Raw genomic sequence first — 117,500 nt, 5'->3', positions numbered from 1 at the left:
CTGTCTGTACAATGGCTCACTAACTAGTTGTGTCTATCCATGGTCTTGTCCTGTCTATACAATGACTCACTAACTAGTTGTGTCTATCCATGGTCTTGTCCTGTCTATACAATGACTCACTAACTAGTTGTGTCTATCCCTGATCTTGTCCTGTTTGAACCAAAACTCACTAACTAGTTGCATCTATCCCTGATCTTGCCCTGTCTGTACAATGGCTCATCAAGACCAAAGTTTGATTTAACACTGTCCAACATTGTTTTCAGCCCTACTCTTGTTCTGTATGTCCAATGAAGGCATGACAAGACAGATATACAAGTATATTGACCAACATCAATTAAACGTGTTGTCTGGAGTCATGCTCTGATCAAGCCGAAGCTCTACTGTTGGTCTGACAGGAAGCAAACTAGTCCTGCTCCTGTCCTGTGTCTGCCGGCTCATTCAGACCAAGTCATAAGTATTACTATCCAACATTAAATAAGCTGTATTTATTCTTGGTCTTGTCCTATATGTTCAACAACTCTCACAAACCAAGTTATAAAAATAACTGACTTTCTTGTCCCATATGTCTGAGGTCTCGCCAAACCCGATGACAGTCTTTCTTGTCCCACATGTCTAAGGGTTTGCCAAGTCCAATGAGTCTTTCTTGTCCTATGTCTAAGGGCTCGCCAAGGCTGATGACAGTCTTTCTTGTCTTATATCTGTAATGGCCCACTGAGTCTGATGAGTCTTTCTTGTCCTATATATCTAAGGGCTTGCCAAATCAGATGACAGTCTGGTCTGGTCCTATATGTCTACAAGCTTGGCAAGTATGTCATGTATGTCTAAGGGCTCGCTAAGTCCGATAACTGTATTTCTTGTCCTATGTATAAAGGCTTGCCAAGTCCAACGACCACCGTTCTTGTCCTAGATGTCTAAGGGCTCGCCAAGTCTGATGACTCGCTCTCTCATCGTGGGATCCTGCTGCCAGTTGACCCCACTCCCGAGAATGACACCCTTCAGAACCTGTCGCTGAATGACTATCTTGTCCACGAGCTTCTGCAGATGAGTCTTCATGCTGGAAACACACAAATGTAAAAACTGAGTTCTTTTAAATCCAATGACTTAGTTTCAGAGGTTCGTACCTTTTCTTTATTTGCATAAAATGCTTTTTAAACTACAGTGAAAGCCATCAAAATCCAACTCTCAGTAAACTGAAATTCCATCAAAACCGAATGTCAATCACGATCCCTTTTTAAATATTAGTACAGAACAGAATCTCTGTAAACTGAATAATCACTAAAACTGTTTTACATGGTCTAATGGGTGATCAGTTCAGAGGGGTTCACAGTGCTACCAACACCATGGTGACTAGAAACACACTGAGATTGTCTAAGTTGATAAACAGATCAAAACACTAAAGGAATGTGTAATCTAATGGAAAAAGCTATAGAAGCCGAAAATAATTAGCTGAATATAATTTATGTTGCCTTAAAACAAGAGTCAGGGTCACTGACCATTTATTTGTTGTATTTTAATTTACTGCAAAGACAGCAGATGATAGCTGTCCTATTATTGGTTCACCCAATGGAGATGACTGTGCATGTCAGATTAAAAAGAAAAAAAAAAGTAGGGGAAAAAAAGGGTAAAGGGTAAAGTTTAAAGTTTTGTTTTTGTTTAACGACACCACTAGAGCACATTGATTCATTTGGTAATTTGACATATAGTCTTAAGATAGGAAACCTGCAAGGGATCTTTTATATGCACCATCCCACAGACAGGATTGCACATACCACGGCCTTCGATATACCAGTTGTGGTGCACTGGCTGGAATGAGAAATAGCCCAATGGTCCCACTGAGGGGGATCGATCCCAAACCAACCGCTAATCAAGCAAGTGCTTTACCACTGGGCTACGTCCCGCCCTAAAAAGGTCAAATGCAGGTCACTGATTTGATGATCACTGCTCGATGAAAGAAGAATTTAGCTAGTGTAATATCCATGTTAGGGCTAGCTCGGTCACTTGCAAAATTTGTCAATTGCGAATTAAAAAACTGGCAAATTTTATTTTAATTTAGCAAAATAATTTTATGAAATTATTGATATTCTGTCAGAAAATAACTGGGTTTCTGCAGTTTTTGAAGTTTTGATAGATAATTTGGCGAAATTTTCTGCGGACCCAGAGTTAGCCCTGCATGCACTACAGTAAACAAGAGTTTCTGAAGAACAAACTGATGTACAAGAAACATGAAGCAGTAGCAAGCTACCAGTAGATAAAGAGTTACAATAAATATTCATAAAAGAATATTCATATTTACAAAATAAACATAACTGCAACATTTGACTCTTTTTTTCACTTGCAGTCGGGCATGGCAATGATAGTTCATTACTAGCCCAACATAGAATAGCACTAGCCATGGGAAAGGGGCTACCATAATCTAAAAGCTCTAGACCAAAGTTAAAACTTACTTTTGTCCCTTCTCATTCTTACTGAATGACTTGGCTTGCTCCTGCAGTGATGAATGCCTCTCTTTGATTATGGCCATCAGCTTCCGATTGTTAACTTTCAGTTCTACAAAAACCAGGAACAAAACTGAAGATACTGTGAAGAAGTTAAACCTGCCCAACCAGCCACCTATTTTAAGCAGCCACATCAATATTACAGTTAATCTTTCTTAGTATCCAAAATAAGTTAAAAACTGATTGTTAAAGGGTAGTCGTTCACAACCATGAATCATAGCAAACGAAGTTATTTCACCAATGTTATTATTAATGGTTATACTCACCCGATATAATTTGAATACCAAGGCTATAGCAGCCTTTTAACATTGAATCTGATATCTTACTAAATTGGCAAGTTTTTTTCTTAAATACAGTGAAACCCCTCTAAACCAGACACCCACAGGATCAAGTAAACATTCCAGTTTTAAAGGGACTGCCACAAGTTTGCAGCCATTGTAAGATGTTTCCAACTAGTAGAAGAAGTTTGTTTTGTTTAACGACACCACGAGAGGGCATTGATTTATTAATAATCGGCTGTTGGATGTCAAACATATGGTCATTTTCACACAGTCACAGAGAGCAAACCTGCTACATTTTTTCATTAGTAGCAAGGGATCTTTTATGTGGACCATCCCACAGACAAGATAGCACATACCATGGCCTTTGATATACCAATCGTGGTGCACTGGCTGGAATCAATCCCAGACCAACTGCGCATCAAGCAAGTGCTTTACCACTGGGCTACGTCCTGCCCTCAACTAGTAATGTTTTTGACGACTACTATTACATATTACATCCATTTTCTTGTTTAGAATACTTGTGTCCTATAAATCCAGTATATTTGTTGCCATATGTTAATGTTTGTAGCAATCCAACGTGTTTGTGGCCTTGTGTTAATGTCTGTTGCAGTCCAATGTGTTTGCGGCCTTGTGTTAATGTTTGTAGCAGTCCAATGTGTTTGCGGCCTTGTGTTAATGTCTGTTGCAGTCCAATGTGTTTGCGGCCTTGTGTTAATGTCTGTTGCAGTCCAATGTGTTTGTGGCCTTGTGTTAATGTCTGTAGCAGTCTCTTTTCATTTGACTTTATAATATATCTTTTTTTTTTTCATATGTACAAACTTACTGGACGGTAAAATCCAGTTTGGGTTACTACTATGGGACGACAACAAACATGTTGTTTATACAGATAGTGATATTGTCTCTTTAAGATGAAAATTTAGTCATTCAAATGGCTCCGTATAGCGTAAACAAGCTGCAATGGCAGGACACTCAGAACAGTCCCATTAGAGATGCCTGGTATAGAGAGGTTTTCAGAACAGTCCCTTTAAGAGATGCCTGGTATAGAGAGGTTCTCAGAAGTCCCTTTAAGAGATGCCTGGTGTGGCAGATGATGTTTTAATATTGTGTAAATATGTAATTTGTTATTTTAATATTTCGCAGGTATTTGTCAGATATTGTTGTCTGCCAAATAGTATTTATTCTATTAGTTTTCTCAGTCAAGTACCCTTTATCTGATTGGCTAATAGCACTGCATGCTTTTCACGTGCACACACTACATGAACAGCAGACATGTTTGACGGGTTTTGACAGGCGACAGATCAGAATACATCATAGGTACAAATTAATTTCTTTCTTTTAGTTAAACATTATTAATAATATATATAAATATATTGCTCACATACTAGCGAATTAATGCAGATAAATGATTACATTGTTTTGATAATAATATAACTAATTGTGCAAGTTCTAGGAGTTCTACGACTAAGTATACCAAACTACTAAATGTTTTAAATGATTTCTAAAAAGGAATCATATAAATATATTATATCAATAACACTTAATTCTTCAGCGTAAAGATATGTTTGTATTTTAAACATCAACTTATTTTAATATTTCCACTATCATAATTGTACGAAGATATGCGTGTATGATTTATGAGTGTATGCTGTGCCAATGTTTTATTTTGTTGCAGGTTCGTAAGCATCTGTAGTTTATGATGCTTAATAGTTTATAATTTATTCCCCAGGTTTTCACACACTGTCTTGTTGACCACCGGCATTGTTTACGCTCGTGTACCACATACAGGGTATGACATAGTTAGTTAGTAATCAAGCAGTTATTTCAATTAATTATTAATCTTAAACCTCATTATAACATAATAGTAATATTTAATATAGTAAAGTATTTTTTTATTCTGACAACATTCCACAGTAATTTATTTTAAGTCAATTAGGTTAATGTATCAACTAAATCTCAACCATTTGTTATTCTTGTAATTACCTCCCCTTGGAATTAATTATCCCGATATCTATCATATACATGTAGGTGTGGACCAAAAGGTTATTCAGGTTTAGTTTAATCAAACAGATTGTTTGATTAGGAAGATATTATATTTTAGTAGATGTTACTTATAGCCGTGACATTAATGGGATACGAATTGAAATGTTAATATATATTTTCTTAATATTGATGACATGTGATGGACATATTTTTATGATGTTGTGATTGACATGTATGATCGAACTATTTTTATGACGATGATTTTTATGACACATACATGTAATTATTTATAATGAACGCCTGTTATATATTGTATATTTTATTCTTGCAGGGCGTTGTTTGCAATGTCATAATGAACTGTTTATGAAGTAAATCATTTCCAAACGTCGTGACGTGTTGTTTTCGTCCTTTGAACCCTGAGAGAGGTTCTCAGAACAGTCCCTTTAAGAGATGCCTGGTATAGAGGTTCTCGTCGGTACTCATATTTAAACAGGGATCATGAAAAATGTCTGAGTTTTCAAAGAATTCACGTTTAGAGGCAATAAAAAGAAAAATCATATTACACACTTACCAAAATTAGCTTTTTTAATATTAGCTAACGAGTCTTTCAACTCCTGCACAACCTGAAAATTAAAAAGATGCGACAATTTTATATTTTTAACACATCTTATTTTTGCTTTGTATGTGGATATACTTCACGACACATCCTGCTCATAACCAAATTAGCCAACTGGTAGGAAGGAAATGTTTTATTTTATGATGCACTCAACACATTTTATTGACAGTTATATAGTGTCGGACATATGGTTAAGGACCTCACAGATATTAAGAGAGGAAACCTGCTGTCACCACTTCATGGGCTACTCTTTTCGATTAGTAGCAAGAGATCTTTTATATGCACCATCCCACAGACAGGATAATACACACCACAGCCTTTCTTACACCAGTTGTGGAGCACTGGATGGAACGAGTTAGCCAACTGCTCATTTTCATACAACATTTAGTCTTTAGCTAATAAAATGTTCTTTAAATTAGCCACTTTTGAATAATTTTCAAGGAAATACTCTATATATCTGAAAATCAGCTAAACCAAAACATTTTCTAATGTTAGCTCTATAATTACCAACAAAATTCAAAACTTTGTCAGCCATAAAGAAAAGCCAACATTACACAATTTATCTTTACGTTTTTTGAAAAAATCATGTTGTGCAAATATGTCTTATAATTATTGACAGAGATAATTTATTTACTGAATGGAAGTCGCTAAAAATCATGTAATGGAGAGATTCTTTTAAGTTTTCTGAGTTTTGTTTTTGTAACAATACAAGTACCTCGCTTTTCTTAACGGTTTGAGACACAAGATCTCGTTGTTTGATCAGAAGTTCCTCCAAAACTCTGGGGAAACAAAAAGGAGAAGATAATTAAACAAAATAAAATAGTACTATCTGTACTACACTTTTAATAGTTATTAGTATTTGGAAAAGTCATGTACAGAAAGATAAGTCTGAAACATGTAAAACAAAAATCTCTTATCACACTTACAAACAAGCATTCTGAGAGTACTCCTAAAGCAATACATGTTTAAGGACACCACTAGAGGAAATTAATTGATTAATCATCAGCTATTGGAGGTCAAACATTTGGTAATTATGACATACTGTCTTAGAGAGGAAACCCGCTATATTTTCCCATCAGTAGCAAGGGATCTTTTTTTATGCACCATCCCACAGACAAGATAGAACATACCAGGCCTTCGATATACGAGTGCACTGGCTAGAACGAGAAATAGCCCAATGGGCCCACTGACAAAGATGGATCCAAAACAGACACCACATAAGGCGAGTGCTTTATTCCTGGGCTAAGTCCCAACCCAAACTCCATGGAAATTGTACATCAGTTTTCTGCTGTTATTGCTATCATGTGTAAGGTTGTCATAAAACACACAATGACCCCAACCCTTGTATACAGTTTTAATTTTTCTTTATTGCCTACAATAATACATCCAGTTACACAAAATCAATTAAATGTATTATTTTTACTTCTCATATCCAAATGTGACTGGTGCATTTTCAAAGGGGATTAAGTATATATATATATACACACGATTCCAATGGAGTTAAGTATATATACGATTCCAATGGAGTTAAGTATATATACGATTCTCCAAGTGTGGAAACCTACTCTTTCTTCACTGGGTCTGTCTGATAGACCGGTTCTTCACCACTATCAGGGGAACTTGTTAAAATCTGGTTTAAAGTCTGGCCAAGCTGTAATCTGCAATACACATTAACAAAATATACAAGATAACACAAGAACACGAATTCTGTGATGTCCAGTTTAGAGTATATTCAAGCTGTAATCTGCAATACACATTAACAAAATATACAAGATAACACAAGAACACGAATTCTGTGATGTCCAGTTTAGAGTATATTCAAGCTGTAATCTGCAATACACATTAACAAAATATACAAGATAACACAAGAACACGAATTCTGTGATGTCCAGTTTAGAGTATATCCTACCTGTACCACGCAATACACATTAACAAAATATACAAGATAACACAAGAACACGAATTCTGTGATGTCCAGTTTAGAGTATATTCAAGCTGTAATCTGCAATACACATGAACAAAATATACAAGATAACATACTACGAACTGTAAAATCTGATTTTAAGTCTGCCCATGCTGTAATTTGCAATATTTATAAAACTGTCAAAATATAGTTAAACGTTAAACTCTGTCACCAAGTTCCACTAAAATTTAAAAGATAAAATATAATTCACGGTTGATGATGTCAAAGTAAGTTGATTGGAAAATTATTTGTAAAAGTTAAATAGATAATCTCACATTTAATTTTTCAATAACAAAATTGTGTTAATACTTAAATAGTCAGCAACAGATTTGTATCTAAAATTCCATAGAAACCAAAGCATACATACTGATGATAAATACAACAAACCAATGTGTTTTTATAGTCAATGTCTTAATGAAGTTTTATAATCCAAGGCATACATTATTGTAATGTTCTGGCTCAAGAAACTCATTTAAAAAATGATAGTGGTGGCTTTTATTCACTGAGAACATAGACTTGTCGTCTGCTTGGCCATGTCGTAACCCTTGGATACCTTCTAGGTATTGTTATATTAACACTTCTGGTAACAGTAACTAAACGATAATAGTTTCTATATCACTATTGGCATTAATGCTATATACATTACAATTATGATGATAAATACAACAAACCAGTGTTTTTACAGTCAATGTCTTAATGATGTTTTAGAATCCAAGGCATGCATAATGACGATAAATACAACAAACCAAAGTGTTTTATAGTCAGTGTCTTAATGTTTTAGAATCTGAGGCATACATTGTGACAAATACAGGGCTCAAACTTAAGAATTTGTCATTCACGGAAATTTAACAACAAATTTCCATGGGTGAAACAGCCTACAGACAGCGATTTTGAGGCTATCTTTGGAGAATTTGTAAACTTTTACAGCAAATAAATATAATAGAAAGGTTATTTTGCTATATGTAGACATATTTCAAATGTACAAATGTTAAATACTGGCAAATAATGTACACCAGGTGTATACAGTTTTTCATCGTTGAGGAGCTTTACCGACGACATAAAAGTACTATGATCCTGCCGACCTTCAGTCATTTAGATCTCAACTGCTGCCAGTGCCGTTAAGTTCAAGCCCTGCAAATACTATAAACCATTTTTTACCTTTTTATCGTCAGATCTCTTAATGATGCTCTGGAAGCTTCTGTCACCAAATCATTCTGTAGTACTGACAGGCTGAAAACGTACAAACAGAAATCAACAGATAATTTATTTAAATGAATATCATTATTATGACAGAATTTGTCCTGTCAATGTTTAAAAATTTTATAAAAAATTCACAAAATATACCTTTATCCAAAATGAAGTTATATTTATTACATTTTCATCTTCTTTTCTAAAGTTAAAAGTTTTAACAAAAAAATTACGAACACTTTTTAAGTATATATTAAACACAAATCCAAACACTTCCAGGCCATCCTACAACTCAATGTCTTTTCTAACCCTGATCTCACAAGAACTTTTCTGTAGGATGGGTACACTGTTATTTGCTAAAGGCAAACCAGACTACTGACTATGAGTATAAGAAGTAATAATGTGAATTACAGGACTCGAAACAGCAGTCGGTGAAAGTGAAAAGCAGTCCATTTTTTAGACCAAGCACGCGAAATAAAAATTCACCTGCTAAATTCATTTTTAAAAATCTGGTCTAGACTTTAACGTAATGCTATTTGAATGGCATTGCCATGACGTTAAAGTCTGGACTTTATTAAAGTCTAGACTTTAAGTTTTATAAGGACGGGCCCAGATGTATGTACGATCATCTCATCCAGGGATAGCTCTGCCATTCGCCAATTGAAAATTTTAGGAACAATTGGCAAATTTTACTTTGATTTGGCAAAAATATTTCATGTAATAATTGGTATTTTCTTGAAAAATAAGTGGATTTTGCATATTTAAAGATAATATGGCGAATTGCTTTGTTCATCAAGAGCTAGCCCTGTCACCCTGTACATGTATTTAGCCGATGCTGAGCTTATGATTATGTTATATTCTAAGTTTACACTCTAAAATACATCTCAGGTCATATTTCTTTCACACATCATCTACAACGCTCCACTCACCCCATGCTGTCAATTTCTGACAGGTCATATATTTTCTTAGCAGGCCATATTTTTGGGGGCCTGCCATTTAAAAACAACAGGCGGCCATATTTTGGGGGGCCTGCCATTTAAAAACAACAGAAGGCCATATTTTGGGGGGCCTGCCATTTAAAAACAACAGAAGGCCATATTTTGGGGGGCCTGCCATTTAAAAATAACAGGCCATATTTTGGGGGGGGGGGGGGGGGGGGGCTGCCATTTAATAATAACAGAAGGCCATATTTTGGAGGGCCTGCCATTTGCCATTTAAAAATAACAGAAGGCCATATTTTGGGGGACCTGCCATTTAATAATAACAGAAGGCCATATTTTGGGGGACCTGCCATTTAATAATAACAGAAGGCCATATTTTGGGGGGCCTGCCATTTAATAATAACAGAAGGCCATATTTTGGGGGGCCTGCCATTTAAAAATAACAGAAGGCCATATTTTGGGGGACCTGCCATTTAAAAACAACAGAAGGCCATATTTTTTTTGGGGGGCTGCCATTTAATAATAACAGAAGGCCATAGTTTGGGGGACTTGCCATTTAAAAACAACAGAAGGCCATATTTTGGGGGGCCTGCCATTTAATAATAACAGAAGGCCATATTTTGGGGGACCTGCCATTTAAAAATAACAGAAGGCCATATTATTTTGGGGGGGGGGGGGGGGGCTGCCATTTAAAAATAACAGAAGGCCATATTTTGGGGGGTCTGCCATTTAATAATAACAGAAGGCCATATTTTGCTTCCTATTTCGAGCCTAGTATTACGTGCACTAACATCTGAACTTAAATAAAGCTCCATCACGAGATAATGCATATATAGATCTGAAAGCGTTTTGCATACCTGTGTACAGGTGTTAAACTTACTTTTCTTGGAGTTTCTCCAAGTCATCAGTCTCTTCAGAATCTATTTCCGCTTCAAAATTCAAAAACAAAATACAGTCAGATGTACATTGTAAATATACACATATAACATTGCTAGTAGATTAGTACTTGAGTTAGAATCAAAGCAGCTTTTTCCATTTTAAAATTAAGTACAATCTGAGTGTCCAGTCATCAATTAAGAAAAGAAGGAATGTTTTATTTAATGACACACTCAAGACACTACGATTAAATATGGACACGGACCCCACACATCAGAGTTTGAGAGCTAACCCACTGATGCCATGCAATGTCTACTCTTTCCGATTAGCAGCAAAGGATCTTTTATATGTAGCATCCCACAGACAGGCTAGTACCTACCACAGCCTTCTTTGTTATGGAGCAACAGCCCAATGGACCCACAGACAGAAAGTGCTTTACAATTGGGCTTTAATCAGAGGGTACAAAATACTGCACCTCTACTTTGGTGCCAATCCTTCAATTGCAAGAAAAGAATTTTACATGTATTAGTATAACTGTTTTGAAACAAATGACATTAAATCTAGGAATTTATATGCAGGTTGTAAAGCAATATCGTGCTTAGGAATGAGATTCCTCGTGGATTAGTTTAACCAGTGTAATTTTCTCCTCCTCCAACATGTTACGGCCATTGAGATTTTCCACTTTTTTTTAGTTTTTCAAAAACATCAAACAGTAGGTAAAGTGTCCAGAGTGATACATGGGATGCGGAACAGTCTGGGGAGCATGCCCCTGAACCTCCCCGTGCAACAGGTTTGTGCCCACCAATTTCCACTCCGAGGCCATTGCACCGACAATAGGATCCTCATATCACTTTCAAATACACTCTGCAAGCCAGGAATTTATTCATGATTTTTTGCCCGGGTCCCATGTCCGATAAGTTTGGAGAAACAATAGTACTAGTAAATCATACTTGGCATATTTTTTTCAGGCCACTAAATGATATACACTAATGTTAAATTAATTTATGACAAAGGAGATAATTAAATATATATATATTTGGCATTTTTAGTATAATAAACAGAACCATGTACATAAACCATCCTTTTATTTTTCATTACAAACTATCAATAAGAGTAGGAGTTATTTCCCTTGCTGTTATACCTGCCACTATCTGACTGTTGTAGTCGTAGAGCTGTCTGTCCAACCACGAATGGACTTTGAGAAGATCGGTCACCGTGACAACTGAAGGCACATCAGAAGAGGCATCTGAAATGTTCTCATCTACCTCAGCATGTTCAGAGAGGTGAGAGTTTAGATTGTTGGATTCAGATGGCTGGATCGTTGACATGCTGACTCAACCAGCTAAATACATATGTATATGTATATTTGTGGGTATGAAAATGATCATAGAATCTGTTTAATCTAAAAACAAAAATTGTTCATTAAAATTAAAGGAAAAATAAAGTCATATTTATATATATAACAGCTAAACAAGACAAGTAAAATATAGGTACATATATAGAAATAATTTAGGAAAGGAATGTCCAACAACTACTGATGTTGCAGTGATTGTGATAATAAGTTTGTTTTGTTTAACGACACCACTAGAGAACATTGATTTACTAACCATGTCAAACATTTGGTAATTTTGAGTCTTAGAAAAAAACCCTGCTACATTTTCCATTAATAGCAAAGGATCTTTTATATGCACCATCCCATAGACAGGATAGTACATACCATGGCCTTTGATATACCAGTCGAGGTGCACTGGCTGGAACGACAAATAGCCCAGTGGGCCACTGACAGGGCTACCTCCCACTCTGTCCAATGATTGATTTTATTGAAATTTATCAGCTGGGCTATACTGATGTGATGATCCATTACAAAAAAAAAAAAAAAAAAAATATTGTGATAAATGTTAACTGTTTAGAGTTTTAATGATCAATGCATTTAAATATGTTGGCTTATGTAAGCTCTTATTCAAGTGTATATTTTGTACAAAAAGAAAATAGACAATGAATAGGTATTACATGTAAAAAAAAATTAAATTGTAGGCCTACCCTGGTTTTCCCCAGTAGGCTAAACAACACAACAGTGACATAGGCCTATATTCAAACTTTAAAGTAAATTTAACCAAAAAAAAAAAAAAATCTTATTCAAATTTGTTTTCACTTGATTGTCTCAATGGTGTCGGATTTATAGTTTCTGAAAAATGGAGCAAAACATGATTTTTAACCTTAAGCTAAACGCACACAATTCATCAGTCCATGTAGCCCGAGTACTCTGACTGTAAGAGAGCTAGACTGACATTTGGACATAAATATGCTCTCATTACTGTAGTGAGAGCGTATTTATGTCCAAATGTCCGTCTAGCTTTCTTAGTCAGAAAGAAAGAAATGTTTTATTTAACGACGCACTCAACACATTTTATTTACGGTTATATGGCGTCAGACATATGGTTAAGGACCACACAGATTTTGAGAGGAAACCCGCTGTCGCCACTACATGGGCTACTCTTCTGATTAGCAGCAAGGGATCTTTTATTTGCGCTTCCCACAGGAAGGATAGCACAAACCATGGCCTTTGTTGAACCAGTTATGGATCACTGGTTGGTGCAAGTGGTTTACACCTACCCACTGAGCCTTGCGGAGCACTCACTCAGGGTTTGGAATCGGTATCTGGATTAAAAATCCCATGCCTCGACTGGGATCCAAACCCAGTACCTACCAGCCTGTAGACCGATGGCCTACCACGACGCCACCGAGGCCGGTCTCTTACAGTCAGAGTACTCGGGCTACAGTCCATGTTTTAATAATTTCGCTAGTCCGAGATGTTTCCCCTCAAACTTTAAAATATTATATATATGTATATCCAACTATATAACTGATCGTCGTAACATTAATTGTTATTTTTATGGCTAACTAAACGTTGTATTTTAATTCTAAAAATCCAATGTAAATACCCAAATAAAAGTTTTAAAATTATAAACCTTCAGTCATCCAACAGTTCAGCATTAGTTGTTCCCGCTTTACAAAAATATTGGACGAGTCCATTTTTGTAAAAGCAAACTGGTATTCCTTCTCTATTACTGTTTTATATTCAGACATTAATATCGACATAATTACATTTTATTAGTGATACAGCTTATATGTTTTCAACAGATTTGTCTCATACCGTAACTTTTATGTATTTTTATTACTGATGATGAATTTAAATAAAGACTCTTGATTTTATTCAAAACCCATACAACCATTACATAGATTATTCCATTTGTATTTCCGCTTCCGTGTATGGCGGGTATTTTAAAAAGTGTTTTTGCATGTTGAAATTATACATTGACAGATGTATAATTAAACTTATTAACTTTTGCTGTTCATCTTGCCCTTATTTAATGAAATGCCCTATTTACGACATAAAGGCAGTACAAGAAGCACGTTAAAGATAGAAGTTGATTAAAAACTGATCTAACCCGAACCGAAAACGTCAAACGGAACTGATGCTAAAAGTAAAACCGGACGCCCACTTTTTATTGAATTACAGATCAAAACCATCTAGACTGCGACAGATCCTTATGCAGTTGTTATAGTTGTTTTACGTCGTTTTCTTCCTCTTCTTATTACTGAATTACTGTTATCAATATTTAAAAAAATATATATTAATGTTGGTAGGCCTATATATTTATTACTGTTTAATAAAGATATATTTTGGCAATAGGCTGAGTACAGCTGGGATCAGCCTAAAATGGCACCACTACCAAAACGGAACCAATTTGGCTATAATGGCACCTCAATGTTTTGGCGAAAACGGAACCTTTTTTTTCCCCTCCTACAAATATGTTTTGTAAATAATTTCAGTTTTGTTTAACAATACAAGAAAAAGTGTTTTGGAAATAACAAAATAATACAAAAACACATTGACATAAGAGTAGTATATAAAGAGTATCTTGCATCCGGTATGTTAAGAACATCATATCCATCTGTCCGTGAATATATTTTAATTATATTAAATTTTATTTCTGAAATAATTATTCTTTATATACTTGTAGAATGTCGAGAACGTCATATCCATCTGTCCTAAGAGTCCGGACCCGCAGTTACGGAAGAAAGATTCTTACGCCGACGGCTAACAGACTGGGTGAGATACAAGAAGACTCGACATCGAATATCAGCCTCAATGTGGACACGTCTGTGTGCTCGACACCAGTACAGAGGGGACTGCTGCGACTACGGGAGAAGCTGGAAGATCAGTATTCCCAGGTGGAGGTGGAAGACAACACAAGTCCCACACTCGCCACGCTCAGAATGACACCAGGTAATCACAAACAAAAGGAAAGGAATGTTAAACAACAGCAACATTTAAAACAGATTTCAGCTAAATTTAGAGACCAGCATTTATTTCAACTCTTGGTGTAGAGAGTGAGTGCTAACAACATATTTGCTCATAGATAGGACAGCTTATACCATGGCCTTAAATGCCATGCAGTCCTTGGTTTTTGAAAATTATAGGCGAGTGGAAAAGCGCACTCCTTAATATGCTAAGGCGAGTGAAAAATCACTCTCTAAAATAAATAAAATAGGCAGTGTAGCTCCGATTGGATTTTGACTGGTACGTCTACAAAATTGTTCATTAAACTAGTATTTCCCGATTTGTTCAACAAAGAGAAATACCCGTTTAACAACTGCATGGAAGCCACTGCCATGTTTTAATTTTTATTGTTTTAATAAAAGGACCTTCCTATCAGCTAAATGAGCTATGAAAACTGTTGATTTTTGTAAATAGTGGAAATAAATATACCAATCTATTTTATGTGCGCTATTTTTTGAGTGTAACGTGCACTGTTTTTCACACTCGTCAGATTGAAATTACATTCGCTGTACGAGCGTGATCGCACCCGCGCACCTTAAAAAGCAAGGTCTGGCCATGCTAAGAATAACATTAACTTTTGCTTGAATCAAAGTTTATACCTTAGCTATATGCATATAAAAAATTACAACTGAATATTTCCATTTACTAGTAGAAAAATAACTATTTTAGGGTAGAATCTTGAGTGTCACACACATTAGCCAGTGACGTCACTGTTTTATGCACATACATTCAACACACTAAGTTTACCCAGAATTCTTTGTGGTCAGCTGACAAAAAGAAGCCATGATGGTGGTTATGCTATATTTAGCCACAAATTATTCTGAAAACCCCACTTGTCCAGTGCAAGACTTTTAAAAATTATTATTTGGAGTTAATTATGGAAAGATTACCGGGTATGTGTGGGATTGATAATTTGTAATTATTTTTTACTAATAAATGTGAAAATAACCAAATATTGTAGTTTCAACTTTGACATATAGGCCCGTAGCAGGGGGATGGCCAGGGGGGTCCGGGCCCCCCCCAATAATTTTGGCTTTTTTTTGTTTTTTTGATAACCTTTACATCTCGACTGAATGTAAAAGTTGTAGAAAGACTAACGGACCGAGATTAACGGCGAGAGTTACAGTAATGGGCGAATAACCTTTGAATCATGCCCCCGGACCCCCCAAATACCTCGTGCCTTTGACGCTCGTTCAATTGGCCCTCCCCCCCCAGTAATGTCCATGATGCGAAGGGCCTGACATAGCACCTTTAATATAAACTATGTTATTTGATCAACAGGTCGTAAACTGAAAGACAAGCAGCAGATCCTAATTGACAAGCACAGCCGTCTGAAGCGGAACTTGAACAACCTGAATGTGGGCGGCGGTGTGTCACTCTGGCCCGCCATGGATAGGATGAGAATCAATCGAAGGGAGATAATTCAGCTGGCGTTATCTGCAGCAGCCCTGTTTATTGGGGTCGTTGTTTTGTTCTTCAAGATGCATGGTATTAGAACACATTCTCTTTCTTAATCAATCAAATGAGAGACCTTATCCAGGGTACCACCTAGCATCTGGAAAATGGGAGTCACCATGACCCAGATGGTTTTATTTTGGTAGTCATGCATTGAAAAATGGGAGTCATCTATGATATATTTCTTAAATCACACAATTAACTGAATAACTGTTTTGTTTATATTACATACGTATATTATATCCACTATTCTATCTGTATAATGCATACATACATACATACATACATACATACATACATACATACATACATACATACATACATACATACATACATACATACATACATACATACATATATATATATATATATATATATATCACCATTGTTTTTCTTCTTATACCCTAAATAATTTAGTGGGGTTTTTTTGTTTTTGTTTTGTTCAACCTTTTAGTCAACCAATGCTGCATGCTAATCTGCTTTGTAACATAGCTTCTTCTGTGCAGTAACAGTGGCATAGGAAGGTGCCAAAAAGTGCACAAGTGAATAATTATGACTAACTCCTATTACAAGATATGCTCAACCATCTACATGTATTAAAAGCAATAAAGAACAATAATCAAAACAAAACAAAAAACTAAATATTTAGACTGAACTAGAAACTCGCGGCTGGTTAACTATTACTGATATCTGTAAACAGACTGCGCATTCGACATTGTCGTGATGATCTAAATTTAGACAAAGTGACTGGCACACAACATCAGCCACACTGTTTGTACACTTATGTTACTTTAAATGTATTGATACGGTTAGGAATTAGGTTTTTAGGCTTTTAAAAAAATATATTTAATGTCAAAGTGATTGACAGTGAAAACCCCCCCCAACTCAAAACCAAAACTATACATATAGAGCGAACTGAAAACTCAAGGCCATTGGTGTTAATTTTTTATTTAATGAAGCACTCAACACATTATATTTACGGTTATATGGCATCAGACATGTGGTTCAGGACCACGGGACAATATTTCGAAATCTGAGTGAAGCGGAAGTCGGTTCATGTGGTTTTTACCTAGGTAACCAATTGTTCGGTTACGTGAATTATATTTGCATAACCCGTGGGTTACCTGATTGGTTACCTCAAAATTACGTTGAAATTATATTTTAAATACCTGTACATAATTTTTAGCTGAAACATGAAGTTAAAACAAATACAAAAGAAAACATTTTACAAACAAAAATGTCTTTAATGCTTGCTAAAGTTAACAATATTATAAAAGAACTGAATATCAGCCCCAGTACTGAAACAAAATACAGGGGCGTAGCCAGAAATTTTCTTAGCATTACACACGCCAAAGGCATGCCCGAGCGGGGATATTCGAGGGCCTCCCCCTGTGAAAAGTTTGAAACTCAGGACGCCTGTAGATGCAATCTGAGCCTTTTCGGAGGCATTTGGGGGTTTTTTTAAATATTTTTTTCGAGTAAATTTTAAGAGTATATTTTATAGAACAATTACAGACAGCCTCGACCTATTCCCGGATTTTGTTTTTGAATTACGCACATGCATACTGTGCGTAATGCCTTTGAAATATATACATAATCATTTGGAGGGATTCCTTTTTGCGTTTTGCGGTGGCTATGCTACTTTCACTTTATCGATGGTATTTCTATACTACAGTGACTTTCCAAATGTTTTTTTTTTTAAAGCTCATTATTTGATGTTAGTATTTTTCAATTTTTGTGACACTTTTGGATTCCTGTTTACATTAAAACTGTTTTTAACATATGTAAAATTATAGGCAATCAAATATTATGTCTACATATATTCCTTTAGAGATAAAATAGCAGCAGATAATTTAGCCGTCCCCAGCGGTCTGAGCACATTTCTTTAAAACTTTTGGCTCGACTCTATACTGAACATTTATTTTAGACTGGTTGTAAATTACAACTGTTGAAATATAACGTTCGGTACTGATTTGCTGCACATCAAGTATCTAAAATTCAGCCTAAAACATTTGTCGAAATACTAGTAGTATGTCTGCGTGAATAAACGTCCTGTAATCGTGAAGTTTGCAAGTTTTAATCTGAACGTAAATTTAATTTTGCATAACCGACACGCGAACAGAACGGCGGTTCACATGAAATATTGTGCCCTTGGACCACCCAGATATTGAGAAAGGAAACCCGCTGCCGCTACTTCATGGGCTACTCTTTTTCGATTAGCAGCAAGGGTTCATTTATATGCACCATCCCACAGACAGGGTAGTACATACCACAGCCTTTGATATACCAGTCGTGGTGCACTGGCTGGAACGAGAAATAGCCCAATGGGCTCACCGATGGGAATCGATCCCAGACCGACCGCACATCAAGCGAGCGCTTTACCACTGGGCTACATCCCGCCCCCATGTAGAATAATGTCTAGCATCTCTTTGCATGCAAGTTCAGCAGTTGTGGGGCACTGGTTGGGATGGTTAAAAAACAAACAATCAGTCCACTACAGAGGATCGATCCTAAAGTCCCATCACACCTCAGATGAGCACTATACCACCAAACTACATTTAAACTTTAGAGATATCTAATTTTTCCAGGTTCTACTCTGACATCGCTTTGCCAGTTCACACATCGCCTGACAACATTCTGGACACAGAATCCTGTTCACATATCGGGAAGTTACGAGATGTTCACAAAGTCCTTACTGACCTGGCACTCATCCTACAGAACTTTACTGGTGAGAGGAAACACTCCTAGCTATATAACCAGGGTTTAATTTGTCACTTGCCACATCATCATATTTAAGTTAAAATTATATATATTTCATTATAAAGTACTAGGTCTCAACATCGGCTTACTGCTGCTGCATTGCGGCTTGGTTTCTTTTGGTTTGTAATAAATAAAATACTATACTAGCTTACATTTCATGCCATTTTTATGAAGTTTGTGAACAGTGTTGGTATCCGACTTGCTTTTGCTGGTCAGATACCAAAAGTGTTCAGTCATTTCATAAAAATCATAAATAGTACGACAAGCAAGCTTGTTTAGTATTCTATATGTCAGAACAGTCATGGTTTAGAAATGTGGCAAGATGTTGTTAAACAAACATTTCTTTTCTTTGGATTTCTATTCTAGGGCCCTGTAACACAAAGCACTCGTAACACTTATGTCAGACGTACGTCACACATTATGCATGGTGTACAAATGTACGTCTGATGTAAGTGTTACGAGTGCTTTATGTTACCTGGCCCAGGACACTGTATTTTAGATTTTTTTGTTGAAATACAAACCAATAAATTTCTTATTTCTTGTTTTAAAATACATCTTTCCTTGTGAGTTATTTTTGTAATTTTTTCTACAGTCTGAAATCCACCATACGTTTGACGTGACTCGCTCCTCTCGTCTCTACCATTCCTTCCTCATATGTTACCTCACTGGTCTGAGTGTCCTCGTCTACTTCCTGGCAGACAACATATTCTCCAAGAGCAGGCTATCTCCTCATAGGATCAAGGCATGGTACGCAGGCTTTGTTTTTTCTTAAAAGCTTTTTTCTGTAAACAGAGACTATGACGTTGAGTTTATGTTCAAGACCAAAACATGGTATACAGGCTGTGATTTTACTTGTTTAGGGGTCAGAGTTTAATTTGTTTAATTGTAGAGTTTCCTTCAGTTTAATAACAAAAATTAGAGTATAAAGTCAAAGTTGAGAGGCACAAGGGCAAACCTTTCCTTCAAAATAGGGGTACGAAGGCAACTTACTTGCTATCAAATTTGTTTAGATAAAAATTATTTCATCCTATGGGAAGGTATGTCACAATGACAAACCAGCATCTTTCTTGCTGTCAACAATGTCTGATTTTTGGGACACAGTGGCAAATAAGGAGAGCAGCCATGGCACTTGACATCAGTGGTGTGGTAAAATTCTAAACATGTTATTTCTGTCACACTGAGGGTTTGTCCAGTATCCAAGGCCTTGTATGCAGGCTTTAATATCTATTCACTTTACTTTAATATCCTGTAAATAGAAAATATCCCATTGAGTTTGTGTTCAGGATCAATATTTGGTGTAAAAGCTTTAATATTTACTTACTTTATAATTAACAGTTGGCTGCCAGTTTGTATGTCAGGATCAATGTGTGGTAAACAGGCTGTTAGATTTACTCACTTTATTGTTAACAGTTTTCCAGTGGATTTTTCTAATATGAGAAAAGGAAAAACGTCAAGCACTGCTGTCACATAGGCTGCTCCTCTTACTCAGGGGTAATCTAAACAATAAGTCATATAAGTAAAGTTTGATTTCGGTGATCTCTAAACAGCTCTAATATAAAAAATATCCATTGGCAGTGATAGTAATATCTGCCATCCATAATTGATTGTTAATAAAAATCACGAGTCATGCCATCGTCTTGAACTACCAGAGTAATCAGGTTCATCGTCGTTTACAAGACATTTTCGAAGTACTTGTACCCTGCAAATCCTAGGTACCATCCCTTCCTATAAGTGGAACCAGCTCTACCGATTCCCTCCATCCCTTTCCTGAATTCTGGAGAGACCACTTCTTACTGTCTAAAACCAGGTTGCACTTTTGATATGCTTCACTGGGTTTGATCCTACAACTGATAGCACCCCAGGACAGTGTTCCGTGACAGCTGTTTCCTTCTCATATTTTAGTTTTTGACTTTTTACAGTTTTATTCTTGGACTTGGTTATATTAGAAATTTTAATTCAGTCAGTAGAACACTCACCTGAGGTGCTTGCATCGTAGGATCGAACCACGTTAGTGGACCCATTCTCTAATTGTTGTTTTTTTGCCCGTCTTAACCAGTTCACTGCGACTAGTATATCAAAGGCTGTGGTATGTGCTGTCCTGTCTGTGGACAAGTGCATATACTAGTGGAGACTACGAATTAAAAATGACCAAATGTTTGACATTCAATAGCTGATGATTAATAAATCAGTGTGCTCAAAACAAAACAAAACAAACTTTGTATTGTTTCAGGGTGTGTTTGTTAACAGTGATTGGGACGTGGACTCTTCTGATGACCTACTTCCTGGTTCTAGCTCACAGACTGGAGTACGCCGTAGAAGACAATGTCCATCACCTGTTTGAAATACTGGTGGGTTCGCTTTCACTGCAAAATTTCCTGTTAGAAGCAAATTTGTTTTATATATCAGATTTCATATTAACTGAGACCATTCTGACATGAATATTTTAATTCAACTTTTATAGATTGCAAAAGGTAACTAAAAAATAAAATTTGTTAGTCTGATTTATGGTCACTTAATAAAAGTCAAATTAAAGCTTGTTAAATTAAAGTTTTATAACATGTCACTCAATTTAAAATTATCAGATTGTGAGGCTGGTAGGTACTGGGTTCGTATCCCACCTGAGCCAAAGGGGGATTTTTCATGCCAGTACCGGCTCCAACCTAGAGTGCATGCACCGCTAGGCTCAATGGGTAGGTGTAAGGCCATATACACTGAGTTTCACCCACATCATGGGTGCGATTATGGGTGTGTCTCCCGAGTGTATGACCCAACATGGGGAATGATTACCCGGCATGCACTGCAGGTTCCATGTACCCTGGGCTCGGGTGGATACCGAGATAGCTCAACTGACAGCAAGTGTAGAGCACGGCCCTGTCAAGTAGTCTCATACCAAAGTGGTCTCGGACTATAACCTCCATCAGTTTGACATGATAATCTTAATCTATATTTATTATATTTATCAACAGGCCGATCTAGTGGGCTCGGACTATAACCTCCATCAGTTCGACATGATTCTCAAGTACTGGCGGATTCGCTGTCTGCCCCCGACCACAAGTGGAATCTTGACCATCCTAGGACTCCTGCCAGTGAGGAGTGTCACGTACTACTTACAGTACTACAGTCTTCCTGTGATTACCATCCTCATCACGCCCATTTTCAAACTCGTGTCTGCTCTCTATCAGGTGTATGGGATACCATCAGTTTGATGGCAAGGACAAGTTTTGTTTTTTATTTTCCATGGCAGTTTCTGTGATTTAAAAAACCCAAAACGTTTGAGTATACGTGAAGTTAATTTCCAGAATGCAGTACATCCATTAGTGATGTTCCATTAATCGGTTATAATCGAAAATAGATCGGTTTGACTCTACCGGTTTGATCATTGATTATAATAATCCATTATTGATGGTGTGAGAAATTAATTTGTTATTTAAAGGTAAAATTGGCCATTTGTAAGGTGCACATGACAACAGCTGCATGGTCGTTAAAATTCAAATCCTCCTTATGTTTGTATAATTCTAACCGATTATGTAATCAAAAGTTGATTGGTTGGTGTCAACTGATTATAATCAATGATCGATTTTAAAGTTCCAACCGATTCCAATTGTTAATATCCATTTGCGTTCTTATGAGAAAATCATAATCTTTCTGCAACTTAACATGGTGTATATTGGACAAAGAACAGTTTTAAGATCCTGGCTAGGGATTTTTGAAGCTATCTTAGTGCTAAGTGAAAGTAAGGTTCCCAAATGCATTTGCACACCTTTGATGTGAAGGACTGTTAAGTGCACTGTAGAAAATATTATTTTCACTGTAGTGACATCATTTATTAAAATGATGTGATATTTCAGTTACACAGTTAACACCAATTGTTCAGTGATCTTCTGGTATGGTGTGGGGTTTGTTTTATTGGGGTTTTTTTATATTTCGAGAAATTAAGGTAAAATAACGAAAGTTATATAATAAATGGGCCAACGGATAATATATAAAATGTTTTCTATATACAATGTACATTCCTATATGTATTTATGTAATACTATGTATTTATCTGTCTGTCTCTCTGTGTCTCTCTGTCTCTGTCTGTCTGTCTGTCTGTCTCTCCCCCTCCCTCCCTCCCTCCCTCCCTCCCTCTCTCTCTCTCTCTCTCTCTCCCTCCCTCTCCCTCCCTCCCTCCCTCCCTCTCTCCCCTCTCCTCTCTCTCTCTCTCTCTCTCTCTCTCTCTCTCTCTCTCTCTCTCTCTCTCTCTCTCTCTCTCTCTCTCTCTCTCTCTCAATCTCTCTCTGTATGTATGTATAGATATATAGATAGAGGTTAGTATCATATATTAGGAATAAAAATTGTATTATGCGAGCATAATACAGTGAAACCTCTTAAAACCGAACCCTCTGTAAACCGGAATTCCCCAAAAACTGGCCATTTTTCATGGTCCTTTTTAAAAAATCTGTACAGAACTTAACCTCTCTGAACCAGATACCTCTTAAAACTGGACATTTTACTTCGTCCCAATGGTGTCCGGTTTAGAGGAGTTTCACTGTATATTATTTTTATTCCTAATATATGATATTGTCGATACTGAAATCGCTTTATTATATAATCTCAAGCTTAATACAGTATGCTTTTGTAAACTGTACACGCAACTTTAATTCCAGTCCGCCATTACTAGATGTTCAAATGACATAAGAATATGTGGCACGGTGTCTTTTTGAATGGAAATGATGTTAAACTCGAATGCCGTCATTTTGGATATCCTTACATCAAAATAAACTAGTGCATAACGTTTTTTTGTTTTCTGAACGCTGGACAGCTTTCAGTGTAAAATAGCTATTGAAATGTTTTTATTTCATGACTGTGAATGCATACGTCAATTATGGAGTGTCACCCTAATATGTTTGCTTAAATGTCAATAAACCTAGTGCCATGACCTCGATTAATTTACATCTAATTTGCTAAGTTATCAAATTCTTAAAGTATGCGATCTGAAAAATATCGCTCACATTGATTGAACTGAAAATATATATTATATGATATTATATGATATATATCTGAAGAGTTTCATCGCAAAACGCGATAAACGCCATATTAAAAATCATTGTGCGAACACCACTCAGACACTGTTCACACATAGACAAACGCAAGTTCAAATTCAGTTTTCAGCAAAACGCGATACAATTGTCTGAGGATATATCGCAGATTGCAGAGAAACTGTGTTTATGGTGGTTTGGAATAAAACGTTTTTAAGGGTTGGGTGTGTATAGTGGTGTTTATCACGTTTTATATCATTTTCTGGATACGCATAAGATTTTGCGTGTTTTGTAATGCATTTTTTTTTTAATATATATATATATATATAAAATAATTGACATGTGAATCATGTACAATATATTGTAAGGTGATGTATCAGGGCACCCTAACCCTCACAATGTTCATTGGTCTGGAAACAAAACGGTCGGTCTGGGATCGATCCTCGTTTTTGGGCCCATAGGGCTATTTCTCGTTCCAGCCATTGCCCCATGACTGATATATCAAAGGTTGTGGTATGTGCTATACTGTCTGTGGGATGGTGCATATAAAAGATCCCTTGCTACTAATGGAAAAATATAGTGGGTTTCCTTTCTAAAACTATACGTAAAAATTACCAAATGTTTGACATCCAATAGCCGATGATTAATAAATCAATTTGGTGTGTTTTGTTTGTTTGTTTATGATTTATATTAAATGTTACATGTGACGAAGCAAGTGTAAACTATTGTTATGTTTTTATGTCACAGAGTAGTAATTGCTCATATACATGTACACTCAACAACATTAATTAAAGAAAGACGCACAACGCACTCAACACATTTTATTTACGGATATATAGCGTCAGACATATGGTTAAGGACCACAAAGATTTTGAGAGGAAACCCGCTGTCGCCACTATATGGGCTACTCTTTCCGATTAGCAGCAAGGGATCTTTTATTTGCGCTTCCCACAGGCAGGATAGCACAAACCATGGCCTTTGTTGAACCAGTTATGGATCACTGGTCGGTGCAAGTGGTTTACACCTACCCATTGAGTCTTGAGTCGGTATCTGGATTAAAAATCCCATGCCTCGACTGGGATCCGAACCCAGTACCTACCAGCCTGTAGACCGATGGCCTAACCACGACGCCACCGAGGACAGTCCAACATTAATTAAGGCCCAGTTTACCTTGGGTAATGCTTTGCTTGTGTCATGTTATTTCAGCAAGTTTTCATCACAGATGACTGGTAAACATTGTTTCAGTAAAATCTGACTCATGATGCACGCAAAAAATCGGTGGGTTTTAAAGTTTGTTTTCTTTAACAACACCACTAGAGCACATTGATTAATTAATTAATTAATTACGACTAAGTCATCAGAGGAAGCCCGCTATATTTTCTCATTAATTAGCAGCTACAGATCTTTTATATGCACTTTCCCACAGACAGGAAAGCACATACCCTGACCTTTGATGAGGTGCGGTACACTGGTTGGAGCACTGCTTGGAACGAGAAACAAATCCAATCAGTTGATCCACCGACTGATCTAAATCCTGCCTCCGGTGGGTTTTACTGCATTCGTGAAAACTACGGAAATATGCATTCCACTACAATTTGGGGTGGGATGTAGCCCAGTGGTAAAGCGTTCGCTTGGTGCACGGTCGGTCTAGGATCGATCACCGTCGGTGGATCCATTGGGCTATTTCTCGTTCCAGCCAGTGCTCCACAACTGGTGTAACAAAGGCCGTGGTATGTACTATCCTGTCTGTGGGATGGTGCATATAAAAGATCCCTTGCTGCTAATTGAAAAGAGTGGCCCATGGGGTGGCGACAGCGGGTTTCCTCTCTCAATATCTGTGTGTTACTTAACCATATGCCTGATGCCATATAACCGTAAATAAAATGTGTTGAGTGCGTTGTTAAATAAAACATTTTCTTCCTTCCACTAGGATTCATTACTCGTTGGTTCATAACAATACTTGTCATTTTGTTCTCTCTAAATTGGTCTTTAAGTCATTAAGTTTAAAAACATGCCTTATGGTTTGATGCGAACAATTGCTCCAGCTCGCGCAAAACTATTGGGTGAAAAACTGCTCGCCTCGTCACACACCGATATTGTTAATATATTTACTTGATATTACTGTGAATTGTTATACTGAGAGGCATTGTTCTCCTACATAATTTCACGAGAGAAGTTTATTGCTCACAATAAATTTTCAAACAGTAAACACTGCAACACATTACAACGGAAAAAGTCTATATTTCCGTTTTACCATATTTTAAGAAAAATTCTGAGTATAGAAAATTGTTCAAGTGTGAAGTGAGATATTGTTCACATCTGTGTTCATGTTTGTGTAGCATTTTTTAATTTACGTGTGATATCCTGTGTAAATATTGTAATTAAATATACTAGATCAGTATGTAGTGATATTTCTGTGATTGATTATAAATGAACTGAAGTGTTTAGTGGGAAATATTGTGTCACCAGTTTCAGTGGCACCATGGTTAAGGCATCAGACGTAAGGCTGATAGGTACTGGGTTCACAGCCCGGTGCCGGCTCCCACACAGAGTGAGTTTTAACGATTCAGTGGGTAGGTGTAAGATCACTACACCTTCCTCTCTCTCACTAACCACTAACATCTAATCCACTGTCCTGGCCAGACAGCCCAGATAGCTGAGGTGTGTGCCCAAGACAGCATGCTTGAACCTGAATTGGATATAAGCACGGAAATAAGTTGAAACAAATGAACCACAGTGTCTTTGTATATATATTTCATTTATATATGGTGACAAGAATGTAAATATTTCAATATGTAGTGAAATGATATTTCTGTGATTGATTATAATTGACAGTTGCCAAGTTGTAGGTGGGACATTTTGCACCATGGTATCTTATATATTATATTTTATTTATATGACGTGACATGAATGTAAATATTATATTTCAATATGTAATGAAATGATATTTTTGTTATTGATTATAATTGACAATTGCTAAGTGTTACGTGGGGCATTTTGCACCATGGTGTCTTTGTATTATATATTTTATTTACATGACGTGACATGAATGTTAATATTATATTTCAGTATGTAGTGAAATGATATTTTTGTGATTGATTATAACCGACAGTTGCTTAGTGGTAGGTGTCTTTATATATTCTGTAAATTAAGTATGTTTTGCAAACAACAAAGTATTGTGAAAACTGCCGGTAAATAATGATTGCAATACTTAATTCACACAATAACACAGTGACTAATTCTATAGATGAAACAAAGGATTGAGCATCCTGGAGAGTGGCAATTCTCCAATAAACGAAACTGAAAGGATTAGTCGTATTAGTGGCAATTCTCCAATAGACGAAACTGAAAGGATTAGAGTCGTATTAGTGGCAATTCTCCAATAGACGAAACTGAAAGGATTAGAGTCGTATGAGTGGCAATTCTTCTATTGACTAAACAAAGGAATAGCATCCTATAGAGTGACATTTCTATAGACTAAACAGAAGGAAATAGCATTCTATAGAATGACAATCTGTAGACTAAACAGAAAGGAATAGCGTCCTATAGAGTAGCAATTCTAGACACTAAACAGAAATAGTGTTCTATAGAATGGCAATCTATAGACTAAACAAAAAGGAATATCGTCCTATAGAGTGGGAATTCTATAGACTAAACAGAAGGAAATAGCAGTCTATAGAATGGCAGTCTATGGACTAAACAAAGGAATAGCGTCCTATAGAGTGGCAATTCTATAGACTAAACAGAAAAACAGCGTTCTATAGAATGGCAATGTATAGGTTAAACAGAAAGGAACAGCATTCTATAGTGTGGCAGTTCTATATATAAAGCAGAAAAGATTGTCGTCCAGGAGAGTGGCAGTTTTGTAGACTAAACCGAAAGGATGAGTGGCAATTGTCCTAGTCTTATAGACTAAAACAGAAATAGAGAATGAAAATTCTATGGATAAAACAGAAAATGTTGGCGTCCTGGAGAGTGGCAATTCTCCTATAGACGAAACAGAAAGGATTAGAGTCGTACAGGGTGGCAGTAAATGATTAGCCTCCTGGAATGGCAGTCCTCCTAAACACAAAAACAAAGGAAGTAACGCCCGACAGTGGTCAGTGGAAGCAAACTGTCATGACCTTGTCTAAACATCCTTTGGACTTTGCCTTGTGCAGATATGCGACCTTGAAGATGATAATGGTTTAGTTAGGATTAGCTGATCTTTTGCTGATCCATCTTCACATGTTATTTTTAAGTATGACATCCACCTAAAATACATGGCATGTTATTATCGACGCATGCATACCCGGGTGACCCTTTAACCCATGTGACCGTTTAAGTATCTGCGTCTGAGACGCCCTACTCTGAAATGAACTTACCATTACCCTCCTGAGTTGAACTGTCTAATTAGCGATATTTTATTATTACCATGTCTGCCAAGTAACAAGTCTCAATCGTTTGTCGTTATGACCGTCTTAATAAGATGAATGTAGCAATGGAGATACTTAATCATAATTAACATTATGTATACGTGACTGCATAGAGCGCGGTGTGGGATATAGTTCCGCGTGTAAAAGATAAGATAAGTTTGTTTTCTTTAACGACACCACTAGAACACATTGATTTATTAATCATCGGCTATTGTTATGTCAAATATATGGCCATTTTGACACAGTCATAGGGAGGAGACCCGCTTCATTTTTCCATTAGTAGCAAGAGATCTTTTATATGCACCATCCCACAGACAGGATAGCACATACCACGGCTTTTGGTATACCAGTCGTGGTGCACTGGCTGGAATGAGAAATAGCCCAATGGGCCCACTGACGGAGACCGATCCTAGACCGACCGCGCATCAGGCGTGCACTTTACCATTGGGCTACGTCCCGCCCCAGTCGGTAAAGTGTCCCGACTGAAATACTTTGGTTGCAGGATCGAACCTTCTCGGTGAACCGTTTCTCTGACTGTTTTTCCCCGTCCCAACCAGTGCCCCATGAGTAGTATATCAAAGGCCGTGACATGTGCTGTCCTGTTTGTGGGAAAGTGCATATAAACGATCCCTTTCTGCTTTCATCAAAAAAACTTTTGAGAGTTATTTCCGAGATTGTCAGAATGATCAAATATTTACTTGACATCCAATAGCCGATGATTAATAAATCAATGTATTCTAGTGGCGTCGTTAAAGAAACCTATAAACTGTGTACATAGTGCAGACTGTCAGAATGATCAAATATTTACTTGACATCCAGTAGCCGATGATTAATAAATCAATGCACTTTAATGCTGAGAATAGATGTTAATGAGTTTGTCAACATTGACAACGAAACAGAGACATTTGCTAATATCAGCGACGAGCAGATTCTTGAAAGTGTTAAACAGATTCACGACGAAACGACTGATGACCAGGAAGAAGAGTCCGACGCTGAACCGGAGCCCATATATGTCATATTCTTGACATTCAGCAATTTAAAATTAAGTTTGGTAGTAAACCCAAGGCACCCTCACTATACCGCCAACTCGATATAACGCCAAAATTATTTTGGAACATTGGTTGGCGTTAAATCGAGGTTATACTGTATATTAAAATTATTACATTTTATGGAAAGAAAGGAAAAAACATTTCTAGACTAAATATCACATCTATACATAGTTCTGTGCACCCTCCCTCCCTCTGTTTATCACACTGGGTCCGCCCCTATGGTATCATTCCTGTCGGCCCCTAAATGCACCCAGAAATACCTGACAAAACATGCTACGTACATGTACAGTGAAACCTCTAAACCGGACACCCACTAACCAAGTAAAATGTCCGGTTAAAAGAGGTATTCTGTTTAGAGAGGTTAATTTCTGTACTGATTTTAAAAAACGGACCATGAAAAATGTCCGGTTATGGGGGGGGGGAGGGGGGGGGGGGGAAGTCCGGTTTTGAGAGGTGTCACTGTACCAGCTGCTCGTTCCACGCCCGAACGTGATCACGTTAATGGAGTTCAGTGCATTGCATGAACAAGCTAATTTTCCACGTAAATAACAGCTGGAGGAGTTACTGTGACAATTATCACACACCTGACTTCCAGCGTGTTGCACCAGCTTCACATAGTCGTGTAAACTACTTATTGCATCAGTTGGTTGTCCTTTGCTTTGAGTAGTGCTTTTAAAATAAATGTTTATTGTGTAGAAGTTATTAAAAGTAACTTCTCTCTCTCTCTCTCTCTCTCTCTCTCTCTCTCTCTCTCTCTCTCTCTCTCTCTCTCTCTCTCTCTCTCTCTCTCTCTCTCTCAATTGTATCAAAAGGAAATCTCCCTCTCTTACTTGTATCAAAAGGAAACTGTGTGTGTGTGTGTCTGTCTGTCTGTCTGTCTCTCACTCCATAACCAAAATATGAAATAATAATATCAAAAAGAAACCTGAATGCATTTATCAATACATGTATAATGATTTTGTGTTTGTTTTTAATATAGTTTTTATTTTTTCCTTTTGAAAATGTTTTACACGTAAGTACTTAGTAGATTAAGGTGCTGTCCGTTTTAATTGCTACAAACTGAAGGTAGTCTTTCAGACGCCATTTTTGGTGTTATTACCTACAGCTAGACAATCTCCGGTACGAAACCTAAGAGAAAAACAAAATGATTTCGCGACACTAGCGTGTGTTGGATGGCAGGTGTCTTGTGAAGCAGCTGGTAAAGCAATTTCCTTTACGTCTCATGTCGTTGTGGAAAATGTAAAAATTGGCACTGAACAACGGGTTTGATTTAAGGGGGGGGGGGGGGGGGGGGGGGGGGGGTGTAACCAAATAAAAGTCAAGTTGTGAGGTATCTAGAAATGAAATTGTATGGTCTATTATAAATGTTAAACAAAATTTATATGTTTTGTTTAACGACATCACTAGAGCACATTGTTTTATTAATAAACGGCTATTGGATGTCAAACATTTAGTAATTCAGACATATGGTCTTAGAGGAAACCTAATATTTTTTTTATTAATAGCAAGATATCATATATATATATATATTGTCAATGGGATCCTATAATACCCGTAACTGAATAAAACACGATTATCCAAATATCTCTCCTAACTGTATATCTATTAGATCTCTCTGTATCAGGCAGTTATACCCGAGTGGCTCGGCTCTAGGTATATCAGAGATAAGATCTTATATAAAGTATATATAATATAGCACGTTAGTTCACTAGAAAACACAACAAAACACAATACACTTTGGAATCTGTATTAACCTTAAGCTGACAAATATATTTGCCGCAGGTAATTAATTAACAACAACAATAATAATAACAACCCAGAACTAATCACTTAATTAGTTAATCACTAGGTGTCTAGTTTACACAATATTCTAATCACTTCACCGTGATACAACACACACACGTGTGATAATTGAGAAACGCTGCCAGGGGAACTTCATTAATAAAGGAATTACAACTCTATTCCTAACTGGTTAATTTTTAATTAACCCTTAACTACTCATTCAGTAACCTTGTAATACAGAATTAATACTGGTACCTATCACAATAAAGACAATAACCTACAGTTTACCTAGGTCCTCTAGGATGACTGGCTAAGCTTTAATAATTTTAGACAGTGAAGCCTACAGTTTACTTCGTCAGATTACCGGAAACACCGTCTAAATAATATTGGTATAATACAGTATTAAAATATTTAAAGTCGCATCAATCACATCAAGGTTATACAACAGAGCAGAAATAAAATATTTACCAGTCCGGACGGACAATGCTCCCCCTGGAAGCCTTCCTATGTTTCTCCCCGATAACTCTAAATCCTAGCTATTTATTACAAAACCCGATTATCGCCTGGGGGCACAACGCGGCACCTCACGTATCATGAGATATCGCCACAACTCCCAGAGACGTATTTTTCTCTTAGAAGACCAGACTGGTCGTCGCCTAGTTCGTTGGCAATACCCCGATCGTACCGAACTCGCGGAGGTATTACGTAACTACTGGCCACATGGCCTCCGCACCTGTTCTGGGTGTGTATTGCGAACAGCTCGACCACCGTCGCGCGGAGGTATTACGTAACAAAGTGCCCACCTAGTCTAAGTGTATATTGTGACTGCACACGGCCCTCTAAAACAATATCGCCACAGGCGAAAAGAAATTAAGAGCATGTTCCGTCACATATATATATACTGAACAAAAAAAGATACTTCCGATTTGTACATATAGTATTTGTTGTGTTAAAGAATTCATTGTGTAATGAAATTATATAGGTAGTATTAGCCTTGAGCTGTATTATCAGGATTCATGAATTTTATCGATTATTTTTGCACTGTTAATCGTCGACAACGTGAAATTCAATTTGCACATGCATGCATGGTTCGACATGTCCCGTGTAGTATTCGGTCAATTTGTTTTACTTGTCTTACTGACATTGTTGTCAAGTGAACGAAAACGCTTCAAAATTAAAAAAAAAAAAAACGTTTTTTACATTGTAGCATTTTTAGTATGCCAAGAATACCCAATAATTTACGCGAACGGGCGATTGCCATGCTTGATGCTGGCATGTCGACAGAAGACGTTGCAAGGCATGTTGGGAGTTCTAGTCGAGCGATACGAAATCTTCGCGTAAGATTTCGAACGACAGGAAGCACCAACGACTTGCCACCTCGTGGACGTCCGCGTGTTACAACACGTGGTCAAGACCACTATATCATGAACACGCATTTGCGCAATCGATTCCAAACTGCCACTGCTACTGCTGCTAACACACCTGGGCTTCACAATAACCGAATCAGTGGGCAAACTGTTCGTAATCGTCTGCGGGAGAACGGTTTACATGCATGACGTCTTTACGTCCTTAACGTCCTTAACGCAACGTAATCGTCTAAATCGTCTTAATTGGGCACGTATACACACTCGTTGGATACGGCGACGCTGGAATACCGTTCTTTTTCGGATGAATCCCAATTTTCTTTACAACGTGGTGATGGCAGGGTGCGCGTCTACCGTTGGAGAAATGAACGCTATGCTGACTGTTGTGTTCTTGAACGAGATCGTTTCGGGGGTGGGGGTTCTGTCATGGTCTGGGCAGCCATTGTTCATAGTTATCGTTCACCACTAGTCGTCATTGATGGCAATTTAAATGCTCAACATTACCGCGATGACATTCTCGCTCATCATGTCATTCCTCTGTTCCATAACAACGCCAACATCTCGATTTTTCAGCATGATAATGCCACCTCTCATACAGCTAGAGACACTGTAAATTTTCTTAGGACAAATAACATTGATTTCATTGATGACTGGCCCACTAAAAGTCCTGATCTCAACCTCATCGAGCATGCCTGGGATAGTCTGGACAGACGATTGAGGCGTCGACCCAACCCACCCGCTAACGTCAACGAACTTCGTCAAGCGCTCATTCAGGAATGGAACAATATTCCACAGGCAGAAATCAACACTTTAGTCAATTCTATGCGCCTGCGATGCACTGCAGTGGTCAATTCAAGAGGTGGTCATACCAGTTATTAAGTGGGTGTTTTTATTTTTAACCCCTACCACACATGGTCAAAATTTCTCCCAGTTTCTGTTAACCTATGGCCATGATTTTTGCACCAAACGATGCATCATGGAACACTCTTTAAACGCATATATAAAAATTATTCCCCCGGTTTGTTTTCATCAAGTTATGTCCAAGCAAAATTAGCGGAAGTTTCTTATTTTGTTCAGTATATATATATATATATATATATATCATGGGCGGATCCAGGAAATATTTTTAGGGGGGGACCTAAAAAGAAGAGCACATTGACTCGTCAAAAGGGCACCTTACTACAAGTTTTGATATTTACAATTAATATGAATTCCTACAGTTCTACGTCATAATATACTAGCAATAATGAAGTAAATTGGCGTCACTCGCGTTAGAACCTCAATGGGGCCCCATTGAGACTCAATAACACAGACACATATCTGCAAGCTTGCGCATGTACACGAAAATCTTGATTTCATTTATCTGCAATATAATTATTGTTTACTTAAAAAAAAATAATTCTACAAACAAAAAGGGCACTTGGACATTTTGAGGGCACTTGAAAATTTATTTGGGGGACGCCCATGTATATCTATATATATATATATATATATATATATATATATATATATATATATATATATATATATATATATATATATATATATATATATATATATATATTTATTACCCATATGGGCTCAAATATACGGGGTAATATTTTTTCGATCTCTGCACAGTGTGCAGATTGCTTCTGCAGCCACTGATTGGCTGGCTTAAAAATCACGACGTTTGGTTGGTTGCTTGCCATGGCCGGAACTTCACTTTCATTCATATAATGTTTCCATTCATGAGTCAGATTGCACATACGTTATACGATCTACAATGATTTACAAAAACAAATGGACTCATTTGTTTCGTAAACATGAAATGGTATATTTTCATAAGCAGCGGCTTTAGTAATATATAAAAATAATTATTTTCAAATGCGAATACGGTTGTATTATTTTGTACTGTAAGCATTTGGCTGTGAAAGGAACGCCGTTATGATATGACGTCACTTACATTACGTAATGTAATGCGCGTAAGATTATATGACGTAATGGCTGATGGATTTGTTGTAGACTGCAGAGGAATTTTTACATTAAAAATCAGTTAAAATTGACAATGGGTAATAAAGAGAATAACCAACTCGCTACGAGGAGTTACAAATTATCTGTCCCGAGTGAATGAATGTTGTAAAACCCTCGCCAAAGGCTCGGGTTTACAACATTCATTCACTCGGGACAGATAATTCGTAACTCCTCGTAGCTCGTTAGTTATTCTCTAAATATCCCGCAATCACTGTATTGTCAAGATATGATGACTAGATAAATCTCTATATTTTTACTGACCAAAAATATAGGTCACGTCATATAAGCCCGACTCGACTCGAGTATTTCAGACTAGATATAACAACAACAACAATTCTTCAGACGGAGAAACAAAATTTGTATTATATTTGTAGGAATAAAGTATATTATAAAAATAAATAGTTAAAGTACTTGGGAATAATTCAATTAAATTACTGCCCCACTGATAGCTGGAACAAGAATTTACATTTAGAAATACAACCGTCATTAAATGTTAATACATGGTTAAGAATTTCAATGTCACCATTATTGTATGACATAATAAATATAAATTGTAAATTGCTATTTAGAGTAGAGAAGTCGGAAAAGGAGTTTAACTTTTCAAATAGTTGTTGCCATTCAACATAATAAATAGGACAGTTTAAATTAAAATGTTTTTCATCTTCCACAGATTGAGAGTTACAAAAAAAACCCAAGTCCTCTGTTCAGTTACTGTTTTAGGTTTACAGAATCTTCCAAGATTCTCATTTTAGTAAATTGTGAGCGTTGTTTGAATGTAAACTAGTATTTTGCTGCAAGGGGTAAGCATGTAAGTGGGTGCTGGCCAAGTTCACCGCGTATAGGATCATGGGCGCTTCTTTTGTTAACACCAAGTAGGTATTTATAGAATTTTATTTGAACACTTTCGAATGGAGTATTGTCACATATATTTTTTAAACCCCAATCGTCTACTCCTTTGAGATAATAAGGGCTCCAAACCTCACAGCAATACATTAAAATGGGACAAATTAAGCACTGAAATAACTTTAAGGCTGTTTCTAACATCAATTTGTTTGAGTTTTAAGATGGCTTTGGTAGCCTGATCACAAAGTCTGTCACGTGGGCTCTTAAAATTAAAAATAGACTTGAGTGTCAATAAGATTGAACAATGTTAATAGTAATTGTATCGAATGTAAAACGAAATCTCTTTATGAGCTTGCCACCTATGTTGAATACAATAATCTTTGTTTTTGACAGGTTGACGGTAAGCTGCCATCTTTCACAATAGGTACTAAGACAGTCGAGAGAATGAATGAATGAATGAATGAATGTTTAACGACACCCCAGCACGACAAATACATCGGCTATTGGGTGTCAAACTATGGTAAATGCAAAACATTAAACAGTCGAAAAAGTTTTGTAATCCAAACTGAGATTTTGACAATAAAACAAGATCATCAGCAAACATGAGACTGCTTAATTGCGTATCATATAAAGACACCGGGTCACAGTTTTGTGTAAAAATATCCGGTAGATCATGAACATACAGGCTGAATAGTAGTGGACTCGATACACAACCTTGTTTAACTCCTACGTTAGATTGGAAACTGTTGCTGTGATAATTACTAAATTTAATAGAGTACTGGATATCAGAATACAAACATATTAAAGTACTTAAAAAAAACCTACCACCTATGTCTGCAAGTAAAAGTTTGTACATCAACGCGTCCCTTGAAACAGAATCAAATGCAGCTTTAAAGTCAACAAAGCAACAGAATAAATATTTCTTTGGTCCTTTAGTATATTTTTCAACCAAGGCCTTTAATGCATATATGTGATCAGCTGTAGCACTTTGTTTTTTTAAACCAATTTGAGAAGTTGGAATTAGATTGCGCGACTCTGCAAAATCACGTAGCTTATTATGCAAGATACTGCAAAACAGCTTACAAAGATTGCTTCCTACAGCGATAGCTTTGTAATTACCTGGGTTATATTTATCTCCTTTTTTATGAAGGGGTGTTAAGAAGTTACATGTCCATGAAATTGGGAAAATGCCGTTCACCAAAATTAGGTTGAAGATCTTACACAGCACATGAACCATTTGTGATTGACCAGTTCTTAGCTTCTTTTTTTTGTATTTTAAGTTTGAAATAGCCTTTACAATTTCCTGTATAGATATAGACTTATTTAATTCATTAAATATTTTATCCTTATTTGAATTGACGTATTCGTCCATATGTGAAGAAAGGTCACTGTCGAGAGTTGGTTTCTTCTTCATAAGTTGAGTAAAATTAGTAACCCATTCATCGATAGGAATTGGATTTAAATTAGTGCTGGTTTTCGAATCTTTCAGCTTACTGAATAATTTCCAGAAATAATGGGGGTTATGTCGTTTAAAGTTTCAAGTTGATTTAGTATACCTTGTCGATATAAATTCTTCTTTTTATTTAGCAATATTTTATATTTAGAGCGAGTGGTTTTGAATTCATGTAATAACTGAGAAGAGAATGGATCTCTATGCAATTTGGAGCATAATAATTTCAAACTCTTAAGGATTGCACAATCTGAATCCTACCAATGTTTTGATTTTCTGCTTGGTTTGTTTGAGCTCTCTTTGAAATTATTCCTACGTTTTAAGCCAGCAATATTAGTGGCGTTTACACACACACACACACACACACACACACACACATGTATATCAGTCGGAGAGTCTACAGCAGAACCAACAGACTGAGTATTAGTATAATTTTAGGTAAGTTATCTATTTGGGATCATACGGAGGGTTTTTGTAAGGCAGATGTAAAACGGTTTTCATCACCAGCTGACCACATAAATGCAGGAATGAATGTTGTTGGTCTATCATATTCCATTTGTTTATATATTGCATGATAGAATGCAATGAATTGAATCAATATTTGGCTGAGATACATAAAATTATTTGATCATTCTTAAGAGATGTTCTGATGCTAGCATGTAATCGATTGTACTGGGATTCCCAGTATAACTATAACAAGTGCATTAACCCACTACCATTAATTATACGAAGCCCAGCAGACCTGCAAACCTGAATACGGTTTTTGCCATGAATGTCCACTAACGCCGGATCGAGATTATTTCTGACCATGGGTGAGCTGGATGGATACATAAAGTCAGTCATTAGATCGGGGACACCCGGATACGGATAGAGGTCTGGCTCCTGATTAGTTCGCGCATTAAAATCACCACAAATTAAGCAATTACCTAACAATGAATATTTTGCAACATCATTTTCAAGGTGTTCAAAAATGTCTTCATTTACAGAAGAGTATGTAGAATAGGCTGGGCTTGCATAAACAACTGCGATGTAAATATCTTGTTCCAAGTTTAAAAATATTTTACATAATTTTACCCAAGTGATTTCGCTACTTGTTAAAGGCATTTGCTTAACACCATCTCGTATACCCGACCTAACCTAAACTACCATGCCTCCAAAGTTACGAGATGCATTAATAGATGTTGGTGTAATATTAGGTGGGAACATATAATAACTTGGAAGAGATAAAGAATCACTTTTACTACAATGAGTTTCTGCAAAACAGATATCAGATTTTAAAAAGTGTTGACTGTAATTCTGTATCATTTAGTTTGCAAATCCGCTGGCCACCAATTAATTTAAAAGCACCATCTATATTCCAGAACAAAATGGATACGTTGCTGAGATATCGAGTCATAGCGCTAGAGTCAATGAATTAACAAAATAACACATTGGAAACATATAATCAACACATTAATAAGTTCTAATACAGTATGTTAGAAAATACATAAAGAGTTATGTATAATCACTAAGTATAGTCATCAGCTGCATGTAATAAATTGCTGATTCATATTTGAAATGACATTGCTTTTAATTCAGTGTCGGTGCGATTTCCGTCTGTCAATGTTATTGAATAAAGTTTCAAGGCTATGAATGAAGCTGCTAATGCTGGCTGAAACATTTGCTTTCTGGTGACGTTTAGAATGATCACGGCTTGACCATGTTTGATGATTCCGTTGTGAATGGCTGTTAGATGAATTGCTTCTTTCCTGATTTGAGAATTGGTTCTTGGGCCTGTCGTAATTAGCGTATGCAGGAAGCCCAAGCAGTGGATTTAGAGTGTTTTTATAATTTTTGACGAGACACAGAAGACCAGTGTGATCCAAGTGAACACCATCATCTTTAAACATTTTTTGAATGTGACAGAATGTAGCTAGCGTCTTACAAAGAATGATTTCATATATCTTGTATGACGTCGTACGGCAAAAGCCTTGCTAGGTTGACGATACTCGATTTGCGTACACAAAAATGGAATAACGAATAATTTACCGACTATTCCTGTAGGATTGCAGGATAAAATAAATAACTGGTTACTGTCATAAGATATCGGCTTTATCCTGCGAAGGTTAGAATGGCGAATGCAGCGAGGCTCATTTTACCTATTTTATTATACAGTTGTGAGATATGGGGTTTTGAAAATTGTTCTGTTATCGAAAGTGTACATACTAGGTTCCTAAGAAGTATTCTTGGCGTAAAATATAGTACCCCTTTGTATGTGATACATAGTGAGCTTGGAAGATTCCCACTTATTATATGTGTGGAAGCTAAAATGATTAGTTATTGGTGTAATATGATATATAGTAATACTGTAGATAATCTCTTAGAATATATAAGGCATTACTTTCAGATTATGCTAATGGAACCTATACATATAAATGGCTTAAAGTTACTGCAAATATTTTTAATAAAACTGGATTTAGTTTTGTATGGTTATCCCAAAATTGTGTTAACTACAGTAATTTGAGTAACGTTATTTTAGAGATATGGTTTTATGTTTGTTTATTCATCTAGTTTCCAAAAGTTAATAATAAAACTTTTTATTACATACCTATTCGATCTTACTTTACGCGGTCTCGTGGTATATATTCTTGCACAAAATAAACTCGTGCAATAAATAGGAAGCGAAAACAACCAATGTGAAGTTCTGTATATATATATTTTAATTGTTTTATCTTGAATTTGTAATTTGAAAAGTGAGGATTTCTGTAGAATGACCCACGTGGCAATTACCCGTCCCAGCCCTTTAAACTGGATTTAAACAGATAGTATACTGCATTTCAAAGCAAAAAAAGAAAAAAAAGAAAGAAGTTTGTTTTATTTAACGACATCGCTAAAGCACATTGATGTATTTGTCATCGGATATTTGGATGTCAAACATTTGATAATTCTTAGTGAAGAACCCCGCTACATTTTCCCCATTAATACCAAGGAGTCTTTTTATATGCACCACCCCATATACAAGATAGCATATACCACGGCCTTTGATATACCAGTTGTAGTGCACTGGCTAGAACGAGACATAGCACAATGGGCCCACCGACGAGGATCGATCCCAGATTGACCGCACATAAGACGGGCGCTTTACCACTGAGCTACATCCCGCCCCTCATTCCAAAGCAAAGCTAGAAACTCGCTGTGTGGTCAAAATATGAATACTGTTATTTCTCAGGTTGGCAGATCAGAGGAGTTTTCATTATCACAGCATAACTTAGAACTTAGCACCTCCAAGAACCAATATCTATTTCCTATACATCTCAACTACCCATTACACAATGGCTTAAAATAACTTCTAAAGAGTCGACCGGCCTCGGTGGCGTCGTGGTTAGGCCATCGGTCTACAGGCTGGTAGGTACTGGGTTCGGATCCCAGTCGAGGCATGGGATTTTTTAATCCAGATACCGACTCCAAATCCTAAGTGAGTGCAAGGCTCAGTGGGTAGGTGTAAACCACTTGCACCGACCAGTGATCCATAACTGGTTCAACAAAGGCCATGGTTTGTGCTATCCTGCCTGTGGGAAAGCGCAAATAAAAGATCCCTTACTGCCTGTCGTAAAAAAAGTAGCCTATGTGGCGACAGCGGGTTTCTTCTAAAAAAACAGTGTCAGAATGACCATATGTTTGACGTCCAATAGCCGATGATAAGATAAAAAAAAATCAATGTGCTCTAGTGGCGTCGTTAAATGAAAGAAACTTTACTTCTAAAGAGTCGATGGAGTATTATAATAATAACCAAATGATGAAATAACTGCAAGTAATGCTAGGATCAGACTGTCAACTGTCACGACGAAGTTGGCCAACTCGACGGTTGGGTTGTAACTTCCCCAACTCCCGACTTAAGACGGGTGCGTTCAGATTAACAACTTATGGGTTATACGACAAGAATCGAGAACCTTTGTAAGAGCGCCCCGACTAGTAACCGGACAGTAGTAGCGTGACAGCAGAAAGTTGGCAGTTGGTAGTCTGACCCTAGCATTTGATACGAAATATCCGTAGGTTAAGGTGTGCTGAGGTGTCAGCAAACATTCTATGCTTTACTGGAGGTTTCTCTGGTAAATCCAGTTTTCATTATCATCCTCATCCACATCTTCTCCATTACCTCCTCTTGTTGTTGTTCTTATTGTGAAAGAGTAGCCCATTGCGTGGCTGCAGCGGGTTTCCGTTCTTATTATGTATGTGGTTCTTAACCATATATCCGGCGCCATATAACCATAATCAAAATGTGTTGAGTGTACATAAATAACACATTCCATCCTTCCTTTTTGTGTTTGTGTGTTACGTTGATTGTTTTTGTTTGTTTCGTTGTTGTTTTTGTTCTCATTAAAAAAAATCTAACAAGCATGAACACAAATATTTTGACGCCTGTCTCCCATGTGTTCATTACTAAAACAACTCTTTAAAAAGTACAAGTCAGTGTTTTGCGTAGACGTCTGCTAAGAAAAGAGCGAGAAAAGGGGCGCTAATTAACTTTAACAACCTGCTAAGCTCTATGTGCCTGGCATCACGCACACGAGGTTGCAGACCATTTGCGATGTTGCTCGAAATAACCAACCATTGATTATTTATTTTTTGTTTCTATCATGAACCGCTCTCCTTACAAGGCAGTATTGATTGGCTGGATTCCATGGCAACGAGCTACGTCAGATATCCATTACTGATCAGCGAACATCAACAGTTACAGAATTATTCAAATAGAAGACCACATACGTACGCATACACACACATAATCGCTTTCACCAGCTGTTAACGTTTGTAACTTAAATCGCTGCTTACTTGATCTGCCAAAGAGAAGAGATTTCAAACCATTTCCGAAGACAGTCGTACAAGGTTAGTAATTTTCTTTTACAGACGTGCGTGTTTCTAATATTTACTGTATATGGTTATCTATGGTGCTGATAGGGTAAAGCGAACGTGACTCTTGACACTTTGGGTATTTTAGATTATATCCGTTTATTATCTTTGCTGCATTAAACGATTACTTTATACAATTGCTGGTATTCCTCAAATTTTATTTTGTCTATTTTGTTTTAAATAAGTATTTATTAGCCGAAATATGGTGCAAAATGTGATAATTTCAAAATTCGATCGTGACTCGGACACTTTCACTTTTAAGTCTTAGCTAAGCGGACAGTACAGTCTGTGGACGAACATACCCCATTTCACGTATCTTATTTACCTTTTAGAGTAATTCCTCCTATCCACCCCCTCACCCCACCCCCACCCCCACCCCAAAAAACCCACCAAACAACGAAAATCAAAACAAAAGAACACAAAAAACACACTAAAAAAAACCCCTAAAAATAACAACAAAAAACAAAACAACTCACAGAAACAACTCACAACAAAAACAAACCCACATTATTAATCAAATTTGGATTCATTTAACATGTAGTACACGTATACTAAAAAGCAGGCTATCTAAATAAATAAATATTGTTATCAATTGCATAATGGTTGTAGACTAGTCTTCATTTCACTGCCTTGGTGGTGTTTGTAAGAAATTTACTTGATATTGACAGAAAGAAGTGTTTTATTTAACGACGCACTCAACACATTTTATTTACGGTTATATGGCGTCAGACATATGGTTAAGAACCACACAGATTTTGAGAGGAAACCCGCTGTCGCCACTACATGGGCTACTCTTCCGATTGGCAGCAAGGGATCTTTTATTTGCGCTTCCCACAGGCAGGATAGCACAAACCATGGCCTTTGTTGAACCAGTTATGGATCACTGGTCGGTGCAAGTGGTTTACACCTACCCATTGAGGCTTGCGAAGCACTCACTCAGGGTTTGGAGTCGGTATCTGGATTAAAAATCCCATGCCTCGACTGGGATCCGAACCCAGTACCTACCAGCCTGTAGACCGATGGCCTGCCACGACGCCACCGAGGCCGGTGATATTGACAGAGACAGACAAACAGACAGACAAAAAATATTTACGTCTCACCTTGTGTACAGATTAAAAAAAACCTCCAAGAATCCAACAACAACGACAACAACAACAACAACAACGACAACAACAACAACGACGACAACAATAATACTAATATAATACAGCAATAAAAGTACACACGCCACTACTATGGAGTTGTGAGAGAATTTAAAACTACGAAAAGACTCAGAAATATTAAAAATAGAAAACACAATATTGAGTCTGACATTGATATTATAATAAAAAAATACATTTAGAACAGGTACTGTCTGACTTGAAATAAATTAAGTCTTTAAGTTTTAAACAAAATTAAAGGAAGTATTTAGGTACACATCTTTAAAAATGAATAACATGTTTATCATAAACATTATTTAGTGTTGTTACATATGTTTCGTGATGGATTTCAGGACGCTGAACTTATTTTGTATTTCCGGATTATCACTGGAAAAAGAGAAAACGTTTTTTTAAAAATCTTTTGTCGAACATTCAGAACTCCAGTCGTGCTTGCTTTCTTCTACTGGTAAATGAAATAACTACAATCGCTTATCGTTGGAACGAACGACAAATCGCAGACGTTCTATAGCTAATCTTTTTAATGTATTATTTAATCCGAGTTTTAGTGTAAAACTCCTGAAATACAGGTTCAAAGTTATCCAAGTCACGATGGTGTCCTAGCCGCTGTCATATTTCAAAATTGATAGTCTGAATACACGTGCTTGACTAAATCTGATAGCATTCTAGAATGTCAGAACTACAATACGTTTCAAATTTGATATTATGAATCCACCTTCATAACTAAGCTCATATTCTATATTATCTGTCAGAACTGCAATACATTTCAAATTGATGTTATGAATACACATTATTGACTAAATCTTCTAACATTCTAGAATGTCAGAACTACAATATGTTTAAAATTTGATATTCTCAATACACATTCTTGACTATAACATTTTAGACTATCTGCCAGAACTACAATGTATTTAAAATTTGATATTCTCAATACACGTTCTTGACTATAACATTTTAGACTATCTGCCAGAACTACAATGTATTTAAAATTTGATATTCTGAATACACGTTCTTGACTAAATCTGAATTCACGTTCTCGACTAAATTTGATAACATTCTGCACTGTTAGAACTATAATATGTCTCAAATTTGATATTCTGAAGACACCTTCTTGAGACTAAATCTCATAACATTCTATACTCTCTGCCAGAATTGTAATATGTTACAAATTTGATATTCTGAAGTCACGTTCTTGACTAAATCTTTTAACATTATAGACCGTTTTCACTACAATATGTTTCAAATTTGATATTCTGAAGTCACGTTCTTGACTAAATCTTGTAAAATTATAGACTTTTGGAACTACAATATGTTTTAAATTTGATATTCTGAAGTCACGTTCTTGACTAAATCTCTTAACATTATAGACTGTTGGAAGTACAATATGTTTCAAATTTGGTATTCTGAAATCACGTTTTTGACTAAATCTCGTAACATTATAGACTTTTGGAACTACAATATGTTTCAAATTTGATATTCTGAAGTCACGTTCTTGAATAAATCTCTTAACATTCTGGACCGTTGAAACTACAATATGTTTAAAATTTGATATTCTGAAGTCACGTTCTTAACTAAATCTCTTAATATTATGGACTTTTGATCTACAATATGTTTCAAATTTGATATTCTGAAGTCACTTTCTTAACTAAATCTCTTAACATTCAAGAAATAAATTATAATATTAAGCTAAAATAAGTTAAAAAGTTACTTGAGCAATGGTCAAAACGTTCTTAATCAACAGTAGGGAAAATTGCTGTAATTAAAAGTCTGGCTTTATCAAAATTTGTTTATCTTTTTACCTCACTTCCAAACCCAACAGATGCTTTCTTCAAAAACTAAGAAACATATTTCTTTCAGTTTATATGGAATAAAAAGCCTGATAACATAACTAGAAAAAAAACATTAATTAGGGATTATCAAAATGGTGGTTTGAGAGCAGTAGATGGTAAACTAGTTTGCAACTCACAAAAAATATCGTGGATGAAAAATGTATTTAAACCAAGACATTCCTTGTTTATTGAGTAATTGCTTACAGTCTAAAGCTTCGTTAGTATTTACTTTTGGGTCAGCTTACAGCAAAACAAAATCACTGACATGCACAAATCCTTTTTGGAAAAATGTGCTAAATATATGGTCAAATCTTTTAGAAAAATGTGAAGCTAGAATTGACAAAATAAAAGTACTTAACCTACCAATTTGGTACAACTCATATATTAAAATCAATAAGAATCATGTTTATTATAAGACATGGACAAATAAAGGAATCATGTTCTTAAAAGATCTTTTTAATAATACCAATTGGCTTACTTATGATGAATTCTGTATGAAATATGACTTTAAACCACCATTTACAGCTTATACTGGGCTGATTTTAGAAATGAACAAATATTATAAATTGAATGTGCATACAGAATTAGTAACATTACAAATACCGATAATACATAATAGCCTTAGAAGAACTTCTTAAAACAAATGCTTGTAAAAAGTTTTACAATGATTGTGTAGACGAATATACATCTAAGCTTAAAATAAACGCGCAAGTAAAATGGCATCATATTTATGGAATGGAGTTCTGTGACAAATGGAGGAAAAATTTATATCTTCTTCATTTCAAGCTAACTACGGACACAGGGCTTCGTTACTTTCGGTACAGGATTTCCCTTAATTGGGATGGTGATACGAAAGTGTCTTTTTATCCAATAAAGTTATTGTATTTTGTTGGGTGCCCAGCCATGTTGGCATCAGGGGTAATGAAAAGGCAGATTCAGCTGCTAAGTCTGCTTTGGATTTGCCTCATGCCAGGGTTGATGTGCTGTATACTGATTTTAAACATAATATTAACAAATTTATCTTTTCGACTTGGCAACATGATTGGGACGGTGCGATTGCGAGCATGCTTCATTCTATCAAGCCAGTCTTGGGAGAGTGGCAGTCCTCCTATAGACAGTGCAGGAAGGATGAAATAGTCTTGTGTCGTGCTCGCATCGGTCATACATACTTGACCCATTCATTTATCTTGAAGAAGTCTTCTGACGGTGTGCCACATTTTGGTGGAGAGTAAGCATCTTAAAGAAAATCGAAAAGATGTATTTGGCCAACGTAATGTGATGGAATCATTTCAATTCCATCCAGAATTTGTTTTACAATTTTTACGTGATACTGACCGTTACTCTAAATTTTAATTTGATCTATCTGTGATATTTGTATTTTTGCACAGTTCTTTACACTGTGTTTTAATTTAACCTTTGAATTTTTACATTTATGTTGATCATCACTTACTGTTTACATTTACCATAGTTTGACACCCAATAGCCGATGTATTTTTCGTGCTGGGGTGTCGTTAACATTCATTCATTCATTCATTCATTCGGTACAAGATTGTTTTATTTATTTTAACCACAAATAAGCACTTGGTAATATATGGTACAAAAGATTCAGATAAATGTGAATTTTGTCATATGTTTAGTGAAGATTTAATGCACCCTTTTTGGTTATGTAAACATGTTCAGACATTCTGGTATACTGTTATAAACTGGATATTCTTAAAAAGTGAAATCAGACTTCAGGAGAATGCACAAACAATTGTTTTAGGCAACCCTAACTATTCTAAAAATATATAATATTATAAATTTAATACTGCTAATTGCCAAACAATACATATACAAATCAAAATGCAAAAGTCAACAACTAACTTTAACTGGCTTTTAGAATAGTCTGAACACGTATTATCATAATTATAGATATCTATATTTGATATTCTGAATATGCGTTCTTGACTAAATCTCCTAACATTCTGGACCGATGAAACTACAATATGTTTCAAATTTGATATTCAAAAGTCACGTTCTTAACATTATGGATTTTTTTACCTACAATATGTTTTAAATTTGATATTCTGAAGTCACGTTCTTGACTAAATCTCTTAACATTATAGACTGTTGGAAGTACAATATGTTTCAAATTTGGTATTCTGAAGTCACGTTTTTGACTAAATCTCGTAACATTATAGACTTTTGGAACTACAATATGTTTCAAATTTGATATTCTGAAGTCACGTTCTTGAATAAATCTCTTAACATTCTGGACCGTTGAAACTACAATATGTTTAAAATTTGATATTCTGAAGTCACGTTCTTGACTAAATCTCTTAATATTATGGACTTTTGATCTACAATATGTTTCAAATTTGATATTCTGAAGTCACTTTCTTAACTAAATCTCTTAACATTCAAGAAATAAATTATAATATTAAGCTAAAATAAGTTAAAAAGTTACTTGAACAGTGGTCAAAACGTACTTAATCAACAGTAGGGAAAATTGCTGTAATTAAAAGTCTGGCTTTATCAAAATTTGTTTATCTTTTTACCTCACTTCCAAACCCAACAGATGCTTTCTTCAAAAACTAAGAAACATATTTCTTTCAGTTTATATGGAATAAAAAGCCTGATAACATAACTAGAAAAAAATATTAATTAGGGATTATCAAAATGGTGGTTTGAGAGCAGTAGATAGTAAACTAGTTTGCAACTCACAAAAAATATCGTGGATGAAAAATGTATTTAAACCAAGACATTCCTTGTTTATTGAGTAATTGCTTACAGTCTAAAGCTTCGTTAGTATTTACTTTTGGGTCAGCTTACAGCAAAACAAAATCACTGACATGCACAAATCCTTTTTGGAAAAATGTGCTAAATATATGGTCAAACCTTTTAGAAAAATGTGAAGCTAGAATTGACAAAATAAAAGTACTTAACCTACCAATTTGGTACAACTCATATATTAAAATCAATAAGAATCATGTTTATTATAAGACATGGACAAATAAAGGAATCATGTTCTTAAAAGATCTTTTTAATAATACCAATTGGCTTACTTATGATGAATTCTGTATGAAATATGACTTTAAACCACCATTTACAGCTTATACTGGGCTGATTTTAGAAATGAACAAATATTATAAATTGAATGTGCATACAGAATTAGTAACATTACAAATACCGATAATACATAATAGCCTTAGAAGAACTTCTTAAAACAAATGCTTGTAAAAAGTTTTACAATGATTGTGTAGACGAATATACATCTAAGCATAAAATAAACGCGCAAGTAAAATGGCATCATATTTATGGAATGGAGTTCTGTGACAAATGGAGGAAATATTTATATCTTCTTCATTTCAAGCTAACTACGGACACAGGGCTTCGTTACTTTCGGTACAGGATTTCCCTTAATTGGGATGGTGATACGAAAGTGTCTTTTTATCCAATAAAGTTATTGTATTTTGTTGGGTGCCCAGCCATGTTGGCATCAGGGGTAATGAAAAGGCAGATTCAGCTGCTAAGTCTGCTTTGGATTTGCCTCATGCCAGGGTTGATGTGCCTTATACTGATTTTAAACATAATATTAACAAATTTATCTTTTCGACTTGGCAACATGATTGGGACGGTGCGATTGCGAGCAAGCTTCATTCTATCGAGCCAGTCTTGGGAGAGTGGCAGTCCTCCTATAGACAGTGCAGGAAGGATGAAATAGTCTTGTGTCGTGCTCGCATCGGTCATACATACTTGACCCATTCATTTATCTTGAAGAAGTCTTCTGACGGTGTGCCACATTTTGGTGGAGAGTAAGCATCTTAAAGAAAATCGAAAAGATGTATTTGGCCAACGTAATGTGATGGAATCATTTCAATTCCATCCAGAATTTGTTTTACAATTTTTACGTGATACTGACCGTTACTCTAAATTTTAATTTGATCTATCTGTGATATTTGTATTTTTGCACAGTTCTTTACACTGTGTTTTAATTTAACCTTTGAATTTTTACATTTATGTTGATCATCACTTACTGTTTGCATTTACCATAGTTTGACACCCAATAGCCGATGTATTTTTCGTGCTGGGGTGTCGTTAACATTCATTCATTCATTCATTCGGTACAAGATTGTTTTATTTATTTTAACCACAAATAAGCACTTGGTAATATATGGTACAAAAGATTCAGATAAATGTGAATTTTGTCATATGTTTAGTGAAGATTTAATGCACCCTTTTTGGTTATGTAAACATGTTCAGACATTCTGGTATACTGTTATAAACTGGATATTCTTAAAAAGTGAAATCAGACTTCAGGTGAATGCACAAACAATTGTTTTAGGCAACCCTAACTATTCTAAAAATATATAATATTATAAATTTAATACTGCTAATTGCCAAATAATACATATACAAATAAAAATGCAAAAGTCAACAACTAACTTTAACTGGCTTCCAGAATAGTCTGAACACGTATTATCATAATTATAGATATGTATATTTGATATTCTGAATATGCGTTCTTGACTAAATCTCCTAACATTCTGGACCGTTGAAACTACAATATGTTTCAAATTTGATATTCAAAAGTCACGTTCTTAACATTATGGATTTTTTTATCTACAATATGTTTTAAATTTGATATTCTGAAGTCACGTTCTTGACTAAATCTCTTAACATTATAGACTGTTGGAAGTACAATATGTTTCAAATTTGGTATTCTGAAGTCACGTTTTTGACTAAATCTCGTAACATTATAGACTTTTGGAACTACAATATGTTTCAAATTTGATATTCTGAAGTCACGTTCTTGAATAAATCTCTTAACATTCTGGACCGTTGAAACTACAATATGTTTAAAATTTGATATTCTGAAGTCACGTTCTTGACTAAATCTCTTAATATTATGGACTTTTGATCTACAATATGTTTCAAATTTGATATTCTGAAGTCACTTTCTTAACTAAATCTCTTAACATTCAAGAAATAAATTATAATATTAAGCTAAAATAAGTTAAAAAGTTACTTGAACAATGGTCAAAACGTTCTTAATCAACAGTAGGGAAAATTGCTGTAATTAAAAGTCTGGCTTTATCAAAATTTGTTTATCTTTTTACCTCACTTCCAAACCCAACAGATGCTTTCTTCAAAAACTAAGAAACATATTTCTTTCAGTTTATATGGAATAAAAAGCCTGATAACATAACTAGAAAAAAAACATTAATTAGGGATTATCAAAATGGTGGTTTGAGAGCAGTAGATGGTAAACTAGTTTGCAACGCACAAAAAATATCGTGGATGAAAAGTGTATTTAAACCAAGACATTCCTTGTTTATTGAGTAATTGCTTACAGTCTAAAGCTTCGTTAGTATTTACTTTTGGGTCAGCTTACAGCAAAACAAAATCACTGACATGCACAAATCCTTTTTGGAAAAATGTGCTAAATATATGGTCAAATCTTTTAGAAAAATGTGAAGCTAGAATTGACAAAATAAAAGTACTTAACCTACCAATTTGGTACAACTCATATATTAAAATCAATAAGAATCATGTTTATTATAAGACATGGACAAATAAAGGAATCATGTTCTTAAAAGATCTTTTTAATAATACCAATTGGCTTACTTATGATGAATTCTGTATGAAATATGACTTTAAACCACCATTTACAGTTTATACTGGGCTGATTTTAGAAACTCTGGTTCCAGGTGCGGATCTGAGTGCAGGGTCGAAGGGGTCTGGACTCCCTTGTTCCCGAACACACGCACACGCACACGCACACGCACACGCGCACACTCGTACACTCGCACACGCACGCACACACACACACACACGCAGGTCAGGTCATAGGGTCTTACGTGCACATTCAGAGGAAGCTCACACACATGCTAATATGCAACGTATTTAAGTACATGTAGTTGTATGTAGACCACCCTGCTAAGTATCCTGGATCCAGGATATTCTGAAGGGTGGTCTGCATGCAGCTATACTTTTAGACATGACGAGGACAAACTGCACAACCTTCAAAATACAGTCTAACCTGTGGTAAGCAGCCACCATATGGTGTGAAAACATTCGGCCTTTTAAACAGGTAGCTATATAATACAGGTCGGTTTAAACACTATTAGATGAAATGGAATAATAAAAATGTGTCGTTTGTTGTCTTTGTAAGATCTCAATAACGAAAACACATTGCATACCAACGCATGTTCTTTTCTTGTGTGTAACATATTGTTCTGTAACACAAGTGTTTGATATTACGTATCCTTCCATAAATCAATACCCGTCAGTTGCCATTTTAAATACTTCATGCGTCCATATTGCTAGTGACAACATATATCTAATTTATGTTAATGGTTATTTTCGTATCTACCTCTCTGTTTACCTGTTTCTCTCCATCTCTTCTCTTTATCTACCTATCTATATCTATATTCATATCCATATCAGAGGCGGATGTAGGGTGGGGGTGGGGGGTGGGGGCGGGGGGCAGGGGCCCGGCCCCCCTAAATTTTGCGATAGTTATAATTTTATTATATATTAATTTTCATTATTTACGACCCCCCTCCAAACCTCCCCCAAAGTTCCCATGGCATTCCACCTCATGTCACTGACCCCCACCCCCAAAAAGAGAAGGATTTTCTGGATCCGCCACTGCATATGTCATGGAGATAATTATCCATATCAATATCCATATTCATATACATATACATATACATATACATATACATATATACATATACATATACATATACATAAAGTTGGCTTTGTTAACGACACCATGAGAACCACCGATTGTTTAATCATTGGCTATTGGATGTCAGACATTTGGTAATTTTAATATATAGTCTATTCTATTGTTCTATTAGTAGCAAGTAATATTTTATATGCACCATCCCATAAACAAGATGTCACATATCACGGCTTTTATATCTGTATCAATATACATACAAAAAAATATTTTTTCACGACGTCACAATTGAATCAACGATTTATGAATCTCGCTATGTTCCGTGTTTTGGTAACAGCTGTCGTAGCATCATGTCTGCAACATCTGCACGAGACGCCAGATACGGTGTTATTATCAGAACTCTCAGTGATAGTATAACCAAAAATTAATTAATTAGCCAGTTGCCAACGAGGCGTAACCCAGTCACGTACACAGTAGACGGCGGAGGTGATGAAGCAATCGATTCGTGTTCGAACACGTTCCATTGACAGTGTGACATACTCGCGGACTATTCCAACTCCAAACCTTGGTCTAGGTAATGAAACAGGGCCCTAGAGGTAGTACTAGACCAAATAACTTCCTTATTGGGTCAAAGTTCGAGGTGCACCCAACTTTTGATAGAGAAGTGAACAGCACAAGTCCTGTGATTGGTTATAAATGTGAGTGTGTTGGTTGTAAAAAATAATAGTTTCATCTGGGTAAAAAAAAAATGCAATTTTATTTCATCTAGTACCAGTGTGTTTAGTAGCCTTGTGCTTGAAACATGTATGGGGTACCTGTAAAAAAAAGTACTCGAATTTTGTGCAAAACTAGGGTAGTCATAGACGCTATCCGTTATCTCAGAAACGAGCAGCTTGACCCCCAATTTTTTCTGATTCACTTTAAGTGTGAGAGGTGGTAGTATTTATATCCGTGGCGTTTATGTCGATTGATACGCTGCAGGTAGGAGTTTTAGCCACATATGTTACTATTGTCGTCTATGGGATTTGATTTGGTAGTATACACCCTAGAGGGTCACTGTAAGAGCGACAGTTCGGGAGATGGAAACTTGAAGGCTTGAAAGGTCTGAGGCTAATATGGTGTGTGGTGTGGTGGTGGTAGTGTGTGTGTGTGTGTGTGTGTGTGTGTGTGTGTGTGTGTCGGGGTGGTGGTGGTTGGGGGGGGGGGGGGGTCGTCAGGGGCATGCTTCCCAAGAGTACAATTTGAATTCCGTGTGTTCAAATACGGCATCTCCATCCTTCTGAGTACATTAGACTAACAAAAGAATTGTGTGGGAGGATGGCCTCGCCCCAAACCCCCCCCCCCCCCCCCCCCCCCTGCTCGGCGGCACCTATGAAAGAATGAGTTCTTTTTAAAACACTTTCGCAACTAGCGCGAGCGCCTTGCCACTGGGCCAGCTTATCTTAGCAGTATGGCAGTACTAATTGGGCGGGAATAAAGTATCAGAACTTTTTCATTTCATTTCATCTTATTTTCGTGCTTATATCCAATTAAGGTTTAAGCACGCTGTCTTGGGCACATACACACACACACACACCTCTGTTATCTGGGATGTATGTCCAGGACAGTGGGTTAGTTGTTAGTGGTTAGTGAGAGAGAAAAGGGTGTAGTGGTCGTACCCACTGAGTCGTTAAAACTCACTCTGGGTGGGAGTCGGTACCGGGATGTGAACCCAGTACCTACCAGCCTTATATTCGAGGGCTTAACCACGACACTACCGAGGTCGGTGTAGGACGTTTCTCATCACGAACACTTTATAACGACATACTGTTAGTGAATAGGAGGTCGGTGAAATGGTTTACACCTCCTTAATGAGCAGTTAAAATTAGCTGGGGTGGAGGCCGGTACGGCGGTGCGAACCCAGTACCTACCAGATTTAAGGGCTTTAACAATCATACCACCGATGCCGGCTACAGGCGATGTTTGTATCGTCTGCTACATGGAACGCCGGAAGCAGATCGATATTGACTAATCAGAAGCAATCCATGACAGCGTAGCGTGGGAGTCGATTACCGCTGCTTTATTGTCTAGAACCAGTCTATTTAATTACAGAGATGGACGAGTGGAATCGAAAGAAAGGAATGTCTGTGTATCGTCAAACCAGCACACACCAGCAGCAAACAGTTTAAGGAGCATATTTCAAAGCGACTGTCCTCAGTTTATTTCCATTGCAACACGTTAACTCACGAACAGAGCCTGTTTAATCACTAACATGTTAATAAATAAATAGAACAGTAGGACGATAAGAAACATTCAACACACAAATTATGATATTCTGTACCAAAACATGTATTTAATATGTAATTGTGTTTTATAAAAAGCCTTTGCTAGTCGGAAATAAATAAATTAATAAATTAATAAATAAAAAAAGATTTGGTTTGGAGAACTAGACAGGACGCAGACTGTAGCTTTAAGTAAACGTGTGCTTTGATTTTGAGACCATGATTTTCTTGACGCGATTTTGTTTAATTATAATACCGGCCCCAAATTATTGGGGAAGCAAACACACTTTCTGTGTGAAAGGCTAATGTAAAAGGAGGTGGGAAAAGTAGTGGTGTGACTGGACCCCATGCGTCCCCTCCCCCTCCCCCTCGGTTACGCTATTAGTCCAGAGTTTTAATGCCTCGGCGGAAAAGGCTTAAAGGCACACTAAGTTAACCATTAAAGGCATACTGTCACGGATTTAAGGACCTTATTTATCTAAAAATGGATAATAAATAAAAATTGCATTAATTGTTGGAAAACAAATCTAGCTATCGCATCACTTTAGCTGAACCATGATGGAATGAAATCTATGTCAACCCTCTCGGCAATTTTAGTTTTTGAATTATGGACCATTGCCATAATTCAATTACTTTGACAAAATATCATTAATAAACGGAGTATGGTGGTTATGAAGATGGTTGAATGAAGTACATTTAGGGACAAATCAAATAATTTTTGTTCAGGTAATACTTTAAATACCATTAAATAGATCAGTGGTCTGCGACAATATGCCTTTAACCTATCTAAAATGTGCATTCTATTTCAGTGACCTACGCCCCCCCCCCCCCCCCACACACACACACTCCCGAGCCGTCCCAGAGGTGCATGTTTTAAAAATGTAGTAAATCTTTGCTTTAATAAAATTTTAAATAAAATACATTCGCAAATTGCTTTTCTATGCTCTGAACGCCACTACATATAAACATTTGTTCCGGTTGACATTTCGACCTTCATTTCTTAAGACAAAGCGAACGTGGTCGTTGTGTGATATAACAAGATAAACTGTTTGGTAATTATGTAGATTATTAAATACGCTTCCAGTTTAGGTCCCATGTGGAATGACTTACACTTTCACGAGCGTTATCTTTAACCAGATAACTTTCAGCAGACGGTCGTCGGTGTGCAATATGCACTTTTATTACACCATGATAAGAATGCATAAACGTATAGATAAGCTATATGAAAGCAATGACGGCCATTAGGCTACCCCCGGTCTAAGAGCCCAAGACGCGAATCCTTTTATTTTAACTTGATTTTCGATCTTATATCCAATTAAGATTCAAGTAAGCTGTTCTGGCAACACACCTCAGCTATCTGGACTGTCTGTACAAGAAAAGGGTCAATGAATAAATGTTGGATTGAATGATTCATGAAAAGGAAGTAGGTGTTGTGGTCTTACATCCCATTTAATGATAAAACTTACTCTTGGTTGGAGCCGGAACCCAGCACATAAAGCCGATGGCTTAATCCTTCGGCTACCTCTACGGCACCGATTCCGTTTACTGGTGTACCAAAAATTGTGAGTCTTGACTATGGGAAATTAGATATAAAACATCCTAATAGGTAAGTATAGCTCATATGATGGTTACTTTGGTAGCAAGGGTGTGGGGGAATAGCCCAGTGATGTTTAGCGCTCGCTTCATGCGCTGTCGGTTTTGGATCGATCCCCGTCGGTAGACCCATTGGGCTATTTCTTGTTCCAGCCAGTGCACCACGACTGGTATACCAACGGTCGTGGTATGTGCTGTCCTGTCTGTGAGATGGTGCATATAAAAGATCCCTTGCTACAAATGGGAAAATGTAGCGGGTTTCCTCTCTTAGAATATATGTCAAAATTACTAAATGTTTGACTTCCAATAGCCGATGATTAATAAGCCAATGTGCTCTAGTGGTGTCGTTAAACAAATTAAATTTTAACTTTGGTAGCAGTTTTCCTTTCTAGCGCCAACTCATAACCTTGCACTCGATCCTGGCCAGACAGCCAATATACCCTCAGAAACGTGACCAGAACAGCTTTCTTTGACCTTCGTTGAATATGAACTCAGGATATACAGTATAAATTAATTATCATCGTTGTCTTAGACGATTGACGGCCCAACTCACGTGTCTGTTCTGAAAATAGAGCGCTTTGCCGTCATACTGTTCCCGGGTCTGTCAACGTCATGCATACTGTGTGGATTGTGATACAAGTTTCTTTGTAGCTATTCCCCATAGCATATTGTATCGGGCGGATTCCAGCAGAAATCAATATGTCTAAGAAAACCGAGTCTGCACAATGGTAATGTTTTGAACGTATTAATGACATCACGCGGTGGTGTTTTCTCGGCGGTTCTTTAACATGAGGCTGCTCTGGGGAATAATATTAATATGCGCTCTAATACCATATGGGTTAATGTAGTTTAACACGTGCACACATACACACGCACATGTACACATAACATACGTATATACATTTGTACACACACACACATCAGTAAGCAAAACTTGCTAAAATAACCTGACACTAGTACAGACTTACACATATACATACTCTCACACGTACGCACACGTATGTACACATATTAGTATACACGTACACAACACAAATACACACGTACGTACATGTACACGTACACAAACACACTTACATGTGCCCCCCCCCCCCCACCCACACCACACAGACACACACACGTAATAGAATAATATATATATGTTAATTTACATATATCCGTGCTATAATTTGGGAATATTATACTAACCATAATGATATTTTATACATCGATGTTTATCTATGGAATAACTAAATCCAGAATGAATCGCACTGTGTGTCTGTGCCCTTTGGGTATTTCTCTAGCCTGTTGCATATTAACTCATCACAAAAGCAAATGATTACCGGGTACCGGGTACGATAACAAAGCGCGTGGGTTGTGAGATGATATGATAGTGAGACCATTATTTGATTGTTTATACTGATTTTCCTGCTCATATCCAATTAAGGTTCAAGCACCCTGTCCTGGACACCTTCAGGACAGTAGGTTTGTGGTTAAATAATGATTAAAGACTTCAATCTAACCAAATTTGTATTTTGCTATGCATAGATGCCAGTCACTGCTATTGTATTATCCGTTTTTCATAACTGTACATCTTTATTTACAGTCACTTTATTTTTTAGTGAAAAAAATAAATGCAACAGACAAGTGTAGCAAAATGTGAATTAAGATTAAGCTACAAGTAGTATAATTTATAGAACAAGCAGATTGGCGCACACGACTAGTGGTGTGTTTAGGGGGTTTAGCGATCGCGAATAGTTTGATTGGTACCATCATCTTTTATCATATCACATTCATATAACGTTAGGTAAAAAACCTAGTCTTGCGAGTGTCTCTGGTTTCCACTATGATACACGCATTGTACGAACTCGCGCTCATATTTAAACAATTAGCTACGTTCTTGATACTACTTCCAAAACCACTTTAAAAAAAAGAAAAAAAAGAAAGAAAGATATATTCTTGATAACTACTTCCAAAGCAACAGACCTCAAAACGGTTGAGTGCTCGCTTGAGGTGCTTGCGTCGCAGGATCGAACCACCCCGGTGGATCCATTCAGCTGATTGGGGTTTTTCTCGTTCCAACCAGTGCACCACAACTGGACAAAGGCCGTGGTATGTGCTTTCCTGTCTGTGGAAAAGTGCATATAAAAGATCTCTTGCTTCATAAGATAAAAATATAGCGGGTTTCCTCTAATGAATCAGAATTACCAAATGTTTAACATCCAATAGCCGATGATTAATCAATCAATGTGCTTCAGTGGTGTCGTTAAACCGGCCTCGGTGGCGTCGTGGCAGGTCATCGGTCTACAGGCTGGTAGGTACTGGGTTCGGATCCCAGTCGAGGCATGGGTTTTTTAATCCAGATACCGACTCCAAACCCTGAGTGAGTGCTCCGGAAGGCTCAATGGGTAGGTGTAAACCACTTGCACCGACCAGTGATCCATAACTGGTTCAACAAAGGCCATGGTTTGTGCTATCCTGCCTATGGGAAGCGCAAATAAAAGATCCCTTGCTGCTAATCGGAAGAGTAGCCCATGCAGTGGCGACAACGGGTTTCCTCTCAAAATCTGTGTGGTCCTTAACCATATGTCTGACGCCATATAACCGTAAATAAAATGTGTTGAGTGCGTCGTTAAATAAAACATTTCTTTGTTTGGTGTCGTTAAACAAAACAAAACTTTATCGTTACAGGTGCTGAAAGGAAATGTTGGCACTGCTCGTGCTGTTAGGATTCACGTCCGTGAGTCTCGCGGCCCCAGCGGGATCCAGCGATGTTCCCGCCAAAGTTGATCTCCTTATGCCGGATGTGCAGCCTAAACTTGTGAGTTAATTTCCAATAAAACATGTCCTTGTCACGACTGTTGAACGCAGAGCTCGACCTTATCGGTAGTCCGGGGGTGTTTTGAATACCGAAATTCACTTCGGGCTACCAGATTCCTAAAAGCTGGTAGTCCGACGGGTTACCAGATTCCTAAAAGCTGGTAGTCCGACAGGCTATTTGTGATAGTTGATTGAAAACATGCATTATTGCATATTGTGGTTATATACAAAAGGAGAGGGCACAGGTTACCCAATTTACGAAGCCCTCTCCTTACAAACATTTTTTTTCTACAATAACGGCTACTGCGACGGGCTACTCGATTTCCAAAGCCCGACGGACTACTAGATTTTCCCACCAGTGAACTAGGTCTGCTACAGTTACAAGAGACGCTAAACTGACCGATATCTAAAATCTGCCTCTCATGTTGACGGTCGTGACACGAGTGGCGCCAAAGGTGATAATCGGTCTCCTCTGTACAGCAGGTGTAGTGTTTTATAGAGATTAAATTGTCATACATTGGAACAACTGCAACCTAGGGAGACACCACAGCATCGTAGAGGTCTAAAATTAACGAGCTACTCTCGATTCACTAATATCAAAACCTATATTAGCTCGGCCATTTACCTTTCGACCGACCGTTCAAAATTGCGCCAAATTCCCTCAATCAAAATTGCGCACCCTTTTCTCTTTGGCATTTAACTGCTCCATTCAAATTCCATAGCACCACCACCACCCCCACCCGCTGCTGGTGCTTCCTTGCACCTGCCAGTGCAAGCGGTCCCTCCTCTCCCCTCCCCCCACCTTTCCTGTCATGGACGGAGGAGCCGGCCAAGGCCGGCTCTTTGTGCCCACGATAGGCGTGCGCTACAACAGCTTGTTCTGAATGTGCACGTAAAACCCTATGACCTGACCTGACCTAACATCTGCAGGTGATAATTTTTGACGTTCATGGAAATATTAACCATACTTATACACTTTGTACACCCTTAACGGCTTCACGCCGTTCATATGCGTAAGCGGTTCTGTGGTCCATTCTTCCAAGAACGTCAAAATCATCAACTTCAAAATTTTGTAAATGAATGCACTTGGTGTGACCATTCTTCTATGCAATAACAATAATAATAAATTTCGCAATCTTTGTCGCATATAGAACGCATGCGATACTTGTGTTGAATATTTAAATAGAGAATACTACACTATTGTCCGTTAAATATCATTTATATCTTATAACTAGCTGTTTTAAAACGTATCTAACGAGCGAAAGCGACTTGGATACGTTTTTGAACAAAGAGAACTTTGTAAGATAATAAAATATCTGTATATATTTCTGATCTTTTTAAATTTATTATATTTCTATTTCAGCCGGACACGTATCTCTGTCACAAAATTAAACTGGATTCAACGGATACATATATAAGTAAGCAGTCATTCTTTACATATAATATATCAGTTTAGCAATCATTCATTATACATAAGTAAGCAGTCATTTAATACATATAGTATATAAGTCATTCTTTGTATATAATATACCAGTAAGCAATAATTCATTACACATAATACGTGCCATGACAGTAACATGCATCCAAGTATTTATTTACTACATATATTTTATTATAAAACTTAACGTGTTTTGAGTCCATGTATATATGCACAAAACTTTTTAAAGTCCAGACTCAACTACATATATGTTATTTGTATGGACAAAACTTTAAAGTCCAGACTCAACTATTGTACATGTATGTTATTTGTATGAACAAAACTTTAAAGTCCAGACTCAACTACTGTACATGTATGTTATTTGTATAGACAAAACTTTAAAGTCCAAAATCAACTACTGTACATGTATGTTATTTGTATGGACAAAACTTTATTAAAGCATTGAGTCTAGACTTCAAAGTTGTGTAGCATGCACTTGGGGTGAGTTCAGTCACCCGTTTGTCGCTGACGCTTGCTAAACTGGTTTTTACGCTACACATTAAAATGGATTACCACTGCGGGAACCAGTCAAAATAATGTTTAAGTGAAAGACGGCTGGCTGAACTTAGACCTGTAGATCTCGGAGAGTCCGTCGAAAAATGTGGGACATTAAATTGCTTTATGTCAATGAATATTCAGTCTATGAGAGGAAAAGTTAAAGTTTGTTTTGTTTAACGACACCACTAGAACACATTAATTAAGTAATCATCGGCTGTTGGATGTAAAAATTACCATAGTTATGCAACAGAAAAGTATTTACATATCTACAACATGCACGCCCTTTGTGCGTGTGCGTACGTTTGCCTTAGTGTGTAAATTTGACTGATTGACCGATTATCACGGACGGACGGACAGAGGCAGACAAGCGGTCGAGCGATCTAACGAACGGGGTTGTGCGGACAGACGGACGTTCTGAGAGTCGGGCGAATGGAATGATGGACGTACTGACGTACTGGCGATCGGGAAGGTGGAATGATGGACTAACGGACGGACGAACGGATTTCAAATGACCATAATGTTACTGATTTCAAACTTGTGTTTCTCTCCCACTCTGTGAAGAGTACAGTATTTATTTGTATTTTTGTTTTGAACAGCGGGCTTTGTTCCGAACGCGGACATGAACATTGCACACCACATGTTGCTGTATGGCTGTCTGGAACCCGGATCAGACAAGAACGTCTGGTAAGTGACACGGTCAGCCAAAAACTATGGCAATTATTTGTGTTTACATCCAAGCAAGCCTTCCTGGGCATGTAACCCATCTGCCTCGAGTGTCTGTTTATTGTAAAAGTTATATGCATTATAGATTTTTGTAAAATGGAAATAAGTCAACTTCGTGAATTTTAGATGATGAATTGTATATAAAACCTGTCGGGGTTTGGGTTTGTTTTCATGCAAATGTAAAGAAAACAAGGATTGAATAGGAATTAAACGTAACATTTGTAAAAAAAAAACTTAGGGTCTAAACAACTGAACAGGACTATAATAACGATTTTGTTGTTTAATGACATAATGTATTGTTCATCACTTACGTCTGTTTTGTTTTCTAGGAACTGTGGCGAGATGGCTGCACCAAATCCTCTGTTTGAAAGTGCCCCGACATGCAAATCGGGGCCCAAAATAATATACGCATGGGCCATGGACGCACCCAGCCTGGTTCTACCCAAAGGTTCGTTTCCTAAATGCATTACTGGTTGTAACAGACTTTTATACATAATGCTGAGGACGGGATGCTGTCCAGTGGTAAATCGCTCCACTGATCATGATGTGCTGTCGGTTTAGGATCGATCCCCGTCGGTGGGCCCATTGGGATATTTCTCGTTCTTAGCCAGTGCACCACGACTGGTATATCAAAAGCCGTGGTATGTGCTATCCTGTCTGTGGGATGGTGCATATAAAAGATTACTTGCTACTAATGGGAAAAATGTAGCGGGTTTCCTCTTTAAGACTATATGTCAAAATTACCAAATGTTTGACATACAATAGCCGATGATTAATAAATCAATGTGCTCTAGTGGTGTCGTTAAACAAAACCAACTTTTTATATGACGATTTTCACGATTCTCGTGCGTCTTTTCCTCTGAGGCCGATTTAACAACTTCCTCTTTTGATCGCACTGCTGACATATTTCTTTGTAGTAACTCGGATTCCGTACTTTCCAAGAATCATTTCGCGCTCAGGTCCAGTTGATTACCGTACGCAAATGGTGCTAAATATTGAGTACAAAGACGAATTCAATCAATATAACGGCAATGGAAGCCGCCGCCATCTTTGTCACTTAAAGGGACATACCCTAGTTTTTACACACCAAGGCATATTTATTTTACTATTTGAGCCGCTATAATGCTCGAAACTCTAGTCGCATAGGAGCATGTAAATAAATATTGGAATAGAGCCGCTTTTGATAACTGAAATCATACTTTACCTAAATTTTATTGTTTAAATTATCCATTTCCATACATTCGAAGTGTTTTGGGTCATCCCGGTGTTTTTATATTACAAAGTGCATTTCTCATATTTTTAAAAACGCCCGTGCGTCTGAAAAGTAACAGTTATGGAGGGTATTTCACCATTTCAAAGCCACAGATTCATGTTTCACTCAATTGTAACTTTATCCAAATGTGTTACAGGTTTGAAGAATAACTAAACTTAGTGTAAATTTCTACGGGTTGAAACAGGGTCTATCCCTTTAACATAGAACAGGCTATATACACAACAGCCGTAAATATAGCGGTTTACGTCTTGTACTTCAATAAAAGGCTATGTACACAACAGCCGTAAATGTAGCGGTTTACGTCTTGTACTTCAATAAAAGGCTATGTACACAACAGCGGTAAATGTAGCGGTTTACGTCTTGTACGTCAATAAAAGGCTGTATACACAACAGTCGTAAATATAGCGGTTTACGTCTTGTACTTCAATAAAAGGCTGTATACACAACAGCCGTAAATATAGCGGTTTACGTCTTGTACGTCAATAAAAGGCTGTATACACAACAGCCGTAAATATAGCGGTTTACGTCTTGTACGTCAATAAAAGGCTGTATACACAACAGCCGTAAATATAGCGGTTTACGTCTTGTACGTCAATAAAAGGCTATGTACACAACAGCCGTAAATATAGCGGTTTACGTCTTGTACGTCAATAAAAGGCTATGTACACAACAGCCGTAAATATAGCGGTTTACGTCTTGTACTTCAATAAAAGGCTATGTACACAACAGCCGTAAATATAGCGGTTTACGTCTTGTACTTCAATAAAAGGCTGTATACACAACAGCCGTAAATATAGCGGTTTACGTCTTGTACGTCAATAAAAGGCTGTATACACAACAGCCGTAAATATAGCGGTTTACGTCTTGTACGTCAATAAAAGGCTATATACACAACAGCCGTAAATATAGCGGTTTACGTCTTGTACGTCAATAAAAGGCTATGTACACAACAGCCGTAAATATAGCGGTTTACGTCTTGTACTTCAATAAAAGGCTATGTACACAACAGCCGTAAATATAGCGGTTTACGTCTTGTACTTCAATAAAAGGCTGTATACACAACAGCCGTAAATATAGCGGTTTACGTCTTGTACGTCAATAAAAGGCTGTATACACAACAGCCGTAAATATAGCGGTTTACGTCTTGTACGTCAATAAAAGGCTATATACACAACAGCCGTAAATATAGCGGTTTACGTCTTGTACTTCAATAAAAGATAAACGTTTCCATTTGAGATGGGTGTGAAATTAAAAATAATCATAATGAGATGTAAACAAACTATTCGTATTTGTTGTTATTGTTTACTTGTGTTAAGTATTTAAATTAGCGCCTATTTTGAATGCTCCACTATATATATTTTACAGTTTGCAAACCATTGTATTAACAGAAGTTAGTATGCATTGTGGTAGTAATCACACTTGGTGATTCGATTTATAATTGATGTTATAATTCATTTTATATGTTTATGATTCATTTTAATTTATTATTGTATGTTTATAATTCATTTCATATGTTTATTATTCATTTTATAATTCATTTCATATGTATATAATTCATATTATAATTCTATACATGTTAAACATTCATTTTATAATTCATTTCATATGTATATAACTCATATTATAATTCTATACCTATGAAACATTCATTTTATAATTCATTTCATATGTATATAATTTATATTATAATTCTATACATGTGAAACATTCATTTTATAATTCATTTCATATGTATATAACTCATATTATAATTCTATAATTCATTTCATATGTATATAACTCATATTGTAATTCTATACCTATGAAATAATCATTTTATAATTCATTTCATATGTATATAACTCATATTGTAATTCTATACCTATGAAATATTCATTTTATAATTCATTTCATATGTATATAACTCATATTGTAATTCTATACCTATGAAATATTCATTTTATAATTCATTTCATATGTATATAACTCATATTGTAATTCTATACCTATGAAATATTCATATTATAATACAAGGGCGGGTTGTAGTTCAGTGGTAATGCGCTAGCTTGATGTGCCGTCGGTCTAGGATCGATCTCCGTCAGTGGGCCAATTGGGCTATTTCTCGTTCCAGCCAGTCCACCACGACTTGTATATCAAAGGCCGTAGTATGTGCTATCCTATCTGTGGAATGGCGCATATAAACGATCTCTTGCTACTAATGTAAAAATGTAGCGGGTTTCGTCTCGAAAACCATATATGTCAAAATTACCACATGTTTGACATGCAATAGTCGATTGTTAATAAATCAATGTGCTCTAGTGGTGTCGTTGAACAAAACAAACTTTAACTCATATTATAATTCATTTCAAATGTTTATAATTCATTTTATAATTCATTTCATGTTTACAATTAATTTCATATGTTTATAATTTATTTCATATATGTTTATAATTTATTTCATATATGATTATAATTTATTTCATATATGATTAATTGATCATTCATTTTATATGTTTCTGTAAAGAAATCACTCTCAGATTTTAACTGTAACATATTGTTTGGTCAATATAGTATTTTTCAATTATTAAAAGTACAACATACATACATTATGTTTTGCTTAGAATGTGAATGCTTATAAACGTAATGTATTTTTGGTCACTCTAATGCCTGTACTAGCTCAATATAGATTTTGCATACAATAATTTCGTGCGTAATTTCGTGCTCAACGATTTTGTTTCCACCACTAAAATAGATTTCTTTAGATTGATCCACTTTCTATTTTAATGACATATGCTACAATAAATTAGATTTTTAAACATAAAAATAAGATTCATTTCATAATATGATATGTGCTAAATCAGCTTTTATTATTATTATTATTATTACAAAAAAAAAGTAATAGAAAAAAATCGGGCACTGTTTAGTGGATGCTTTTAGCTGTTAGCCGACTTATTTTCGTAATGACATTTTTGTTTACTGGAACGTATTAAATGTCAAATGTCGAAGACGAAAAGGACACAGATGTATGAGCGGGTCTGAGAGATAATTTAACAAGCGTGTGATTCCAACGAGCTCTTTCCGTGACCGGTATTAAAAAAAAGTAGTTCCTTTGACGCGAGACCGTGCCTCAGTCGCAGTGCTGTAATAGTGGCGGGTTATTGTTGGTATAATCGATATTCGAACACTTGTGGCGTGGTGGACCGACAGATGACTGCCGAGAGCGTGGTTAGTTCCTAGCCTGTTTATCGAGGCACTGTTATTGAGTTTATGGCCGTGTTTCCAAGGTAACCAATCAGCGTAGGCGTTGTACACGGCGCCAGTAGCACGTTCGCATGTGAACGCGTGGTAACTATAATGTCGTAAATGATACTATTCCTGCAATCACAATGTTGAAGTTTGTGTTGTTTAATGACACCACTAGGGCACAATGATTAATGGATCATGGGGTATTGGATGTCAAATATTTGATAAATCTGGCACGTCGTAGTCTACAGATGAAACTCGCTACATGTTTTTTTATTAGCAGCAAAGGATCTTTTATATGAATTTTTCCCACACAAAGGACGGCACATGCCACAGACTTTGATACATCATATTTTTAATACCCAGTAGTCAGGTCAACATATACCAGTCGTGGCAGGTGCATGTACAGGGGAGGGTTTCGGGGGTCGAAACCCCTCCAGGCTCAAGCACAGTTTCTTTATTATTAATATATATTTCGGGGCAGCATGACTCAACCGCCCTATAAACTTCGGTTGACACAGTTTAGACTCCCATGCTAAAATTCCTACATACGCGGCTGCATGGGGTACAGGCTGCGACCGGTCCATCGAAATAAAACGAAACAACAACAACAAACAAACAACAACCAAAAAACATACGCTGAACAAACATAAAAACGAAACAAAATAAAATATATCCCAACAAAAACAACACACTTCTATGTAAATAAAATAAATAAATAAATAAATAAATATTTGCAAATAAATAAATAAATAAAATAAATAAATAAATAAATAAATATTTGCAAATAAATAAATAAATAAATAAATAAAATAAATAAATAAATAAATTAATTAATTAGTTAAAAAACCAAACCCCAAAACAATTAAGTCAGTATTTTGTGATGTTCACTGCACAGTTGATCAGCAATCGTAAGGTAAATTACAACATTTTTTATATCCGATCTTACGAGCTTTAATACATTTCAGCAACTCTTTAATTGTTAAACGTACTTAAAAAACAACTATTTTATTTATATTAGTCATTAACAAACAATTCAATTGTTAACACTTAACCGCTCATCTGTTGCTTGTTAAATATCTTTGTTTTAAGTTATCCTGGCATTTTGTATATTTTGTCATATTTATACGTTCTTTTAATGTCACTGGATGGAGGCCAGGGAAGTAAATATTTAATCAAATTATCTTCTGTTCTATACATAGAGAATAATACATGAGTAACCATTAGATACAATTTTTCGCACAGCGAGTTGTTTTAAAATGTATCAGTATAATGAGATTCAAGCAATATCCCCCCCCCCCCCCTCCCCTAAAAGTGTGGTCAGTTCCGGAAATTTAAATGTACAAATAAATATCAACTTCAGATACCACTGTCTTACTAAATGTTCAAACACTGTCAATGACAATGCAACACTAAAATAGATACAGCGGTTTAATTTGTTGTCAAAGACCTGATTCTTATTACTATTTTAGAGCTATGCAAAGTGACGCGAGCAAGTCTTGTTTTGTAAAGTGTCAAGAAGAATTAAATATGAATAACTAAAGGAAAAGTGGTTTAATTTCAGACGTGGCGTTCAAGGTGGGAGGTCACACTGACATAAAATACATCGTCCTACAGGTGCACTACAAGAACGTCACCAAGTTCCTCAGTAAGTATCTACTACTTGATCTTGTTTACATAAACTACATCGTCCTACAGGTGCACTACAAGAACGTCACCAAGTTCCTCAGTAAGTATCTACTACTTAATCGTGTTTACATAAACTACATCGTCCTACAGGTGCACTACAAGAACGTCACCAAGTTCCTCAGTAAGTATCTACTACTTAATCGTGTTTACATAAACTACATCGTCCTACAGGTGCACTACAAGAACGTCACCAAGTTTTATCAGTAAGTATCTACTACTTAATCTTGTTTACATAAACTACATCGTCCTACAGGTGCACTACAGGAACGTCACCAATTTTATCAGTAAGTATCTACTACTTGATCTTGTTTACATAAACTACATCGTCCTACAGGTGCACTACAAGAACGTCACCAAGTTCCTCAGTAAGTATCTACTACTTGATCTTGTTTACATAAACTACATCGTCCTACAGGTGCACTACAAGAACGTCACCAAGTTCCTCAGTAAGTATCTACTACTTAATCGTGTTTACATAAACTACATCGTCCTACAGGTGCACTACAAGAACGTCACCAAGTTCCTCAGTAAGTATCTACTACTTAATCTTGTTTACATAAACTACATCGTCCTACAGGTGCACTACAAGAACGTCACCAAGTTTTATCAGTAAGTATCTACTACTTAATCTTGTTTACATAAACTACATCGTCCTACAGGTGCACTACAGGAACGTCACCAATTTTATCAGTAAGTATCTACTACTTGATCTTGTTTACATAAACTACATCGTCCTACAGGTGCACTACAAGAACGTCACCAAGTTCCTCAGTAAGTATCTACTACTTAATCTTGTTTACATAAACTACATCGTCCTACAGGTGCACTACAAGAACGTCACCAAGTTTTATCAGTAAGTATCTACTACTTAATCGTGTTTACATAAACTACATCGTCCTACAGGTGCACTACAAGAACGTCACCAAGTTCCTCAGTAAGTATCTACTACTTAATCTTGTTTACATAAACTACATCGTCCTACAGGTGCACTACAGGAACGTCACCAATTTTATCAGTAAGTATCTACTACTTGATCTTGTTTACATAAACTACATCGTCCTACAGGTGCACTACAAGAACGTCACCAAGTTCCTCAGTAAGTATCTACTACTTAATCTTGTTTACATAAACTACATCGTCCTACAGGTGCACTACAGGAACGTCACCAATTTTATCAGTAAGTATCTACTACTTGATCTTGTTTACATAAACTACATCGTCCTACAGGTGCACTACAAGAACGTCACCAAGTTCCTCAGTAAGTATCTACTACTTAATCTTGTTTACATAAACTACATCGTCCTACAGGTGCACTACAGGAACGTCACCAATTTTATCAGTAAGTATCTACTACTTGATCTTGTTTACATAAACTACATCGTCCTACAGGTGCACTACAAGAACGTCACCAAATTTCTCAGTAAATATCAACTACTTGATCTTGTTTACATAAACTACATTGTCCTACAGGTGCACTACAAGAATGTCACCAAGTTCCTCAGTAAGTATCTTGCTTACAGCTTGGTGAGAATTTACCATTAAGTACTTATAATTAATTAAACATGTTTTGTTGTTTCTTTCTTTGAATTTGCCTTACGTCGGTGTTGGTGTCCCCTACAGTGATATTAACTATAATATTAACCAATATATCTTTTCGACTTGGCAAGATGTTTGGGTTGCGAACAAGCGTCATTATGTCAAACCAGTCCTTGGAGAGTGGCAGTCCTTCTACAGGCGGTGCAGAACGGATGAAGTAGTCTTGTGCCGTACCCGTATCGGCCATACGTATTTGACGCATTCATTTATTTTAAAGAAGGACCCTCGTCCTCAGTGTGAACATTGTCTGTGTACATTGACTGTGCGCCACATTTTGATGGAGTGTAATCATCTGAAGCCGACGAGAAATGATATATTTGGCAACAGAAATGTTTTGGAATTTTTAAAATTTTTAAAACACTTTGATTTCTATACAAAATTTAAAAATATACTTACCTTGATATTTATATTGTATTGTACTTTTCCACACATCTCTTTACACTGTGGTTTTACATAACTGTATTAATATTAACATTTTTATTTTTAAAAATCGTTATATTTGCCAAGCTTTCATCTTTTTTCCCCTTTTCAGTGCGTTTATTTTCATACATATACATATTCATATTCATATACATATACATATACATATACATATACATAGTACTGGTTAGATAATTCTTTACACTGATTCTCCTTAACAGATGGCGGAAAGGACAGGTCTGGTATCACGTTACAGACGACGAAAAAGTCGTAAGTACAATATTAATAGTTTAAAATATTGAGCGGGGGAGGGGGTGGTGAAGTCCTAGACGTTAGTTTTGAAAGAAAATCTACTCCTTCTTAATTGAAACAAAAATGAGATATAATGTGTGAAACAAATTAGTAAAATGATAAATCTGAAACCGGAACTGGACAATTCCTCTTATTAGACATCTGGGACGATTCGTTCACTAATAAAATTGGGAAGATTTGAGCACAATCTAATTAAAATTAGATCCACTATTACATGTGGATCTAACAGCAGCCAGTTGGAGCTCATGTCCACCAATCAAAACCTTACTTGCAGAATCATGCCAGTGATTTGAAAATAATTTGAAAACATTCCGAATTATGCTGAGGGTATACGACATCTTTCATGTGAATTACAAATGCCTTATTTAGACCAGTAGAAGTAATTTTAATCAGATTGCTAATAACACTGCGTAGTCTCCAATATCCAAGTAACATTTCGTCTGTAAATAATAATTTAAATATTGACCAATCACACTTCGCCTTTTATAACGTTATTTGGGAGCATACAAATTCAAAAAATATCGGGCGAACCATACCAATACGTACGGAATGGGTTATCAGTCTTCAATTTTACATTACAAATTATTTATTTATTAAAAAAACTAAAAACTAAATCAGTCTTCAGTTTTACATTACAAATTATTTATTTTATAAAATAAAACATGTTTTACGGCATTCGTAATTCACACGAAATATGCCGTATACCCTCAGGATAATTCAGAATGTTTTCAAATTATTTTTAAATCACTGGCATGATTCTGCAAGTAAGGTTTTGATTGGTGGACATGAGCTCCAACTGGCTGCTGTTAGATCCACATGTAATAGTGGAGCTAATTTTAATTAGATTTGAGCACTGATAAAATCAACAGGATTCGTTCACTGATAAAATCGTGACGATTTGTTCACTAATAAAATCGTGACGATTTGTTCACTGATAAAATCGTGACGATTTGTTCACTGATAAAATTCTGACGATTAGTTCACTGATAAAATCGTGACGATTTGTTCACTGATAAAATCGTGACGATTAGTTCACTGATAAAATTCTGACGATTAGTTTCGTGACGATTAGTTCACTGATAAAATTCTGACGATTAGTTCACTGATAAAATCGTAACGATTAGTTCACTGGTAAAATCGTGACGATTAGTTCACTGATACAATCGTGACGATTTGTTCACTGATACAATTCTGACGATTTTTTCACTGCAAAAAATCAAGAGGATTCGTTCATTAATATTATCGTGACGATTCGTTCATTAATAAAATCGTTTGTTTGTTTGTTATTCGTTTTAAAACCATATTGTATGAATGCCAATATCTGTTGTATCCACTTATGTTGTTTTACTTGCAGGCTGCCAAGAGGTGCTGGCGTTTACCTGCTGGGTACCATGGGTTCGATTCCAGCTCACTCCACAGGTTGGTTGATGTCACAATTGATTTAATTTTTTTAAAAACCCACATTCCTGTACATAAATCAGTTGTATTCACTGTTCTAATTTGAGCGATGTTCAGCTTTCTGACCATGCATTGCAGTTAATTATTAAAACGTAACAGAACATTTGATTGTAAATAGTAGTAATAGTAGTAGTAGTAGTAGTAGTAGTAGTAGTAGTAGTAGTATCATTAAGCAGTATCAGTAGTAGCAGTAGTAGTAGTCATAGTCGTAGTCGTCGTAGTAGTAGTAGTCGTAATAGTAGTAGTAGTATTAGTAGTATCACTAAGCAGTATCAGTAGTAGCAGTAGTAGTAGTCATAGTCGTAGTCGTAGTAGTAGTAGTAGTAGTAGTAGTAGTAGTATCACTAAGCAGTATCAGTAGTAGCAGTAGTAGTAGTCATAGTCGTAGTCGTAGTAGTCGTAGTAGTAGTAGTAGCAGCAGCAGCAGCACTAAGCAGTATCAGTCGTAATAATTTAGAGTTGCACCATCGAGTTATTTAAAAAGTTCAATAACTGGGTTTTTTTATTTTTTTATCTTATGTGTGTTTTTAATATATTAATTACACTGAGATTGCTGTTTAACGTGTACTCATTTTATTTGTGCTTACTTTCAGTGTACATGGAGACCGCCTGCCCGTTCCCAGGGAAGAACCTTGTCATCCACCCGTTCGCATACAGAACGCACGCCCACACTCTCGGTAAGTACTGCCCCCTTTCGGCCGATTCGTGTTCAGGAATAGTGCTCTTCATCAATTAATGATAAACACTCTTCAAATCGAACGCCCTCCTAAAAAAAACCCCAAACCCAACCATCACCAAAAGACAAACCAACAAGAACCCTACCCCCCCCCCCCCCCAACCACCCTCCTCTCTAAAACAACAACAACAATAAAAACAAACAAAAACAAGAAGAAGAAACAAATCCAACCCAAGTAAAACACCCCTCCCTCCAAGTAAAAACAAAAAACAACCCAACCCACGAAAACAACAACAACAACAACAACCCAACAACAAAATGCAAAAAATAGACAAGACATAACGAAGGATAATTAACATGAAGTAATTCGTTATTTCAGGCCGTGTGGTGTCCGGCTACCGAATTCGTGATGGCAAGTGGGCAGAAGTCGGACGCATGGATCCACGAAAACCAGAGGTAACTAAAACAGGCCGCCATTACAAACGATATCAGGAGTGTGTGTGTGTGGGGGGTCACAGCCTCTAGTGAGGTGGGGGTGGGGTGGGGGGAGGGTGTAGGAGAGAGCCATATTTTAAACTTTATTTATATAGTCGAACAAAAAACGTACACCCTCGAGGGAGGGTGTAAATCACGTGACAAACACGTCATACTGTTTACGCTGTTTCTGTCATGTTAATACCAACATACTCACCGGCCTCGGTGGCGTCGTGGCAGGCCATCGGTCTACAGGCTGGTAGGTACTGGGTTCGGATCCCAGTCGAGGCATGGGATTTTTAATCCAGATACCGACTCCAAACCCTGAGTGAGTGCTCCGCAAGGCTCAATGGGTAGGTGTAAACCACTTGCACCGACCAGTGATCCATAACTGGTTCAACAAAGGCCATGGTTTGTGCTATCCTGCCTGTGGGAAGCGCAAATAAAAGATCCCTTGCTGCCTGTCGTAAAGAAGAGTAGCCTATGTGGCGACAGCGGGTTTCCTCTAAAAACAGTGTCAGAATGACCATATGTTTGAAGTCCAATAGCCGATGATAAGATTAAAAATCAATGTGCTCTAGTGGCGTCGTTAAATAAAACAAACTTTACTTTACTTTGTTAATACCAACATTCTAGTCATCACAAGTATACTGTCCCTCCATCACAAGATATTTGGTTTGCGGCTGGTGTTTGTACATTTAAAAAACGTGTATATTAGTGTGCGTGTGCGCGTCCTCGATCATGTATGATTGTGTAAAAGTGACATTTTTTGTTTAAATTTTACAGATGTTCTACAATGCCACCACGCCCCACATGACCGTGAAGAAAGGAGACATTCTGGTAAGAGAGTTCTGTTGTCATTTGTAGTCTACAGCAGAATTATAATAACATGGACAGTGTTACAAAATATTCAACTAATACCAGGTTCACATAGCGCGAATATCCTCTGGCACCATTCTGCTTGAATTTCATGGTAGGGCCATAGTTACATTAAAAACACAATTTCAACAAACATATAAAGGTTCCTAAATTTTAAAGCACATACTTTTAATTTAATTATATCCAACACCTGCGATGATATTTAACTTTCATTTCATTTAAAAATGATTTTCATGTTTATATCCATGTAAGGGGTCAAGTATGTTTTCCTGGGCACACATGTCGGGGCTATTTTTTAAGTTGTCTGTTCACTGTTCAGGACAGCGAGTTAGTTACAGGTTAGGAAGAGAAAAGTCAGTGTAGATGCCTTACAATTCCACATTATGCCGATAAAAATAACTGTGAGTAAGAACCGATATCGAGAGGCGAACCGTGTACCAGCCTTAAGTCCGATAATTCAACCTCTACATCACCAAGACAGGTCGTGACCCAGCAGTGAACACGTCCTTTTGTTTTAATTTCAGGCTGCCCGCTGTACTATGGAAAACGGCTTGGACCATGACGTTGCAATTGGGTATGTCTCAGAGATATGTTTTCGTTGATACCTTTTTATCGTTTTTTAATTATGTTCTCCTGTTAGATTAAGTATAGTTTAAAACTTTGGCCGCTGTCAGGACAGTGGGTACTGTGGGAAACATAATTTACCTGATCAATAAAGCCTATGTTTGACGTGTGATGGGTGGTGGGATCGAGCGTCCTCGGCGGATTCATTGGCTCATTGACTAGATCGGTTACTATTAATAGATTAAGCGAAATTTGATGTTTGTCCATTTATGTTGTATTAAAGGGACATTCCTGAGTTTGCTGCAATTTTTAAGATGTTATCGTCTAACAGAGACCTTTTAACGATTATAATTACATATCAAATATATTTTTCAGCATAAAATATTAATGGCTGTATATTAAACGTGCTTCTCATCGTTCTAATATTTGTACTAGGTTAAATTTCATTTTATTTCCTAAAATATGTTTTTTCGTACGTACGAAATTATTGGGCTTCTTACAAATATTAAGACGACTAGAACCACATTGAATGCACAGACACTGATATTCTAAACAAGAAAATATATTTAATATGTAAGTTTAATCGTAGAAATATTTTATTAGTCGGAAACATCTTACAATGCAGAAAACTGAGGAATGTCCCTTTAATTGATTAACATACGGAACACAATGGCGCTATTCTAAAATTAATTTGAAGGTCTTATTACTGAATATGTACAGGGGGCAGAAGGTAGCCCAGTGGTAAGGTGCTCGCTCGATGCGCGTTCGGTGTGGGATCGATCCCCGTCGGTGGGCCCATTGGGATATTTCTCGTTCCAACCAGTGCACCACGACTGGTATATTAAAGGCCGTGGTATGTACTACCCTGTCTGTGGGGTGGTGCATATACATGATCCCTTGTTGCTAATCGAAAAGAATAGCTCATGAATAGACGACAGCGGGTTTCCTCTCTCAGTGTCTGTGTGGTCCTTAACCATATGTCTGACGCCATATAACCGTAAATAAAATGTGTCGAGTGCGTCGTTAAATAAAACATTTCTTTCTTTCTGAATACGTACAGAGTATTTTTTCTGTGTCTGTAGCATGTATAAAACCATCCCACGCGGTCTTGTGATATAAATAATATTAATGCACTATAAACTCGTGTAATAAACAACATTGCGAAAAACAAGGGTGTTGTTTTTTTTGGGTTTTTTTTTTTTTTTTTTTTTTTTTTTTTGGGGGGGGGGGGGGGTTTGTTGTTTTTTTGCACTTCGTAATCCGCGCCAGATTGTTCATATATAAAGCATTTCACTGTGTGTTTTCTCCAGAGCCACCCAGAAGGACGAGATGTGTAACTTCTACATCATGTACTGGGTGGAGGGCGACCACATCCTCGACAAGAGCTACTGCTTCTCGCCCGGCCCCCCTACCTGGTACTGGGCCGACTTCAAGGGCGGCGACATCAACCTGGCCGCTCGACCCAAGGACATCAGCACGATCCCGGGCACCGACAAACCGCTGGTCGCCACGGAGACTGAGAAGTTCGGGGAGATGGCAGCAGAAGACAACGCGGAACAGGAGGAGGATGTGGCGCTCGAGAGTCTACTGGACCAGCTGGGGGCAGACGAACTCGGCAGCATCCTCGGGGACATGGAGGACAGACGGCCGCAACGCAGAGAGGAAGATGACGAGTACTACTACGGCTACGACAACAACTGAGAGGCACGTGGTCGCAAGGATGGAACTCGGTGTTTATTATAGTGGGGATTAAACAAAAACAGACATTATGGACAAACGTTATGGCCTGAAATCACTTCATCTAAACAATTTAAACTATATTTATTCAATAAATGAAGGGGATTGGCTAATCCACAAATGCCTCGCCACAACATGAAAACCAACAATATACCACGAAGGCAGGACTTGTATTCAAAGCAGCTTGGGACTCTGGGTTGACCTTCTGGTTAATAGCCAGTGGGCTCAATCCAACAATATACCACGAAGGCAGGACTTGTATTCAAAGCAGCTTGGGATTCTGAGTTGACCTTCTGGTTAATAGCCATCGGGCTCAGTCCAACGGTTTGGACAGATAGAATATGAGTAACCTGTCGTATACGGACAGTTACAGTGGTGGATCTAGATGATGTCCTGGGGATCGTTCTAGACTTGATTCCACATCTTGGAGACGATCTTGGACCCATCACCACGGACACCATGACTGTTCAACTGCCCCATTGTGTGATCCAACCCTGTTTAAAAGTGCTGAATATTACTATTTTAAAAACTGCTATATTATTAACATGTTAGCGCTATATTCCCATTATAATATTTACAGTTACATCCTTGTCGTACCGAATTTTGATCTATGGGGCATCTGCAATGATAACTACATAATATGTGAAAAAACCTATAAAAAAACCTATAAAATCTCCCCGCCCCCCCCAAATTTTTTTTTAATTAAAATAAATAAATAAACGTTTTACTGGTATTTTAAAGTCAGTGTTAAATTTTAAAAGGAGCTAATTATAAATTGATAAGGGCTAATGTATAATAATAAAACAATCCACTAAAAAGTTCCCTGTTCAGGGTTTCTGCAGCAAATAGCTACAAATACAAAGTATCAAACAATAGACAGTGTTTCCTGGAGGAAAATTATATTATTTATCTACTGAAGCAAATATTAAATAAAAGAAAGAGTAAATATCAAATTATAAAAATCCCAAAGCGTTTAATTTCAAGTTACTGTTGTACAGATTGCTGCAAATATTAGAAATTAAAAGTTTGATATGTTTTTCCTATTTGAAAATCGTAAGTAAATATCAAATTGAAAAAAGCCATATGATTCCACTTCAGCATTTCTGTAACACACATCAAGTATCGAATACTTACATATTACTAATTGTATTAGAATAAATATAAAACAAAACACAAACTATTTTCAAGGCGCTAATGACACACACATCAATATATATCCATTATCAAACACATAAATATTTTTTTCAGGATACAAACATACATTTTACGAATCTAAAGGAGGAAATATGTTCCTCCTGTCTTGGGCGAAGGAACTGTAACACGTCAGAACTGACGCCCAAGACAGGCGTGCACTACAATAGCGTTCTCTGAACGCGCACGTTAAATTATTTCCTTGTCCTTGTTCTTGGAAAAAATTTAAAATTAAATTTTCTTAAAATCCCACTTTTCAGAGTTTCTATTTCAAAGTTTGTGAAAAGTTAAGTATCAAACAGTTGAATGTTTATTTCCTTGAAAACACCCACACTGTTTCGACTGGGCATGTCTTATGTAAGTATTAGTATTAATTCAATAAATGGGGGAACAACTATTATAATTATATTCAACTTCCGTCCTTGGTTTCGGAAATAGTTACCACATGGCTATCACTGTCATTTATAATTATTATATAATCAATCGCATGTTTATCAGTACATGAGAAAGTAAATCTGTTCTAATAATTTTTCAAAATATTTATAGATTTACATTTCCATATATTTATTTATATATAGGCTTTTTAAAACTGGTTAAAAGCGGACTGGAATTACCGCTGGAAACACTACTGTGGTTTAACAAGTCTTAACGCTAAACTGGTCAAAACTGTCAAACCCATAGTGTTTAGCGGTTATGGTCAGTGAATCTTGTTTTTATTCCTTATAATGGTTCTTGAGAATTAAGAGGAAAGTGTTTTGGGCATCAGTTGAGGAGTCCACGGGAGAAACGACCAAGGTCACATTGTACAGTTTTGAGAAATATTGGTTTTAAAGGTCGACTCTGTCCGAATGTGTTCATATTCATCCCGCAGTTAACAGGAATCTGCATACTTTACTGCTGTAGGATGTTGATGATAGAATGTTTTAGTCGATTTATTTTAAAACGATATGGGTTTTTTTTTAATTTGGTCTTGTGGACATTGATAATTATTTCCGTAAGAAATATGTTTTTCACCAATGAAGACTGGCTGAATGAATTTAATTCTAGTAGAACAACATATCAATTAAACCTGTTTCACAGTTACACAATCAAACCGTGTTATCGATAGATTAGGAGAGTAAAACAAATCTACATTTCACCAAAATGTGACTTTAATAGTTTTTCCTGTGGACTTTTCCTTTGTATATTAAATTTAAAGCTGCCGTCACTAATTATTTTTTATTATTTAAGTATTTTCAATAGATGATTAGTAAAGATACTATAAGATAGTTCCCAGTGACGGCACCTTTAACTAATGATATGTAAAACTGAGGAGTGTTCAATAATCGAATGGTAATTAACCACGATGGCTGTGAGCGTAGTTTAGTGTGACATATGTATTGTTTAATCATTTGTTGTGATGTTGTACTTTTGCCTAAGTGAAATATTAACAAATATTACTGGTACGTTACTACATTCCGTGAAACAATAATACACATGTATTATACTAAAGCTTATATCACACTGTACGATGAGACTCGACAGGATGGTCGCGTCACGTCATGAGTCAGACTATACATCGACCGTCATCTACGACCGAACATGTTGAGTTGCGTCGCGTCGTATAATGTGATCTAAGCTTTAGAAGTACCAACATACTGCTATCACCTTCCTGTATATTAACGCAGTGGGTTTTCTTCTCCTCCTCCTTCTCTGTTTCCATTACTTTCTTCCCTTTGGGGTCCATTCGTTTTCTTCCCACTTTGCCAACCAGTCCATGTCTATCAAACCGTGTCAGCTAGCTGCCTGTCCTTTGTGGTCATGCGTCTCTCAGAATTGTTATCTCCTATGAGCTATTGTCGTAGATATAGTCTGACCAATTCTGACAATGTCCGGTCGTCGCTTCTTACATTGTCAAGTACTTCACAATTACTAGCGGTTAACAGTGTCGTGGAACAGGCTGGCATTTGTTTGAAGAAGACGATCAGGTCTTGAAGAGATTTAGAGAAAGAAAATACCCAAGTTGTTCAATAAACTTTGTTTATATTTAATAAATGGAACTGTTAAACAGCTTTTGAATATGTTTATGTTGTTTTTTGAACGCAAGAACGATGAATTGCTGTTCAATGTAAACTCGTGAGCTAAACATATGGAACTGATATTTTCGTTTATGCTTTGTTTTAACGAGGTTATTCTAGAAAATATGACATGGATATTTGGTTGGCAATTTTTATGTTTATTTTATAGATGGTAGATCGTTGTCTATGTTGGTTTTTTTTAATGTATTGAAATATTTACAAATTAATAGTTTTAATTTTAGTGGCAGCAGCTGAATATAATTTTTGAAATATAAATTTGGCGATGCATTAAAGAGCCGAAAAAGCAAATCCCAAAGAGATGAAATGGAAAGTTCTTTGGGTTGTCTGAAGATGCATTCCTGTATCATATGAATACCGTCTTTGATAGAATGTAAAACTTGGTTTCGGTAAAATCTGTAACAGTTGCAGATCAACGCAGACCGATGGGAAAATGTATCACTACAAAATAGAATATGTCAATTTGTTTTAATAATTATATCGGAGAATAATTTCTCTGGGTTTTTTTGTTTAACAATGAAAGAATCGTTACTTACCATCTTTCTGTTAGTCTAAGCCACTTACATATACATTTTATAAATTATTTATCTCTTAAAACGTATGTGTCTAGAAAACGTTCTATATTTTGTAGCTTAAAATATTAATATTTTCAAAATTCTTGTCATACATAACTGTATGTTTGTACTAAAGCACCTAATTGTACACCCACCATATTGTTATAATAATTACACTAATTGCTGTATGTAAATATCATTATATTGCGACTGTGATCTGATAAAAAATCTTCTTTTGTCTTCGTCGATCTGCGTCGTTTGGCGACGAGTTACAGGTTTTATGTAATCAGTGTAATCAGTGTTAAAAGTCCGGTGCAAGATTGAAAAAGGAGTGGCTATACTTAAATCTACCACGCAATACTCAATACCAAAATGTAAGCAGTACATCAAATACTGAAAAGAAAAATCTCTGAAAAGAACGATGAGTATTACAATATCGAACAGTGAATTCGATTTTTAAAAAGCGTATCTCTGTCTTGCACAGAGGTACGACTTTAAATACATGCTTTACGATTCCGTTGGTTTTGTTAGTGATGAATAGAAAGCGATAATGTACTGTTATTGTTGATCTGAAGGTGCTTTAAATCAAATTATTTATCAAATAATATATTTTAAATTTGTTATTTTAATGTAGATGTAAATATATAATATTGTGTTCAACTTGGCACAACACATTTCAGATTAATCGAGCACAAATCTATGATTTCTTTTAACAATTTGAATTCAGGGATAATACAGCATTTTTTAGACTTAAGATTTTACCAAACTAATTATGGAAATGTCCATCTCCAGTCTGAAATTGGTCACTGTTTTTGGTGTGAATAGCAAACAACAATGACAACACGTGCTGCTATTACTAAATCTATTATTACTACTACTATAACTACAACAACAACAACAACTACTACTACTATTATTATTAATGTGAAAAAGTGGTATTCTACTACTACTACTACTACTATTATTATTATTAATGTGAAAAAGTGGTATTCTACTACTACTACTATTATTATTAATGTGAAAAAGTGGTATTCTAAAACTACTACTACTACTACTACTATTAATGTGAAAAAGTGGTATTCTACTACTACTACTTCTACTACTACTATTATTAATGTGAAAAAGTGGTATTCTACTACTACTACTACTATTAATGTGAAAAAGTGGTATTCTACTACTACTACTATTATTATTAATGTGAAAAAGTGGTATTCTACTACTACTACTACTACTACTACAACTACTACTACTACTACTACTACTACTACTACTACTACTACTACTACTACTACTATTGATGTGAAAAAGTGGTATTCTCTCTGGATATAGTTTATTTCAAAAGAAAGTTTAATTGTAAAAGTATACCTTAACTGTTACTGGTGCCTGGATCTTTGTATTTTCAAAAACATGATTCACCTGGTTTCTGTTTGATACCTGGTCTTTCTAATTTCTACTGATATTTCACCAGACACGATAGACTTCCCTTCGTCAGAGACGCTGTCAGAGACGCTGTCTTCGTGTTGTTCTGGAGCCTAAGAGTTATGGTGTTATTTGTCAAGCTAAATTCAGTTATGTTATTAATCTGAAATGTGTTATATGCCATTGTCATGTTTTGTCTTCGAATTTTGTTAATGTCTAGATCGTCTTAATGGGAATAAAGTTGTTTGGGTCAGCAGATTTTGTCTTTTTTTTTTGTCGCTTTTCTTTTTCGTCCTGGTAAAATGTGCATCGTCCTCTTTTTAATACTGTACAATATTTTTAATAGTAAGTTTGAAAAAAATGAAGGAACTTCTAGTTTGTTGCTAAGTATAGTACATTCTTCATGTCAGATGTGTTTTTGTCTTTCTAATGTATGTGGGTGGTCCTTAATCATGTGTCTGATTCCATATAACCTAATGAAACTGTATTGAAATGAATGTATGTTTAACGACACACCAGCACGAAAAATAGAAACTGTATTGAGTGTGTCATTAAATAAAACATTCCTTTCTTTCATTCATTCTTTCTTTCTTTCTAATGTTTGTAGATGACCAAAACAATTTTAAAAAGTCAAACATTTCATTAATTATATAAAATAAATTTTTAATACAATTTTTGTTTTCTCAAATATGACTTCAATTCATTCGGTTCCTCTGTTATATGGTACCAACATTAACAATCTAATTAAAGTTAGCTCCACTATTACATGTGGATCTAACAGCAGCCCGTTGAAGCTCATGTCCAGTTGGCCTTTCATTCAACCAATCAAAACCTTACTTGCAAAATCATGCCAGTGATTTGAAAAGAATTTGAAAACATTCGGGATTATGCCGTGGGTATATGAAATGATTCGGGTGGAAAAACCCGTGATGGTATAGCCATAAAATCTGTTTATACTAGTATACAATCAAGCTAGAGTTTATTACTGTACTTTTCCCCGTTCGCCTATTGCATAAATAGTCTCGCCCGATATAGACAATAAATAAGTGTCCGAGAGTTCGACGTGACACTGGAGCCACAAAATCATACGACAGGCTCACAGACAATACCAGTGTCTGGCACTGAAAGTAAGCCTACATGTGTTACTGACTGTTGAAGCGTATAATTTTAATTCTATTGTCAGGCGTGTGTGCTGGATATTATACAAGATAAGGGATCTAAACTATGGCGAGCAAATGGTTTTAGGGAGGTTGGGTCATGCTCCACCGGAAAGTACAGTGAAAATAATATTCGTTTGGACATCGACGTGAAAATAACAGAAAGAAATGTTTTATTTAACGACGCACTCAACACATTTTATTTATGGTTATATGGCGTCAGACATATGGTTAAGGACCACACAGATTTTGAGAGGAAACCCGCTATCGCCACTACATGGGCTACTCTTCCGATTAGTAGAAATGGATCTTTTATTTGCGCTTCCCACAGGAAGGATAGCACAAACCATGGCCTTTGTTGAACCATTTATGGATCAGTGGTCGGTGCAAGTGGTTTACACCTACCCATTGAGCCTTGCGGATCACCACCCAGGGTTTGGAGTCGGTATCTGGATTAAAAATCCCATGCCTCGACTAGGATCCGAACCCATTACCTAACAGCCTGTAGACCGATGGCCTAACCACGATGTCACCGAGGCCGGTCGACGTGAAAATAAATGCGGGGAGTAATTAACTAATTTCACGCAGATTTTCTCATAACAAATAAATTCAAACAAAGATGTCGAAATTATACAATAATACAGGAAAACCCATCCTAGCGGACTCCTGTAATCAGCGGTCTCTCTGCAGTAAGCGGCCACTTTTTCTCTGTTAAAATATTTTTAATGTAAATGCACTCCTAAGTCGCTAAAATGCTGGCGTTAAGCGGCCACTGTAAATTCTATTAAAACAAATGCTATTTTTAATAAACAAAATGCGACCAGGTGCAGCAAATAAACGACCGTCACACTTTCACGGTTACTAGTTCCCGTTCAGTCCGACATCTGTATCAATTAAGAAATTGAGACTGTGGGATGCATTTAATTGCCTCTGGTTAATCTAAGCTTGACATTGGTAGGTTAATCTACAAGGCTGTATTAGTAGGAAACATATTTCAATGGCAGCACACCAAGGAACTGTATCCATCACATGGTATCGAGATCCTCCTTATGCATAGAATCCATGCTCTTCTTGGTGATGCCAAACTTCCGTCTGACTACATCACTTCCAGGAATACCATCAAGAGAACTGGCGTCAGTCGGGATGTTTGGAAGGTAGTCTTTCCACCGGAAGTTCTGCGCTCTTTGGAAACAGTATTGGACTTTAAGGTCTTGCTCTTGGTACGTGTAGTACAGGATGTAAAAGTTACACATTTCGTCAATGTTTCGTGGTCTGTGAAAACAAAACGATATGAACTGAACTGCAATAACAACTAGACGCCAATATTCGCTCTTCATCTGTGAATTAAATATCATCACTACTACTATTGACGCCACCGAACTTCAGCAACAACAACAACAATATGTACCCCCCCCCCTAAAAAAAAATAAAACAAAAAATAATAATAATAATAATAAAAAATAATAATAATTAAAAAACCCAAATAAAAAACACACAAAAAACACACAAACAAAACAAGCCCCCAAAACATAAAAAACCCCACCCCATAACACCCCCGAAAAACATAACAAGCCCCAAAACAAAACAAATCCCTAATATATATCTATATCTATCTATCTATCTATATCTATATCTATATCTATATATATATATATCTATATATATCTATCTATCTATATATATATAACAAAACAAAATGGCAAAAACAAAATGACCACACCCTCCCAACAAACCAAACACAAAACAAGAAAACAAGACAAAACACTAAGCCTTGGTACGCCGTCTAAAAGTCTTATTGTCAGTGACAGTAGCATCAGATATAACGTGATTTAAGAGGAATGGCAAAGTACAACGTAACTGAATAACGACCTAACGTGTTTCTTACCCCATCACAGTGTAATTAGTTCTCTTCATGCTGTTCATCGTACACCGACAAGCCTGCAAATAGATTCAATTATTCATAAATCTTATTACTAATCATCCAAAACGTTTGGGAAATCATACCCTCTAAAATCCAACATTTAAAAGCTTCTCGTAAACATAATACCATCAACTTTCTACATTTCTTAAGCTGAAACACCTGGTTACTTTTATTATGCAACTGGCCTATTTATTCAGAAAGATTAGACAAGCAGAATAACTGAATTATTTTACTATATACTCTCTTGGGAAATTAGAAGGTATCAAACACATGTTGAGCACGCCTAAATCCTGCTATCAGTTCCGGTGAAGACCTGCTGGTGCGAACATTTCCGCTTGAATGCGAGGTAAGTGTAAGAAAACTTGGTACAAAAATTCAAAACGATTAATTTAAATTCTAAGAATGTTGTGCGCCGATGAAATGATTCAGATTTTATAACCTATTCCAACAGGTATGTCGAAAATTACATTCGCGAACTATTTAATTAGTTCTTGACATGGTCATTTGGTTTACCGTGAAGAGCAAAAACCAGTCTAGCGGACTTTTGTCTGCAAGGTCTGGCTGAACTCGGACGAGTCCCAAGTAGAGCTAGCAAACGTTTCGCTAACGTTCGCGAACTATTTGATTGGTTCCCGACGTGACTATTTGGTTTAACGTGAAGCGCATAAACCAGTTTAGCGGACGTTTTTCTGCTCGGTCTGGCTGAACGTAGTCCTGATCCATACCGGAAATGATCACAGTCTTTTGGTGTACTCAGTGTTTGGTTGAGACCTTATCGTTTCCCAGGCGTGTAGAGGCTATACAATTCATGTTCAATAATTTACTAAAAAGTAATCTGTAAGAAATACTTTTAGCAATAATTTAATTATAATCTTACCAGTATATCTCCATTTCGTATATCTATGCCTGGATTACTGGTGTTGTAAAACGTCTGGAATAAAATAAATAAATAATAGGAATAGATAATATCGACTCAACAAAGGAAAGTGTTGTTATACAATACTGAATCGAAATGCGTCAAAACATTCAGTGACATGTCCTGTGTAATGATGACATACAAAAGCGATTTTTTTTTATCAGCGTATAAAAATGCCAATCCGTAAACAAAACAGAATGCTGTGGAAGATATTCAAATCTGTGACTAAAATACAAAATGGTGGTACCTCTGGAAGTTGTGGTGACATCCGACCTATTTCCGTCCACACCTCATTTCGTATTCTGTATCCGGAAGTGACGACACCTTAAAAATGAAGAATACTTCACAAATCGACAATGTATCAAAATTCAATGTATATCAATAAATGACGCCACGTACTTGACAAATAACCTTCAGAACCTTCACGTTTAAATTGTAGAAAATGTTTCTTTTCAGTCAAATATTAAAAAAATAAAAAATAATAATCTCTCTCTCTCTCTCTCTCTCTCTCTCTCTCTCTCTCTCTCTCTCTCTCTCTCTCTCTCTCTCTCTCTCTCTCTCTCTTAAAGCCGATCTATGACTGGTTTGTGTTGCAAAGTATCATGCAAATATAACGCCAGAGTAGTATGTCATATGAAGGTAGCCAACTAGTATCTCAGCGGGTCACAGATGAAGGTAATCTCTCTCTCTCTCTCTCTCTCTCTCTCTCTCTCTCTCTCTCTCTCTCTCTCTCTCTCTCTCTCTCTCTCTCTCTCTCTCTCTCTCTCTCTCTCTCCAAAGATTACCTAAATTATGAGAATGCGTTCTGTAACCAATGGGATAAATTGGATATAGGTTCTTGTAATAGCAGGCTGACTCCATGTGGAACTCTGAAAACAAAAATATAGTCATAAAATGAAACGAAAGGAGAATGTAATAGGGAGGAAGAGCAATAATTTCAAGGGTTGGGGCAATGTTTAATCTTCAGAGTTGAGGAGGGGGGAGTGACCCCCTGCTCCCCCACTTCTGACGCCTATCCAGATGTATACCGTTATGTATGTCCCTGATGATGTGGCTGTACGACAGTTCTGTCACTGTGAAATATGGAAGAAGGAAATGTTTTATTTAACGACGCACTCAACACATTTTATTTACGGTTATATGGCGTCAGACATATGGTTAAGGACCACACAGATATTGAGAGAGAAAACCCGCTGTAGACACTTCATGGGCTACTCTTTGATTAGCAGCAAGGGATCTTTTATATGCACCATCCCAGACAGGAATGTACATACCACGGTCTTTGTTACACCAGTTGTGGAGCACTGGCTGGAACGAGAAATAGCCCAATAGGTCCACCGACGGGGATCGATCATAGACCGACCGCGCATCAAGCGAACGCTTTACCATTATGGATTATAATAGACAGGAGACAATTCTGGGTTCTGCCTTTAAACACACGAGTAACTTCCCTTCACTTAGAGTGACTATCCTGAATTCTTTGTCATTGGTGGTGGTGTCGTGGTTAAGCTATCGGACATAAGCCTGGTAGGTACAGGGTTCGCAGCCCGGTACCGGCTCCTATCCAGAGTGAGTTTTAACAACTCAATGGGTAGGTGTAACACCAATACACCCTCTTCTCTCCTACCTAACCACGAACAACTAACCCACTGCCCTGGACAGCCAGCCCAGATAGCTGAGGTGTGTGTCCAGGACAGCGTGCTTGAACCTTAATTGGATATAAGCACGAAAGATAAGTTGAAATGAAATGTCATTGTAACACGTTTTCGACTAACAGAACTTTTATAATAATTAGAATTACATATTTAGTACATTTTCGTATTTAGAATATCAGTGTATGTTAATCCAATGTTTCAAGATGCTTTACGGTGCCATACCAAGCGTGTGTGAATACTTTACGCACCTGGAATTTGCGGGGGAATAAAGCCCATATTCCCTAAAACGTAAAATCCTGCCTGTTTGGGTTGACTGAAAAAAACAAAATGTTTGGATAATTTATTCTCTGTTCAATGCTAATAAGTTTCTAGAAACACGTAAATAATGTTATCATTTCTATAATAATATCAAAGTACCAAATCTGGCTCATTCTATTTATGGTCACCGATGATAATCATGATGATGATTGTGATGATGATGATGACGTTGATAGTGATTATGATGTGATTGTGATGATGATGATGGTGATGATGATGGTGATGATGATGATGGTGGTGGTGGTGATGATGATGATGATGATGATGATGATGATGATGGTGGTGGTGGTGGTGGTGATGATGATGATGATGATGATGATAATAATGATGATTATGATGTGATTGTAATAATGGTGGTGGTTCTTACTGTGGTGATATTGGTGTTAACGATGGTAGCTGTGGTGTTGATGTTGCTGGTACGTGTGCTGGTCATGATGATGATGATGATGATAATGGTGATGGTGGCAGTTGTGGTGATCATGATGATGATGGTATGGTAGCTGTCTAGATAATGGTTGTGAATGTGGTTGTGGTGATATTGGCATGGTGGTGGTGGTGATAATAATGATGATGATGATGATAATGGTGGTGGTGATGGCGATGGTGATGGTATTAATATTGGTGGTAATGAGGATGATGATGATGATAATTATTCTGGTGATAATGATGATAATATTTGTTTGATGCTTATATCCAACCAACATGCAAACACGTTATCTAATCATTGAGCCTCATGGTCTTGGGTGTACCAATGTGGAGGACTGCAGGAACACTGGTTTCGACGATCTAGCGTCAGTGAGTTAACTTAATAAACACGGCCGTTCGCAGATTTACCACCTATGGTTACCATTCAGTTACCACTAGATTTACCAATAGCGTGACGTCAAAGGTTCAACTGCCTTCAGGGACCAGTTGGATTACCCCTACGTTCCTACTAGTACGCCATAGAGGTGATACGCACTGACGAGTGTAGAATAAAAATAAACACGTTTCGAAGCAAATCCTCGAGTCATTTCTTAAGAAAATATCAGTTCATCTAGAATTTTAGTTTGGAATACTTGTCGAGAAATTATGGAACACGATACTTACGGAGTATAGGTCATACGTAGCGTGACACCAGAATTATCTGTCTGTCCGGCTAAAAAAGAAATAAAAATAACATTTAACCTATACATATAGTTTAATTGTGTATAGTGGCCATGCCTTATGACATACACGCATGTATAGTTGCCTCCTGGATTATCTAGTAATTGTGTATAGTGGCCATGCCTTATGACATACACGCATGTATAGTTGCCTCCTGGATTATCTAGTAATTGAAGGACTGTTAATCATAGTCACTCCAATTGTTAAGTAGTGTTAACTATTTTTGTGACAAGACAGACAGACAGACAAACTGTTTATTAAAGTCTCAGCTCAGTTAAAACATAAAACATCACTAAAAACAATAAAATCTAAAATAGCACTGAGCCACTCCATATGGAGTTACAAGAGACGATGAAATATTAATAATCGACACATAAAATATACAAATATTACATTAAAACACGTTTTAAAACACTTAACATGAAATAAAATATATACACGAAATATCTGACTAAAACCCCACAATGTAGTTAATAATACAGTATCTACACTTAACTTTAAATATATATATATATATATATATATATATATATATATATATATATATATATATATATATTCGTAAAAAACACCATAACGCTTTTCTAAAATTAATGTGCGGGTCTTGGCACTTAATCTGTACAAAGTATGACTGGATAAGACATATGACATTTTTTTTTCATGGGTCTGTACCAGTTATAATTTTTTGTGTGTGTGTTACAGCTTTTTCCCATTTGCATTCCCGAGTCCAAAACATAAAATGTTCTGAAGACCACAAATGTTAATTCCCTGAAGAAATCCCACTTTTTATAATCTAATTATTGCTTTAGCATTAATTGGGTTGCTGGAAACTGTTGGAAATTACAAACGGGGTATATAAGAGAATTTGGCTCCGCCCACAGGGGTATAAGGGATTTGTCCAACGGCAAACAACCAATGAGATTAAAGAATTTTTCATGAAGGCGAGATAATAAAGCAATGTGCTCTAGTGGTGTCGTAAAACAAAAACAAACACTTTACTACAGTATCTGTTTTCTATTTTTTTTCTATTATGGAGACATGAAAACAGTCCAAATTCCAACAGATGTTTACACAACACTTACGTTTGAAGACGTTCACGTAGTGTAGTTGTAGGACCATGTAGTTAATACCAGTGCTGCCACTTACTCGGAATCCCACATCTGAAATTTAACAAAGGTCATGAATGACAATTGACGGACGTCGATGTAAACCGTAATGCGCCAGTCAGAGCAAGTTGTTGTGAAGTACGTCACCAAGAAGGGACACATTTTAATTGGTCGTAAGCCGCAGCGTATACAATCAGTAAAACACGATTTATAACAAGATGGCAGTTTGAGTCAGGTGATTTTGACTTATTACTAATTAATCTGTTTGTATATGAAAAAAAAACCCCAAACAAATGCGACATAGCTAGTGTATCTGTTGGTAGCTGTACCGAGTTTGTGTCAATAAGAATACAAGGAATATGACACAGTGCATCCTTTTGGTATATGTACTGAGTGAGTTTGCGTCAAGAAAAAACAAATGTCATTGTAAACTTGTCGGTAGCTGTACTGATCTGCGTCAAAACGAAAACACCAAAACAAAAAATACATCTGTCATGTGTTATGTGTTCGTCAACAAGACGAAAACAAAAACTACGCCATAGTGCACCTGTTGGTAATTGTACCAATCGCGTTCAGAAGAAAACAGGAAATAGTAACCTTTTGGTAGTTGTACTGAGTCTGCGTCGAGAGCCCAAGCGTACACGATTTTTCTCGCCCCGTCTCCACACACTGACCTTACAGACATGTCGTCTGATTCGTCACATGACCTTCAAGATAAACCATGAAACATCAGACATTTAAATTACTAAAACGGCAACACCAAGAATGCCAATGATAAAAAGTAAACTTTTAATTAATAAAAAGAAAAACTCATATAAAAGTAATTCACAAAACAAGACAAGAAGGAAAATGCAAAAGAGAAGCAAGCAGAAGCAGGGAAAAGACAATTTTGTTTGTAAATGTATGGCTGATTTAGACATTTTTTAAAAACAATTATTATTAAAGGGCGGATCCATTGGAGCGGACCAGGGGTACCTTTGTAGAGTCTTAGCTGTTCCCTCCTAAAATTTAAATGCCTCTTTTTTGGAACAGTTTGTTTACAATTTTCATTTTAATAGTTATATTTGCCTTTACAATTGTTACCATGGAGACAAATTTCACCTTACCAGGAAGAATCGGTGTTACCAGGTTGTCCACAACCGTACACCATCAAGTGATGCGCCACGTGTCTAGAGGCATGCGGTTCGTACTTCACTGAAAATATTCAAGTTTTAAATTTTTTCATTTTTATTATGGCAAAAACGTCTGTTATTTATTTTCTTACTACCCAGGGAACAAAACCCTTCTTTTTTTTCGAAAAATGCACTCGGCGTGCTGTTAAAGGTTTGCCACCTAAAATCATATCTACATATATCTAGGATCACAACCTAGGTGGACAACCTTGCCAACAAGCTACTGAAATTGTTTTATTCGCCGTTAAATATGATGCCCCTCTGTGAAATTCACGGAATATTTTTCACTTGCCCAGTAGTCGGTCTCTGATTTGGTCTCTTTTTGGAAAATGTTTACTTTATGTTTGAAGTTGATTCCATTTTGAATTTTGATCATAATGGCGGCCATCTTGGATTTTAAAAACTATTTGATTGAATTGGCCATCCTTGAATTGATATAAATCGATGCAAAAAGTATCCAAATCGACCAACATTTATATATAAGTAAGTATTCATGTTGACCCCCAGCAAAATATTGCCCCCCCCCCCCCCCCAATATTGTGCATGAAAAAAAATGCTAAAAAGTGTCCGAGGGGTCATGTAGACACAATTTATCAAAATTCGGTTAGCACCATTGGATTCCTTGGAAAAAGTCTCTTTGGGTCAATTTCAAACATAAAGTAAACACTTTTCAAAAAGACAGCAAATCAGAGACTGACTACTGGGCAAATGGAAAACACTGCGTGAATTTCACAGAGGGGCATCATATTTAACAGCGAATAACACATTTTCAGTAACTTGTTGGCAAGATTGTCCACCTAGGTTGTGATCCTCGATATATGTAGATATGATTTTTAAGTGGCAAACCTTTTACAGTACGCCGGGTCCATTTTTCCATTTTGCCCCTTGGGTATACTGGGAATTATCACATGCAAGTCTTATCTTTAAATATGAATACCACTCTTTGTGGAGAAAATGTTATCCAAGTTTAAGCTCAGAACTTATAAGCGAAGTTTAACAAATATATCGGCACGTTTGTCATGTTCCAGTATAAAGGTTCATAATTCAAAAGAAAAAGAAAAAAAGAGAGAGATAAAAAGAGGAAAATTATACAAAAATGAGTGTTTAATTTTTAAAAAACCCATTTAGTGCACACACCAGTATATACATATATTCATGTTAAGCACACGTAGAAACATACACATGTACTCTTGTGTGCGTACGTGCGTCCTTACATATACACATTTACAATAGACTCGGTGACCTGAAAGAGTAGACGCCTATTTTACTAACATTCTGGCGCTTTTTACGACACAAACAATTTAAGAAAAGTGATTTTTATCAAATGTGGCGGCCATCGTGTAATTAAATATTTTATATGAATATCAGAAAAAATTCAGGATGGCTTCTAGGCCAAATTTAATTAATAGACACACACGATTTGGTACTTTTTTCCTGCCAGGTATAGATAATCTTAAAGCAGCACACCCTAGTTCCATCCAGCGAAAATAAATTATAATTTGGTTAATCTACAAACCTGTAACACACTTAGATCACGTTTTTATCAAATGGAGTGAAAAAGCAGGTTTTATATCGATAAATACCATGGGAATCCCCATGTCCCAATTGCTTGAAATAATTTTGAAAGTTAGTATTCTGATGTCACCGGTAGATGTCGCTCGAAGCACAACAATGCCTACGTCACGACAAATTTCACAGACTTGGGGTGCGTTCCTTTCACCTCTTCTGGACGTGTTCCAACTGTTCTGTCCTGGTTGTATCCCCTCTCCAGATATTGGTTTTAAGGGTTTGTAACGTTTTGTATTGAGACACTTACTTGTCTGAACTTTATTGTTACTGAAAATGTTCACGAACTGTGAAGAAAAATCTCACAAATGAACAACAACAAATCGGATGTTGATTGCGCGAACCGTGCACGAGAAAACAAACCGAACCAAAATGATAACGGTCACGTGGTATACCAACGTCTGTGACATTGAAATGGAAATATCCCCTCTAAAAATAGATTAGACCTTGTCTGCTCAACGTTTTTTTCTCAGAGGCCCGTGCCATTTTATGAAATACGAAAAATGCATTTTGTGGTATTACAAAAACCAGGTTTTACCAGGATTACCCAAAAAACACTTCAGGTGAATGGAAATGTATATTCTAAATAATAAACGGTAAGTAAAGTGCAATTTTATTTGTGAAAAAATGGATTTAATAGCGAAAAACAACGCCGTAATGGTTAACAACTAGCCGTAACTAGGGTGTGTCCCTTTAAATAATAGCGCTAATAAAAAAAAAATTAAAGTTTGTTTTGTTTAATGACACCACTAGAGCACATTGACTTATTAACAAGCCCGTAGGAACGATATCTAGAGTTCGTTGGGGGCACAATCTATAGTGATCAGGGCCACAGCCTCTAGTGGGGTGGGGATGCGTGGGTGGGTGGGAGTGCTTTACCACTGGGCTACGTCCCTTCCACTAGCGCTGATAAAACACCAGACTATTATACTTACAAACGTAGGCGGTTTTTGAGTCCAGCTTAACGGCATGGCACAGCAGTGCATCAGGCTGGAATTAGAAGAAAAACACGTAATTAGAAAATAGGAAATATCGTACTTTGATGACGTATGTCAAAATTACCAAATGTTTGACATCCAGTAGCCGGTGATTAATAAACAAATGTTCTGTAGTGGTGTCGTTAAACAAGACAAACACACTGGATGATGGTAACGATGATGATGATGGTCATGTAGATGATGAGAATGATGATAGTGAAAGAAAGGAATGTTTTATTTAACGACGCACTCAACACATTTTATTTACGGTTACATTGCGTCAAACATATGGTTATAGACCACACAGATAATGAGAGAGGAAACCCGCTGTCGCCACTTCATGGGCTACTCTTTTTCGATTAGCAGCAAGGGATCTTTTATATGCACCATCCCACAGACAGGGTAGTACATACCACGACCTTTGGTATACCAGTCGTGGTGCACTGGCTGGAACGAGAAATAGCCCAATGGGCCCACCGACGGGGATCGATCCCAGACCGACCGCGATGATGACAGTAATGATGTTGATTATAAAGCTACTGATACTTATAATGATGGCGACTTGAATATGATTATTGGATTTATAGTTATGTCAATTTGAAATAAATAATTACACGAAGTAATAAATGTTTTGAAATTTGCCGAGTAACTTGACTTTGTGACACCAGCTTCTGGACTCAACAACTGTACTATTTCAGGAACAACCAATTTGATCAACTTTACTTTATTTTAAATCTTCAACATTCACAGCGAGAAATACTAATAGCTTTTCATAAATGTAAATCCCTAAACAAAACCGTTTATTCTTTTTGCTATTTGGTTGAAGTTTTGGAAATTTGTTTTCTATCACAAAACAGCTTATGCAGAATTCTTATTTTTGTGCCAGTGTGCCTGTTCTGATTGCAGCTCTATAATGTGGTCTCTTAACCAATCATCTGACATATATGATATAATACGCAAATACTTATTAACAGTTTGTAATCATTCTGATCGTTCCTCTTCTTTTGGTCGGCACTGCCGACAGCATTCTTTGTACTTATCCGACACCGCACTTCGTAAGGATCGTTTTGCGCTCAGGTCCGGTTGACTCCCGCACACTCACTGTGCTAAATACTGCGTACAAAGATGTATTCCACAAATACAACCACCATGGTTGCCGCCATCTTTGCCAACACTGAAGTGACTATATACACCGCATTCTTTATTTTTCGTTTTCCGGCCTCGGTGGCGTCGTGGTTAGGCCATCGGTCTACAGGCTGGTAGGTACTGGGTTCGGATCCCAGTCGAGGCATGGGATTTTAAATTCAGATACTGACTCCAAACCCTGAGTGAGTCTCCGCAAGGCTCAGTGGGTAGGTGTAAACCACTTGTACCGACCTGTGATCCATAACTGGTTCAACAAAGGCCATGGTTTGTGCTATCCTGCCTGTGGGAAGCGCAAATAAAAGATCCCTTGCTGCCCGTCATAAAAGAGTAGCCTATGTGGCAACAGCGGGTTTCCTCAAAAAAAAAAAAAAAAAAAAAAAAAAACCCACACAAAAACCCAACAGTGTCAGAATGACCATATGTCTGACGTCCAATAGCCGATGATACGATAAAAAATCAATGTGCTCTAGTGGCGTCGTTAAATAAAACAAACTTTACTTTTATTTTTCGTCAAGGATTCTTTAGGGATTCAAGAGTTTCTTCGTTAAGACCACACTCCAGCTCACGATGTCTTGTTCGACACCGTAATATATTGCAACTAATCAGTGTGTTTTAAAAGAAAAGAAAACAAAATTGTATTTCGTTTCACCAAATAGATAAATAGCTTACCTTGTGAGAACTGACATCTGGCATTCTAAGTGTCAAAGAGAATTGAGATGGGTCGCTTGTCCGTCCATCTGTGTTAATTCCACTAATAACGAAAACAACAACTCCGAGCCAAATACCCATTCTTGTCAAAAACTGGTACCAGACCAAACCCCCCACGTGTTGTGTTTTCGAAGACTGGCCTGTTTTTCCTACAGATCTGTTATTGATAATACATATAAATATAGGCTACTCGTAGGATCCAGTCACGATAGACGAGCGCACTCATTGGTCGGCGACCAGGTGTTATATACGGATTTTCATTATAGTTTAGGTCGTATCCTGTTTCAGTCGTATTGACTAATCAGATACTGGTGTAACAAGTCACACTACCAATACCCAGACCGTATACATCCGGTATTCTCTCTCTCTCTCTCTCTCTCTCTCTCTCTCTCTCTCTCTCTCTCTCTCTCTCTCTCTCTCTCTCTCTCTCTCTCTCTCTCTCTCTCTATATATATATATATATATATATATATATATATTTGTGTGTGTGTGCGTGCGTGTGCATGTGTGTCTGTCTGTCTCTGTGCACACACGCACACGCACTGGCACACACGCACGCACACGCACTGGCCCACACGCACGTACACGCACTGGCCGCACACACGCACGCACACACACACACACACACACACACACACACACACTTCATCCCACATATATGTCTGTTTTCATTGGATATCTATATAAACGCCCATGGACTTAACCGTGTTAGTCTAAGTGAATAAAGTCAAGGTTACACGAGATGCACTGGCCATATCTAATTAAATCTGGGCGTGGCTCTGTCAGTAGACGCCTGAGGAGACTCTTGTAGGTCATTAGCTGCATGTCATACCAAGCTGTTACAATCTCGAGATGATGTCTTAATGTAAGAGCTTCAGTCTTAAGGTGAACATGATGCGAATTGCCTCAGGAAGAATTGGACAAGAAAACAGGAAGCAACTACTTTGTACTTCTGTAAATTGTCAGGGGGCGGGTTATTGCTCAGTAGTAGAGTGTTCGCATGACATGCTATTGGTCAAAGGATCGATCGTCCTCGAAAGACTCGGGGTGTTTTCCTCCTAACCTTCTAACCTGTGCACCACGACTGGTAGACCAACACCCGTCATAGACACTCTCCCCTCTGTGGGAATGTGCATATAAAAGATCCCTAGTTGTATTATGGTACGAGAGGCCGATGTGGCGACAAGTTTCCTCGATACCTCTCAATATGGATCACCAAGTGTCGAAATAACCGTATCGTAGCTACCAAATAGATACAGTTTAAAAAGTGCTGAAATGTGAAACTGAATTTATATTCCCTATTTGTTAAATGGTCAAAATATCGTCTTGGTTATGAAGAAAACGTGGAAGATAATTATATATCAGGCTTTAGTACTCATGACGAGTGCAACTGGCGGGGCAGGATATGCTCAACTTTCGCCTGATAACATCAGTATTTTGACAGTGATTCATGAGTGCATGTCATCATAGCTCTGTTTATTCCCACGCACCCTGTTTTGGGCTTTGCCAAACACTCATTCGATTCTCCCCAATAGCCGATGTGTATTTGTGTGTATTTGTGTGCTGGGGTGTCGTTAAACACCCATTCCCTTGTGCAGAGATACGTGTACCGTCTTGTGCTGGGGTGTCGTTAAACATTCATTTCCTCGTGCAGAGATACGTGTATTGTCTTGTGCTGGGGTGTCGTTAAACATCCATTTCCTCGTGCAGAGATACGTGCACAGTCTTGTGCCGGGGTGTCGTTAAACATCCATCTCCTCGTTCAGAGATACGTGTACTGTCTTGTGCTGCGGTGTCGTTAAACATCCATCTCTTCGTGCAGAGATACGTATACTGTCTTGTGCTGGGGTGTCGTTAAACATCCATCTCCTCGTGCAGAGATACGTATACTGTATTATGCTGGGGTGTCGTTAAACATCCATATCCTAGTGCAGAGATATGTGTACTGCCTTGTGCTGGGGTGTCGTTAAACATCCATCTCCTAGTGCAGAGATGCGTGTACTGTCTTGTGCTGGGGTGTCGTTAAACATCCATCTCCTCGTTCAGAGATACGTGTACTGTCTTGTGCTGGGGTGTCGTTAAACATCCATCTCCTCGTGCACAGATACGTGTACTGTCTTGTGCTGGGGTGTCGTTAAACATCCATCTCCTCGTGCAGAGATGCGTGTACTATCTTGTGCTGGGGTGTCGTTAAACATCCATCTCCTCGTTCAGAGATACGTGTACTGTCTTGTGCTGGGGTGTCGTTAAACATCCATCTCCTCGTTCAGAGATACGTATACTGTCTTGTGCTGGGGTGACGTTAAACATCCATGTCCTAGTGCAGAGATACGTGTACTGTCTTGTGCTGGGGTGTCGTTAACACCCATCTCCTAGTGCAGAGATACGTGTACTGTCTTGTGCTGGGGTGTCGTTAACACCCATCTCCTAGTGCAGAGATACGTGTACTGTCTTGTGCTGGGGTGTCGTTAACATCCATCTCCTCGTGCAGAGATATGTGTACTGTCTTGTGCTGGGGTGTCGTCAAACATCCATATCCTAGTGCAGAGATATGTGTACTGTCTTGTGCTGGGGTGTCGTTAACATCCATCTCCTAGTGCAGAGATATGTGTACTGTCTTGTGCTGGGGTGTCGTTAACATCCATCTCCTCGTGCAGAGATATGTGTACTGTCTTGTGCTGGGGTGTCGTTAACATCCATCTCCTAGTGCAGAGATACGTGTACTGTCTTGTGCTGGGGTGTCGTTAAACATCCATCTCCTTGTGCAGAGATACGTGTACAGTCTTGTGCTAGGGTGTCGTTAAACACCCATTTCCTTGTGCAGAGATACGTGTACTGTCTTGTGTTGGGGTGTCGTTAAACATCCATCTCCTTGTGCAGAGATACGTGTACAGTCTTGTGCTGGGGTGTCGTTAAACACCCATCTCCTTGTGCAGAGATACGTGTACTGTCTTGTGTCGGGGTGTCGTTAAACACCTCCCCATGTCCTTGTGCAGAGATACGTGTACTCTCTTGTGTTGGGGTGTCGTTAAACACCCATGTCCTTGTGCAGAGATACGTGTACTGTCTTGTGCTTGAGTGTCGTTAAACATGCATTTCCTCGTGCAGAGATACGTGTACAGTCTTGTGTTAGGGTGTCGTTAAACATCCATTTCCTTGGGTAGAGATACGTGTACTGTCATGTGCTGGGGTGTCGTTAAAAATCCATTTCCTCGTGCAGAGATACGTATACTCTCTTGTGCTGGGGTGTCGTTAAATTTCCTTGTGCAGAGATACGTGTACTGTCTGTCTTGTGTTGGGGTGTCGTTAAACATCCATTTCCTTGGGCAGAGATACGTGTACTGTCTTGTGCTGTGGTGTCGTTAAACATCTATGTCCTCGTGGAGAGATACGTGTACTGTCTTGTGTTGGGGTGTCGTTAAACATCCATGTCCTCGTGCAGGGATACGTGTATTGCCTTGTGTTGGGTTGTCGTTAAACATCCATTTCCTGGTGCAGAGATACGTGTACAGTCTTGTGTTGGGCTGTCGTTAAACACCCATTTCCTTGTGCAGAGATACGTGTACTGTCATGTGCTGGGGTGTCGTTAAACATCCATGTCCTTGTGCAGAGATACGTGTACTGTCTTATGCTGGGGTGTCGTTAAACATCCATTTCCTTGTGCAGGGATATGTGTACTGTCATGTGCTGGGGTGTCGTTAAACATCCATTTCCTTGTGCAGGGATACGTGTATTGTCTTGTGTTGGGGTGTCGTTAAACATCCATGTCCTCGTGCAGGGATACGCGTATTGTCTTGTGTTGGGGTGTCGTTAAACATCCATTTCCTCGTGCAGAGATACGTGTACAGTCTTGTGTTGGGGTGTCGTTAAACACCCATTTCCTTGTGCAGAGATATGTGTACTGTCATGTACTGGGGTGTCGTTAAACATCCATTTCCTTGGGTAGAGATACGTGTACTGTCATGTGCTGGGGTGTTGTTAAACATCCATATACTTGTGCAGAGATACGTATACTGTCTTGTGCTGGGGTGTCGTCAAATATCCATCTCGTAGTGCAGAGATACGTGCACTGTCTTGTGCTGGGGTGTCGTTAACATCCATCGCCTAGTGCAGAGATATGTGTACTGTCTTGTGCTGGGGTGTCGTTAACATCCATCTCCTCGTGCAGAGATATGTGTACTGTCTTGTGCTGGGGTGTCGTTAGCATCCATCTCCTAGTGCAGAGATATGTGTACTGTCATGTACTGGGGTGTCGTTAAACATCCATTTCCTTGGGTAGAGATACGTGTACTGTCATGTGCTGGGGTGTCGTTAAACATCCATGTCCTTGTGCAGAGATACGTGTACTGTCTTGTGCTGGGGTGTCGTTAAACATCCATTTACTTGTGCAGGTATATGTGTACTGTCATGTGCTGGGGTGTCGTTAAACATCCATTTCCTTGTGCAGGGATACGTGTATTATCTTGTGTTGGGGTGTTGTTAAACATCCATTTGCTTGTGCAGAGATACGTGTATTGTCTTGTGTTGGGGTGTCGTTAAACATCCATTTCCTTGTGCAGGGATACGTGTATTGTCTTGTGTTGGGGTGTCGTTAAACATCCATTTCCTTGTGCAGAGATATGCGTACTGTCATGCACTGGGGTGTCATTAAACATCCATTTCCTTTAGTAGAGATACGTGTACTGTCATGTGCTGGGGTGTCGTTAAACATCCATTTCCTTGGGTAGAGATACGTGTACTGTCATGTGCTGGGGTGTCGTTAAACATCCATTTCCTTGGGCAGAGATACGTGTACTGTCTTGTGCTGGGGTGTTGTTAAACATCCATTTCCTTGGGCAGAGATACGTGTACTGTCATGTGCTGGGGTGTCGTTAAACATCCATTTCTTTGTGCAGAGATACGTATACTGTCTTGAAAAAAACTATAACGGAGAATTTTGGGTTAGGCAAAATATTGCCTCTCTGCTGCCGGTGTAATAGGTTCAAATTACCCCCCGGGTAGTTTGAACCTAGGTTCAAAGTACCCCCCGTAGTTTCAAATTACCCCCACCCAAGAACCAGTAAATTTTCACAAATAGTGTATATTTTTTTACATGGAAACGTTGATATATATATTAAGTATTCCTATAAAATATGAAAATTCATATCACACGAACACATATTTTGCATAAAAAGTATGGAAACCTAGATAGAGTGGATATCAGAATTTATGTTTAAGCAAATATTTCGAGAATACAAACCAAAATGTGACATCTTACATTGTACACGATGAGTGATAGATGTGGTAGATTGACTACCTAAGTTCAGATATAAACTGTTAGTAGTCAATACGTAAATAATAGAACACATATTATGTCTGTCCTATTATATTTTACGTATAGCCCCTTCCTGCGTCGACATCACGTCGTCTGTGTATATACACGGACGTTAAACAATGATTCAGTCACCATTTTTCTCCCCAGGAAATATCACTATGTAAAATTAGTCTAATTCACAACACGTTCATGAATCGCCGTCTAGTTTGAGATATTAAATGGGTTAATCCGAAACTTGGGGTAATATATGTGCAAGTTACCCCCCAGTTTCAGGCTACCCCCGGGGTCGTTTGAAACTAAGGGGAGTAGCTTGAAACTAGGTTCAAACTACCCCGGGGGTAATCTGAACCTAGGTTCAAACAACCCCCGGTCATCTGAAACTAGGTTCAAACAACCCCCGGTAATCTGAAACTAGGTTCAAATTACCGGGGAGTAACTTGAATACGGGAGGAATTTGAAACTGGGACACCGGACTAAGGCGTTTAGAGCAAACGCGTATTTACAGAATGGAATTATAATTATAATTTTTTGTTTGCGTTACAAAAGATCTAACGAACCCACCAGGTATAAATTTTAATTAAACACCTCTAACACTTTCTTAAATAGCCCACGCCACTGGCGTAGCCAGGATTATATATTGGGAGGAACCAACCACATTGGGAGGGGGAGCAGCCACATTGTCAATGAGTCATGTTATGTAAAATATAACATGGTGGGGGGGGGGGGGGGATAAGTGTGATGGGCGGGGGACATTGCCCTCACCTCTGGCTACGCTAGTGGCCCTAGCAAGATATAGATACAACAAACCTCTTTGTCGAATGTTTCAGTGTGACAACGTGGAACCAGTATCAGCCGACTAGATGCGATTTCTATTTTGGAAAATAGTATCTACGTGACAGTAGTAGAAACTAGAAATTCTGCTTTTGGCGTAGTAATATCGTCTTAGCTGAGTTTTATATATATATATATGAGATTTATTTACGTCTTGAACTGTTTGTCCCAGCCTGATTAACATTGACTACAAAACTAGTTTAAAGTGATATTCTACATTCAGTGCCATAAAGACTGCTATTTACCTCCTACAATATCCACGCATGAGCCAATACATTGTAGTTCTGCAGTAGGCCTATACATAAACACAGCAATATATACATTAAATATAATTTTATTACAATAAATCTCTGTAGTTGCTTCAAATCTTCCACATTGCCATTTTACATGCTCACATTTTTGAATTAAAGAATTAAAATAAAGTGATGAGAAACATACACTGCAGTATTATAGAGCGCGGGAAAGTATCAAGTTTTGGAACAGGTCGAAGTTTCCCCAGAACCAAACGACATAACGAAGATGTTGCAATACAAGCGTCTAGTAACAAGCAGCCAAACCTCACAATATAAAGTAAAGTTTGTTTTATTTAACCACGCCACTAGAGCACATTGTTTTATTTAACGACGCCACTAGAGCACATTGTTTATTTAACCACGCCACTAGAGCATATTGATTTTTTTTATCTTATCATCAGCTATTGGACGTCAAACATATGGTCATTCTGACACTGTTTTTTAGAGGAAACCCGCTGTCGCCACATAGGCTACTCTTTTACGACAGGCAGCAAGGAATCTTACTTGCGCTTCCCACAGGCAGGATAGCACAAACAATGGCCTTTGTTACACCAGTTATGGATCACTGGTCGGTGCAAGTGGTTTACACCTACCCATTGAGCCTTGCGGAGCACTCACTCAGGGTTTGGAGTCGGTATCTGGAGGATTAAAAATCCCATGCCTCGACTGGGATCCGAACCCAGTACCTACCAGCCTGTAGACTGATGGCCTAACCGAGGCCGGTCATCATCACAACATAATGCCATTTATTAATACAAAATAAAAATACAAAAACAATTTTAATAAACCCATATGTAATCGCTCTCATCCGTTATTGTCAACCGGCCTGTAAAGTCAGGGTGTCTTCCACCAAATCAAATACAATAAATGACAACTGTAACATATACTAGTCACAAGTTAAGGGCCAGTATCAAAATTTACCTTACTTTTAAAAATTAAAACAAAAAATCGGGGACGGTTATAGGTAATGAAAAGTAGGTTACAGTCTTGAATAAAGCATTTCAGATTGCGTGTACATGAGCCTTTTACTCACAGCTTGTTTGGTTGCCGGTAGAGAGCGTATGGCCAATGCATAAAAAAATCCAAAATTGTTTGACTTTTTAAAAGGTTTTTTTTTCATGACTAAACACGGCACCAGCCTGAAAACTGCATGGTTCACGTAAAACTTATTTTTTTTTATGTTAACCCGTTTCATGTTTGATTAGGTTGCGAGTGTATAACGTTATTTGCAACCTAGCTTCGGATAATCATGTCACCAAAACGTAAACTGAGCATTCTGGACTGTGGTCTGAATGATAGCATATCCATGAGACAAGTAGCGAGATGCCTGCAAGTGAGCCATTCCGTCATCCATTAACTGCAAGAGTGCCTCAATACCACTAGCACAGCGAATGGGCTGATTGCTCTCCATGTGGCGCTTAACTTCTTGTGACTAGTATATATGTGGTCAAAACTGAGATATGCAGCGTTTCAGTTCATATACACCATGGATCTAAATGCTACCACCCCTCACCCTTAAATTAAATCAGAACACAATGTAGGTCATGCTGTTCACCACAGACATAGCTGAAAGCGCCTTTTACTACCACAGTTCCGCACAAATATTGTCGTCCTATTTTAGTAGGACAAGTACAGTAGTAGCCGATACACTGACATTGGTTCAAATTAAATTAGAGAAATTTAAAGGCCAGATGAAACAACATTGTATGACAACAATCACTGTTGCATTGATCACCAATGGCAGGGCCGATAGCTTTAACCGTGCAGTGAAAAGTTAGGGGCATTTTCCAATTGTGACCCGCTGAGATACTAGTTGGTGTACTGCTACCTTCATATGACATAGTATCTGGCGTAATATTTGCATGATACTTTGAAACACAAACCAGTCAAATATCTCGGTTTTAAAAAGGAAATATACATATACATATACATATACATATTATATACACACACACACACACACACACACACAGAGAGAGAGAGAGAGAGAGAGAGAGAGAGAGAGAGAGAGAGAGAGAGAGAGAGAGAGAGAGAGAGAGGGGGGGGGGAGAGAGAGAGAGAGAGAGAGAGAGAGGGGGGAAGGGGGGAGAGAGAGAGAGAGAGAGAGAGAGAGAGAGAGAGAGAGAGAGAGAGAGAGAGAGAGAGAGAGAGAGAGAGAGAGAGAGAGTAATGTAGATGACGTGTCTGTTCTGCTAGCGTTAAGATGTTCTTGACTCAGAGCTGCTGCCGCTTTCTCGTTTTGTATTGTTTTCTCCATGTCCGAGACAATCCATATTACAACGTTACATCCTTTCTCCAATATTTTAAAACATCCTTAATTGGAGTAATCAAACAAAACTGTCAGCAAACGATGAATTGTGTCTGAACAATTAAACGTAACTATTAAATAAAACTATCTAAACAATGAATGATGTCTGAATAAATGTATACAGAATTTTCTACAAATCCAGTCGCTTTGGTGAGCGAACAGAACGGCCAGACTTTGTACGGAGAGTCGTATCAGTTTTTTTTTTCTTCCATCGGAAGAGTAGATGGAGAAGGTATTATTTTAGTCCCATTCGACGTCAGTGGCGAGGATTCACGAGAATTTGTGTAATTGTTGGACCCGATTTCAAGAGGCTCATATACCATGTTTTCTTCTGCCTGTGAAGACACTTTATTTGCCTCTGCCGTTGAACTGTGTAGATGTTTTCTGTTACGTCGAAATATCTGGTTTCCTGATTGTACTATGTACGATCTTGGCAGGGGATGTCGCTTCAGTACCACAGCTAAGTGCCATTCTTTTGAACCGGTAGTGGAACCATGCGTACCTGGTCTCCTGGTTGGAATGGAGCATGACTTGTAATATTTGGTTTGTCATGATAGTATTTCTGTCTCTCCGTTTCAAAGTTAAGACGCTGTTTGATGACTTCTTGATTGTAAGATGAAGGAGTCAAAAGGCCTCGGGATGATGGTAGTTTATTTCTAGGGCGACGTCCCACCAGAAGCTGTGCTGGAGAAAGATTGATTCCTTCTAATGGAGTTGTTCGGTAGTCAAGAAGTGCAAGATATCATTCAGTGTTCTTCGTCCAAAGTTTCTTTACCGTTTGAACGGCACGTTCTGCCACCTCATTGGAACTTTGGACGTGTGGACTTGATGTGTAGATGATTGATGCCATAGTCTTTACAAAACTGCTGAAACTGTTTGCTTGTGAACTGTGGTCCGCAATCACTCAGGTATGCCATGACGATAAGGTATAACAATTCGCATGCCTTTGTACATGATTCCATCAGATACTGTTAGTTCGGCACGCCAGTCCCAATAAGGTCGGAGAGTTGTTGATAGGTCGGATCTTAAATCTGGCCATCTATCTAGAATAACTCTTTGTAGATGATCCAACTCTTGTTGTGTTTTCTCTTTGATTTTGTTATATTTATCTTTTGTAACAGAAATGAAATCCAGAGTGCTGACTGATTCTAAACATGGAATGTCTGGTGTTTGATGAGATAGATGTGCTCGTGACAGAGTATCTGGGAGATTCATGGATGTGCCTTTTTTGTAGATAACATGAAGATCATACCACTGAAGGTTTAGCAGCAATCTTTGTAGTCGCATCGAAGCTGAGCGTAGAGGTTTTTTTGAAGATTTGCTCCAGAGGCTTGTGGTCGTTAACAACAGTGACTCTTTTCCCCAGTATGTAATAGTGAAACTTGGCACAGGCAAACACAATTGAGAGCATCTCCTTTTCTATTTGATCGTAATTCTTTTCTGCCAATGCTCTGGAAGTGTATGCAACTGGTTTCTCTTCTTGGAGTAGAACTGCTTACAGACCGTGCTGACTAGCATCGCATTGAATTTCTACTGGTTTGTTAACATCATGGCAAGTGAGAACTGGACGACTGTAGCAGATACGCTTAAGTTTGTGGAATGCTTCTTCTTGAGGTTGTTGCCATTCAAAAAGAACATCGTCCTTCAACAGTGTTCTCAAAGGGCTGGTTTCTTCACTGATATTTGGAATGAACTTTCCAAGATATGTAATGAAGCCTAGAAATTGCTTCAGATCTTCTTTGTTATTTGGCGTGGGCATGTCATGTAGTGATTTTATTTTCGAAGGGTCAGGTTTCAGACCTTCTGCAGTTAGCAAGTGGCCAAGATATGGTACACTACTTTGTCTTATGTTCAGCTTCTCAGGATTCAGTTTCAGATTGTAGCTTATGGCTCTCTCTACAACTTGTTTCAGCATTAGGTCATGATATTCAATATCACGGCCGGCCACGAGAATACCATTCATTGCTGCGTATGCCCCTTTTATTCCTTCTAGCAGTTGATCCATTATTCTCTGGAATACTTCGGGTGCACATGAAATTCCGAACAGAAGACGTAACCATCTGTACCTTCCTATGGGTGTGTTGAATGTTGTAAGATAGGACGACGGTTCGTCAAGTTTGATCTGGAGAAATCCACTTTTTGCATCTAGTTTTGAGAATACATTAGCTCCAGGAGTTTCTGCTATTATGTCTTCTATAGTACGCATAGGGTAATTTTCTCTCTTGATAGCAGCATTAAGATCTCGTGGGTCTATGCAAATGCGAGTTTTGTCATTTCGCAAAGAAACTGTAATAGAACTTACCCACTCTGTTAGTTCATCTTGTGATGTGGCCATTAGTTTCCATTTCCTTGAGTTTCTAAATTCTTTTCTTACCTAATGCTTTTGGCTGATGTCGTGCAGCATGCACCACACCCTTTATTCCTGGTTTTAATTTTATTGAATGTGTTCTAGTTGTCTTGCCGAGCTCTGGATATTCTGCCCAAACGTCATCAGGTCCATGAGATGGTGGTCTGTTTTGCATTTCTTCATCAACAGTTGCGAATCGTGTTATCAATTCTAGTGTCTCTGCAGTATGTCCAGATATGACATTTTCTTGATCAATGTTAACTGTCTCAAATTCTGTTGTTGTCATTTTCTGATTACACTTGATGGGCAGACTTGTAGTGCCAACTGGATAGACATAGTGGATGGAGTATGAACGTAATATTTGCCTTGATGTGTAGATATCACTAAGATGAGAGCTTTTGGTAGTCTTTTACTTTTATGGTATTACACTTTTCTCCAGTATCAATTTTGAAGTTGATGTTTATTTCGTGCTATTTGGTTCCACTTGTCTTCTTTTTTTAAAGTTAGGATCAGATGCCATGTGAATATTTAAAACTTCAGACTCTCACTCTGGATTAAAAGGATATTGGACTGTATGTATATTGTCTTTCTTGCGTTTTAGACACACTGTCATCCAATGATTTGGTTTAGAACAGTAGGAACATGCTATTCACATGGTAGGACATTTACCACTAGTTTTGTAGTGTTTGGGGTATTTTTCACAGCGCATACAGTTCCCTTTATTGCGTTGTTGTGTACCACTTTGTGTTCAGTCAGATTCCGATTAATTCTCTTTTCTTTGTGTTTGTGATACATTGTACTCACAGTTGTGTCTTCGTCTCTGACGATATGAATTTGCTTCTGTAACAGTTCATATTGCTGTCCGATCTCGATGGCTTTTGGATGTGTCATATTGTCTCCTCTGTCAAAGCAATCTTTCTTGTATCTTTTTGTCGTATACACCATCAATGGTATAATCAATCTGGCTGATCATATTCACAACCCATCAGTATTAATCTCAAGTCTTTCACAAAATTGTCAAAAAGCTCCCCCACTGCTTGTCTCCTTTGCTTTAATTTGTATCGAGCAACACGTTTGTAATTTCTTGGTCTAATATAAGCTTCGAATTTATCTAGTACAACTTTTGGATTATCTTTTTGACCTTTGTATACTTCTCTGCCACGAGCGCCGACCCATGTGCCTAACCAGCCTGCCTTTTGTTTGTCCGTGAGTGATGATAATGGGCCGTCAAATACAAACCATACGTCGCTTTTGAATCTTTGGAATTCTTGATATAACTCGGATGCGTCCCAGTCGATGCATGGGTGATCAAAGTTCATAAATGCCATGTTTGTATGTAAGTGTGCGTTCAATAACCGAGAAAGTCGGTGATTTTGTTTTACTAATGTCATGTCTGCTAGCGTTAAAACGTCCTTGACACAGAGCTGCTTCCGGTTTCTCGTTTTGTATTGTTTCCTCCATGTGCGAGACAGTCCATATATACTAGTGGAAAAAAGTAACTGTGTAACCTAAAAAATCGGATGAAAATAAAACCGCTCAATATTTTAGCCTGATGTTTTGTACATGTTACCAGTGAACGCACCGCCACACAATAGCTGGGTCAATGCCGTATTTTCACGTGCAGTTTTGCTTCTGGGACATGAACATGTTTTTCCCTTTTTTTTCTCCCAACATGTTACTTTTCAAGTTTTTGTCGACTTTTCAACTGTCGGGTCATTGCATGCCAACCGGGGGTACAGAAAAGCAGGTTATTTCTGTTGAAAATTGTAGCAGAGCAATGCCCAGGCTAAACGAAAATGACCGCCTTCGCGCAATTGGCATGATCCAGGCTGGTATGCGCCATCGCTACGCAATTTGGTGTACACATAAACAGTATTCAGGCTTTGTGGAGACGTTATCAACATGTTGGTAATGTCAGAGACCAACAACGTGCAGGCCGTCCACGCGTGACGTCACGACAGCAGGACAACCACATCAGACTCGTGCACCTCAGGAATCGATTCCAAACGGCAAGTCTGACAGCGCGGGCCATTCCTGGATTGCGTGCCATTAATCCCAGAACTGTACGGAATCGATTACGTGAACATGGTATCCGTCCGCGACGCCCGGCTGTCCGTTCAGTTTTGCTAAGACGTCATCGTGTAGCACGTTTGGCTTGGTGTAGAAGACACTTGCACTTTAATCGCCGTGACTGGGCGGGTATACTGTTTACGGACGAGTCCAGGTTTCACTTGGACAGCAGTGACGGCCGTTCAAGAGTGTATCGTCGTGTTGGAGAACGTTTTAGTGACGCCTGTGTTGTGGAGCGACATGCATTTGGCGGAGGCAGTGTCATGGTTTGGGGTGGCATCACGTCAACTGGACGAACACCTCTTGTGGTCATCGATGGCAATTTGAACGCTGTACGCTACCGTGACGACATTATTCAGGCTCACGTCATCCCATTTGTGCAAGGACAGCAACGTCACATCACGCTTCAGCATGACAATGCTAGACCTCACGTCGCCCGGGTGGTAATGGATTTTCTAGCACAGCAGAACATCGATGTGTTGCAGTGGCCTGCGGTCTCACCCGATCTTGCACCAATCGAGCACGTCTGGGATGAGATGCAACGTCGTGTACGTGCACTGCCTAACCAGCCGCTGACGTTGAGAGCGCTTGGTCAGACGTTAGTACAGATCTGGAACGGCATTCCCCAGGCATTCTTCAACAATTTGGTAGGCTCTATGAGGCGACGGTGCCAGGCCTGCATCGACGCAAACGGTGGCCATACGCGCTATTAACTTTGTGAACTGTTTTTTTACCCCCCATGTCTTTCATCCCCAATACCGATGAAATGACGGATGCTGTGACATTTTAAATGAATTGACGTTTTGCTTAATTGCCTAATAAATAATGCTATATGATCATTTTATCGTTTTATGTCTTGAAATTATCAATATGATAACCATACACAGTTACTTTTTTCCACTAGTATATATATATATATATATATATATATATATATATATATATATATATATATATATATATATATGTACACACACACACACACAGATACTACTCAAAAGAATTTAAGGGTCAAACATTTATAACCAAATAAGTTTCAGAGTGTATTAGATTGATGATGTAAACTACACCAATTTTTTTATTTATTGTTCCATATTTACAAAAAACCACAAATAAACGTCACTGTATACAAGAAAGTCACATGACATGCTGTCAAAGTTGAAGGTTGTCAAACATGGATTTTACACATTAGAACATTCGTTTAATAGTGTGTGAATCCACCCATGGCGCGAATACACTCGACACATCGTTGCCTCATGCTGTTGATCAGACGTCTGAAGAACTCTTGGGGAATGGCCTGCCACTCTGCCATAAGAAGTTGACCCAGATCATGAAGGTTGGCCGGAGGGGCATGGTTATCCCGAACTCTCCTGCCTAATTCGTCCCAGGCCTACTCTATTGGGGCCAAGTCAGGTGAATATGCTGGCCAATCCATCCTGGCGATACCTTGTTGTCTGAGAAAGTCCGTTACCACCCTAGTGCGGTGGGGTCTGGCATTGTCATCCTGCAGAACTGCCCCGCCGCCAATCTGCTGAAGGCTTGGGAGAACCAACGGCCAGATAATCTCATTCAGATAGCGGATTCCATTCAGATTGCCATCCACCACATAGAGGGGGGTCCTGTGGTGGATAGAGATGCCGCCTCACACCATGACGCTGCCACCACCGAACCGGTGACGTTGTCTAACGTTAACGTCAGCGAAGCGCTCCCTAGGACGTCTGTAGACACGAACCCGACCGTCGTTGAACTGGAGACTAAACCTGGACTCATCAGTGAACATCACTCGACCCCACTGAACACGTTGCCACCGCAGATGAAGCGTGCACCAGTGACGTCTGGCCGTTCTGTGACGTGGTAGGAGTGGTGGTCGAACAGCCTGGCGACGGCAGCGTAGATTATTGGCTCTCAGACGATTGCGTATGATTTGATCAGACACTCGAGTTGCAGTCGCAGTCCGCAGATTGTCACGTAATCGGCGTGCAGTGGTTGTGCGTTGACGTAGAGCCATATTGGTGATGTAGCGGTCCTCTCTATTTGTAGTGCTTCGGGGTCTTCCCGAACGTGGACGATTTCGAACAGAATTCGTTGCTTGGTACCGTTGCCACAGTCGGCCAACGACACTCTGACTGACACCAAGTCTCAGAGCAACATTTCTTTGCGTATTGCCATCCTGAAGCCAAGCAATAGCCCTTCCTCGATCTTCGATAGTCAGATGAAGTCGTACCATTGTCGAATTTGGAGTGTGCACTGTACACGAACGCAAGCTCCAATTATACGGAAATTCAGCATTGGGAACATGGAATACACGTGCAAAGCGTGCATATGAAGCGCTTTGTAAAAAAGCAAGTTATGGGCACTTAGCAGACCTTTCGCTTTCGCCCTAATTTACGTGCAAATGTAAGCATGTTTTCGCCATTAGAACTAGTCGACAGTGTCAATGACAGTGGATTTTAATTCATTTATGGGTTGCTTAGACCCACTTTCGTCAAAATGGAACAATACCATGCGTGACATTATGGTCTAGCTAATATAATTGACATTCAGAAAATAATGTCGAAAATATCGTCTGACCCTTAAATTCTTTTGAGTAATATATATATATATATATATATATATATATATATACTCTTCAAAAGAAGAAACGCAAAATCACATTGTCGTAACATTTGGAGAATTGATTTAATTATTGAATGGTGAGTCCGATAATTACCAAATGTTGCAGGATTGTTCACAATTCACTCTAGTCCATTGTGAGTAAGTGATAGGACACACTACCAAGGTCAAGGTCATCTGGAGTCAATACCGGGTGTGGCCTCCGCGTGTGTTGACAACTGCCTGGCACCGCCTGCCCATTGAAGCAACCAGAGTACGGATGACGTCCCGGGGGATGGTGGCCCTCTCGGCCTGCAAGGCTGCTGCCAGCTCGGGCAGGGTCTGGGGCTGTGGTTGTCGCTGTCGGAGGCGTCGGTCCAACTCGTCCCATAGATGCTCAATTGGGTTCAAATCCGGTGATATCGATGGCCAAGGAAGGACATTAATGTTGTTGTTCTGTAGGAAAGCCGTTGTGAGACGTGCTGTGTGAGGCCTGGCGTTGTCATGTTGGAACACTGCGTTGGCGTTGGCCATAACTGGAACGATGTGTGGCCGGAGGATCTGGTCAATGTAGCCCTGTGCATTCAGGTTGCCCTGCACGTGGACCAGGTCAGTTCTGCCAGTGTGTGAGATGGCTGCGCACACCATGACACTACCCCCGCCGAATCTGTCCACTTCCTGCACGCAGTTTGCCGCATAACGTTCACCACGACGCCTATACACGCGACATCTTCCATCATGACGTCGGAGCAGAAATCGGGACTCGTCACTGAACCACACCTGTCTCCATCGCAGTTGAGGCCATCATCGATGAATCTGGCACCACTGCAGTCGGAGTCGACGGTGTTGTGGTGTTAAGATGACACCTCGAACTGGACGTCTGGCACGAATTCCTACCTCACGTAGGCGGTTCCGTACGGTCTGGTCGGATATCCTGCGCAAACCTGGTATTGCTGCGGCTGTGGAGGTGGCAGTAGTCAATCGTTCCCGAAGGTGGCGTACCCGGATGTAGCGGTCCTGCCCGGGGGTAGTGACCCGTGGTCGACCGGATCTAGGGAGGTCACGTGTTGATCCATGTTGCTGGTAACGGTCCCACAGTCTGGAGATTGTGCTTGGGGACACATGGAATGCCCTGGCAACGGCCGTTCTGGATTCGCCTGCGTCTAGTCGGCCGATGGCATTGTTTCTCTGCGGTTCACTGAGACGTGGCATGTCCTGGATTGTCAACTGTCGGCCAGATACAGAGGCCTGGCAAGCGAACACCCTGCACTTTTATACTGTCGGTGTTCATGTTGCACGTGCAGACAACGCACGTGCAGTGGTGACATGGTTTGCACGTGGCTGCGTTTTTGCGAATATTCACATTTTGAAACTTTATTTTACAGTAGCTGCGTTTTATCGAATGTAACCGTGGGAATGTGTTTGGGACATGCAATGACCTTATATTCACAAAGCATGAACCGGTAGGAAACATAAAATCGGAGTTATAACCCATTTGTACCCTTTTGCGTTTCTTATTTTGAAGAGTATATATATATATATATATATATATATATATATATATATATATATATATATATATATATGTATGTATAAACGTCAGAGAGAGAGAGAGAGAGAGAGAGAGAGAGAGAGAGAGGGGGGGGGGGGGAGAGAGACACACACACAGACAGACAGACAGACAGACAGACAGACAGACACATATACTTTATTTCCTCCAGATCATCCATATGTATCTCTAAAAAGGAGAGGCACATGTTAACACAATGAACATATCAAGAAAAATGTTACAAACTCGTGACAAGAACAAACAATGAGTAGAAATTCAAACTCGTGACAAGAACAAACAATGTATAATAGCAAACATATATACTGAAGAGCATTGAAAACGCACCACCAATGTTTGGATTTCGAAAACAATACCTGAGCAATAAATGTTTTTTGTTGTGAACAGCAATAAATGGATGATTGATAATGACAACAAACAAAAAAGGATGCACAAACATTGATTAGTTTTAATTCATCTACGTATGAAAGACACGTGGGGTCACAATGAAAAGTCAATAGCGCGTGTGACCACCATCTGCAGCAACACAAGCCATGCAACGTCTTCTCATCGACCCGATATGTCTGTGAATATTGTTCTGGGGGATAGCATTCCACTCCTGCTGTAGTGCGTTTTCCAGTTCTCTAAGGTTATTCATTTGTGGACGACGTGAGATGCGTTGACCAAGGTAATCCCAAAGATTCACTATTGGCGATAAATCAGGGGACAGTGCTGGCCATTCAAGCAAAGGGAAATTATTGTTCGCTAGATACTGTGTTGTAATACGTGCTGTGTGCACTCGGGGGCTGTCTTGCTGAAATGGAGTGCTGTTCGGTGATGATAACTGATCCCGCATCACACCATGGCACTCCCTCCACCCCATCGATCCGTCTGGACACGGCTATCATTGTACATGATAACGTTCTCCACGCCTAAGCCACACCCGCAACCGACCACCAGCATTCCTTAAATGAAAACGGGATTCGTCAGAGAATAGCACACCATGCAAAAGTTGTAATCCCCAATGACAATACCTTCTTGCCAAACGTCGGCGCTCATTTCGATGTCGATCAGTCAGGATAGGTCCAACATATGGTCGTTGAGCACGCAGCCCAGCAGAGCGAAGACGGCGACGCACGTTGGCTGCGCTGATAACGCCTCGTCGACCTTGAACAGTTGGTGCAGTCCTGGCAGCTGGCAACGTTCGATCACGAATATGGAGGCGAACAATATGGCGATCTTGTCGTGGTGTTGTAATACGTCGTTGGCCTGGACGTGGACGGTCTCTGTTGGTTCCTGTCTGCTGGTATCTCCTGTGAAGTCTACTGATTGTTGAATGGTGACATCCAAACTGCTGTGCGATGACTGCTCGAAATGCCGACTTGAAGTATGCTTAAGGTATTTTTACGTTCCCCAGGTGTCAACATTGCCATCATCTGTGATAGCCCCAATCAGCGTGATTTGCACATTCAATTTACGTTTTTCATGCTATGCATGCAATATGTTGTGTTCAGGCAATCGTGTTTGTAAGTTATTCGTCGTCATGCATGGTCTATAAGGTAGTACGGTACTTATTCGTTGATATTTTTAATGCTGATATACGCCCCATTCACATTTGTTATCATCAACTGGTGGTGCGTTTTCAATGCTGTTTAGTATATATATATATATATATATATATATATATATATATATATATATATATATATATATATATATCAAACAAACACACACACACACATGCACACACACTCAAATCAATTACCAATTCTCTTCAAATGTTTCAATAATAGAAAACAATTGTTAACATTAGTCATGTCGTCGTGGCCGAGTGGTTAAGGCGATGGACTAGAGACTTCCGGTTAGGGTTTTGTCGATGGTGGACGTGTTTCACCTCGGCTCCCGTATTGAAAGTTTTGAGGTTAGAGTAAAGATATGAGTGGAGAAGGAGACATGGAGAGAGAAGAAAAGAAGAAAATATCATACAAGAAGGAATGCACAGTTGTAATTGATGCTGGCGATAATAAGAAAATGGCGGCTGGTGAGTTGATTGACTTTTTGACAGAGCAAGTAGGGGATGTGATTCACGCCTGTGTTCCAAAGGGGCCTGATCGGTATGAGGTGACACTTGATGACGTTATTCAAGCTAGGATAATCTCGGAAAATGACTCGTTAGAATTAAACGGTCGCAAGATGAGAGCGAGACTGCTACATTCGGATAGTGTTGTGGTATCGTTTTTGCATTTGCCTGCATATATTTCTGATGATGAAATTGAAGAACGATTAAAATCTTTGAATATTGAACTGATTACTTCAATTTATAGAAGATTTTATAAGGGTACACACATTGCAGACGGAACAAGGTATGTGCGTGTGAAATTCCCACCCAACATAAAGAGTTTACAATATTCAATGAAATTCAATACAGTGGAGGGTGTGGAGTATTTCAAAGTGCTGCATGATAACCAACTCAAAGTATGTTATAACTGCATGTCGGATAGTCATGTGATTAAAGACTGCCCCGATACTGTGTGTCATTTTTGCAAAGTAAAAGGACATTACGCGAGAAACTGCAATAAGATTTTTCTATGTGAAAGGTGTGGGAATAATGAGGATGAGTGTGTGTGTAGTGAGCATGAACATGATAGCGAGTGGTTTGATGATAGTGACAGTGATAGTGACAGTGATAGTGACGGGATGAACGAAGCAGACACAGCACGATTGGCTACGCAGGAAAACCATGCTGAGGAGAAAAGTGTTAGTAAAGCAGTAACATCAGAATTGAATTCGGACAAGCCGTACATGAAAACAAGTGTCCCAGTGACTGAAAAAGGTGAACACAAGGGAGTGAAATGGATCGCTAATTGTGACAAGAAGGACGCGGATACCATGGCAACAGACACTGACAGTGGTCAACAGCGAAAGTTAAGGCGTCGGTCGCAGCTGATCAAACGCCCAGCCGACGAGACGATTATGAATACTGTGGTCACCAGAAAACAAAAAAGACGAATTGTGCGTGCAAAAGGTGTGGAAGAGAGACACTAAAAGAAGTATGTGTGTGAGGGTGTGGATAAACTTGGAACTATTCGCAATAGCTTATTTCATGACATTTTTTTCTATACAAAGTTTTTTATTTTGTCAGTTAATGTGTTTAACTCAGTAGTTACCAATTATTAAAATTAGAATTTATTTATTTATTATTATTACTATTTTTATTTATTATTATTATTATTATTGTTATTTTTTATTTATTTATTTTTATTTTTTTTATGGGGGGAGGGGTGATGGGTGGCATGTATCTTTGTGTGGCTGGTGTTTTTGTTGTGTGTGTTTGTGGTTTTTAATATGTTTTTGCGAATGTGTGTTAGGGTTTATGATATTAGGATAAATGTGAGAGTGGTTCTGGTTGTGTACGTGTGAGTTTGTGTTTATTTATTATCTTTTTTATGTATATGCATTTATGTATACGTGCAATATTAAGTTTGAGAAATAAAAAGAAAAAAAAAAGAAAAAAAAAGGCGATGGACTAGAAATCCATTGGGGTCTCCCCGCACAGGTTCGAATCCTGTCGGCGACGTTTATTTTTAGTTAATAGGTATGTAAAATCATAACAGAAGTTAAGGTTCGTTTTGTTTAATGACACTACTAGAGCATATTGAGTTACTAATCATCGGCTATTGCATGCCAAACATTTGGTAATTTTGACATATTATCTTAGAGATAAAACCTGACTTGGGTTTAGTCGTGGGTGGACGTATTTCACCTCGCCTCCCGTGTGGAAAGTTTTTAAAAAGTCTTTTTCATCTTTGTCAGTCTGTCTGGTTTACGTTTTTCTGGTAAGAGAGTAGTTATGAGTGGAGGAGGAGATATTATGATGGAGAGAGGAGACAAGAAGAATATGTCGTACAAGAAAGAATGCACGGTGGTAGTTCATGTTGGAGATAACAGGAAAATGGGCGCCTGTGAGTTGATTGCCTTTTTAACTGAACAGGTTGGGGATGTCATATACGCATGTGTACCTAAAGGGCCAGACAGATTTGAAATAACTATTGATGATGTTGTGCAAGCTAGAATTATTGCGGATAATGAATCTTTTGAATTAAATGGATCAAAGATGAAGGCGAGGCTATTGTACTCAGAGAGTGTTGTGGTGTCATTTCTACATATGCCGGCGTATATTTCTGATGAAGAAATCGAAGAACGTTTGATAGCTTTAAATAATGAGTTGATTTCTCCTGTTTATCGAAGATTTTATAAAGGTACTCATATTGCTGATGGAACACGGTATGTTCGTGTGAAATTCCTGCCTTATTCGATGAAGTTTAAAACAGTGGAAGTGGTGGAGTATTGCTGAGTGCTTCACGATAATCAGCTAAATTTAGAGGTGTGCTACAACTGCATGTCGGACACTCAGTGATAAAACATTGCCCTGATATTGTGTGTAGTTTCTGCAAGGAAAAGGGACATTACGAGAGGAACTGTAACAAAACTTTTCTTTGTGACAAATGTGGTAATAAGGAGGATGAGTGTGTGTGCTTTTGTTTTGAGATATTTTATTGATAAAAAAAAGAATCAAAAGGATTGCACAACAGGCAGAGCCTATATAAGTGCTCTCCTAAACAAGATGGACATCAGACAATATTCATAATCATATATATCTAAAGCATAATAACAATGTCCAATGGCATAAAATATTAAACATAATTAATATTTTTTAATATATAGTAATAAAAGGTAGAGAGTAGATAGAATAGAAATGGGACAGTCGAGAAACAATATGATAGTAATTTTCCTATTGTTGGAGCTAACCTTATATGGTGCAGTAAGATCAGAATAATAAGTTAGTTCAACTCGAATCTCTTACTTTCAGCTATATATTTATGTACTGCGTTGGAAAAACAAATTTGTGACAAATGTGGTAATAAGGAGGATGAGTGTGTGTATTTTTGTTTTGAGATATTTTATTGATCAAAAAAGAATCAAAAGGATTGCACAATAGGCAGAGCCTATATAAGTGCTCTTCTAAACAAGATGGTGCAGTCCTGGCAGCTGGCAACGTTCGATCACGAATATGGAGGCGAACAATATGGCGATCTTGTCGTGGTGTTGTAACACGTCGTTGGCCTGGACGTGGACGGTCTCTGTTGGTTCCTGTCTGCTGGTATCTCCCGTGGAGTCTACTGATTGTTGAATGGTGGCATCCAAACTCATTTTTTTCTTAAAACTGCTGTGCGATGACTGCTCGAAATGCCGACTTGAAAGTTAAAGTATGCTTAAGGTATTTTCACGTTCCCCAGCTGTCAACCTTGCCATCATCTTTTATAGCCCCAATCAGCATGATTTGCACATTCTATTTACGTTTTTCATGCTATGGATGCATTGATGCAATATGTTGTGTTCAGGCAATCGTTTTTGTAAGTTATTCGTCATCATGCATGGTCTATAAGGTAGTACGGTACTTATTCGTTGATATTTTTAATGCTGATATACGCCCCATTCACATTTGTTATCATCAACTGGTGGTGCGTTTTCAATGCTGTTCAGTATATATATATATATATATATATAATATATATATATCAAACAAACACACACATACACACACACTCAAATCAATTGCCAATTCTCTTCAAATTTTTCAATAATAGAAAACAATTGTTAATGTTAGTCATGTCGTCGTGGCCGAGTGGTTAAGGCGATGGACTTCCGGTTTTTGTTTTGTCACTATCGGGCGTGTTTACTTCGGCTCCGCAAATAGTGTTTTGTTTGTGTTTGTGCATCTGCCTTTGGGCACTTTTGTGCATTAGCCTGCTTTGCATGGAAGAAGAGAGGGAAAAGATGGAAGAAAAGAAGGTAATTACTGGAAAATCTTTCAATAAAGAGTGTACCGTGGAGGTTATGTTGGAAAAAGAAATGAAAGCAGGTGAATTGATTGACTATATTAATGGAGTTCACAGTGAAGGAGAAATTTTAGCGTGTGTCCCACGGGGAAGAGAGATGTACGAGATTACTTTTGCGGATGAGAGACAGGCAAGAGTGTTTGCTGAAGAAGAAGATATGGTATGTAACGGTTTTAATATGAAACTTAACCTGGTGTATTCAGATAGCGTTGTGGTATCATCTATGCATTTGCCGGCTTATGTC

General features: G+C 37.8%; 4 protein-coding genes across 5 annotated transcripts; 2 read left to right on the top strand and 2 right to left on the bottom strand.

Annotated features, from left to right (window-relative positions):
- Positions 1 to 470: 470 nt before the first annotated feature.
- Positions 471 to 13,355, bottom strand: LOC121377775 (centromere protein H-like). Of its 2 annotated transcripts, none has more exons than XM_041505867.1 (9): positions 13,310 to 13,355; positions 11,482 to 11,742; positions 10,345 to 10,393; positions 8,494 to 8,565; positions 6,938 to 7,030; positions 6,088 to 6,151; positions 5,328 to 5,379; positions 2,445 to 2,547; positions 471 to 1,054 (listed from the first exon to the last, which is right to left on the bottom strand). In XM_041505867.1, exons 2-9 carry the CDS (start codon positions 11,666 to 11,668, stop codon positions 904 to 906), a joined length of 771 nt encoding a protein of 256 aa, XP_041361801.1. In that variant the 5' UTR covers positions 11,669 to 11,742; positions 13,310 to 13,355; the 3' UTR covers positions 471 to 903. The 2 variants fall into 2 exon arrangements, with proteins under 2 accessions (XP_041361801.1, XP_041361808.1); XM_041505874.1 differs by having other exon boundaries at positions 11,482 to 11,682; positions 13,310 to 13,347.
- Positions 13,356 to 13,629: 274 nt separating this feature from the next.
- LOC121377764 lies at positions 13,630 to 22,974 on the top strand. The gene is made up of 7 exons (XM_041505858.1): positions 13,630 to 13,825; positions 14,366 to 14,631; positions 15,967 to 16,173; positions 18,729 to 18,868; positions 19,493 to 19,647; positions 21,131 to 21,248; positions 21,867 to 22,974. The coding sequence occupies exons 2-7, from the start codon at positions 14,367 to 14,369 to the stop codon at positions 22,104 to 22,106; spliced, it is 1,125 nt and encodes a 374-aa protein (XP_041361792.1). The 5' UTR covers positions 13,630 to 13,825; position 14,366; the 3' UTR covers positions 22,107 to 22,974.
- Positions 22,975 to 41,537: 18,563 nt separating this feature from the next.
- On the top strand, positions 41,538 to 78,270 carry LOC121383843 (probable peptidylglycine alpha-hydroxylating monooxygenase 1). The gene is made up of 13 exons (XM_041513944.1): positions 41,538 to 41,697; positions 57,902 to 58,031; positions 59,394 to 59,448; positions 60,602 to 60,689; positions 61,058 to 61,176; positions 66,788 to 66,871; positions 69,150 to 69,198; positions 70,595 to 70,659; positions 71,292 to 71,375; positions 71,754 to 71,830; positions 72,635 to 72,688; positions 73,252 to 73,301; positions 74,602 to 78,270. Exons 2-13 carry the CDS (start codon positions 57,915 to 57,917, stop codon positions 74,990 to 74,992), a joined length of 1,233 nt encoding a protein of 410 aa, XP_041369878.1. The 5' UTR covers positions 41,538 to 41,697; positions 57,902 to 57,914; the 3' UTR covers positions 74,993 to 78,270.
- Positions 78,271 to 82,329: 4,059 nt separating this feature from the next.
- LOC121377754 (peptidylglycine alpha-hydroxylating monooxygenase-like) lies at positions 82,330 to 94,224 on the bottom strand. The gene is made up of 12 exons (XM_041505846.1): positions 94,017 to 94,224; positions 92,160 to 92,214; positions 89,593 to 89,680; positions 89,084 to 89,193; positions 88,463 to 88,540; positions 87,324 to 87,372; positions 86,165 to 86,229; positions 85,047 to 85,130; positions 84,509 to 84,585; positions 84,223 to 84,276; positions 83,310 to 83,362; positions 82,330 to 82,696 (listed from the first exon to the last, which is right to left on the bottom strand). The coding sequence occupies exons 1-12, from the start codon at positions 94,134 to 94,136 to the stop codon at positions 82,450 to 82,452; spliced, it is 1,080 nt and encodes a 359-aa protein (XP_041361780.1). The 5' UTR covers positions 94,137 to 94,224; the 3' UTR covers positions 82,330 to 82,449.
- Between the last annotated feature and the right edge of the window lie 23,276 nt (positions 94,225 to 117,500).

Source organism: Gigantopelta aegis, chromosome 2 (assembly GCF_016097555.1).
Source record: "Gigantopelta aegis isolate Gae_Host chromosome 2, Gae_host_genome, whole genome shotgun sequence".
NCBI lineage: Eukaryota > Metazoa > Mollusca > Gastropoda > Neomphalida > Peltospiridae > Gigantopelta > Gigantopelta aegis.
This window is presented reverse-complemented; position numbering and strand designations above follow the sequence as displayed.

Coding starts and splice junctions, on each gene's coding strand:
- LOC121377775 (XM_041505867.1), bottom strand. CDS start 11,668: ATGTCAACGATCCAGCCATCTGAATCCAACAATCTAAACTCTCACCTC. Junction 5,380..6,087: donor AAACCGTTAAGAAAAGCGAG/GTACTTGTATTG, acceptor TTTAATTTTCAG/GTTGTGCAGGAGTTGAAAGA. Junction 1,055..2,444: donor AAGAATGAGAAGGGACAAAA/GTAAGTTTTAAC, acceptor GTGTGTTTCCAG/CATGAAGACTCATCTGCAGA.
- LOC121377764 (XM_041505858.1), top strand. CDS start 14,367: ATGTCGAGAACGTCATATCCATCTGTCCTAAGAGTCCGGACCCGCAGT. Junction 14,632..15,966: donor CACGCTCAGAATGACACCAG/GTAATCACAAAC, acceptor TTTGATCAACAG/GTCGTAAACTGAAAGACAAG. Junction 19,648..21,130: donor CCTCATAGGATCAAGGCATG/GTACGCAGGCTT, acceptor GTATTGTTTCAG/GGTGTGTTTGTTAACAGTGA.
- LOC121383843 (XM_041513944.1), top strand. CDS start 57,915: ATGTTGGCACTGCTCGTGCTGTTAGGATTCACGTCCGTGAGTCTCGCG. Junction 69,199..70,594: donor TTACAGACGACGAAAAAGTC/GTAAGTACAATA, acceptor TTTTACTTGCAG/GCTGCCAAGAGGTGCTGGCG. Junction 71,831..72,634: donor TGGATCCACGAAAACCAGAG/GTAACTAAAACA, acceptor TAAATTTTACAG/ATGTTCTACAATGCCACCAC.
- LOC121377754 (XM_041505846.1), bottom strand. CDS start 94,136: ATGGGTATTTGGCTCGGAGTTGTTGTTTTCGTTATTAGTGGAATTAAC. Junction 92,215..94,016: donor CAGATGTCAGTTCTCACAAG/GTAAGCTATTTA, acceptor TTCTAATTCCAG/CCTGATGCACTGCTGTGCCA. Junction 88,541..89,083: donor CTCAGTACAACTACCAAAAG/GTTACTATTTCC, acceptor GTTAAATTTCAG/ATGTGGGATTCCGAGTAAGT.